This window comes from Theropithecus gelada, chromosome 7a, assembly GCF_003255815.1.
Source record: "Theropithecus gelada isolate Dixy chromosome 7a, Tgel_1.0, whole genome shotgun sequence".
In the NCBI taxonomy this organism is placed as follows: Eukaryota; Metazoa; Chordata; class Mammalia; order Primates; family Cercopithecidae; genus Theropithecus; species Theropithecus gelada.
This window is the reverse complement of record NC_037674.1, coordinates 49,861,377-49,983,002: the sequence shown is the minus strand read 5'-3', so window position 1 is coordinate 49,983,002 and position 121,626 is coordinate 49,861,377. Positions and strand designations below refer to the sequence as shown.

Below are 121,626 nucleotides of genomic sequence, written 5' to 3'. Positions count from 1 at the left end.
TGAATGACACTGGTCTTGATTTCCACCCCCTAATCCCTTGGGGTCTCACAACTCCTGACCTGATTCCTCTTGGCCCTTGGCTATCTAAGTCTAAGTCCTGCAGGCAGGTGCGGGAGCTAGTCCCGCTGGGGCCAGTGGTCCAGCTGGCCTGGCCTCTCCTACCTGAAGCTGCGGGATCTGGATCCACTCTTGGAGCCCTTCTGCTTTCCCCACCACACAATCCTCTTCCCTGTTGTCTTTGTGTCTCTTTTCTGTGTCCTTTTTCTTCTCTGGTCCTGAGTCAGCTTTGACTCAGAAATGTTATAGCTGGAAAGAGTCTTACAGCCAAAGAGGTCAAGCTGTGCATGGAATAGATGGGGAAACTGAAGCCCAGAGAAGTTGCTTGGGTCCCTTGAAGTCACACAGCATGCTTGCCCCCAGAACCCGGGTCTCCTGACTCCCAGTGGGTGCCTCCTTCCCCTGGCTTAATCTGCTCTCCTGCCCCTGGCTACATTTGGACACATCCTTGCCAGCTCAGCCTAGTGGCTTAATGGAGTATTTCACAACGATACATGACTGCCACAGGAAGGCTTCAAGTCTTCATGTCTTTCCCTTTCCAAGAGGCAGACAAAGCAAACTTGAAAGAAGGAACGTCAGACACGATAGATGTTTTGGGGCAGATGAAAACGACAAACCTCCCTCATATCTCCCAACAGAACTGGTCTCTGGTGGCCTTGCTTCTTCTTGGGGTCTGGAAAGGGCCCGTCTCCCCGGCCCCTGCTTTGGAAGGCCTCTTCTCTCCACCCTCCTGGGTCCACTGTGGTCCTTGGCTTTCCAAAGATGCTGGCTCCTGGGGCAGGCGAGAGGCTGTAAGGCTGCAGCAGAAGGCCCAGGCCCAGGCCCAGAGTGGGGTCTAGGAGGAGGAAGCAGGGCCCCCAGGCTGCCCTGCTCCAGGAAAGAGGCAAATGCTCACAGAGCTACAACATTTAATAAAGTCGTTTTCAGGTGGCGGGGATGAGACTCCTTCCCAGCACACAGGGAAGGAGGCCTGCGCTGGGGCTCAGGTCTGCTGAGAGTTAGCGGTCTCCTTCTGGGGGTTCGAGGGCTTGTTGAGCTTAGTGTCTGAGCTGGGCAGCGGGGGCTCCAGATTTGAGGGCTGCTTGAGGTCCGTGGAGTGGGTGAGGGCACTCTACGGTGTGCAAAGTGGGGCACATGAGTATCCCCCATTCCCAGGGGGCGACCTGCTCAAGGACATATTGCCTGATAAACCAGGCCTCAGAGTATCCAGAACCCAGTGGGCCATGACCTCTCAAAGATTTCTAAACTCATTTTGCCACAGCAGGTGACACCTAATTTCTCCAGGAGTCCCCAGGGCTCAGGTGAGTGTGCAAAGGTTGCCTTTGTTCCTTGGCTGTTCCCTCATCCTTTCCAGGCCTCTCCCAGGAGCCGCTGCTGAGCCTCTGGCCATGGACAAAGCATAGCTGGCTCAGGAGCAGGAGAAGTCAGGGTCTTTGCTTTGTGGGGCTGGGCGGTCCCGGGGTTGAACTTGAGGGGCAGTTGTGAGCGGGCCCGTTTGTTCTTGGGAAGTTGGCAAAATGGAGCCTACATTGTGGCTATCTAAGAAGGGTGTGCGAATTTGAGAATCTTACGCTCTATGGAGTCAGGGGTGTGGGGCCACAAGCTACTCTGCCCATGAGCGCAGCCAGTCCTAAAGCACACTCAGTGTCAGGGCATCCCGGAGATGCCTGCATGGCCCCTCATCCACCGTCATCTCCTTGAGTTTCACAGCACCCCGTGGGGGAAGGAGTAGTCTTGGCAGGGGTTTTCTGTTCCCCTCAGACAGGTGGGGGAATTAAGACCGAGCTTTCGGTTGGTAATGGAGCAGGAATGGGAGCCTAGGACTCCTGACTCCCAGCCTTGGAGTTGGCCCCACGATGGCTTTTCTCAGGGCCCAGTGACTTTGGGGGTGAGGTGGCTTCCTGCTCCACCACCTGAACCCCCAGAAGCTATTCCGGGGGGTCACTCACGGGCTGTTCTATGATGATGGAGTTCGAGGGGTGCCTGAAACCTTTTTCTTGCTCCTGCAGCCGCGTGACCAGATCCTGCTTCTCTCGTCCCCAGCGTCGAGCTGAGTCCTCTAACTGCAAACACAGAGGGGGACAATTGGAGGACCATAGGCAGCAGGGCTAATCCCTGATGGCCAGGACAACCAGGGCCTGAGCCTGCTGTCCAGGCAGAAAGCAAAGCTCTGGGCCATGTGGGCTTGACACCTTCCTGAGACCTCAGGGGTGACAGGGTGAGGGTGAGGGGGCCAAACAGTCAGGCAGCCTGACCAAGACACAGATGAACATTTCAACAATATACTGAGCCCTGATCCTGAGTCCACACTGATCCCTGATTCTGGTCATAGACAGAGCCTGACCTTGGTCACACACTGAGCGCTGACTCTGGTCACAGACTGAACCCTAACCCTGGTTGTACACTGAACCCTAACCCTGGTTGCACATTGAACCCTGACCCTGGTTGTACACTGAGCCCTGACCCTGGTTGCACACTGAGCCCTGACCCTGGTTGTACACTGAGCCCTGACCCTGGTTGTACACTGAGCCCTGACCCTGGTTGTATACTGAGCCCTGACCCTGGTTGTACACTGAGCCCTGACCCTGGTTGTATACTGAGCCCTGACCTTGGTTGCACACTGAACCCTGACCCTAGCTGCACACTAAGCCTTGATCCTGGTCATAGATTGAGCCTAGACCCTGCTCACACGCTGAGCCCTGGTTACAGGCTGTGTGGTGAGCCCGGTCCAGCCTCATCAACTCCTGCATCTCACCTACCTGGCTTTCCAGGGACAGGATCCGGCTCTGAGCGCGTTCCAGCTTGGCCAGGAGGTTGAACTTGTCTGAAGTACCAGAGAGGAGATCCTGTGGGCAAAGCACAAACTCACATTTGGCCCACGCTGGGGGCTGTGGCAGTGTGAACTCGGGAAACCGTACAGTATTGAGGAAGAAACCAGTCAGGCCTGAGCTCAGACTGAGCTCTCGAGGCAGAGCGTCAGACCTGGGCCGAACTCTCTTCTGGAAGTTCAGAACAGGGTCTGGCATGTGCTTTTTTCACAGCTGTTTCCCACACAGATTTTGGGAATATGAAGTTTTGACACAACTTTTTTTTTAATGTAAAATGCATTAGGGAGCCCACTATAATTAATGCACTGGGAGTCTTTGAGTGAAGTGAAGAAGCTGCGAAGCGGTTGACCTCATCACTCACACTTTTCCTGGATGTCCACGTGTCAGGTGTGCTTTCAACAGAGCTCACCTCCGGTGAGTCCTGGGACGGAGAGAAAACTCTCCTGTGCACCCGCCCTGCCCAATCTTCTGTGATTCCAAGTGTTCTGCTTTGGGGTTTATGTAAAGCAAGGGTTCCCTGAAGCAGCCTCAGAGGTGGAGCAGGGCCTGGGCATTTCTGGGCCCTGGGGCCACCCACCTGTGCGGGCAGGGTCTCTGTGCACTCTGAGTGGCCTGGGCCATGCGTCTCTTGCAGCCTCTCTGCCAAGTCTCCTCCTGCTCCCAACTCCCCGGGGTCCACCTGGGATGGAAAAGGGCTCTCCAAGGCTGCACCAAGACCAGGGAATGCTCCAGAAGGGAGTTTTGAGAGGCCTGTGTAGGGTCCAGGTGGAGGCCAGCCAGGTGACAGAGGGGTCAGGGTTCAGGGGCCGAGGGTCAACAAGGGGCTTGCTTTCTCCTGCGATGCTAGATGAGGTTAAAGGTGAGGTGTTCGGGTACACACATTCCCCAGGAGAAAAAGACCAAGGCCTGAGAGCTAATTCCAGGAGCCTCCAGGCAGACTGGAGACCCTGGGAAGCCTAGCTCTTGGTCTTGATCTTCAACTTGGGTTGTACCATGGGTGGTTTCCAGGCACCCAGTGACCGGCACAGGCAGGGCCAGGTCAAGGGCCTCTTACCGGCAGGGCCTGTTGCTGCAGAATGATGGGGGCTGGTTGGTGGCGGTTCTTATCCAGCTCCACCCGCAGCTTCACGTTTTCTGCCAGCAGCACCGAGTAAAGTTCAACTGGCAGGTTCTCTCCCGTAGAACCCAAGGGAAGGCCAGAGGCTGAGAACACAGGGAAGCCTAGAGACATGGCCACAGATGTTGGTGAGATGGGCTCTCCTGCCTCCCATATCCCTGTCCTGATCTGCCCCAGCCTTTTGCTTCACTCCTCCCCTCTGCTCCCAACCCTTCAATGGTTCCCTACTGCCAGTGGGATCAGGTGCACACAGGCTGTCCTTCTAGGCTCTCTCAAACCTGACCCCAACGTTCTCTCTAACTCATTTGTCTTCGGTGTATTTCAGCTCCTCACCTCTCTCTCTTCCTTCTCCATTCCTGGAATTCTTCTCACTCCCTGGGCCTTTGATCTGGCTGTTTTCCCTCCCTAGGTTGCCTTCTCAGTCTCATCCAGACTCCTGGATAAACTCAGGCTTCCTGAAAGGCCAGCCCAGCTTTCATTGCTTTCTAAAGGCCCCTAGAAACCACCCTCCTGCCCCTGAAACCCTCAGCAGTGAAGACTAAGCACAGGGCTTGGCACACAGGGGCCCTGGGTGAGGTTGCACAGGAAGGCTCAGGGAAATCCCTTGCTTTGGGCTGGCCTGATATGGTGTTACCTGGTCCTTTCTGCTTATCAGAGGCTGATTGGCAGTTTTAGGTGGCTTTTTGTTAATATCAATGGGGAAGAAAACCTCCAAATCATTTATTTATTTATTTATTTTGAGACAGAGTCTCCCTCTGTCACCCAGGCTAGAGTACAGTGGCACAATCTTGGCTCGCTGCAACCTCTGCCTCCCGGGCTCAAGTGATTCTCCTGCCTCAGCTTCCCAAGTAGCTGGGATTATAGGTGCCCATCACCATGCCCGGCTACTTTTTGTATTTTTAGTAGAGGTGGGGTTTCACCATGTTGGCCAGGCTGGTCTCGAACTCCTGACCTCAAGTGATCTGCCCACCTTGGCCTCCCAAAGTGCTGGGATTATAGGCATGAACCATCACGGCTGGTCTCAAATCATTGATTTAATCAAAATATTTTTGTTTGTTTGCTTTGCAGAGGCAGAATCTTTGGAGATACAGGGAAAGAATTCTACGGATCCTGGGGTTAGGAGCTGGGAAGCGTTGCCCCTTCTTCTGGGGAAGGCCCTCTCTGCTGTGCTAGTCTGCAGGGCTCTCCTCTGGAGGGCCAGCCTCTTTCTAGCCTGGCTCACACTGCACCCCGATTGTGTTCTGAGGGGCTTCCAGGGAAGGAGGGAGCTCAGGGGATCTCTGGATGAGGTGCCTGAATGAGGAAGGGAGCAGTGCAATCCTGGGTCTCCCAGGCCCACAGACATAACTGAGTGCAGGGGACCTCTTCACAGGTTCTCCTGAAGCTGAGAGGCTCCAGGAAGGCAGGGCCTCCAGGTGTGGGGCAGAAACTGGGGAGCTGATCACATCAGGGTGTGGACCCACCCGTGTAGGGCTTTCCCTGCTGCCTGTTCGGAGGAGGGGGCTTGCTCCTGTCTTGTAGCCTGTCCTCCAGCACCCGCTCCATCTTCTCGATCACCTGGAGAGCAGAGCAGAGGCTGGGCTGGCCCATGGGCTCTCTACTCTGCCATCATCAGTGGGCCCCGGGGGCAGCCCCTCTGCCACCTGCCTTCTCCTGGTGCCGCACGGTCTCCTCCAGCGCCTTCATCTTCTGCAGCTTGCTCTGGTACTGCTTCAGCAGAGCAGCCTGTGGCTGCTGGGCCTGATACAGAAGGAGCAGCTCCTTCTCTCGATCATTCTTCTGTGAGATGGGGGAGGAGAGAAGGGGAGAGAATGGGTGCCTGGGAGTCCACCTTGGCCCTGACAGTCCACCTCGGCGCCTCTGCTGAGTCCTCCACTGGGCTGGTCCCCTTTCTTCTTTGCCTCCATTCCCTCTGTGCCTGTTCTCCCTTCTCCTCCCAGACTCTTCTCACCCAGATGCTCCCCACCATAGTTCCCTCCCCTCTGCTCCCACAAGCCCCAGCTCACTCGAATCAGCTCATTCTGCAAATGCTGCACCCTGTCCCTCAGTTTCTTCATATCCAGCTCACTCAGCAGCAGTTTCTGCTTCATGGACACTGTTAGGTGGGTTGGGGAGCCGGCTCAGGGAGGAAGCCTCTCCCAGCTCAAATCAGCATGGTCAGTAGCAGGAAGGCAGATACCCTCGGCCCCAGGGCTTGCGACGGGACTGGATTCTCTGTTTCCCATCCCTGAGGGGACCCAGCTGGGCAGGGACTGTGTGAGTGTCTGTGGGCGAGGGGCTCCTATTTGCCAGAGTCCAGCTGCATGTACATCTGGGAAAAGCACCCCGCCACCCTGTTGCACAACCTGGAGCCTGGGCCCAGGCAGAAGCCCGGGTGCCTTTGGTGGCCTGTACATCCTCACCCACGTTCTGGGCCTCACTGGCTTTGCCCTGCTCCTCTTCCTCCTCCTGCTGGGCCAGGCGACTCCTCAGTATGCGGTTCTCTCCTTCCAGGATGCTGGCCTGTCTCTGCAGAGACAGGATGTCCTCTGCCATCTTCTGCATGGCCCGCCGGTAATTGTTCATCTCCTGTGGATCCCAGAGCCCAGAGCTGAGCCCACTGTCCTATAGCAACCCTGGTCCCACATCCACATCCACACTTGAAAGTCAGTGGGCCCTCCCAAGGCCAGTGAGCACCAGGAGCCCCAAGCCATGGCCCTAAGTATTAGCAACTCCCTGGAGGGGTGGTTATGACTTGATCCTCACCCATCCTGGCCATGTGAGGGCAGCCACACTAATGTTCTCTCCCCGGGGCCACATCACATCCTGTGATACCAACTCAGGGGGAAATCCCGGGCGCGGACACAGGGGAGGAGGCCTATGGGCAATGGAGACTTGAGAAGATCCAGGGCCAGGTTTGCAGGGTCTGGCTCAATCATAGCCATTTCTTCACCTTTTCCCTCCTCCTTCCCCCTCTTCTAATTCCTCTCATTCCTTACGTCACTGAGAACGCAGGGAAGAACCTCTCAGAAATCCCACTGGATGCCACTCAGTAGTCAGATGACCCCAGGTCACCCTGGGAGACCCAGGTTAGCACTCAGGGTGGAGGCTGGGATCCAGCTATAGGATGCGGGGTATGAGGTGGGGGTTAGGGGGCTGGAGTCAGCCATGAGGTCAGGAACAACAGCAATCCTAATGTCTGATGCTCATTGAGCATTCACTGTGTCCCAGGCCTTCTTCTAAGCTTTTTATGCGCCCTCCCTCAGTCCTCTCATCAGACCTGCGTGGATAGGTACTATTATCCCTGTTCTACCAATGCAGAAACCAAGGCTCAGAGAGGCGAGTAACTTGCTCAGTTACAAAACTGATGAGTGATAGAGCCAGGGTCTGAAATCCAGGCCTACAGGGACTTGAGCCTGTGTTCTGAAGAGCCGTGCAATCCCGCCATGAGGCCTCCACACATGGACACTTCACAGTATGCTGAGAAGTGATAAAAGCAGGCTACAAAAAGGAACTACCAGTGCGATCCCCAATTGAGAGAAAAATTCATGCCTACCCATGTACATATATATACAGAAAAATTAATAGGCTATATTTATATACATTTGTTTTATAAGCAGAAATTCCCTACTGTTATTTATAAAGTTTCATAAAGGGAGTTTCTTAAATCTGAACAGCTCAAAATAGAAAAGGATCTTGCAGTGGCATCATCATAGCTCACTGCAACCTTGATGTGAAACCAGAGAGATCTGGATGGAGGAACAGCAGGTAGGAGCAGGGACAGGGGAGGAAATGGGTGTGGGGAAGTCAGTTTGCTCCTGAGTTTGCTGAGCCCTGGTGGCTGTGGGCTTCCTGAAGCTGTGGGAGGCTGTGTACATACGGGTGGGGACTCACGCCTCCAGGAAGCAGAGCTTGGCCCCCAACTCCCACCTGGGCCTCATGCTGACTGCGGATATGGCCCGCCTTCTCAGCCACTGCCTCCCACCTGCTGCATGGCAGGCCATGGCTTTTAGAGCAGGGCTCTCCTGGCAGCAGGGGCCCACCAGACACCACTTGTCACCTGCCACTGTCTAGCCTTCTGGCTGGGCTCCCTGTAATTGCACCAGTGCCAGGTCCATCTCCCCAGCACTTGCCCCTGTTGAGTTCCGGGTCTTGGCTCCTCCAGATCTGCCCATCTGGTGTCCTCAGACAGCATTGTTAATGCAGAGACTCTGTCTAGAGACCACACACACACACAGGGCTTTGCAGTCAGGCCCAGATCAGCAGGCCAGCTTGGCCACTCACATGCAGTGTGAGCTCAGCCAGGTCCCTTTACCTTTCTGAGCCTCAGAGTCCTCATGCAGAGATACCTGGTATTGCTGTGAGGCTCAGAGTTGGTGCGTCAAGCCCCTGCCGAGGCAGGTATAATTTGGAGGCTGCTGCTCTCTTCCACACCCATTCTATTCTAATCACTGCTTTAATCAACAGGTCAGACCCCTTCCTCTTCCTCCTTGCGGCCCCCAGAGCTCCCAGCCCCCTCCTTTGCTGTGCTCTAAATCCCAGCCCCCTCCTTTGCTGTGCTCTAAATCTTCAATTTATGGCAGCCCATTACTGATAGGGGACTGACCAAAAGAAGCACATGATATTTTGGCAAAGGAAATTTGGCCCCTTCTTTCTTTGCCCAGCCCGGTTCAAGATCTTAGCATGTCTGCCCTGGACAATTACAGCAGTATCCAAATGGGGTTTCTTGGCTTCCAGGGAAACACGCACACACACCCAGGAAAATGCGTGCAGGGATGCTCACTGCAGCACAGCTTGTAGTCTTATATGAGGGAATGCTTAGTCTCTGGATCACAGGCTGTGGTAACAAAGGATGACCTAGATTTTATTGTACTGACACACAGAGATGGCCACGCTCTATTGTGAAAGGAAAGTGCATGTGGCAAATGAATATGATCCTGTCCATAACTGGGTTGTGTGCGTGCTCATGGGGTGAGTCTTGTGGGAAGGGGCTGCCAGCTCTTCAGCTCACCCCATGGGTCCGATCACCCCCTCTTCTGATTCAGAGGGTGATCTTTTCTAAGACCCTCCTGTTCTCCAACTCAGTTTTTTTGGAGCATGAGCAGAGCTATGTTATTTTTATTTTTGTTTTGTGATGGAGTCTTACTCCATCACCCAGGCTGCGGTGCAGTGGCACAATCTTGGCTCACTGCAACCTCCACCTCCCAAGTTCAAGCCATTCTCTGGCCTCAGCCTCCCAAGTAACTGGGACTACAGACGTTCACCACCATGCCCAGCTAATTTTTGTCTTTTTAGTACAGATGGGGTTTCACTATGTTGGCCAGGCTAGTCTTGAACTCCTGACCTCAGGTAATCTGCCCACCTCAGTCTCCCAAAGTGCTGAGATTACAGGCATGAGCCACCGCACCTGGTCCAGAGCTCTGTTACTAACACCTTGCCTTGACAGACAAAGAAAGCTGGGGCCCGGAGCCAGGAAGGAGATGGAGGGAGAGCATGGCTTCTGGTGAGGCTGCGTCCCTGTCTCAGACGGTCCCTGCTGGACTCCACTCCTCGGAGACTAGTCCTGTAGGCCTCCACAGGTGCCTATCCCCATCCCGATCCAGCCTGGCTGCTCTCTGAAAGAGAGGGCTCCCCCAGGGTGTGAAGAGGGATCTCGGCCCTTACCCCTCAGTCTCTATCCTCTCTTCCCTCTACATCTGTGGGAACCTGAAGGACCTGTTTTCCCTCTTGGGCTTCCCCAACCCACACAGCAGGGACCTTGAGCAGCTGGGAGGACACTGCCTACAGATGAGCGGCCCTGACCGCTCCCCACAGCCTGGAGCTGGACCTCCCCAACCCCCAGGGCCATGCTCTGCGTCACAGCCCAGCCTTGAGAACAGGAAGGACAGCATGGCCCAGATTCCTGTTGTGGTCCTGCTGCCTCCCTTGCTCCAGTCCCTCCCCTCCAGCCCCCTCCCCACTTTCCAGTCTGTGGGGGAGGGTCAGGCACTAGCCACTTCCCTGTCTTGTCTCTGGGCTGAGCTTCCTCTAGAAGGACTGACTCCAAAGCCATTGTGCCTGACCCTAGTGCCCACTGCATTCTCCTTACCCACTGACACTGCCCTTTCCCCACCAAGACCCAGCTCTCGGGTTTGAACTGCCCCACTGCCACTGAGCTGGTGGCCTTTGCTGCACCGACACCTTCGCTTTGGCTATGGAAGGGCAGCTGTTCCCTGAGCCTCAGTATCCTCATCCGTGGAATGGGAAAATCATCCCACCTCAAGGGGGGTTGCTGTGGAGTGACAGGGGGCATGACGAGTGCCAGCCCAGGCTCTGGCACCCAGGGTGCCTGGCAACAGCATCTCCCTTTCCTCCACCACCTTCTGAGTGCTATCTTGTTTTCCAAGATGGAGTTTCACTCTGTCACCCAGGCTGGAGTACAGTGGCATGATCATAGCTCACTGCAACCTCGAACTTCCGGGCTCAAGTGGTCCTCCTGACTCAGCCTCCAAAGTAGCTGGGGCTACAGGTGTGTGCCATCATGCCTAGCTAATTTTAAAATTTTTTGTAAAGATGGGGCCTTGCTATGTTGCCCAGGCTGGTCTTGAACTCCTGGCCTCAAGTGATCCTCCTACCTTGGCCTCCCAAAGTGCTGGGATTATAGGCATGAGCCACTCTGCCTGCCCCCACATTTTTAATGGTTCTTATTATAACCCTGGGCAGTGGGTACAGAAGATATGATGATGTGACTACTTCCATTTCATAGAAACTGAGAACCAGTTTCCACGAAGGAGGAGGAGTGGTGATTGTCTTTGTTTTTAAGCTGGGAGTGGGGAGAAGGAGCTGGTAGGGAGGCTGTGTTGGGGGTAAGTTACCTGCAGGGCCTTGAGTGCAGGAGGCCTAAAGGGTTAATGCTTAACCCTTACCCACCCCCGCCCTCCCACCAAAATAAGAAGTGCTTCTGGCAGAATCTGAGGCACTGCATCCAATGACACCTGTGGCTACTTAGGGTCCTTATAAACTCATTGTAAAATGGGGAAGTTGAGATTGGAAGTAGCGTTCCCAAGGTCATAGAGACTCAGTGTAAAGGCTACATTGGAAGCAGCAGTCACCAGCAATTGCTGAAGGCCATGTCCACACTGGGGCCATGGAACCCAGACCAGCCCAGACCATCCCTGCCTGCGATGGTCTCCCGTCTACACCGAGGAGATGGCAGTGACATCTGTGACAGAGGAGAGCTTACGGGAGGCTCTTTTCCTAGCCCCAGGTCTAGGAAGCCTTCCTGGAGGGGGTGATAACCTAAGCTGACTCTAGGAGGTGAGCAGGTGTTACCCGGGGTAGGGGAGAGGCCTCTCAGGCAGAGGAGAGACTGTGGCAAAGGCAAGGGGGAGAGAGAGTGTATGATCAGGAACAAAGCCGGCGACTTCCTGGAGGGCAGAGTGCGGGTCGGGGAGTGAGTAGGGGTGTGGCCAACCTCAGGAGCTTGGACTCCATCCTGCAGGCCACTGGAAGGCCTGAGCTGGAAAGGGGTTGTGGCAAGACCCCTCTGGCCACTCAAGATGGACAGAGAAATGAATGGAGGCCCAGAGCAGGGAGCCAGGGACCCTTGCTGGATGGAGGCAGACCAAGGAGGACTCAGCATGACAGAGTGAAGTGAACAACAAAGAGGAGGGTTGGGGATGGCGGGGCAGGGCGTTGGGAGGGGCTAGGGTCTTTGGGTGGAGGAGGTGCGTGCCTGCAGTGCGGAGGAGGAGGTGGTGGGGGAGGAGTGGGAGGAGTAGTAGTCTGGGGCCTTTTGGTGGAGGTGCATGCCTGGAGTGGGAAGGAGGAAGTGGGAAAAAGGAGGCGGTGGGGGATGAGGAGAGGATGAGCCTGGGGTCTTTGGGTGGAGGAGGTGCAGGTCTGGAGTGGGAAGGAGGGGGAGCTGGGTTAGGGGGAAGAGCGTGTTAGGGGAGAGGTACCTGCAGGGCCTCAGGTGCAGGAGGCCAGCAGTGGCTGATGGTGATCAAGCCTTGAGTGAATCCTGGTGGGAGACAGGTGGCAGGACAGCCCTGGTTCCATTGGAGCCTTGGGAAGGGAGCAGATTTTCAGTGTCTGGGAAGTGTGGAGTGAGGAGGGGGGTCAAGGACAAGGGGTGGTAGGAGAGGAGCTCTCAGGACTAGGGCAATTGACAGAGAGGTAGGAGGAAGAGTGGCGAGAGCAGGCTGGCAAGGCCAAGGCTGCAGAGGGTTTCAAAAGCAAGGCGACTACCTTCCGCTTGAGTCTTGTGGCTTGGGTGATGGTGATGGACCCGCCGCTAGAGACGGTCTGAATGGGACACAAAGCAAAACTCACCTTCATTAAAACATAAAAGAACTGGCGGGCGAGTGAGGAATTATGGGGCAGAGATAGGGGCAGGTGGAGACCCACACAGCGGGATACTTCAGAGCATGAAGAAACCATGATGTGGGTGCACCTCACATACATCAAGGCGAGCAAAAAAGCTGTGTGCAAAGCAATGCATATGTCATGGTGCCCTCTCCATGAAGGTAAAAATAGAAAAATTAGGCCAGAGCGATTCAAGAGGCATGCTCAAGTAGCGACAGTACAAAGAAGCAAAGCAGGTCAGGCACAGTGGCTAACACTTTTTTTTTTTTTTTTTTTTGAGATGGAGTCTCTCTCTGTCGCCCAGGCTGGAGTGCAGTGGCGTGATCTTGGCTCACTGCAAGCTCCGCCTCCCAGGTTCAGGCAATTCTCCTGCCTCAGCCTCCTGAGTAGCTGGGATTACAGGCACCTGCCACTAAGCCGGGCTAATTTTTTTTGTATTTTTAGTAGAGACGGGATTTCACCATGTTTGTCAGGTTGGTCTCGAACTCCTGACCTCATGATCTGCCCACTTCGGCCTCCCAAAGTGTTGGGATTACAAGCGTGAGCCACGGGGCTGGCTTACTCTTTTAATCCCAGCACTTTGGGAGGCTGAAGCGGGCAGGTCGCTTAAACTTCGTCAGAAGTTTAAGATCAGCCTGACAAACATAGTGAAACCCTGTTTCTACACAAAAACCCAAAAATTAGCCGGGTGTTGTGGTGGGTGCCTGTAATCCCAGCTACTTGGCAGGCTGAGGCCTGAGAATCACTTGAATCCGGGAGGCGGAGGTTGCAGTGAACTGAAATTATGCTATTGCGCTCCAGCCTGGGTGACAGAGCGAGACTCTGTCCCAAAAATAAATAAATAAATAAATAAATAATAAAAAAGTAAAGAAGCAAAGCAAGGACAGAAAGCTGGTAGAGTGATTACATCCAGGAGATGAGGGGTGTGGCTGGGAGGGGCACAAGGGGCGTGAGGATGCTGGTGATGCTGTTTCCTGACCTGGGTAGTGGTTTCATGGACATTTGCTATATAATAATTTATAACAATTATGTTCTATATGTTCAATGCAATTTTTCTTAAATTGTGAAATGGGTTACATTTCACAATTGAAAAGAATTTTGGAAAAAGGAGAGAAGGCTCAACAGCTTCCAGAACTGCAGAGGCAGCCTCTGGGTGTGGCCCGGAGGAGGTGACCTTGGCCAGTGCTCTGAATGCTGGGTGCTGTGGGGAAGGTCTGAGGGGACAGTGAGGTTGAGAAGGGTCAAAGGTAGCTAGGAACATAGGCTCAAGGAGAGGCATAGTGGTGGAGAGAGAGGATTTCCTGGAGAATTAGAAGGTAAGAGGGAGGGATGCATAGGGGAGATATGGGCTGGAGCAGGAGTAGGAGTGGGGAGGGGCTTCACTCTCCCAGGGAAGGAGGCCTGAGACAGGTTGCTGGGTCTGAGGCAGTGTGGGTGGCAGTCTGGCTAGTGGTGGAGTGGGTGCAGCAGATGGGTTTGCTGGACCAGGCACACACCCTCTCCTTTGTCCCCTTCCCTGGGCAGCCACCCAATCTCAGGGTTCCCCACACCCCCAGGATCCATTGCTGGCAGGCCCAGGCCATCTGCATGTGGTTTGCCTTTGCAGCCGGCAGAGGGCAGCCGCCTCCCACAGACACCCAGCTTCAGCCTGTGTGGCCCACAGCTCATATTGTGGGGAAGGTGTGTGCGGGGCTGTCTCTCTCCCCAGTTCCAGGAGCACATGTCCTTCCTCCAGGCGGTCCAGCCAGCCTTCCAAGACCTCTAGCCTGGAATTCCCATCTCAGAAGTTCTGATATTGGGACCAGAGAGGTGCAGAGATTTGCCTGAAGTCACTCAGTGAATCTTGAACCTGGGCTGGGGCCTCTGTCCTGGGTTAGCTCCAGGGAAGATGTTGGAGCTGAGTGATGAGGACAGAGGCTTGGGATGAGACCCATCTTGCAGTAACCCTAATTCTTCCCTGCTAGCTGCTAATTTCTTGCTGCCCTGAGACTGTGAGGAAGCCCAAACTAAGCGTATAGGAGAGGGCGAGGCCCACCCAGCCCTGGCTGCTCCCTCCCCTCCCCGTAGGTTGTCCCAGCTGAGGACTCAGACCTGCTGTGCCGTGGCTGAGTTCCTGACCCACAAAGCTATGAGATGTAATAATAAAAGAAAAAAATTCTCGTTTTAACTGATAACATTTTGGGGTAGTTTGCTATTGCAATAGGTAACTGGAACATCCTCTCTGGCCTCCAGACCCCTCCAACGGCTCCCACTGGGCCCCATGGTAAATTTCCAACTTGGAATTTCTACCTCTCCCCGCACAGCTAGACCTCCTTTCAGAATTCAGCCCTGGCCACTCCACCCATGGGCCCAGCCTTCTGGGCCCCTATCTTCAAAGCCTTCCCTACCTCTGTCCAGAAGCCGTTCCTTGTCCACACCAGCCTGGCAATCCCCATCTGCCAAGGGCCACCCACGTGCTCCCCCTCTAGCTCCTGAAGACCTTGATGGCAGGGAAGGGCCTTCCTGCCTCCCTGCCTTACTCTGGCAAATCCTTTGACCCAGACCCTGCTCCTGCCAAATTTGCCAGACAGAACTCCTGCAGGTGTCCTTTGAATATCAGAGAGGCTTCTCTTGGCTAATCTAAATTTCCCAATACTTTTAAACGGAATAACCACATTTCTTGGCCGGGTGCGGTGGTTCACGTCTATAATCCCGGCACTTTGGGAGCCAAGGCGGGCGGATCACTTGAGGTCAGGAGTCCAAGACCAGCCTGGCCAATATAGTGAAACCCTCTCTCTACTAAAAATACAAAAATTAGGCAGGGCACAGTGGCTCATGCCTGTAATCCCAGCACTTTGGGAGGCCAAGGCAGGCAGATCGCCTGAGGTCAGAAGTTTGAGACCAGCCTGGCCAACATGGTGAAATCCCATCTCTACTAAAAATACAAAAATTAGCTGGGTGTAGTGGTGGGTGCCTATAATCCCAGCTACTTGGGAGGATGAGGTGGGAGAATCGCTTGAACCAGGGGGCGGGTGGGGGTGGGGTGGAGGTTGCAGTGAGCTGAGATGGCGCCACTGAACTCCAGCCTGGGCAACAGAGCAATACTCCATCTCAAAAATAAATAAATGATAAGATAAGATAAAATAAAATAAAGCGAATTAACCACATTTCTTTAAAATACAATGGAAAATTCAGCTTGCAAATTGGTGCTGGCCTCCTCCAGTTCCAGAGACCAGGGAGCAAAAGCCCAGTTCTGAGGGGCCATCTCAGGGACAAGTCGAGGAGGATGAAAGTTGTGCCTGAAAATTTGCTGAAGGGGACTAGTGTTTTCCCAGGGGTCGGGGCTCACCATGGCTAAGAACTCCTCTTACTCCCAGAAGCACACGGGCCAATGCTACTGGGTCCCTGGCCTCTCAGTTCTTTGCCACTGCCCATCCAGCCAAGCTCCCTTCCCACCCACTGAAGGACAATAGAACCCACTGGCCATGAGAACAAGCTTCTTTCTTTCCCTCCTTTCACTTTGGAACCTCATCACCACCAGAGGGCAGGCGAGGGAGGACTGAGAGCCTCACTGGCTGGGTGGGATATCAAAGTGGGAAGGGCATTGCCCAGCGGGAGAGGTTTCGCTCCTGAGACACAGAGGGCAGGGTTAGGGAGGTGAGGGCAAGGTGGTCTGTGCGATGGGGGTGGGAGCCTGCAGGAGACAATGGCACTGGTGGGTCCCCTTCACCTGCTACCACTCCAGGGTGGCCCCAAATTCCCAAGCCCATTCTGGGCTCTGTTTGGCATATATCTCCCTTCCACCTGCTCCCCAGCAGGGCCTTGCAGCTGCTGTTTGCACCCCTAAGCTCAGCTCTGTGGGGGTGGGGAGACCCCTGCCCTCAGAAGTTCCCAGTGGGAGGAAGGCTTTGCATGGGACATGGCTCACACCTTAGGAGTGCAAGTCAAGGCCAGGGGTGGGGTTGGGGACAGGATCCTACAGAGGAGGGGTGGAGCTGGGCCTTTGAGGTGCAGGTGAGATTTGACTGGATTGGGTGGGACTTGAGAGGTGGGGAACACCGAGGGAAGGTGTGGAGGCCCATGTGGGCTGGGCTTCTTGGAGGCAGCAAAGTACACAGGTCTGTGGCTAGAGAGCTGGAGCAGGCCCACCTGTCTGCCCCAGCCAGGCCCGGGAGCTCTGCTTCTGAACAGAGGGCAGTGGGGAGTCACAGGAGTTTCTAGAACCAGGGCCCTGCTCACCCCAGGTCTCTGCTCCTGGTTCCCCTCGAATGTCATCTGGGCCTCCCAACCACAATAGTCTGTGCGAACTGCTGTTTACAACAGACTCCCTGCTCCACAGAAGCTGCCCTCCCAGGGCGGGGGGGCAGTCGCTTCTTTGTTCAGCCCAAGGTTATGGCAAAGAAACAAAAGGAGTGCATTTTCCCTTTCTTCTGTTCTTTCTTTCCCTTCCTGCTGCAGCAGAGATGGTGCCTAGAAAGCTTTTGTGCTTGGCTGGGTGAAGCTTGGAGGGGTGGCAGGGCCTTGGCCGGCTGCTGACCTCAGCCCCTGTCTAATTGGCCCCTGCAGGAGCCAGGTGCTAATTGGGCCTGGCCAGGACAATGGAGACTGGCTGGGCTGGGGTGGGGGCAGGGCTTCCTGGAGGATGCTGGCTTCCCATTCCTACTTCCCCTCTCAGGCTTTTCTGAACCCTGCCCGACCCTCAAGGCTCCATTCTGGGCCCTCCTCTTCCAGGAAGACCCTCGGGCTATCCCAAGACAGGCCATCAGTCACTACTCCTTGGGTATTGGGCCAGAGTCCAGCCTCTGCTGACAGCGGATTGGGGCCAGCCTTTGCTCTCAGTCAGGGAAGTACAGGGCTGGGCATTCAGCGGGTGGTGAGGGGCAGGCCCCAGTCCTGGTTTTACAGGCCCGGTTCACTCTTCCACAAAGAACCCTTCCCCACTGGTCACCTCCTGCCAGAATCCTCCCTGGTTAGAGCTTTGCTGCCTCAGGAATGCCCCACGGAGGGTGGGGGAAGAGCCCTGGTTGGAACCCAGAACCTTGGGTTCTGATCCAGCCTCTGCCCACAGCTGTTGAACGACCTGAAGCGAGGCCCTTGCCCACTTCGTGCCTACTCATCTGCACCCTGTGGGGAATGATCCTTGTTGGGGTTGTCCTCTGGGATTCTTGCCAAAGGGGAAGAAGAAATGCTTTGGCAACTGGGGCCCAAACCAGAAAGGTTAGCACTTCCCCGGGCGGCCCCAGCCCCCGGCCTAGGCTATGCTTCCACTGGATGCCCCATCTGCCACACCCACTCCTCCTCACAGCTCGGCATCACACATGCACTACCAGCAAGCTTTCCCAGGCTAGCCCAGGCTCAGTCCCTTTCTAGGATCCGAGGCTGGACCTCCAAGACGCCAGAGGTAGGGCCCAGACTAGCAGGAGGCAACGGTCACTTTAAGGGATTTTCCCAGAAGCCCTTCTGTACTCCCTCTCTGGTTTACTGTGTGGGCTCAGGTGGCCCAGGCTGGAGCTGGGGGCCCTGCAAAAGATTCCTGTGACCATGGGCATCTAACAGTCAAAGCCCTGGTCCTCTCCACCCTGCCTCCCACTTGTAGAGGCTCTGGGAACACCTCTACTGGTTGCTGGGCAACACACCCCAACGCACCTGCTGCTAGGCAAGCCACAACCCATCCTCCCAGAACCAGTGGGTGAGGGGGCGACTTACAGAGAGGTTGTCAACGAGGTCTGGGGCAGCCTTGGGGGCTGGAGGGGATGGGGGCCCTGGCTCCCCCATCTTTACTGCTAGCAGTCCTGTTCCCCAGGATGGGTCCCCAGGGACCGTTGCTACAACAAGTGCCTGCCTGGTGACCAAACCCAGCCCTGAGCTGAAGCAGGCAGGCCATGGGGCCACTTCCCCTTTGTTCCAGGGTGGGGGGTGTCTGGGTGGGGTGGCTGAAACAATGCAAGACTCACTCTTTGGCCACAGAATAGTACAGAGACAGCAGGGCCGAGGAGGGCTGTGGGGCCCTTCAGGGCTCAGGCCTTCTGACTCCCCTGGCCCAGGGTCAGTATCCCTCCTCCTTCACCTGCCTTTGGCTACACCTTGGTCCCTGCCTCCCCCTCAACTCCCCACTCTCTTCTCCACTTTCTCTGCCTCCTGGTTACCCCCATATCCCGTCTCCCCTTTCTCTCCCACTGAGCTTCACCCTCTGTCCCTGAGTCTCCTCCTCCCGCTTCCCCTTAGTCTCTCTGCTCCCCGCTTCCCCTTTGTCCCCTCAGGAGTCCTCCCCACCCCACAGCAGCACAAGCTGGGCTCACTCTCCTCCCTGCAGCTGCAGTGTGGCTTAGGGCCCCACGCCTGGCCCCTGGGGCTTTCCCCTGTCTGCTTTCCTGATGCTCTGGACAAATTCCTTTCTCTTTAGTTCAGCTGAGACATGGGTGGATGTTTTTGAAAGAAACTCACTGGGAAGCAAAGAAAAAACAAACCCAAACAAGCCAGCCCGCCAGCTAGAAACAGCGTTGGTCACGAAGGCAGAACGTCTGATATAAACGGCTTCAGCCTGAGTTGCTGAGAGCCCCTCCTGGGGTACGGAGGGGCCTGCCTGCCTTTCCCCAGCTGAACTGGGTTCAGCCTGTCTGTCCCAGACAATCTTGGTCGCAAAGCCTTTCATGATAGGGCCCTCCATCTGGACCTAGCAAGATGTTGATGAGCACTGGGACTTCATAAATATTTGTTTACTTGTTTAATGAATGAATGGATGACTGACAGTGTTCTTTGTGGCCTCAATGGTGGCACAATAATAATCCCTGACTGGACAAGCCAGGACAGTCACCTCCACCCGTTTCAAAATCTCCGCCCCTGCTGCTGGGTGCACAGCTCAGCACTCTGCACAGGGTTGGGGGTCTCTGGCCTCTCTCAGTGTTGCAGGGGTGCCTTTCCTCTTCTCATTTGCAGGCCTCAGGTTTCACTTACTCCACGTTTTCTTTTTTTTTTCTTTTTGACACAGAGTCTCGCTTTGTCTCTCGCTCTGTCTCCCAGGTTGGAGTGCAGTGGCATGATCTCGGCTTACTGCAAGCTCCGCCTCCTGGGTTGATGCCATTCTCCTGCCTTAGCCTCCTGAGAAGCTGGGACTACAGGTGCCCGCCACCACACCTGGCTAAATTTTTTTTTTTGTATTTTTTTTAGTAGAGACGAGGTTTCACTGTGTTAGTCAGGATGCCCTCGATCTCTTGACCTCGTAATCCACCTGCCTCGGCCTCCCAAAGTGTTGGGATTACAGGCGTGAGCCATCGCGCCTGGCCCACTCCACTTTTTCTTAATGGGGACATTTCCTCTGAACAATAGGGACAGGCAGGGGAGTGGCACCAGACAATCCCCATACTCCCATTAGTTGTTGTTTGAGTGGGCCTGGTGAAGTGGAAAGATAGTGGGCTGTGTTACTAAGCAGCTGTGTGACTCTGGACAGGTCACTTAACCTCTCTGAGCCTGTTTTCTCCTCTGTAAAATGGAGTGCATCACTGTGCCCATCTCATAACGCTGTTGGGGATTAAATGAGGCTGTGAGTGTACAGCTCTGAGCAGTGCCTGGCATATAAGAGTGGCTCCAGAAATATTACTCCCTCCTCTGTGTGACTCTCATGAGGGACTCTGGAGGGTCTAGCACCCCTCCAGGGAAAAGAAGGGGAGGCCCATGGTAGAGTTGGCCATCCTCCCTTGATGGCACCAGTCACCAGGTGGCACTGAGATGTGGGCCTTAGGTCTTCCTGCTCCTGCCCCTCAGGCTCCCCACCAGGGAAATGGGTGTGTGTCCCCTGCTGTCCCCAAGATCCTGGGGTAAGAAGCCTCCCAGACCAGGCTTCACCACCCCTCCCTGCGAGGGGCCCCATCTTTCCCCGCCTGCTGTGCGCCAATCGATTGAGTCTGCTCCCATCCTCGGGCGTGCCATGAATTTTTCATCAAAGGCCTGTAGACTTTGGGAAACGCACAATTAGAAGCACCATCAATAATGCACTACGCAGAGGCATGCACTGAGCTCAGCTGGGCCCCAGACATGGCTGTCTTCCAGCTCTGCTCTGGCGGGAGACCGGAGGGGCGCCCGAGCAGACCCTCAGGGACCCATCACCGGACATAGACCAAGTGTGGGCTGCTGAGAGGGAGGGGAGCCGCACCCTTGAGGGGCTTGAGCCTGCCCCCTGAAGCCAGGGAGGCCCCAAGGGCTCCCACCTGGTCTCAGGCATTTCATCTATAAAACGGGTGCTAAAGAGCCCACACTCCCTGTCCCTTACTCACCCCTTATCACTGGGTGAGACACACAAGACAATTACTATGTGGAGACTAGGGCAGGGCTCTTTGTGGGGCTAAGGGATGTCCTCCTTCAGGGGGTCCCCGGAAACAGGGCAGGAGCCAGGCTGGGCTGGGGAGGGAGAGGAGGGCAGCACAGAGATGCCTGGTGGCACTGGGGCTTTATTCACACTTCCTTCACCCAGCTGGGTGGTCAAGGTCCCTGTGGTCTTGCTCCTGACCCCCTCCCCCTCCACACTTAGTAGCGCAGCTCCCCTCGGACCAGCCACTCCCACACCAGCCACTTCCCGCGGCCTCAGAACCTCTGGGGGAACAAACAGGTTCAGTGCATCCGGCCTCTGTGCCTTTGCTCACGCAGTTCTCCCACCTACAGGATGGGGTCGCCTTCCCCCATTGCTGCAGATCTGTTCTGCAAAGCCCACCTCCTAACAAAAGGCTTTCCCACTCTTCTTGGCTTCCTTTCTCAATTTCTAGAGCCTGCACCAGGCAGGTGACAGGAGCTCACCACAGGCTGGGCACTGTTCTAACTACCTTAAATAGATCGGTCTAACTTCACCACCAGTCACCTGATGAAGTAGCCACCTTCATGCCCATTCCACAGAGGAGGAGAGTGAGGCACAAGGAGGCTAGGGAAGTTGTTGGAGTGGGTAAGCTGGTTCCAGAGTCTTCACCACCACTCCGGACCCTGGGGCTGGCTCTCCTGTCCTCAACTGGCCTTGGCCTTGGAGTCCGCAAGGGCGGGGCTCATGCTTCATCACTCGCCGGGGCTGGGATCTCCCTATTGCAGGGCCAGAGGCTCAGCTGAACTCAGGGCGGGGCATGCAGGATGTTGACAGCCATGCTTAGCCGCTGGCTGGGGAGGCCTCCCCTCAACTCGAGTTTGAAGCTGGCCTAGCCAGAAGGTCCAGATGCCTCCCTGGTCCCCTGCAACGGTCTCCACTGAGCCCACACCCGTCTCCTGGAGTCCCACGGCTGCTCTGCGTCCCCCAGCCCTGCTGGCTCCAGGTCTGGTTCATACATTCTGAGGCTGTCTTGAATGCCCTCACTTCCTGCAATAAAACCACCGCATCAGACCCACGGGGGTGGGGGAGGAGAGGCTCCTGGGGCTGAGATGGCTTTTGCTGTTGCTTTTGACAGGCTGTCAGACTTCTCTGGACCCTGCCTGGATGTGGGCCTCTGCTGCAGCCTCGGAGGGGGCTTGTGGGCAGCTGGGGTTCTGTGCCCCTGCACATGGGCCGTGTGAGGGCAGAGATGCCAGCTCCAGGAGGCGGGACATGTGCTGAGGGAACACAGCCCTCCATTTCCGTTTCTAAAACTCTCTCCTGGCAGGAATGCTGCTGGGCCTGAAATACACATGGAACTGTGCCCCTCCCCAACTCCCAAATCCCCACCCCAGGTGCTCCACCAAAGCTTGGAGCTATCTGCAGGAAAGGGTTCGTCATGATGTCAGTGACGTTCACAGAGGGACCCTGGGATGGGTCCAGACTAGGGGGCTGGCAGGGGAAGGGTGGGCAGGGAGCTTGGTTAAAGCTCCCTCCTCTGTACCCCCCACCCCCAAAGTGTATGTTTGCATTTTGCCCTAACTGAATCCATTGTCTGCCTTGAGGTCGTCATGACCCTATAAGTGGGCAGCCAGAGTGGCAAGAGAGTGTCTCCTTTCATCTCCAGGGGAGAAGTGAGCACTGCCTTTCCCCCACCCAGGCCAAGGACTGAGGTCCTCCCAGTTCAGGATACACTCTTTGGCAGGCCCACTTGGCCAGGCCCTGTGGTGGGCACTGGAGACACAGATGTGACCAAAGCTTGGGGTCTCTGTCCCAAGGAGCTTGTATTCTAGTTGATGTGACAGCAGGCAGTGTGGCATAATATATCAGTATGGCAAATGCAGTAGCTGGGGAGCCCCTCAGCCAGCCCCCTCCTCACCCTGGGGTGCAGGCAGGGGTGTATTGGAGGGCATGTCAGAGTGGGAGATGGGTTTTGAAGGATGAGTAGGAGTTTGTTAGGTGATACAGGCATAAGGAGGGGACACAGTCTTAGCACAGGGAACAGCAGGGGCACAGGTGTGGAGGTGAGCAGCAGCCTGGTATGTTGCGGGAGTGCAGACAGGACATGTGGCGAGGAGGGGCTGGTAGGAGATAAGACTGGAGCGGCTGCAGGGTTCAGTCATGGGACCTTGGATGCAAGTCTAAGGCCCAGCTGTCGAGCCTGTTATAGGCAGACAAAGTGGACTGGGCTGGGCCTGAATGCTGGCACCAAGCATGCTTGTGAATTCCCAAAGACCCTCCCAGAATAAGGTCTGGTTGCCTTTAAACAAATTCAATGGCTATGCAGCACCCAGAGCCCAGAGAGGGTAAGAAGTTGCCTAGCACTTCTGTGGCAGGGCCAGCTCAGCATTCATAGCCCTCCAGGGTTAGAAATCTGTGCTGGGCAAATCACCTGATCTCAAACTCAAACAGGAGTTTGAGACCATCCTGGCCAATATGGCGAAACCCCATCTCTACTAAAAATATAAAAATTAGCTGGGCATGGTGGCGGGCACCTGTAATCCCAGTTACTCAGGAGGCTGAGGCAGGAGAATTGCTTGAATCTGGGGAGGCAGGGGTTGCAGTGAGCCGAGATCACACCACCATACCCTAGCCCGGACAACAGAGTGACACTCCATCTCAAAAAAAAAAAAAAAAAAAAAAAAAACAAAAGAAAAGAAAGAAATCTGTGCTGGGACTGGAAGGGACTGAGATGCGTTTTGGAAGACAGAATGACCCAAAACCTTGGGATGGGGAGAGAGCCAAGGGAAGGCATCCTTGAGATGCTGCCTTTTCTGTTATCTGAGTGGGCCACCTGCCCTGGCATCCTGGACCCACCAGGCCATGACACACCCCACTCTAGGAGCTGCACAAGCCTTGGCTCCTGTACCACCCTTGATCAATGCTGCTCAAGAGAAACAGAGACTTCCAAGTGGCTTCTCAGCCTCTCAGCCCCTTCCCACCCCTGTGACTCAAATGTGTCACTGTTCTCGTAGCAGGAACCTGCCAAAGCTCAGGCTATGGGAGCCAGAGCAGGGACCAGATCCAACGCCCTGCCTCCCAGCACCCAGAGGTAGCCAGCCTTCCAGGGCATGGTTTGGTTTGGGGTCTGGGGGCTTCCTCTGGAGGGCTGAGGCCCTGCCAGGTGGGGTCAGACTCAGAGGGGTTTGCAAGGGTCCCAGGCCAAGCTTGGCTCAGCAGAGAGAGAGAGAGGCTGTGGGTGTTGAGGGGGAGATGAAGGAAGATGAAGACTTGGCCTTGCCTTCAGGGGCCCTAGACTGAGGGGGGAGACAGTGTCCCACCCTGAGGAGCCCAGTCTGAGAGAGCAGATGTGAGCCTGCCCAGGAAGCCCCTGTATGTATGAGGAGGGTTGCACTGTCATATCTGAGCAGGAGGCAGGGCGCACACACTCCTGATAAGGACACATGAAAAGAACAGATGGCGCCAACAAGTGCAAATTAATTGAGCGAAGCCTGTGTACATAGGCGCTGTGAACAAGCAGGCTGATGGCTCAGGAGGCGTGGTGCGGGGGCAGGGCAGGGAGCAGGGAGCAGGGAGAAGCTGTAACGAGCACTTATCGATGTCTCGCTGGATCTGCAGCCGGTAGCACAATTATTGACAAAGCCTGTCTATAAATCTCCCAGCCATGTCTTCAGAAACCTTAATTACGGGGCCTCATTACCCTTCACACCTCTAGGCACGGGGACCCTCCTGGGCTGGGGTGACTGCTGACACTGCGGCTGGCCTGCCATGGATGGGCTGAAACCCTGCAGGGAGATGTGCCTAGCAGGGGTGTCTGAGGGACACAATTCAGGACCACGTAGCTCCGATGAGCGAGCAGAGGCTCAGCCTCAGGCAAGGGCAAGAGGGTGAAAGGGACTTTGGAACCAAGGGGAACATAAACTGGGTTTACATTCTAGTTTTGCCAGTCATTCTGGACTCTGATGAGCATCTTGCCTCTCTGAGCCTCAGTTTCCTCATCTGTACAATGAGGAGAGGGCTTTGGTGAAGATTACGTGAGCAACGTCCATCTAACGTTGAGCACAGTGCCTGGCATGTGCTGTGTGAGTAACATCTGTCCCTTCCATCTCTTCTCGGTTGCTGTCTGAAGCTACCAAGAAAGAAAAGCGGCCCCTGGTGGCCGGGAGCTGGCGGCCTCAGCTGGACCCTGGTGTCCTGCTGCTGAATGTCATTCGCAACATCATATCAGGCCATGCTCTGACCACTCTGTAACGTGTGTGAACACAGATAAAACATAGTCACTGTGCAAACCCCAAAAATGACCAAACTCCCTTTCCTGGTTAATATGAGTGACTGCTGCTTCTTTATTAGTACCATCATTCCTGCCTTCTAGATGAGAACTCCTATGATACCTACCCACTCTTAGAATGCTGATTCTAAGCCAGCCTCCCGATACCATCTAACCCAGAGCAAAGCCTGTTTCCTCAAACCCTTCCCCAAATACTCTAACACCAGCTTGAATCTGTGAAGTCCTTCCCCACACACTCTTTCTGGGATGCCCCGCAACTCCCCATGGTTGCATCCCCCTTAGTACAACGATCCACAATAACTCCAACTTTGTTAAACTGCATGTTTAACAAACATGCAGTTCCTGGTCATCTTCAACTGGAGGGGTTGAGATCCTGCTATTAGAGCCTCGTCTCCTTAGATGACTGTGCTCTCCAGGCCTGAATTCTAGGCTCTCATTTTCACATTCCTCCCTCTCATTATTTCTGTGTGTGCCCACTGTGTCCCATTTGTTGTCCTCACCCAGGCCAGGAGAGAACACACTGGGGTGGAGGTGTGGAGGGGGGAGATACTGGGGGCACCTGCCATGTCTCTGCCTGGGAGAAGGAGCCCTGTCTGGACATTTGGGGCTCTTGGGGGATCCAAGGAGACCTAGACCATTTTGAGACTTGGGAGGGACCGTGGGTCGGGGAAGGGACTAGGGTGATGGAAGCTCAGTGTCACAGGGGAGCAGGAGGTGGGGTGAGACCACCCACCCTGCCTCCGGGCCTACGCTACAGGCCCCGTGTGCTCTGTCCAGGCAGATCACAGTCCTGCCTCCGGCCTAGGCCACAAGCCTCCTCCCCAGCCCTGTGCTGCGGAAACCACCTCTCTGCTGCCAGACTCCAGGCCACCCCAGAGCTTCACAAAGTGCTTCAGCCATCAGAACCCTGGTAATCCCTGTGTTCAGCTTTGCCTCTTGAGGCTTGAGCCTCAAGGCAGTTGGTCCTTTCAGAGCCCCCGCCTCCCCTGCCTGTCACCTGGCCTTTTTTGGCCATGGTTCCTCTCACACTTCCCTCTCCCCATCCCTGAGAGTCCCCCGTGGGAACCTTCTCTGCAGCCTACTCAGCCTTGCCCACTGCCCAGGTAATGGAAATCCAGGGCCCAGACTTCACAGATGCAGGTGGCAATGAAGGGAGGGGGCTTCCTAGGGGGAGCACTCCCGCTGCCTGTGGGTACCCTTCCCGCTGGGTCTCTCAGGATGCCCCCTGACCACCTCAGGCCTCTCAGAGTCAGTCTCAAAATTCAGATTCTTTTTTTTGGGGGGATGGAGTCTCCTCTGTTGCCCAGGCTAGAGTGCAGTGGCTCGATCTTGGCTCACTGCAACCTCTGTCTCCTGGGTTCAAGCTATTTTCCTGCTTCAGCCTCCCGAGTAGCTGGGACTACAGGCATGCACCACCATGCTCAGCTAATTTTTGTATTTTTAGTAGAGACCGGGTTTCACCATGTTGGCCAGGATGGTCTCAATCTCTTGACCTCGTGATCTGCCCGCCTCGGCCTTCCAAAGTGCTGGGATTACAGGCGTGAGCCACCGCACCCAGCCTCAGAATTCAAATTCTGATTAGCCAGACCTTCTGCACCAAGCACATCTCCAGTCCTGCCTCCTGACCATCTTCCCAGAGTTGTTTTTGTTTTTATTTTGTTTGAGTCAGGGTCTCACTGTCATCCAGGCTGGAGTGCAGTGGCGGGAACATGGCTCACTGCAGCCTCGACCTCTTAGACTCAAGCAATTCCCTCACCTCAGTCTCCCAAGTAGCTAGGATTACAGGCATGTGTCACCACGCTTGGTTAATGTTTTAAAAATTTTTGCGGAGACGGCGTCTCACTATGTTACCCAGGCTGGTCTCAAGCTCCTGGTCTCAAGTGATCCTCCTGCCTCGGCCTCCCAAAGTGCTGGGATTACAGGCGTGAGCCACTGCGCCGGCTTCTCCCAGAGTTTTTGTTTCCCTCATTCTTAAGGTCCAGGTTGTTCTGTTGAGATGGCTGGTGGAGGACTTGGGGGGTCTGGAATGGGTGGGGCACAGATCCATTTGTAGTGGATAAATAGATTCCCTGAGTGAATGGCCTATAGTGGTGTAACGAGGGTCTTGGAGGGACCGAGAGGGATGGAATCTGGTTCCCAGACCCTCTGCACTCTCCTACACTGTCCTCTTCACTCCCTGCTGTGGAAAAAAGGGCGCCAGAAGCTCTTATAGCTCACAGAGCTGCTCCAGGCACTGTGAGGTTTTCACAGCCAGCCTGGGGGTAAGGGCTAGCACTGTCCCCCTTTCCCAGCTAAAGAGACTGAGGTTCCTGTAGGTGCTGGCTGGGAGCTGAGTAGGAGGCAAACACCTCTGTGATCCAGACCACCTCTGGTCCACCAAACTGCTCAGGAAGGGGCATTCTATGCATTCAGTGGGCACACACTTACTGAGCACCCACTGCGTGCCAGGCACCGGAGGTGGAGGTGGGGGAGGGATACAAGGTGAAGTGAGCTGGGAGCACGGGTCTGGAGCTGGGAGGAGGCACTACTGCCATTGAGCATGGGTAGAATATTCTGGGTTCAGGTAAAGGCTTGAGGAAGGGGATTCAGAGGCCCCAGGGCCCATCAGGCTGAGGGGCTCCTGCTGCAGGCAAGGGAACCATGCATGGGTTCAGGGCAGGGGGTAGCATGTCTAGATTTGGGCTTGGGACAGGTCACCTGGTGGCTGTGTCCTAGCAGGAGGGAGGCTGAGGTGGGCAGAAGGGCCCCATCTGGATGGTCAGCTCCCAGATCCTGAGCCAGCTCTCTGAGTGAGCCCACTGGCCCTCCACAGGAGCCCTCCACCCACATACAGGAGAAGGCAGGAGGGTGTGGTCTTCATCTTGGCCACTACAGGACCCTCCCTACCAGCCTGGCAGCTCCTTACTGAATGGCTCCCTACCCAGCCTGAGGAGGAAGAGCGAGATGCTTCCAGTCCCAAACTAGTCCTCTGAGAGGGTCCAGCTGTCATTGCCCTTCCTGGTCCTTCCAAATCCCTGAGCCCCTCTGCAGCCCAACCCCAGGGTCCACCCTGTGGAGGTGGATTTGCATATCTGAGAGTGAAAAAAATTCTGCTGCAGAGGCTCAGTACCACCAGAGCTGCTGAGCCCCCTTTTGTCTGTTTGAGTAAGAGCTGGCTAAAGGCTGAAGGATAATTAGTCCCCCGTGGGCAACGCAGTCCCCCCTCCTTGAAGATTTAAAGGCACAGCCCACATGCTCAAGCTACTTGGGTCTCAGCCCCTTCCCCCACAGGCCCTCCCCGCCCCCTTGACTCTGCCCTGAGGAGGGGACGGCAGCCGCTGGCAGGAGCGGATGAATGAGCATTTTATCTGATTAAACTGGGAGTGAACTGGCTGGTCTCCATTATCTGTGGACTTGATTGGATATTTAGCACCAAATATGTGTGTGTGTGTGTGTGTGTGTGTGTGTGTGTGTGTCTGCACACATGGACTGGGCTATTCTAGTCTGTGTGTCAGGAGGAAATTGGACTGTACTGAAAAACATTTAATCTGAACTCAGGAGTGCACCCTGATAGAGTCACCAAGCTAGGGGTGAGGGTTGGGGGAGGGACAGTTCTGCCTTTAGCCCTGGACAAGAGGGACTCCAGCCCTGGGCCCCGTGGGTTGGAAGGTCCTGCTCTGGCCCTCCTTGGGGCACAACCCTTCCCATGGGGTGAGGAGTTGGTGGTCCCAAGGCGGACGTGCCCACCTGGAGCCTGTGCCCGCTTAAGACCTCACCCTGGGTAACTGGGATCCTGGCACTCCCCTGCTTCCAGGGCCTGTCGTCCTGCAGGTGGCAGTATACCCTTATGCACTCGAAAGAGCTCGCAAAGTCTCATAGGTGTGGGACTGAAATTGAGCTGAGAAGAAAAGGGGGCGGGTGGGGTTGAGGGGTGGGGGCCTGGGAGTGGCTCTCCCCACACTGCCAGGGGCCAGTGTGGAAGCTGAGAATTCTTTGAGGTTGTTCATAAGGTGTATTTATTGAGGTAGAGGAATGGAACATATTTAGGAGTTTGCTAGCTTCTGCTTGATTTATATTTTAATTACCTGGGGTTTGGACATATGGTATGTAGGCCTTGCTTGTACTCTCAAATGTTCCAGGTGGGCCTTGGCCGGGGGTGGGGGCTGCAGCCACAGAGCTTGTCTTGGTGTTTACTAGGAAACTGAGGCAGCTCTTCCTCCCTGATAGGCTGGGAAGATGGTGAGTCAAGCTCACCAGGCTCCTGACCTCCGAGTGACCAGGCTCGGCCAAGGCTCAGGCACTGGACTGGAGACCCCAGACATGTGTTGGACCAAGACTCCCCCTCAGTCTTGTCTGGTGGCCCTGGGAGGGTTATTGTGCTACCAGCAGGTTCCTCTCCTATGAAGTGGGGATGATAATTGTATGTTCCTTTTCAGGCTGGAGCGAGGATTACATGAGATTATGACCAAAGTTCTGGGTGCAGAGTAAGAGCTCAGTGAATCTTGATGAGAACACTTAGTGTTATTAAAATGAGTGCTAAGGTTGGGCTGGGCTTGCAGAGTACAGAAGGGACCAGCCCCATTTCCCAGGTTAGCAACTCTTTCTCCCAGTCGCTTCTGGTTCTATAGTCCACCTCACTCTCACCAATCGATGATTCAAGCCCTCAGCAATTTATGGCCTCATCATCTTGGCTTTAGTTACCGAGAGCACTCCACTCCTGCCTCGCCCACCCACCATTTAATTAAAGATGGACAGCAAGACTTGGCAGCACCAGCCATTTCACTAAGGAGCAGCACTAGGAGGCTGTCCCGCCTCTGCCTGCCTTGTTTGCTGGGATGAAAGAGGAAATTGTCAAGACCAGGCTCCTCACTCCACAGGAGGGGAGATGGAGGCCCAGGAGCGGAGGGGTCAGTCAGGCTGACTCCTCAAGTCAGAACTGACTCAATGTCTCCTGATGCTCCTCCTGCCCAGCACTCTCTCTGCAGTAATTTTCTCTCTGCCTGGGTGGCCTCTGCCCGGAGTGACCTCGTTCTCATCTCCTCTGAGCCTGATCTTCTGGGTACTTAGGGCAGGCCCTGATTTGGCCAGTCCACTCACTACTCCACCCATCCCATCCGTTCTTTCCCCCACACCGCTAAGACTTTCTCATCCTTCACTGGAGGGAGGCATTCACTCCATTAATACGGATAAAGAAACTGAGGTCCAGACAGGGAAGGGACTAGCCCTGGGGCCCCACAGTGCCTTTTGGTGAGACCCCAGGCCAAGCCTGGAGAGAGACAGGCACACACACACTAACTAGTAATTCCCACTCAACAGATCAACAGATTCCTCTTGCAGGAACAAGAGGAATTTCGTTTCCCTTCCACCAACGAATCAAAGATCTGTTATGGTTTCCTACTAACCACCACTGCCGCTTGGTTGACTTTTCTCTCTTGCTTATCACAGTGACATCTGCCGACTACCCTGGCATTCTGTAGAAAGTGTGCCCTGCCTGGGGTGGGAGTGGATGGGGGTTACGATTAGGTAGACCCCCTCTGAGCTCCCACAATCCCCTGAGGACCCTGGGCCCCAGTCCTGACCACTCCCTCCTCCAGCCATTCTTGATGAGTCTCCCTGCTGAATTGGGACTTCTTGAGGACAAGGACCCTTGTACGGACCCTTATCTTTATGTGACTGTCACATATCTTGGGAGTGAACTTCTGGAAAGAGGGTCAGAGGGAAACGCCCGGGTGAGTTGTGCTGCCTCCCCTCGTTCCGCTCGATCTCAAGGGATCCCACCAACACAATGACTATTAACAAGCCTCCTGCAAAGTGCAGAAGTGGACAGCCCTTTACAGTTTCCAATGCATTGCCATCCACTCTCCTGTTAGTCCTCTCAAAAGCCTCAAGAGGTGGGGAGAGTATTTCCTCTACTTAACATTGAAGAGACAGGATCAGAGAGGTCGAGTGATTTATTCAAGGCCACACAGCTCTTGGGTGGTGGAAATGGGACTCATGCCTGCTGGGGCTGCACAAATGAGTGGAGGAATCTGTGAGGCAAGATAACCAGACTTGGCACAGAGTAGATGCTCAAAACCCTGGTTGAACAAATGAATGAATGCATGAATGAATGAGTAGGCGCATGTGCCAGAATACAAAGTCAAGAGGGAAGGGAGAGACAGCTGGGGGTCTGCGGAGGTTGGGGGCACTAGACACTTTTGCCACCTGTGCTCATGTGGCCCCTTCCTGGCTCCTAAAGCACTGCTCATCCTTGGCGTTTCAGTACTTCCCCCTTATCCCCTGGGGTGATGCTCCTTTTCATGCTGTCTCACTTCCCTTGGCCTTTACAGACTTCTCCTCAGTTGGGCTGGGGGGCTTTCTCTATGGACGCCTCACCTCTCCAGGCCCATCCCTAATGTCTGTAGTGCCCAGTACAAGAACAGAAATGGAGGCTCCCAGCATGTGCCCTCTGCAAATAGCCATTGCTTCTTGGGCCTCAGGGTGCACCCCTGCAAAAGTATTCAACCCTTAGAAGTGTAGACTTAAGCTTGCATAGTCCTCAGAAGCAGGTTCAGGCCAGGCGCGGTGGCTCACACATGTAATCCCAGCACTTTGGGAGGGCGAGGCAGGTGGATCACTTGAGGTCAGGAGTGTGAGACCCGCCTCGACAACATGATGAAACCTTGTCTCTACTAAAAATACAAAAATTAGCTGGGCCTGGTGGTGGGTGCCTGTAATCCCAGCTACTTGGGAGGCTGAAGCAGAAGAATCACTTGAACCTGGGAGGTGGAGGTTGCAGTGAGTCGAGATCGCACCATTGCACTCCAGCCTGGGTAACAGAGCAAGACTCTATTTCAAAAAACAAGAAGAAGAAGAAGAAGGAGGAGGAGGAGAGAAAAGAAGAAGAGGAGGAGGAGGAGGAAGAGGAAGAGGAAGGGGAGGAGGAAGAGGAGGAGGAAGAGGAGGAGGAAGAAGAAGCAGGTTCAGGCCCATTTGGGGGTCTTGGATACTGACAGAGTGTTCTAGAAGTGTGGAGCTTGGGATCTGGGGCACATTTACCTGACCAGGTGGGGAGGGACAAGGCTGGAGGAGTGTGAGTTGGCCCTCTAAATCAGCCTAGGTACCTGGCCAAGTCGGTCAGGAAGACAGGCCCACCGGAGTGGCCCATAGCTTTGCCTGGCAGAGCAGCACCAGGCTCCCCACCAGCTCCAGGGCCGGGGGCTGGGGGTGGGAGTCGAGGAGCCCACACACATGTGCAGCGCATGTGGAGTGGGGGAGGGGACTGGCCTGCAGGGGGCCTTGCTCAGCCGCTTGCACACACCAAGAGACAATAAATCGACAAACACTTAATCTCTCTGCAAATTGAAATGGAGCCGTAAATATCTGCTGCATCCCAGTAGCTGAGTTATGAGTCTCGTTTATTAATCTCTTTAGTCTCAGGTGATGGATGGAGAAGGAGAATGGCCCGCTGAGACTCCGAGGGATGGGGGAAGGAGGGAGGAGAAGTGGGTCAGGGGTCTGGGAACAGTCCTGCCAGAGAAAGGGTCAGAGGGAGAGGCCTGGGGGATTTTTGCTTCCTTTTTATACTCAGCCTTGATCACAGGGCCCCACGAACACAGTGACTATTAAGACTCCTGCAAAGTGGACAGCCCTTTACAGTTTCCAACACACTGCCCCTCATTCTCTTGTTAATCCTCCCCATCGTCTCAAGAGGTGGACAGGGTGACAATATTCCCTCCACTTAACAATGAGGAGACAGGATCAGAGAGGTGGAGTGATTTATCCAAGGTCACACAGCTCCAGAGTGGTGGAGTTGGAACATAAACCTGCAAGAGCTACGCAGATGAGAGGAGGGGTCTGCAGAGGGAGGTAACAGACACATGTGGGATGTGATCCTTATTTCTTCCTTTCTACTCTTCTCCCCTCCCTCCCTTCCTTGCTAAAATGCTTGGTAAGCACTGTATGTGATTGTGTTTAGGAATTGGAGAGGAAAAGGTCAGAGTTGGGGGAGGGACAGGAAGGGGAGAAGAGCTGGTGAGTGTTCTCAGCCATGGCTCAGGTCTGTTGCCCCGTCTTAAGTATTTATTTGTAGGACCCCCTCCAGCCCCTGTCAGCATGCAGTGCTCCCAGCTGAGGGCCTGCAAGAGTGCAGGGGAGGAGCTGAGGAGGGTTGGGGCCCTGAGAAGACTTCCTGCCTGTAGGGAGCTGGGCCTGGGTAGGAGCTCGTGAGTGTGTGCTGCACAGAACAGGGATGCTTGGAGAGGTGACTGGGAGAGAGGACAAACCCAGCAAATGGGGTAGTCACGCTGGGCAGTAGAGTCAGGGGCTATGGAGACTGAGGAAGGGCAGCAGGAAGGCTGGGGTGGCCAGTGTTTTGGGAACATGTCTTGTGGCTGGTGTGGGATGGCCTGAAGGGGACACTGAGTCAGGGACATCTGTTTGGAGGCCATTGGGTGGACCCTGCTTGGTTCTGCTCTCTTTGTCTCTGTCTCACTCCCTGTTTCTCTCGTAGTTCCTCAGTCTCTCTTGATTCCAAAGGATCTGGGGCCTGGGTCCTCTTGTACTCCCAGGCCCTGGGTGACCCTGCTCCCAGGCTGGGCTTGGTGCCTGAACCAGTGGCCCTGGGGGGCCTGCGTATTCCTGTTCCTGAGTGCCAGTCCCAGGCTCCCGAGGCTTTGCAATGTCACCACCCTAGGCGGATGTTCCTGCTGCTTGTTGCCACCAATGTGGGCAGTGTGCAGGGGTGCTCCGAGTCCCTTGCCTGGTGACTGCTGCTGGCAGCCTCAAAAGACTCCTGCTCAGAGTTCATCACCTTCCACCAGGTGGTGCTGAGGAGTGGAGGCCGGGTCAGACTGCTGACGTCCTCACCAGGCTGCTGACCCCATCCTGGGTGTGGGCCTGGGGGCAGGACCAAGGCTCCAGCCACAGTGCAGGAGCCCCAGGGCACTCAGGAACATCTGCTCCAACCTCCTGTGCTGTCAGAGGCAGGAACTGGGGCCCAGAGAGGGGAAGGAAGTTCAAGGTCACTTCCAGGAGCAGTGGGAGCACTGTGAGTGCAGGGACAGCATGGAGCTGGGCCAGGCTAGGCAGGGGGGTGTGCCCTGTGGATGAGGGAGGTTGACAGGGTAGAGGGTGTGGCAACCTCCAGTGGGGCAGACCTGGGGCAGGGGAGGTTTCCGTGCCATGTAGGGTGGCCACCATCCAGGTTTGCCTGGGACTGTCTTGGTTTAAGCACTGAACACCTCATAGTCTGGAAACCCCTCAGTCTTGGACGGGCAGGGATAGGTGGTCACCCCAGGGCCATGCCAGCCGGACAGAAAGGACTAGGCTCAGGGTATCTCTGGTACACAGCCAGCCGCCGTTTCTGGGGGGCCTCACCTCTCCCATCTGATCCTGAGGGGCAGGTAGTGTAGGGCAAGCACCTCTTCCATGCTAAGATGGAGAAACCAAGGCACATGGTCACCCAGAGTCCCCAGAGCACCTCTCTGCCTGCCTGCGAGGAAAGGGGTCCCTGTGCTGGGAGGCTTGCCTTCCTGAGGACCGAGCCCACCTCTGGCACAGTGGGACTTGACAGAGGCCACAGCTTCCCTGGTCCTCCTTCCTCTCTGTGCTCATTATCTGGGGCTGTCTCTGCTGGTCAACCTACACCTCCAGAGCAGGGTAAGTGGGGTGGGGGCAGCTGGGGAAGGGGATTTAGAGAAACTGAGGGATTAAGGCTGAATTGTTCTAGGGTCTAGCAGACTCAAGAAAGGAAGAGAAACAAAAGCGGTATGCTCAGAGGGGGCGGGGATGTGGAGGAGACAGGTGGAGGGAGGGGGGAAAGGCTTTCAAAGACAGAATGAAAGAAATGAGTTATTCCAGCGTGAGGAGGTTGGAAAAACTCCACTGAATCTTTTAACAACCCTTGTCAATTATTCATCTCCTGGTATGAGGGCCCTCTGGTCTGCCACAAATCTCCTCTGAGCAAGGCAGAAGGAGGGAGGGAAACAGAGGAGTCAGAGAGAGAGAGAGAGAGAGAGAGAGAGAGAGGAGAGAGGGGGGGAGAGAGAGCGGGGGAGGGCGAGAGAGAGAAAGAGAGAGAGAGAGAGAGAGAGAGCGAGAGCAGGAGAGACAGGGAGAGAGACAGGAAGAGGAGGGAAGTGACCCTGTCCTTGAATTTCTGTGCTGGAAACAACACTGAATACACACTTCTTTCATAGTAAATGAGCACATCTGCCTTTCTTTATCCAAAGCATAGCCTGCCTCCTCCAGGAAGACTTCCTTGCTTGCCTCTCCCCCTATCCACCACCTCCCCAACTCTCTCTCATTCACGGAGGGCTCACTAGGTGTGTCCAGGAGTGCTGGGTAAGTGTGGCAGTTAAAAATCTACATTGTCCCTACCATGCCCCTCCTTTGCCTGTTCATCCACCACCAAATATTTACTGTGTGCCTACTCTATGCCACTAATCGTCTCGCTGGGTATGGCTTGCTCCTGTCCACTGGGGAGTTCTCAGAACTGAGGTCCTTGATCTCTTTGTCCCCATATCCCTGCCCCAGCTGGACACAGGGCTGGGCACATGGCAGGGTGGAGAGTTCTGATTTTCTGATGGACTGGAGGAATGGGGAGTCCAGGCACATGGCGGGTGTTTCAGAAGCCCTTTGTGGTGGAAGTTGGTCCATCTAGAGGTGGCATGGAGCCCCCTTGCCTTACCTGCTCCCCTCCTGGCATCGGGAGACATGGCCCGGCTCCATGTGAGGTGGGCTCAGGGTGCCCAGAGAGTGGAGGGCAGATGCTCGCAGGTTGTTGACTATTTGGAGAGTTGCTGTGTTCAGGATGAACCTTAGCACCTCACTCTTCACACTCACTTACAGGCTCACCTCTTCCCAATGGCTTTCTGAGCTGCTCAGAAGGGAGATAAGGCTTCCTCTACCTCTGCCTGCTCGACCCAAGACCATACCCATGGGACTTGACCTCGGTGGGTCCACCCAGGACCAGAGTGTTGAACCATGTTAACCACACGGAACTTGAAAGCCTGCATCAAAACTAAGTGTTCCAAGGTGAGAAGAAATGGTTGGGTTGCAGCCTGGAAATGAGGTAGATCAAGGGCACATCCAGGGGCAGGGAGACGCAGTGGGTTTAGTGAACCATGGGGGTGGGACAGGCAGGACCAGGGGCAGCAGGCAGCATTGCACAGAGAGGCATAGACCTCCTCTTCTCCACTCTCATCCACTCCCAAGGTGCCTTTCTCTCCAGAAAATTGTTCAATTTCTTATTAAGCTGAAGTAGGATCTGAAGGGAATCAGAGATAAAATTGTTTTTCGGGCTCTGGGGAATGCATGATGAGACTGGATATAGACAAACACACTCCGGAAATCAGGGGAGGCCAAGAGGCTCAGCCGGAGACAACGGCCCAGCATGAGGGAGACAGTTCTTCATTCGGCTACTATGCAACCACTGCCATGTCACTGGTGCCTGCTGCTTGCCCTGGGACCTGCTGCCGGCCACCGCTCCCTGGCCGCGTGTCCAGGAACCGCACACACTGTGACCGTGCCATTGTTACTCAGTTGTGTCCCAGTGCTACTACTCTGTACATCTGCCCACAGCTTCCACACTGTGCTCCGTACTCATTCCTATGATTGCACCCTCCTGCAGTGCAGGGCTGTGTGACATGATTCTACAGCTTGGGTCTATTGTTATGCAACGACACTCCACTGCTCCATGGCCATGTTCGACTGCTTGTCACTGTGCCTCATGGTCGCTTGAGTTCATCCATTGCTATGTAATTTTGTTTGGTTGCTATGGAACAGTGACCCATTGCTACACAGCTAGGCTACCTGTGCTTGTCATGGAGCCGTACACTGTTGCTACCCACCCACGTTCTATTGCCTGTAACTGGGATCTACCGGCCACGTGAACATGTGTGTCTGGGTCCTGCTATGATCCTTCTGGGCTCTGGCCAGTGGGTAGGAGCTGGGGCTGGGGGCTGGGTTTCTAGGCCCCCTCTAGGGCAAAGTGTCAGAGGTAGAAATAGCCAGCTGGTAAATCTGAGGAGAGTGAGAGAGAGAGAACGAGAAGGCGAGTGAGAGAGGGAGTGAGAGAGAGAAATGAGTTGGGGAACCGAACCGGGGTGAGAGGATAAACAAGGACGTAGTCAAGAGTCAGGAACAAAGAGGGGCGGGGTGCCTGGAACAGAGTGGGATGGGTAAGGGAGAGGGACATACCCACTGCCCTGGATACTCTGTGAGTCTCTGGGGGACCCCATGGTGCCAGGTCGACTGAGCATGCAGGCCTCTGTAGCATCCAGTATTTCCTTGGCTGGATGCAAGGCAGCATGAGATTGCCATGTCAGGAAGCCTTGGGCAGGCCCATTCCTGCCCATCCCTGGGCCACCTCATTGCCACCCTTTGTAAAATGAGAGAATCAGTCTAGATACTTTCTAAGGTTCTTTCTGATTCTCTTGCTGTCCAGCCAGGGTTCTATTCCATTTCCCAACTAGGATTTACCAACATCTGTCTTGGGCCAGCCCTGGGCAGGGCTCTGGAGCCTAGAGGCGAGTAAGTCAGTAAAATAAGCTCTTTAGTTCAAGGGCTGGATGGTGGTGGCTGAGTGGCCCTAACCCGATAGCAAACCAGGGCTAGCAGCCGGTCCTTAAGGCCTTACCTGGTGTCCAGCAAGAGGGAGGGTAGAGGGACCAGGAACACTCTCTCTGGGTGAATGAGCCACTGATGGGCATGCTGGAGGTGATGCCCAGGGTGGGCATGCTTGAGTGAGTTCTCCATCAGACCCAGCTCACAACACCTCTGCAGTTTGTGGGTATTAGGTATCACTCAGAGCCTCCCAGAACTCCGGCCTAGCACGCTCAGGCCCTTCCTTCTCTCCTCACTCCTCTGTCACTGACAATGGTTACTGTTGCTTAAAAATACTTCCTCCTGGCTGGGCGTGGTAGCTCACACCTGTAATCTCAGCACTTTGGGAGGTCGAGGCAGGTGGATCACCTGAGGTTGGGAGTTCGAGACCAGCCTGGCCAACATGGTGAAACCCCGTCTCTACTAAAAATACAAAAATTAGCCAGGCATGGTGGCACGTGCCTGTAATCCCAGCTACTCGAGAGGCTGAGGCAGGAGCATTGCTTGAACCCGGGAGGCGGAGGTTGCAATGAGCTGTAATTGCACCACTGAACTCCAGCTTGGTGACAGAGTGAGACTCAGTCTCAAAAAAAAAAAAAAAAAGCAAAATTAGCCATGCATGGTGTCGCATGCCTGTAATCCCAGCTACTCAAGAGACTGAGGCAGGAAAATCTCTTGAACCCAGAAGGCAGAGGTTGTGGTGAGCTGAGATCGCACCATTGCACTCCAGCCTGGACAACAAGAGCGAAACTCCATCTCAAAAACAAACAAATGAACAAACAAACAAAAACCCAAAACACACTTCCTCCTAATGGCTAACCTTGACTTCTCAAGCTGCAGCCTGGTCCCATCTCTTTTGGTTTAATTCTTAAGAGAAAATCAAGACTTGCCTGCTACCCATGTTATTCTAATATTCTTTCAGATGTTGAAAACACTGTTTATATTGCCCACCTCTCAGATCCATTCTATATTTAAAGGCCATTTCTTCCTCCACTCTATTTTTTCCTCTCTGCTCCTCCTCCACCATCATCATCACCATCATCATCACCATCATCATCATCATCATCATCAAATTTTATAAGCACAGTGCACACTCCAACCCAACCCACCCCACAATTTGTGTCTCACTTCCCACAAACAAATCCATGGTCTTAAGACATCTGTATCTGGTTTCTCTCAAATAATCCAGACTCTCAGACCTATTGACCTCCGTTCAGACCTTGGATGCTTTACCAGCAGACTGCAAACGAAGGACTCCCTGCCATGCCCAGTACCAGGAGCAGGGCTGGGTACTTCCTCCTCCTTGGTTGTGCTGTGTCAGTGCCCAAGTGACTGATGTGAGAGGCTTGTCCAGCCAGGAGGTGCTTGAGGCTCCTGCTCCCAGAGGTAGTGTGAGCCAGGGGCTGAGGTCTGCATCCCTGGGGGAAGGTGGAGGCTTAGCTTGGGGAGGGCTGAGGCTTGGCTGGTTGGCCCCTCCTGGGCAGCTGAGCAGGAGAGGTTGCTCTGAGCCCTCCGCAGGGCTGAGGCTGAGGAGGAATGCCTTCTTTCTCCTCCCTTCCCATGTGCCTTTCCCTGTGATGACACCTTCCTTTTTCTTTCTTTCCTGGCCTGTTTTTTCTTTTCTTTTGTTTTTTCTCTTGAGACGGGGCCTTGCTCTGTCACCCAAGCCGGAGTACAGTGGCACGATCATAGCTCACTGCAACCTCGACCTCCCAGGCTCAAGTGATCCTCCTGCGTCAGGTTCCTGAGTAGCTGAGACTACAGACATGCAACAACATATTCGGCTAATTTTTTGAATTTTTTTGTAGAGACAGGATCTCACTATGTTGCCAGGGCTGATCTCAAACTTCTGAGCTCAAGTGATCCTCCCACCTCAGCCGGCCCAAGTGGTGAGATTACAGATGTGGGCCATGCACCTGGCCTCTCTTCCTTTACTACCTCTGCTTAGAGGCACAAGAAGGGGGAACTACGGGGCCAGGATGTGGAGAGGGCAGGAGGAAGTGGCTTATTCATGCTGCCCCAAATCTCCAAAGATAGGGTTTTTAAATTTTCAATGCAGTTTATGGCTGAGCTGGATGTTGATCCCAAGGGCTGTTTCCTCAAGAGCCAGAGGTGACAGGAAGAAATCATAAAGATGGCCTATGAGTGCTGTGGTGCATGAGCAGGACGGCCCTGCTCCCAGGTGGGCAGGGGTGCTCATGTGGAAGAACCCTGGGCATTCCCGGCAGACAGCCAGCCTTCCTATTCGTTTGATGGGACACGTTCCAGAAAGGTGCAGAGGTGCCAGGGGAAGATGAGGAGGCTGTTGGTGGAGGAGGTCAGGTCTTGGGAGGGGGATGGCTTGGACTTCCCTATGGACTGGTGGCCTTGTCTGGGGCCTTTTCTCAGGATCTTCCAGAGCAGCGTTCCCCATGGGACCCGCTGTGGAAGAAGGGAGGAAGCCACCCAAGAATTCAGCCATGGTTACTGGGTAGCACCTCCCTGGACTGTCTCTTTGGTAGCCCATTCTTTAGCGCTCTGCATCAAGGGCTAAGACCCAGCACTGACTCCTCAGCAAATTAGGATGTCACTTTGGCCACCTCCACCAGCCCTTTCTGAGTCTGAGCACAGACTCTGTCACCAAAATTGGTGTCCTTTATTATTATTATTATTATTATTATTAGAGATGGATTTTCACTGTTGTTGCCCAGGCTGGAGTGCAATGGCGCAATCTTGGCTCACCGCAACCTCTACCTCCCGGGTTCAAGTGATTCTCCTGCTTCCGCCTCCTGAGTAGCTGGAATTATAGCCATGCACCACCATGCCCAGCTAATTTTGTATTTTTTTAGTAGAGACAGGGTTTCTCCATGTTGGTCAGGCTGGTCTCAAACTCCCGACCTCAGGTGATCCGCCCGCCTTGGCCTCCCAAAGTATTGAGATTACAGGTGTGAGCCACCATGACCAGCTAGTGTCCTCTTTTTTTGAGCCCCAGTTTCTCCCGTTATAAGTGAAAATGAATCTCTTAAAGGTGCTTCCCACTACCCAGTGGCCGTGCACCTCAGGAAGTTCTGGGTTGATGCCTACACACCTAAATGGAACCCTGGCTTCCAAGTGTTGCATGTTTGTTTTGAAAGAAATTACACGGGAGTTCCACTCAAAAGGTGAAGAGACCCTGCAAATGAAGAAGCCACAGCTCCCAGCAGTTTGACTTCGGGGTAACTCACATGCAGAGTGTGCCTAAGGGGAGGTCTGCTGGCCACCTGAGGCATGAACCAGTCCTGCAGATGGCAGTTAAGTCCCCTTCCCATGGCCTCATCACTGCCCCGGCCCTTCCCACCTGGGGAGAGACACTCACTGTGTCGCGGGACGTCTCAGGCACCAGAGGCTCCTCCTCTACTTCCCGTGGCATGGACGTGCTCAAGTCCATTGTGGAGCTCACTGTGTCCTTGGACCAGGACTCTTGGATGGTTCCCAGCTTCTCATCTAGGATCTTGGGGTCCAAGGTAGGAAGAGCCTTGCTGTTGTTTGGTGTCAAGAAGTTTTCTGGTCTCTGAGAAGAGAAGGTGCAGAGAAACTTTGGAACAGGCTCCTTCTCTCTGCCCATCTACCATAAGCACACCTACACCCCAAGCCTCTCCTCCTCATGGCTCAGGAGACCCTGCATGGCTGGCCCGTGCACACCTCCTACCATCTACCCCTTGCTCACTGGGCCCCAACTACATGGCCCTTGCTGTTCCTCCAACAAGCCAAGCTCTCTCCTGCCTCAGGGCCTTGACATTTGCTGTTCTCTTCCTGGAGGTCCTCAGGGATCTTTACATGGCTGTCTCCTTCTTATCATTCAAGTCTCAGCCCAAATGTGACCTGCTCAGAGGGTTCCTGCCCTTTGAGATAGAGGCCCACTCTATCTAAAGTAATCCCAGTTCCAATATACTCTCTATTCATTTATCCCCTTTTACTGTGTTCATAGCACTTACTCTACCAGAAAATTTAAAAATGCATTTACTTCTTAACTGCCTCCCCATGAGTCCCATGTCAGCAAGGAACCTTGTCTATCCCTAGTGTCTGGCTCATTGTAGGCACTCAATACATTTTTGGTGGAAGAATAAATGAACTATGCCATCTCTGACACCCAAACTTGGTGCAGCAACAACAGCTTCTAAAATCCTCTACTCTTTTGACACCCTTTGCTATGTAGACCTATTTTCCATTTCATCTCCTCTATCATCCTTCAATCTTACCACCCATTAAGCAGAGAGTCTCTCCTCTCTGTATATTCTGATGAGCCTTCATCTCCCTCCATGTTCTTTTCCTGTTCTCCTTCTCCCTTGGCAGGATTATCACTCTCATGTGTCTAAAGTCTGATGCCACTCAAATACCAGCCTCCCCACCACCCAAGGATACCTGGACGTCTCAGCTCACACTGACTTGTAGATTTTCTGGGTTCTTCTGATCTAGCAGTTGGCTGTCTGTGCTTTCATGTTGCTCTCTAAGCTATTTTTGTTTTTCTTTTCTTTTCTTTCTTTTTTTTTTTTTTTTTTTTTTGAGACAGAGTTTTGCTCTCTTACCCAGGCTGGAGTGCAGTGCCATGATCTCAGCTCACTGCAGCCTCCACCTCCTGGGTTCAAGCGATTCTCCTGCCTTAGCCTTCTGAGTAGCTGGGACTACAGGCATCTGCCACCACACTTGGCTAATTTTTGTGTTTTTAGTAGAGATGGGGTTTCACCATATTGGCCAGGCTGGTCTCGAACTCCTGACCTTGTGATCTGCCCGCCTCGGCCTCCCAAAGTGCTGGGATTACAGGCATGAGTCATTGTGCCTGGCTGCTATTTTTGTTTTTGTTTTTTAAATAAAACTTTAAGTTCCTTGGGCTTAGGGACATGTCTGTGCTCCCTTTGGGGAGGGGTTACTTTAAAGCCCTGTTGGAAATTCATGGTTATCTCTAAAACATACTCATTGTTCAAAGAATCATGCAGTCCTAGGGTTTTCAGGGCCCTCAAAGGTGAGCCAGTTCCACCCTGCACCAGCTGTTGGAATCCTCTCTTGGCTGCATAGCAGACAAATTATTCCACTGTCTGGAGTCTTGTGCTAGAAATAAATAGAGCAACGGGCACACTGCCAACTCGTACAGATGCGCTCAGAGTTGGAGGTGCCCTGGTGTTTGACCCTGAACAACCAGAGAGGGAATGAGTGCAGGTGGGCCTCTTTTTAAGTGGTTCTTCTATAGGAAAGTCCATGCATACTAACTCAATGAATTGGGACAAGGACCCTTCACTTTACCGCTGAAATTCTTTAAGTAATTATTCTTTTATGCCACTTTCAAATAAACTTTGCTGTGCAGAAATTCATTAAGGCGAAGACGTTTCTGGCGATGTCTATAGAGTAAGGGACAGTCACACAAGTACACACAGGTATTTGGCTAAGTCTGGGCTCTATATCCCCCAACTCCCCATCAAATGGGTGCAAACTAGACAACGCCAAAGAGAAAGCAGCTATAACAAGACTGTGGGAATGGGAAGAGTGGGACACTGGGGGACCCTGAGGCTGATTTTGGCAGGCTACCTACTGCACTTCATGATCAAGACTCCTGGGCCTGTTTTGTCTGTGGGCATCAGGCCTGGCGGTCTCTCCCACCTGGTCCTCTCAGTAGCTATGGCTCATGGAGGGCGGGTTTCACTTGGAGGTTCCCCACTGACGTGAAGACACCCAGGGTAGCATCTGAGTCAGATGGTTTAGGGTTTTTGGGCCATGTGTTTTAGATAGGAAAAAATACCACATCTGTCTCCTTCTCAGAACAGCTGAACACCAGATTGACTGCAGAGGAAGAGCTACAAAATGTGTATTGTGTGGATGGATGAATGGGTGGGTGGATGAATGGATGGATGAATGCAGGAGAGAATGAAGGAAAGCATAAATACAGGGCAAAGACCATCTTCCCATTGACCAGGTGGCCCCTGGGGCTGGGGTGAGATGCTGATTCAGGACCTATAATGACATTTCTGCTCATTTCCAGGCAGAAAGCCAATCTCCATGCCCTGGATTTCATAGACTGCCATCTAATCCAGTTAGGAGAGGAAGTAGAAGTAATGAAATCAAGGGAGAGGTCTCTAGAGGTGCCCCCGTCAGTACTGAAAGCAGGGACAATTGCAAGGGAGTTCCCTCCCCCACAGCCTGTCTCCCTGACATCCACTCAGTGTGGCCCCAGCACCAGATGGGTCAATGCAATAACCCAGAGCTGATGTTTACTGAGCCCCTGGTCAGAGCTGAGCTGGGCACTCACCAGGTACTTTTATGTGGATTCTGAAATTTACCATGTATAATCCATTTAATTTCATCACAAAGCTAAAATAAAGGTGAGAACAACCCCTCAGTCCAGACCAGTGCCTTTACCCTATCAGTCTCTTAGGGGGTGATGTGGGGGTGGGCTCTGGGAAGGAGGGCAGGCAAGGCAGAGTATCTATGGACTTTAAGTCTATCCTGCCCATCCCTGCTTCAGCCACCCTTCCTGTAGTGCCTGCCAGACTCAATGGTTCTGTCCTGCCCTACCCTGGGGTTGACCCTGGCCAGGATCTGCTCCCATGGCTGCTCCATGCCTGTACCTCCCCACCCTGCATGTCTCTGCCCACCTTCCCATTCCCCTGTCCCATTCAACTTTGCCAGGATCCATCTGGCCTGGGATTTGGAGGCAAGGTGGAGAGGTAACTTTTATAGTGAAATCTTTAGACCTCTAAACAGCACAGATCCTGCAGGGCACCTCAGAGGGAGTTGCTTTTGTCATGTGAGGTGAGGGGCACCAAGAGACCCATCATGTCTAAATTCTCCCTAATAGTTCTCCTTCTTTAGGGTCAGCATTACATCTCCAGACTCCACAGCTTCAATCAGCTCACATTTGGGGGAGGAAATTATGCCCTCACCCTCTTGCTTCTCAAGGAAGGGAGCTTGCCTGAGACCACAGAGAGGGCCAGGCTGCTCGAGACCATAGAAAGAGCCAACCCATAGGAGATGGTGAGTCAGTGAAGGATGGGGAGAGCCTTGGAGACTAACTCATCCCTAGACTAACTCCTCCTAATCAAGCCCAGCCTTGCCTCACTCTCCTTTCCTCCAGGTAGGGTGGGAGCTGCTGGCCCACCCCACAAGCCTGCGTGTTTGTTTCTGTATTTGACAAGCCTTGCCTGCTGGGGCAGCTTGGGGCTGACAAGTGGCCCCTGTCCCTGTGGCTTCGTGGCTGTAGCACATCCTGGTTCATTAAGACTGTAATTGGAGATTGACTTTGAAAGCTCAAAGAGATGCATGGCCACGCACTAGCTCAGACCCAGCATTCAGCCCACTGCTCCCTGTGTTGCTGCATCTGCCCACACCACATATAAGTGCCACGGTTGGGGAGAAGACACGCCTTCCTCACTCCTCCCAGCACTCACTGTTGCTAGCAGAGTTGGGTCTGTTGAGACAGACCAGGCCAATGGCATCACAGGCTTGAGGCTTCTTAGGTCAACTGTCTCCCTCCTCCCCACAACATCCTCTGCCTTCCTCCTACCCATTCCATCCCCTAGATCCCCAGTCATGCAAAATGCAACAGTTTCAGCCTGCCCCGCAATTACAGACTAGCCAGGCTGCAGCTGCTGTCCTTGGTGCTGAAAGTGCCCGCCTTCCGGCCTGCTTGCGTCTCGCCCCGCCCTGAGCCTTCTCGCTGGAGCGCACATGCTCTTAATTCAATTAGCTGGCCCTGAACCCTCCCCAGGGGGCCTGGAGCGGAAACTGACAAATTCTGTTTAACAAAGACATTTGTCCCTCGCCCTGCCGGCTTTGGGCTCTGCCCGCCTGTATCCCGCTCATTAGGTATCTAACAAAGTGAGTCCCAAGAAATCTGCTTCCAATCGCTAGTAATTCAGGAGGCCTGATGCAATTTTCTCCCTGATAAGGGTGTCTCGCCCACTGGCAAGCGCTGTAATGAGCCCTGTGCAGCAGCTCCCCGATCAGTCACTGCTTTGTCATTTCCTGTGGCTGCAGTTGTAGGTTCTTATCTCTTCAGCTGTAGGCGAAGCTCAGACAACAGGCCCCTCCAAGAGGGCTTGCTGCCTCCCCTGCATATAGCGAGCCTCATTTATGGCATCCTGCATGCTCTTGCAGCTGCAGTGGTTTGAAGCTCTGAGTTTGTCTCCCAGCCAAGAAGGATCCCAGTGTTAATCCTTGGTGGGACCATGATTCATTTGCCAGAAAGTGGTGTTTGTTAGAGGGTTAATCCCAAAGCAAGTTGTGAGGCCAGGAGAGCTGAGCCACTGATAAGAATTTTTAAAAATTCTGTTGAGGATTTTAGTATGGAAGTCCTGCCTGTGACTCAGTGGTTTGACTGTGGGCTCACTCTTGCTACCCTGAAACCTGGCTTTCTGAATTTAATTTTTTCCCTTGGGTTCCTCTATTCTTATGCAGAGAGACTTTTCCAACATAGTTGAGATCACATCCTACTGCTGCTCCAAGACCTTTCTTAGTTTCCTGCCACTTTATGATAAAGTCCTCACCCTGCACCCTAACACCCAGGTCTTCTACAATCTAGACTTCATCTAGCTTTCTAGTCTTACTGCCCATTACAGTTCCCATATGTCATGTGCTCCAGACACTGTCATGCCTCCATGTCTTTGCATATGGGGGTCCCTTTGCCTGAAGCACCATTGCTTTGCCAATTTCCAACCCACTATTTGGAACAGAGCTCAAACCATGCCTTTCTGTGACACTTCCCCTGACCTCTGTATACTCAATGCACCAATGTCAACCAGGACCCTTAGTAAGATGGGTGGTAGTGATCTGTTGGGGTGCTTTACTGCTCGGCACAGGTTAGAAATCTAATAAATGGCTTTGGGAGGCCAAGGCAGGCAGATTATGAGGTCAGGAGTTTGAGACCTGCCTGGCCAACATGGTGAAACCCCATATCTACTAAAAATACAAAAATTAGCTGGGCATGGTGGCAGGCGCCTGTAATCCCACCTACTGGGGAGACTAAGGCAGGAAAATCGTTTGAACCCAGGAGGCGGAGGTTGCAATGAGCCAAGATCATGCTATTGTACTCCAGCCTGGGCGACAGGCCGAGACTCCGTCTAAAAAAAAAAAAAAAAAGAAATCTAATAAATGGTTAATGAATGAATGACCTTGGCTGGGCCAGCGATACATCTTGGCTGAAGGGACTGAAGGGAGGTCTATGCTAAGGTGGTTGGGCTTTGAGTAGGGGGGAATCCCAAGACCAACTCCCATTTTCTGAGAAGTTTTGTCTAGAAGCTTCTGCCATGTCTCTCTCTATTCCTTCCCTCCCCCTTCTTCAATCTACCAATTATGCACTGGGCTCACAGGGAGAGCAGAGCAAGGGAAGGGAGTGTCCAAAGTCCAGTTTCCTCAGTCATCTCTGCATTCTGACTTAATATACTCCATCTGCAGCCGGGAGTTGTAGGCTCACATTCTCAAGGCAACACTGGGTCCTGTGGTTGGTGAGGTATTTTAAAAAATAATTGAGACAGGGTCTCACTCTGTTGCCCAGGCTGGAGTGTAGTGGCATCATCATAGCGCACTGCAGCCTAAACCTCCCACGTTCAAGCAATCCTCCTGCCTCAGTGCCCCCAAGTAGCTAGGGCTACAGGTGCACAACACCATACCTGGTTAATTTTTGTGTTTTTAGTAGAGATGGGGTTTTGCCATGTTGCCCAGGCTGGTCTCAAACTCCTGAGCTCAAGTAATCTGCCCGTCTTGGCCTCCCAAAGTGTTGGGATTATGGGCGTGAGCCACTATGCCCAGCCTGATGAGGCATTTGAGATGAGCTAAAGCAGGTCTTCTGAATGACTAGCAATTGGAAGCAGTATGCCTCTCGGTCCAGCCCTTCCCACTCTGGCCTGCGAGCTCCTAGGCTCCACAGCCTCCAACTCAGGGCAGGGTACATTGAGGACTTTAGCAAATCTGGCTTCTGGAGAGATGATTGTCTGTCACTTTTCCCATTTCTTTATTCTCGGAAAATTGCAGCGAGACCAAATGTGGTGCTGGCGATGTTTATCTTCAGCACTTGACAAGGCCTCCTGATGTCTTTATGGATGTGAAGCTGGTGGAGCAGCTGTCATGAGGGGCAGGTGCCGAGTGATGGGTTCACAGGGCTCTACCATCTCCCCTCCCCCAGGAGCCCTGTCCTCATCCCTGATGAGTTCAGCACGTTTGTCAGAAACCTGGGTGAACGACACTAAGAGATCCTTTACCGAGCATCTGCAGGACACTGTGTTAGGCATCTGCACATGCTCCCTCATTCAATCTTCACTATGTTCCTGGCTGGTAGGGATTACAATCCCCTTTTATGGATGAGAACAGTGAAACTCAGGATGGCTAAGATCAAATGGAAGATCCAGATTCAAGCCCAGGTCTACAGGATTACAAGGTGGACACTGCAACACTTCAAGTGTCCTGGCCACCTCCACGGATGACCTGAAGCTTGGGGTTGGGGGTACAGATCGGACTGTGTGTTGCATGATAGAATCAGGGTCCAGAATGATCTCAAGCTTCGAAGATGGGCTGAGATGAAAAAGGTGAAACACCACAGGGGAGAAACCCTGTCTAAGTTCAATATAGAACAGCAGGAAGGCAAGATGCAGACATGTTGCCTACTGATGTGCCAGAGTGAGACTCTGGCTCTAAACGGACCCTCACTGCTTTGATAAATGCTAAAATAGAACCAAAGCTAGGCTTCAGCTGCACCAAAGGGGAGAATGTATTCAGAGAGAGGGAGTGATGGTCCTACTCTACCTCTAATGCTGATTGGGCCCCACAGTTTTGGGGGATACTTTAAGAGGAATGTTGTCAAGAGGAGACAACCAGCAGGACAATAATCAGAAACCAAGTGCTACAAAGAGGAAGAGGAAGGAGAGTGGGTTCAGGCTGGAGATGCCATAAATAGTTTGCAAATGTCGGTAGGGCTGACATGGTCACAGGCCCTGACTTCTCTGGAGCGGGCCTCTGGGAGGAAAAGGCAGGGCCAGAGGGAGGAAACTGAAGAGAGACAGAAGACAGAGGAAGTTTAGAAAGGAGCTAGTAGAGGATGGAGAGGCCTTTCTGGGTGGTAATGAGCTCTCTGTCATGGGAAATGGCCAAGTAGAGTCTGTCAAACTCTCTGTGTCTGTTCTGGAGGGACCGTTCAGCTCCTTCTCTGGAGTGGGGAGCATGGGAGTTGCAAGATCACCAAGGGAGGCCAATATTGTCCCCAAGGCAGGGAGCACTATGGGGAGATTCAGGCATTCTGGAAAGCAGGTAGGAGCCTCCCTCATGGCAGCGTAGGAGGAGAGGTGGGATGGCCAGCCCTGGTCCCACACTGAGAGTCCGTGACCTGGGGGCCAGGTTGGCCTTGTGAAAGCACAGACTCTCATATCTCTCCCGCCCCATTCTAAGCTTCCTTTGATTTGTTTGTTTTTTGTTTTTTGAGACAGAGTCTTGCTCTGTTTCCCAGGCTGGAGTGCAGTGGCACGATCTTGGCTCACTGCAACCTCCGCCTCCTAGTAGCTGGGATTACAGGCTCCTGACACTACACCCGGCTAATTTTTGTATTTTTAGTAGAGACAGGATTTCTCCATGTTGGCCAGGCTGGTCTCGAACTCCTGACCTCAGGTGATCTGCCCACCTCAGCCTCCCAAAGTGCTGGGATTACAGGTGTACAGATTTTAATCTCTCCAGAGCCACTGCACCCAGCTCTAAGCTTCCTTTGGATGGGAAGGGAAGAGCTCTACACTGGACCTAGAACCTGAGCAGGTGAGGGAAAGGGCACCTGTGGGCAAGGGGTGGATCTGTCTCCTCTGCCTCCTGCCAACTGACCTGAGGCAATGAGAGGACAGGCGGGCAGAGGCTTTGTGTGTGGGAGGGAGGGCAATGAGGGATGGTGTGAGATGGTGGCAGGGAAAGGGTCTCTTTCTCTGGATCCATCCTTATGGTAGTGTTTTCAGAGGTGGAGTCTTGTGGGTGGGAACAGCCTTCAGAAGGCAGAACCAGTGGAGGAGACAGCTGTACTGTTCTGGACACTGGCCCATTCAGGTCGCTGTGCTTGGGGAAGAAATGGAGGGAGGTTTGTGTTGTGGTTTCTCTAAGGACTAGCCCAGGAGTGTCATGTGTGGCTTACAAAAAATCTATAAAAAATTTTCAGAAGCCAGCGTGATGCTGCCTGTTCCCTGCCCTCTCCTCTGTATTTGCTAAGTGGCCACTCATCCTCACTCTGGGCTGGTCTCCAGAGAGATCTTTGTAACTAGTCTGAAAAGAAGCCACCAGAGTAGCATCAAAGACTTGCCCCACTCCCTCCCTGTGAGGGGAAGAGGGAGGGGGAAGGTCAGATGGGACCATGGCAGCTGCCCCTGCCCTCAGTGGCGGCAGCAGGTGTCACCACCACCTCTCCTCAAATGTACCCTCTCTATACTCCCAGGAAGCCAGGGGGTTTCAAGTCCTCCCAGCATGTCTGGGGGCTGTGGGCTGAGGAGGGTGTGGCCACCCATCTGAGAGGCCCTACTTCTGCCTGGTGCCCCATCTGGGCAAGGCGATGGATCCCAAATCTTAAACCCAAGAAGAGAAACGTTGCTGTATACCAAGATGACGGTATGAACTTGTCCCACCTCATGGGGAGGTGCATTCCAGGCAGAGAGGCAGGAACCGATGCAATGAGCACCTACTGCGCGCATCCCAGGTTCCAATCCACATGGTCAGCCCAGAAAATCTGGTAAGTGTGGGCCTCACTTCAAAGAGGCTAGCTGCAAGCTGGAGGGCACCCAGGATACTGTGGGATCTCGAAACCAGTTCATTAAGAGAGCCAAGCTGCTTTGCCTGGGGAAGTGTAGACTCCCCGGGGACCACATCACACTCTTCAAAGAGAAGAGGCCGAGATCAGAGGGGGAATGGAGGAGACCAAAGTGTGTGTGTATGTGTTTATGTGTATGTGTATGTGGAGTGGCCATAGGCTCATGGAGTTTTTTGTTTTTTGTTTTTTGTTTTTTTTGTTTTAGACAAAGTCTTGCTCTGTTGTCCAGGCTGGAGTGCAGTGGCGCCATCTTGGCTCACTGCAACCTCTACCTCCCAGGTTCAAGTTATTATCCTGCTTCAGCCTCCCAAGTAGCTGGGATTACAGGTGCCCACCACCACAGCTAATTTTTGTATTTTTAGTAGAGACAGGGTTTCACGACGTTGGCCAGGCTGGTCTTGAACTCCTGACTTCGTGATCCACCCGCCTCAGCCTCCTAAAGTGTTGGGATTACAGGCGTGAGCCACCACACCCAGCCAAACTCATGGATTTTTAGAGCCTAATCGATCTCAAAGGCCAGCCCCCACTGAATGTGCAATAAAGGGAAGTTTTCTGTGTGTATGTTTTTGTATATGAGTGTACATGTTTTTCTAGTTTTTGTGTGATCTGTGTGTGTTCATATACTCGCCTACACACACAAACCATCTTAAGGCAGATCACTTTAAGCAGCAAATGACTAGAGAAGTCCCACCAGAGGGTAAAAAATGAACCTATCACGAACCAGCCACCTTCAAGTGCAATATTCCAAACCAGAGACCAACACCTCTTGCCATTCACTGAGACTGCAGGCTTTGTTATCTTGTCTGCCCTCAAAAGTGTTGGTTGACTATGGGATCTATGTAGGAGGCTTGCTGGGGTTGCCCTGCAGCCTCAGGGGCAAAGCCAGGAGCTTGGGGCAGAGGGAGGGCCCCAGGAGGCAGGTTGAGCTCAATGTAGGGTGGCCATTTCTACCACTCAGTCATGGGAAGGCCTGTTCCTGGAGGTAGTGAGCTCTCCATCACGGCAGCGCAGGAGAAGAGGCTGGGATGACCACTTGCTGCCAAGGAGATTGCCGTCCAGGGTGGGCTGTTGAGAGAGACACCTTCTGTCTCTGCCTATTTGCAAATTTCGCCATGCTGGTTCTGAGAGCCCTGAGAATGGGTGATGTGGGGGTGGTGGGTGTGGGGAAGCTGTGTTCACCAAAATGTCCAATTATCCAGGACAGCCTGTGCCCGAAACTCCTGGACATGGAGGCTCATAGGGGAAGCCCTATGTCCTCGGGCTGGGGCTGGGCCCAAATAGGGCATGCACATTCATTTCTCCTGAAGCATTTCCACTCTGTGGCAGCACTGATCACGTCTGACCACGTGCAAAGAGCTGCCCCTAGGATGGAGTTGTTGACCATGTGAATAAGGGGCCTGAGAGGCCCACTATCACAAGCCTCGGCAGCTAGAGTGTCCATAGGACTCTAAGACCTCCAGGTGTCAGGTGGTGTCTTCTGGACCCATTGTGCAATATTTGATTTAAAGGGTGGAAGAGTTGATGGCCCCAGCCCTGCCGCTGCCTTCCCGAAGTCTAGGATGCAGAGATGAATACCAGGTACCTTCCATGATGAAGTTGCAGGCAACACTTTAGGCGCAACAATAAGGGGGCAGGAACCTGATCTCTGTTATAGCAGCTTAGCTCATAACTGTACTCAGCTACCATGAGGAGTCCAAATAGCCCCTTCAAGGACTCCGTATCATGTGACCTTGTTTGAATTTCCTCAGACCCCTTATCATTAGCTGATATCTGCTTATGAACTATTTGTTTATTGTCTGTTCCATACTCCCTGCTAAGAACGCAAGCTTTACGAAGACAAGGCCTTATTGGTTTTTTTCTTCTTCTTCAATGTAATATTCCTAAAATCCAGAACAGCAATTGCTCATAGTGGGTGCTTCATAAATGTTTGCAGTTGCATAGAGAACAATGATGGTATTGCAGTGAAGGTGGTAATGAGGGGTGGAGAAGGGGATGGGTCCCTTTAGACTTAGCTGCAATGCCATCTGACCTGTTCATGAATTCTCAACACTTTTCTGTCATTCCTTAGGGAGAAGGATGCCAAAAGGGCTCAGACACTAGAGAGCCATGTCCAAGCCCAATGAAGGTGTGAGCTCAAAGCAGAATGAGGTCCATGGCTGCCAACCCCTCATTCTCCCCATTTCAATCCACAATGGCAGCCAAAATTCTACTTCTTGCCTTGCATAGTTCCTGACATGCAGTGACTCCTCATCAAATATACATGGAATAAAAGAATGAATGAATGGGTGCTGTGGCTGCAAGGACTTTACGGTGAATTTAATTTAACCACATTAGCACTTTATACTCAGGCTTCTAACCTGGTCTTTAAGATTCTGGAATCAAAGGGAGTCAGTTATTGGCCAATTCTTGGATAGTTTACCAAGAAATATTTCCACTACAAAGAGATTTAGCTTCTGTGTGTGCCACTACAGGTGTGAAAACGCCTGTGTGTCAGTTTGCATGTATGTGAGAGCATGTACATATGCATTAAGTGTGTGCGTCCTTCTTGCCAAGGTATGTGCGCACACATCTGTGTGTCTGTGACTGTGTGTAGATATTCACATGTGATTAATGACAGCGTATATGTAGAGTGTGCGTGTGCGTGTGTGTGTGTGTGTGTGCACGCGCACATTCTTGGCTGTAGAATCTGAATTTCTGCTAGTACTATTTTCCTGGTACACACCCAATCCTGATCCCCTTTCTTTTCCTTTCTTCTCAGAAATCCATTACTAAAAGGTTTTTTACCCACCTCCAGGGGGAGGGGGTTGGGGGAAGGAGACGCTAAAATCACAAGGCCTAGATCAAAACACTCAGCAGCTAAATGAATTCGGCAGCATTTTCCCGCATGACTTGGAGGGATAATTTAGTGAGGCCGCCAGCTGGAAGGAAAGGGATTAATTCTGCACTTAGCACAGCTCCGGTGAATAATTCATTACTGGAGACCTTTGTGCCCAGCCCCTGGGCAATTGGGAAACTGTTCGCCCACCTGCCTGTTGCCTGCCTGGGCCCACTAGTCAGTCCCCTGACAAGGGGCACCTGACGCTCCTTTTAGTCCTAGGATACACATGCCCAGTGGAAGGGGCAGGAGGCAGAGGGAGGTGGGGAGGGGCTGGCAGTGGCCAGTGGCCCCAGGCAGACTCTATACCTTGGGAAGAGGCCCCAGAGGTTTGGGCTCCAAACTGGGAAGTTTGTGACCTTTCTCTCCAAGATTCTGCTGCCTCTTTCTTGGGGTTTGTTGCTTCTACCCTTGAGAGGGCAATCCTGAATACCTATAGCAGAGAGTGCCAGTGGGGGTCTCAGGCCCTCTCCAGAGGCCTTGTAAAAGCACTTTCAGGCTGGTACCAGCCCAGATATACTCCTCATACTCCACACCATAGGATTGCCTGTGTTCTTCATGAGTGAGGTCACAGAGCCAAGTACTACCCCAGAGCTGGCGGATATTTTTCCTGCGTGGGAAGAAGGCAGGAGTGGGTTGGTGCGGACATTAGTCCCTGCAAACACTTTCTGGGTTCATGGTCCTAAACTACCCACATCCCAGCACCACTGAGAGGAAAGGGGGAAAGTCCAGCGGGTGCCTGGCATGTGCACTGCAGCCAAGTGAGCAGGGTCTAAGCTGGGCTGAGACCAGGTGTAGCTAGCTAGAGGGATCGAGGCTCATCCAGGAGGCAGGGCTCAGCCCTGGGTGTCTTCACGTTTGGACCAACCCAGCTGTGGTAGACAGAATTCCAAAAACAGGCCTCCAAGATTTTACACCCTCATTCTTGGAACCCGTGAATATGATGACTGATGAACCTGGGATGATGTTTGTTATACGTCACTGTTGACTTTAAGACAGGCAGATGATTCGAGTGGCCTGACCTTGTCATACCAGCCCCTCTAAAAGCACTTCTAAAAGTTTTCTGTGGCTGCTGACAGAAGAGGAAGTCAGAGTTTTGAGGTGTGATGGGGACTGGACATGCCTGCTGGCTTAAGATGAACGGGGCCATTGTGAGGGGGCATGTGGGCGTCCTTCAGGAGCTGAGAGCCGCCTCGGCTGACAGCCTGCAAGGAGACCGGGCTGTGAGTCTGCCACTCGGGGAACTGGATTGTGGTGGCTACCTGAATGGACTTGGAAGCAGATTCCTCCCCAGAACCCCCAGAAAGGAATGCGACCCTGCCAACATCTTGATTCCAGCCACCCTGTGTCACAGGACCTACCTATAGAAGTGTCAGCTAATAAATGGGCATGATTTTAAGCTGCTAAGTTGGTTATAAAGCAATAGAAAACTGATATCCTAGCTCACCCTTGCAGAACCTTGATCCCAGTGAGCCAGACTTGGCTTGGGCTTGGTCAGAGGCTGACTCCCAGGTCTGGGCGGCCCTCTGCTCGCAGCTCTCCTCTTCCTAATCTCAGCGTTCTCTCTGTTTTTCTGGAGTCTCAAATCACCCTTAGATGCTTCCATCCAAAGTAGTAGTCCCATTCCCCCGGAAGTCCCTGAACAAAGCCAGCAATTGTGAAGGAAGTTGGATCTCACTAACATGTGCCTGCTGGCCCTGACCCTCCCCTGGCCCACAGCCTTACCTCGGAGGAAAGCAGCTGGAAGGAGATATCCACTGTGGGGGCCTCACCATTGATAGTTTTCAGGCTGGTGTCCTGGGGAGGAGAAGGGAGCACTCAGACCATGCTGGCCAGGGCAGCTTCCGCCTCTGCCCCACATACTGTTCTGGAGTTCTCTGGAAGGTGTCACCTGGGGGCTGTACCTAGGAGGGTGGGAGGGAGGTGGGAGCTGGCCTCCTGCTTCTGCAAACCACCTCCACACCATTCCTTCTAAACCCCTCTAGAGACCTGTCTGGCACCACTAGGCTCATCTGACAGAGAGATTCTCATTTGTTGAGGTCTATTATGTCAGGATGGCCAGAAGTATTTTAGGGGAAATGGTGGCATAGAAATAGAGAACGATGGTAACAATATTATTCATTCTTGTTGAGAACTTATTCTAAGTGCTTTCCATGGGTTTTCTCATGAAATCTCACAGCAACGCTATGAAAAAAGTGCTATTGCCGTGTACTCATTTTACAGGCAAGGAAACTGAGGCATTGACACTTTAAGTAGTTTTCCCATGGTCATGTTAGCTGGTATGTGGTGGAACCAGAATTTGAACCCAGACAGTCTGGTTCTAGAGCCTGAGTTCTGAACTCTCTTGTTACACACAGAAATTGTGTACTTGGCATGCTGCTCCTGTTTTAGAGACGAGGACTCTTGTGGTTAAGCAATGTGCCTGAATTTCCACAGTGAGGATGGGGCCAAGACAGGATTTGAACCTGGGTCTGGCTGGCTGAAAGCCTGAGCACTTGTACTGTCTCATGGGGTCTCCCTGTACTTGTCTCCCAAGTTGCTCAGGGGCAATTTCTCTGGCTTGGTTCGTCATAGTCCCAGAGGCAAGACTGGCTTCTGGGGTTTCAGGGAGCTCCTCACTCCTAGACTGGGTGGCTTCCCTCGTGGGTGCCTTGACAGAAGCTCCTAGAGAAGCCAAATTCTCCTATGGAGGTGTGGTGAGGTGGGGCAGGGTGAGGCAGGGTGGGGCCAGGTGGCATGCCAGGGGCCCAGTTCAGGGCAGGGGGCTCACCATGATGGGGAGCCGCTCCACGTGAAGCCCATCCAAGCCTTTCCCTGTCAGCATCTTCTGGTACAAATGGCTCTTTAGCGGCAACACAGAGATGCCCAGGGGCTGGTCGAGGGTCCACGGCTGGCTGCCTTTCACTGTGTGGGAGGGATCAACTGGGGCTCCTGCCAAAGCCCCCACTTCAGCCTCTGCTTTAATACCTGACATCCAGTCCTCCTGTCTCCCACCGCCTGCTTTCCTGCCTCCTGGCCTCTCCCTGCACATACATCCCCTTCTCATCTTTAGGGCTTTGTGAATTCAAAGCTAACTCTAAACATACTCTGTGTGTCTGGGAATTTATATACATCAACCTAGTCTCTGCCCTTTGGGGGCTTCAATCCCACCGTGCAGAAGACTGTGGATCAGCTGGTCTCTGAAGCCCATCTTCCTCTCCCCTCTCTGTGAGTTCTGAGGGCTCCAGCCCTCCCCCATCACTGATGGGTGCAATAAAACAAAGCTTGAGGCTAAGACCTAGTATGGGACAGGCCCACGTGTCCTAGCCTGTGGACAAGGAATGCAGCCAGCTCTCCTCTGCCTGCACTAGGAAGCTGCCTGGGCACCTGGGAACCATCCATCCCTGTGGGAGGCAGAGGTGGGATGGTCTGAACACCCTTTCATAATACAAATCTCCTGAGGCATGGCTGCCCTGGTGAGGCACCAGGGGTCACGTACTTGAAGCTGAGGAGTAGTACTCCAGCACCAGGGCTGTGTCTTCTGAGAAGTTGGTAGCTCCATCTCGGCCTTGGAAGAGGAAGGACTGATTCCATAGGGGCTGCTCTGGGGGTCCCCCAGGCTTGGACAGCTGGAGGGAGAAGGTAGGAGCAGGTGGTGGGGGCCACAGCTTCTCCCAAATCAAGGCATACTCAGATATTTGGTTGTGTGTATCTATATTTGTCACAAAGTTTCTCCCAGTTATAAAAGCAAGCTGACTGGGCGTGGTGGCTCATGCCTGTAATCTCAGCACTTTGGGAGGCCTAGGCAAGTGGATCTCTTGAGGTCAGGAGTTCAAGACCAGCCTGGCCAACATGGCAAAACCCGTCTCTGCTAAAAATACAAAAATTAGCCAGGTGTGGTGGGGGACTCCTGTAATCCCAGCTACCCAAGAGGCTGAGGCAGGAGAACTGCTTGAACCCCGGGGGGTGGAGGTTGCAGCGAGCTGAGTTTGTGCCACCGCACTCCAGCCTGGGTGACAGAGGGAAACTCTGTCCCTAAATAAATAAATAAATAAATAAATAAATAAATAACTGCAACACACACGTAATAAATACATTTAGGAAAATGCAGAAACATAGGAAGAAGAAAAACACCTCTGGTGTTCCTACGATAAACACAGTTCATAAAGCTGTGCTTCTTCCTAGATTTTTTCTGTGTGTACTTTATGTATAATCGCCATTCTAGCATCCTGCCTTTTTCATTTACCAGTAAAACCTAAGCATATCCAAAGTCACAGAAAACTCGTCACCCATGACTTTAGTAAATTCAGGATATTCTGTCATGTCCGAGTGTCCTGATGTCTCCCTTCCCATTTTTCCCTTTAATAACACTGCATTGAACGTTCTCTGCTACATATCTTCATATCGCAAATTACTTCCTTAGTACAATTTAGTACCTAAAATGGAATTGCTGGGTTATAGGACGTGTGTATTTGAGGACACCTTATTCATTATTGGTAAACTGTTTTCCTAAAGTGTTGCACTCGTGTTCACACCCGTGGCTGGTGGTGTCACAGATGCTAAGTTAGACATGACCTCTGTCTTTGTCACCAGACCCTCTCTGCCCCACACAGTTTCCCTGGCCCCTTGCAGAGGCCAAGACAGCTCTGCAGACTACAGAGCCTCCCTGTGCCCACAGTGTGGGCCAGGTGGAACTCGGGGGACTTGATGGCACCCTAGGCCAGCAGTTAGGGCACACACATGGGTATGATTCAAACAATGAAACAAGACAGTATTAACTGTAGCACTGCCCAATAAGAGAGCTATATGAAATATTCCTGTGGGTGGTCAGAAAAGCCTCCTTGAAGGAAGCAGAACGAGAGAAAGGCTCTGAAGGAAGGTCTGGCTGGGTGAAGAGAGAGATAAAGGTCTTCAGGATGGGAAAACAGCACAAGCAAACATGTGGAGTGGCACTGAGCACATCTTGTGCAGAGGACGCCTGAAATGAGGAGAGGCTCCAGGGGGAAGCCTGGCATCTGCCAAGGCCAGAAGGTGGGAGATGGGAGATGGCCATCAGCCTGTAACTCCCAGCCGGCAGCCCTGCAGGGTCCCAGCACAGCCCGGGGCTATGGGTCATTGCCACAGACCCACCGAGTGACTGCCTTGCCTCTGTTCCCCAGCCAGGGACTGTCAGCAACAGTAGTGGCCGCTCCCACCTCCTGCTGCCCCGCAGGAATCAGTCATTGCTTGAAAAGGTCAGCACAAATGCACTGCGGCTCCAGGAGTTATTGATGCAGGATCATGAAATATCAGCGTAGGTCCACTCCCCCACAGTGGCAGGGTGCTGATGATGGTCACACTAATGGGTCTGGTTTGTCCAGGCTCAGCCTGAGGCTCAGCTGTGTCTGCCCCTGGCCCTGGGGAGATGGGTTGCAATCACTTCAGGACTAGGGTGCCCTGGACACCTGAACAGAGACTGCAGTGATGGGAGCATCCCACTTTTTACGGGAGCTTGGCCAACAGGTCTGGTGAGAGAAGTTGCTTCTGAGTTCTGTGGGGCTTGGGAGTGATCTTTCAAGATTGATCCCCAAACCATGTCCCTCCCAGAGCCGCCCCATTCTCCTGGGTGCAGGAGGGTCCACCTGGCTGGGACTGTCTGCCAGGCATTGGGACACCTGTGACTCAGTCCCCTGCTGCCCATACCTTGCTACTGCCCTGGAAGAAGGTTATTTAGTAGATGCTAGCTACCCTTTCTGGGACCTACCCATGTGTCTATATGGAGCCTGTGAAGCCAGAGGTGGTGAGTGGTTGCCTGCCCAATAACGAACAGCCCTTTCCCTGAGTAGTTTCCCAGGGCAAGTCACCTAGGAAAGATCCCTTCAGACCTAGGATTGGGGAGGGAGGGTCAGCCTCTCTTGTGTATGTGCAGGCAGGAGTGGTGGGAACTCGAAGTTAGAGGAACTCGAAGTTAGAAGACCTGCAGTCTGATGCCAGAGTCCCGGTGAGGGTGCTGTGGCTGATGAGTGTGCAGGGTGGGGGCTGGGAGAGGCAGGCATTGCCTGCAGATGCTAATGGAAAGGGCCACAGCGGTGGTGGAATTACGGAATGTCATTAACCCTCAGCTGTGATCTTCAGAAAAGCCATTAACCCCCAGCCATGGAGGCAGACCTGCTTCCCCTTGGGGACAGAGCCTTCATTCCATGCCCTCCCAACCCCCCGCCTCATTTCCCCTGGGCCCACCCACACCCACACCCACACCCACACCCACACCCACACCCACCTCTGCCTGCTCTGCCCAGGCATAGTGGCCCCATCAGGAGGAGTAGTTGCTGGGAGCAGATGCTGGGCTGGGGTATCTAGAGAGATAGGACCCCTTGGCTCTGGGCCTGGGTCTGCCTCAACCTTGCCATGTGACCTTCAAGTCCCTTCTGCTCTTTGGGATCTACTTTTCCCCTTATCCAATTGGGATATGCCTCAAACTCCTCACTTTGAAAGCCTGTTGTGAGGTTAAAGGAGACAATGGATGTTTTGCTATTAAGATGAAAGTTCAACTCCACTGAACTCAGCAAATGTTGACTCTGGAGGGCTTCTCCATGCCAGATACCTGTGGGGTGCTGCTAGAGCCAGACTCTGACCCCGACCCTGTAGCTCACCGTCTTCCAAGAGGATAGAGGACAGAGAGACAGGCAGACAGACAGACAGACACCCGCAAACATGTGGAGTCCTAAGCTAGCTGTGGTTGTGGGAGCTGGGGTGTGCGAGGAGAAAGCCATGACTTCTGACCCCATTCCTCAGGGAGGACGTGAAGGACAAGGGCAGTAGATAAAGAGAGGAAGGCCATTCCAGGCTGAGAGTGCAATAGAGGTGGAGGCTGGAGGTGGGAGGGGGCAGCATGGGTGTGGAGAACAGCAAGCCGTCCAGTGGGGCTGCAGAACGTCTGTATGAGCTGGAGCCATAAGCTAGGAGGCTGAAGGGCACAGGGCCTGTGGACCTGGCTGAGAGTGGGGCTTTGCCTTGTCGTAATAGTGACGAGGGGCCCAGGGGAGGGGCTAGGCAGGGGACACCCTGGCTGCTCCTCAGAGAATGGATGGCAGGGACCTGAGGGGAGGCCAGCACTAGGGCAGGGTCTATGGGGATGGAAGGGGTCCCAGGAGACAAGCCAACTGTGAGGCTGAGAGAGGAGGAGTTGGTGGTGGGCACACATGGCTTCCCGGAACTCCACTCTAGCTCTGTAGGAGACCAGAACCACAGGAGCAGCTTTTTGGGCAATGGGCCCCTTCCAAGGTGCTGGGGCAGGAGTAACTTACACCGCCCACCCTATGTTGGTTCCAGCAGGCTAGACCAGGTGAAGTCCGACCTGCCATCTATCCCTTAACTCACCAGTTCAGGCTTTGCCATCACCAGGCTCCACTGAGGGCCACCTAGCCCACCACCATGCCCCTCCCTGCCTCATCGCCAAGAGATGGCCCCTGGGTCTGGGTGGCCCCGCCTCCATAACCTTACACATTAATACCAGCAAGGCAGAGCCACACCCCTCCTCAGTGATTGGCTCAAGGAAGTTCATGTAACCCAATCCCGGCCAATGAGACAGGAAGGAGGTCTGCTGAGGGATGGCTGGGTGAGGTTGGTTTCCAGTTGCTCCTTAAAACCACCTACAAGAAGACGGGCTGTGGCTGGGTGCGATGCCTCAGGCCTGTAATCCCAGCACTTTGGGAGACCAAGGGGGGGCGGATCACCAGAGGTCGGGAGTTCAAGATCAGCCTGTCTAACATGGTGAAACCCAATCTCTACTAAATATACAAGATTAGCTGGGAGAGGTGGCACTTGCCTGTAATCCCAGCTACTCAGGAGACTGAAGCAGGAGAATTGCTTGAACCCAGGAGGCAGAGGTTGCAGTGTGAGCCAGAATCACGCCACTGCACTCCAGCCTAGGGGACAGAGACTTAGTCTCCAAAAAAAAAAAAAAAAAAGGCTCCCTCTTTTCTGCTGGTCTTTCATTTTATTTGGGTGAGGTGCCCCCATGAGCCATTAGCCAGCTGAAGATGGTAATTTGGGGTGTTGGAAAGATCCTGAGACCTCGAGGATGCTTCCGAGCCTGAGCATCCACCAATTCTGGCAGCATTCTATGTCGTGAGTTGATGTGGTGTGTGACAATATATATCCTTAGTATTTAAGCCCATCCAAGTTGGGGTTTCTGTTACTTGGAGCCAGATGTGAAAAGAGCAGTGGTGAGGCTGGCCTCAGAGGGGATGCTGGCACTAGGGGAGGTACAGCTCTGTGAAGAGTGGAACCCATTTAACTCGGACCTGGACACTTTGCAACGATTATCCTTTGAGTTCTCCTTTCAGATTGGAATCAGTGAGTCTGGAGAAAGGAACAGCTTACCAAAGGTCATGCAGCCTGTAAGTCACAGAGTTGGGGTCAAACCCAGGTCAAACAGCGCTTTGCACGGTGACAATTGGTGAGAAATCATAGCCCCCCAAGATGTCAGAGAGGGCAGGCCCTAGAAATTACCAAGTCCAATCCCACCCCCTCAACTGTAGAGATGAGGCGACTGAAGCTCAAAGGGGACAGAGCAGGGGTCTGTGTGAGGTCTTAGCGCAGGCTGCTGGCTGGTGCCCCTCCAGATAGGACTCTGCCCAGGCAATCCCCACCCCTCCTTACCACAGCAGCCTGCCCCTGTTCTGTCACTGCTGCACCTGGGCACCTCTGTGCCGGCTGCCAGCAAATTCCCAACTTGGCCCAGCTGCCACGGGGTTAGGTGATGTTCAACAGGTGTCCTGCCATTGCTGGACCGGGTCCCACACATGCAAAAGGCATTGGGAGCAAGTCTGTATAGTGAGTGGTGCCTCTCCCACCCAGATTAGTTAGGCAGCAAAGGCAGCCAGAGAGAGCCTGGGGGTGGGAGGGGGTGCACTCATTAAAGCAGGCAGCTTCTGGGGCCCCTTGGGATAGCCTGCTGATTGGTTCTTAATTTTCTGGGCAAATGCAGGGCCATGTGTGAGGTAACTCTGGGGAAATCAGGCAAAGGATTGGTTTGGGTTTGAAGCCTCTGTCCCCAGGGTCCCCCTTTGTCCCACTCCTCCCCACCACCATCACTCTACCCCATGTCTGAGCCTTCTTTTAATGTCTTTGCCTTTAAATGAAGCCTGGGCTCCAAAGGGGTGTCTTGTTCTATTTTTGCTATGCCAGACATGAACATTGGTGGGCAGACAATAGGAGGGACCTCCAAAAATCCCCCTGTCCTCCAAGGCCCCTAGGAATGTTGGGACCATCGTGTAGGGCAAGCTGGCAGTGAAGCACAGATGATGAGAAAAGACCAATCTGGCTATTCCCCTGAACTCAGTCATGGTCTGTGCATGCCCCTGCCCCTAGTCTCACACTCAAACACACGGCCCTCCTGTCCGCCCTGACATAAGTCACAGCCTGCGTGTCCCCACCTCACACTTGTGCTATTGCTGTGCCCAATTGCCCTGCCCTGTATCAACCCTTTCTCTGTTAAAAATTCAAGACTGCCGGCCAGGTGTGGTGGCTCATGCCTGTAATCCCAGCACTTTGGGAGGCTGATGTGGGTGGGTCACAAAGTCAGGAGTTCGAGACCAGCCTGGCCAACATGGTGAACCTTCATCTCTACTAAAAATACAAAAATTAGCTGGGCATGGTGGCGGGTGCCTGTAATCCCAGCTACTCAGGAGGCTGAGGCAGGAGAATCACTTAAACCTGGGAGGCGGAGGTTGCAGTGAGCCAAGATCACGCCACTGCAGCCTGGGCAGCAAGAGCAAGACTCTGTCTCAAAAAAAAAAAAAAAAAAAAAAAAAAGAAAAAGAAAAAGAAAAAAAAGAAAAGAAAAACCAAGACTGCCTTCCCTAATCCAGGCTTTACATCCCTCTCCTCTGATTAATTTTTTTTTTTTTTTTTTTGCTGGGTGCAGTGGCTCATGCCTGTAATCCCACTTTGGGAGGCCAAAGTGGGTGAATCACCTGAGGTCAGGAGTTCGAGACCAGCCTGGCCAACATGGTGAAACCCCATCTCTACTAAAAAGATAAAAATTAGCCAGGTATGGTGGCGCATGCCTATAAGCCCAGCTACTCCAGAGGCTGAGACGGGAGAATTGCTTCAACTCAGGAGGCAAAGGTTGCAGTGAGCCGAGATTGTGCCACTGCACTCCAGTCTGGGAGATGAGAGCAAAGCTCTGCCTCAAAAAATTTTTTTATTTTATTGTGGTAAAATATACATAGCACGACATTCACCATTGTAGCCATTTTTAAGTGTACAGTTCAGTGATGTTAAGTGCATTCACATTGTTGTGTAACCATCACTACTATCTATTTCCAGGACTTTTCATCACTCAAAACAGAAACTGTGTACTCATGACCTGTAACTCCCCATTCTTCCCCTTCCCCAGCCCCTGTAGCCGTCGTTCTACATTCTGACTCTCAATTTTCCTATTCTAGGTATCCCATATAAGTGGAATCATACATTTGCCCTTTTGTATCTTCTCTCCTCTGATGTGATAGCCCTGACAAGCCCTCCCAGTTTGTTATTAGATTATACATTATCTTGTGTTGATGTTCAACCTTTTTACCCATGTGACTCCCATCTTCACCAGACCAAGAGTTCCTGGAGGGCAGTTTCTCTGCCGCACAGGAGAGTGCAGCCCTGGGTATGCCGCGGAATTCAGTCAACTCTTACTCAATAGTCAAGGGAACTGCTGACCGACTCACTGAGTGAGTGAACAGTGAATGTGTGGGGGAGTTACAGGAAGCCGGAACCACTGGGGAGGAGACATACCTGAGGGCATCCGTTCTGGCTGATGCGAGGCTCGTCAAAGTTCATCACAGATGGGATAGGGAAGGAGAGTGGGGTGATGGGCAGCCCCACAGAGGCCAGGTCCCGGTTGGCCTGGCTGACCCTGGGGAGGCAGGGAGACAGGGTCAATGCTCTGGGCTCTGCACCTGAGCCTGGCAGCCCAGGGCCCCTGCTTTGATTCTGGTTGATGCGAGAGAAGGGAGTTGCAGGGACCCCGCCGAGTTCGGGCCTGGACCTCATAACAAGTGGGGACCACTGGGCTGGGCGTGCATCAGTCATCTTCCTTCCTCCAACAAGCAAGGTGGCTTCATAGGTCGAAAAAACTCAACAGGAGATACAGAGAAGTAGGGGAGTCATCTTGGGCCATGAGGGCCAGTTGGAAGTGACCAAGACAGACCCTGACTCCCAGGAGTCGGTGCTGTGGCAGAGAGCACATGTTCATAGGGGAACTCTCCCACTGTGTGGCAAAGTATGAATGTCCTCCTGAGGACTGTGACTCCAACAGACTCAAAAGGAGGTCTAGAGGAGGAGGGGACGAGTTGTGGCTGGGGCCAGGGAGACCTCCAGGATGAGTAGGGAGGGGACTCCGGCAGGACTAAAGGCTGTGAAGTTCCAAGATGGCCTTTGGGGCCAACCGCTGGCTGGAGCCTGTGGCCCTGAGCTAGAGCGGGAGGGGGAGTGTGGAGGTGGTGGGTGTGAGGCAGGGAGGCAGGTTGGAGGGGCTGAGGAACCCTGGGCAGGGAATGAGGACCCCTCTTGTTGTCCTCCCCCCACTCTCTAGCTGTTAGGCCTGGTATCGGCACTCATCTCCACCACCTGCCCTCCAGCCTGCTCTCAGGAGAGGAATGAGCTGCCCCCTTCCAGGGGCCTGAGCTCTCCCTAGGGAACGAAAGGCATGGTCTGCTGCAGGAAGCTTACTGGGACCTCAGACCCAGTGGAGAGGTTTGAAGGGCCTTAGAGGCGGAGGGGTTTCCGGAGGTCCCATGGCAGCAATGACAGCCTCGCCCCCTCCTCTGCCCTCTGCCCTCCCCTCCTCGCCCATGCCCACCTGGGCCCCACTCACTTAAATTCCTTGTAGTTGGGAACCACCCGGGCAATCACCACCATGGGGTTGGGGTTGTTGGCCAGGGGCTCGTTGACTCCCCGGAGAAAGATCTGGAGAGGAGAGGAGGCAGGTGAACCCCATGTGGCCTTGGAACCTTCCAGAGATAGCCAGCCACACTGCCTACCCTCTTTTTCCCCATCCGTGAGCTCATGGCTGCTTCCACACTTGACACCTGCTCCTCCCTGTTCCCTGCCTTACTCGGTTCTTGCTTTGCACCAGGCTGCCCTCCCTCAGGAAGCCTTCTCTGCCTAGCTGAGGCAACTACCCCCGCTTTCTGTCCTGGGATTTACCGATGGATCTCTTACACTAGTTCCTTTGGGGACAAAGGGTGCCATGAGAGTTGGGGCCTGGGAAGGGAGGTTGTGTTCTAACCTCAGCCCCTCCACTGGCTCCTGGGGAGGGGTAGGGCTAGGGGTAGGGTTAGGTGTTCCAGCTCCTTGGTTTCTGTCAGTCAAATGAGGCTCGTCTCAGGGATGAGAGGGGTCTCTGATTAGATCGTTTGTGAGAGAGCACTTTATAAACAAAAGACAAGAAGTCCAGGTCTGGTTTCTCCAGCCATACTGAACTTCCTGAGATCAGCGGCCACAGCCAGGCTCCCCTGGCCTCCCTGGCGCCCATCACCCTGGTGCCTGCTCCCTTGCCTTGCTGGTTTCCCCAGGAAGTACTGGTTTGGAACAGGATCACAGCATCCACATCTCTGGGCTATTCTTTCTTAATCAGATCCCAGTTGTCACTCCCCTGACTGCCCTCGGTTGTTCCCTCCTCAGTCCTCTGTCACCCGCTAAGGGCTTCCCTGCCTCCCAGTTCTGACTGCCCTCTCCTCTCCTCCGGGCTTCTATTGGCGCAGCTTTCAGAGAGCAGAGCGGGGTTGCAGCAGGAGGCTACAAAGCAGGAGTGGACAGCGTCATCTTGCTCCAACCCTCACTGACCTCCTGCTCAGCCTGGGCCTGGGGACACTGGAAGGCAGACAGGGGAGACAGGGAGTCTGTCCCCATGTGCCTCTGCTGCCAGCCCAAGAGCCCCTGATCTCCTGGACCTCGACCCTCACCCTGTATCCACCAATGGCTCCCACTCTCCCTCAGCCCTCACCCACCTCCCACTCGGCTCTCATTCCTCCTGCTCCTCCGATTCCTCTGCCACTTCACTGGCCTCTCCATTTCTGTTCCTTTCCCTAATCCATTCTCTTTCCCAGGCAATTTGACACATGATGGCAAACATGCTTTTGTTAGAAATGAACTGGGTCGCGTTATTTTCCTGCCCGACACCCCGCATGCCCCTCTGTCGCGTCTCCCGACAGGCCCCCAGTCCCTATCTTCTTGCTCCACATTCTTTTACTCCTGCCACACGCCCCTCTTATTTCTGCCACAGGGTCTTCGCACATGCTGATCCCTCTGTCCAGACCCCCCGCAGCTCCCACCAACCCATCATGGCTGACTCCTTCTCATCCTGTAGCTTAAACATCACCACCTCTGAGAAACCTCCTGTGACCATTTTTAATAAAGTAGCCCACCCTGTCCTCCCCATCTCAGTTGCTGGATTCCCTTTGCCATAGCACTCATCATAGCCTGTGTTTATTCTCATTTCTTTTCTGTCTATTTGGCTAGATCCCAAGCTCCACATGAGCAGGGACCATGTCTGTCTCATTCACGGTTGTCATCCTAGGTTTTAACAAAAGTGCCTGGCATAGAAAAGAGCTCAATATCTGCTTGTGGATAAATGAGGATCATATGGGCTGGGCACGATGGTTCACGCCTGTAATCTCAGCACTTTGAGAGGGCGAGGTGGGTAGATCACAAGGTCAGGAGTTCAAGACCAGCCTAGCCAATATGGTGAAACCCCATCTCTACTAAAAATATGAAAATATTAGCTGGGCCTGGTGGCACATGCCTGTAATCCCAGCTACTCAGGAGGCTGAGGCAGAAGAATTGCTTGAACCTAGGAGGTGGAGGTTGCAGTAAGCTGAGGTCGTGCCACTGCACTCTAGCCTGGGTGACAGAGCAAGACTCCATCTCAAAAAAAAAAAATAAAATTAAATTAAATTAAATTAAATAAAGAAAGTGAGGATCATATGAATGAAGGAGAAAAGAGGGGAACAATGGAGGAAAAGGTTTACCCTTCCTGTGTTTATGAGCATGAAAGAAGGAGAGACAGAGAAACAGAAAGACCCAAGAGGAAGAAGGGGAGAAGGCAGGCAGTGGTCTGGGTGAGGGTCTTGGGGGATGTGTGGGATCCTAGTTCTGTGGTGCTGATGGGAAGAGAAGCAGGAAGAGGAAGGGGCTCTGGACACAGCTGACGGACTCTGCCCCAGGCATAGCTTGAGATGGGAAGAGGTCCTCACTGGTCTATTCCAGCTCAGCCATTCGCTCCAGCTGGGTCACATTGGCGAGTTCCTGCCTCTGGGCCTGTTTCCCCACTTGTGCATGGAAGGATTGAACCATAATCTCCCCTGAGTTTCTAGCTCTGACCTTCAATGGGAGGAGAGGGCCCAGGAGTGGGGCTTGTTCTGGATCATCTTCCCTTTTCTTCCTCCACACCCTCTTCTCAGGCTCCTCTTTCAATACCCATCTCAGCTGATTGCTCAACCTCTAACCCCACACAGGTGTGAGCTGATGGGCACGTACAATAGTCCTTAGGGCCTTGCAGCTCTCACTGAGGGCTCTGGAGACTGAATTCCTTCACCACATTCAAAGGATTGAATCTCTGATGGTACATTTCACACTTTGGAGGGGTCTGGGGTCGGGGGTCTGGGGCTGAGGGATTTCACTGGAGGCTGGCAGGCCCTACTGCTCACAGGCTCCCCAGCAGATGTAAGGCTGAAAAGGGGGTGGTGGCAGCTAATTTGCATCTGTTCTGTGTGGACTCTGATCAGGTGTGAATGAGACAGCTGCCCAAGTACACCTGCTCATGACAGCCTGGGAAGTAGCAGAAGTTCCTGCTCCTGCCATGCGCTCACCATCAGGGGCAGGCAGCTGCTCTGTGGCCATACCCGTCGCACAGATGGAGAGGGCATGGAGAATGGGCAAGGTGCTGTGGGCCAGAGAAAGCCCCCACTCTACCGCTCTACCAGGCAAGTCAGAGGGCTGGGTGGGGTGGGGCAGCCCTAAAGTTCTGCCTGGGTCTTGGGGATGTGGCCCCCTCCCTGTGGGGTGCGGCCTGGGGACCACAAGGCCAGGCTGTTGCCCCTCTTCCTTGTTCTGTGTGTGTGTGAATTGCTGGCTGTCCTCAGGAAAGGGTGTGATAGAAGGTGTCAGGGAGCAGAAGGCGCCTGTAGGTCTGACATGCTGGCATCGGAGGGGTGGCTGTGGGGGAGTAGAAATGTGGGTTAGGAGTTTTGGCTCCCATACCATGCTCCCCTTAGGTCTCAGTGTCCCAGGCTGTGAAAGAGGGCAAAAGAATGCTTCCTCCCCTGCCAGGCTCACAGTGCTGGTGGGTGGGAAGTAGTGGGGGTGGGAAGGATAAAACACATCAGCCAAGTCTGGGTAGGTGGAAACTCAGAGCTTCGGTCCTGTGGCTCTCACCTTGATCATACTCAGGCTATAGCTGAATTTGAATCTGTCACCCATGGGCAGTTTGAAAGCTGGGGGAATGGGAGAGGGGCCAGGTCCCTGGATCATGTCTGCTTTGAGCATCAAGAGTTCCTCCCAAAGCTGCTAATTGGCCTAGCGGGTGGATGGTGATGGGTCAAGGGTTGGTGGCCAGACCTAAGGTGGGCCCAGCCCTGTCCTAGCTAATGGAAGAGGCTCTGTAAACAGTTACTGGATGAATAAATGAATGAATGAACTGAATACCTAATCAGTAGACCAGTCAAACTTCTTTAGACACGGTGCTGAAGGAAAGCTCAAGGAGGCCCTAAACTTTTGCTTGGGGGGCTGAGGCACTATCCCAGGAGGGGAAGAATAGAACAGGAAACAGCTGGGCTATGGGCTAAGGGGGAGCACAGGGCTTCTCCCCTGCCCCTAGCATAAGATCTGGGGAGACATAAGGCTCTGGGATGCTCTGGTCCCCACTGCAGCACAGAGATGGTACACGAGGAGCAGTGGTGTGGCTGAGCCCCTGCCCCTCACCTCCAAGGCAGAGTGGGAAGGAGAAGAGGCTTGAGCATCTTCATCCTTGTCATCCCTGCCAAAGGGCTTGTCTTCACAAACTCCTTTTGCTATTTTGGAAAGGCCTGGTTACTTTTTCCATTCTTGATATGTCTGCTCCATACCCTCAGGCCAGCCAGTGGGGGCCAAGGGCAAGGCGTGGGGCCTGCTCAAAGTTTGGCCCCTTCCCACTCCACCCACCACCCCAGAGGGCCCCAGCTCTGGTACCTCCAGAGCTGTGTGGTTGCAGCCGATGTCGCGGGGGATGAAGCTGCTCTTCCGAACGACTGTGGCATACAACTGGGTCTTGGCAGTGGCTTCATCAGCTTTCCCAGACTGGGTGGGCTGGAGACCGGGTGGGGACAGAAGAAACAGAGGAAGGAGAGTGTCTAAGGGGCAGATCCTGGCCATAAATCCAGCCCTCTGCAGACAATCACTTGGCATTGCTCCGCTGGGGCTCCGAGCTGATAATTAAAGCTCATGGTCCCTGTGAGCCCTTCCAAGGAGATCAATATAATAAATCTTCCCTTTTCCATTTGAATATTTCATCACCCTCACAAGGACCACTGCCTGTCTGCTCTCCAGTAAAGATGTGATAACAAGGCCTGGGTTGTAAGTGAACAGACAGCCAGGGGGCCTGGGTGATGCCCCCAGAATTACAGCTCAAGTGCTGAGTCTCCCAGGGTGAGTGGTGCATCTCTTTTACTTTCCTACCTGGCCCATCCTGAAGCCCTGGGATTGGGGTTCATCATGGGGCCTAAGGGAAGGTAAAGCCCCCTGGTGCCATGATTGAAGAATTGCTTAGAAAAAAGTTCAGTGCTGGCCCAGAGGAGGGATGGGGGGAGGGGAACTGACCAAACTGAGCACCTACTGTGTGCCAGGAACCTTGCCTACCATTGCATGGGATCCTCAAAATGACTGTGCCAGCTTTGCTGATGAGGATGGAGGCCTGGGGGTTAAGTGGATTCCCATGGGTATCCAGCTAGGAGGCAGCAAACCTGGGCTAGGACCCCCGACAATCGGGCTTCACATTGTTCTTTACTCTCAACCACTATCAGGGTCTGGAGTGCACAGTGGGGAGGGGAATGTGATGCTTCTGTTCATCTCTGGCTCACTGCCTGGCATATAGTAGGTGCTTCATAAGTCCTTGAGTAATGAGAGTGAATTGTACCCCTTACCCCTTAGCACTAGGAGGGAGGACAGGCAGGGGTCTGGCCTTGGAGGCCCAACCTTGGAGTGAGGAGCCTCAGGCCCCTCAGTTCATGGCTTGGACCCAGTTGCTCACTCCAGGGAATGCTTTATGCCATGTAACCTCCAACTCTCCTGGGCCTTCTGACCAAGGCAGCATGTGGAGGCAGCTCAGAAGGAACTGGCTTGGGAGACAGCATGACCTGGGCTCATCCTCAACTCTGCCGCTCACTTGCTCTGTGACTCAGGAAAAGGAGATTTTTCTCCCCGGGTCCCAGTCCCATGTCTGCAAAATGTAGTTTACTTGGAGGATTAGAGAGGGAGTGTGAAGTGTCTAGCACAGGGCCTCGAAGCAGCAGATACTCTGTAAATATTGTGTTTCTTTGATTTTTAGATCCACTCTTTTAACATTTATGTAATCAAAATCTATCTTTAATTGGTATATTCATTTAATGTGGCAACTGTCCTATAATAATCAGCTCTCTTACAGAGATGAATTTGGAGAATTCCAAATTCTTGTAGACATCATTCCTGTGTATGTACCAGGAGCTATGTTTCCTGAGCCCCACATGGTCCTAGATGTGTCATGCTGTGGGTGGGTGTGGAATGTTCAGAGCTTCTCTGAGGGAATGACTGGGGACATTCAAGGTGGTTCCCACCTGCTCTCCCCACACTTTCCCAGGCCTCTGACTCACCTTCACCAGCTCAAAGTGGTAGGGGTGGAGGACACGCAGGTACTTGATGGGGATTTTGTAGGACAACAACTCCTGTTTCTTTCTGTTGTCCACCACCTTGAGGATCACATCTGGAAAGATAAAAAATGAGCACAGCTTCACTTTTAAATGGATCCCTTTCTGTCTCAGCAAGGAGAGACAGTGAGAGGTGTGAGACATTGCTGATTAGGAAGCAGGGGCCACACTGAGGAATCAACATGCATGCACGTGTGTGGATCACCCCTGTGCACACAAACCCGTAAGCATAGTCTGAGCCTCTGCACAGGGCAAAACTCCATGCCCGTTGCTGTTAGGACTCCAACATGCAATTTTCTCCCATGGTCTAGAAACTCCCAGGCCAGAGATAGACACACACAGAACTGAGTCCAGTCCCCTGTGGCAACAGACACGTGTGCACACACTGAGATACACAGGCAAGCAGGCATAGCACCTATTTCCAGGAATAAGATTCCTTCCCTTGGTCACAAACACTTGTGCCAGCTTTTGAGGCAGGATGGGGAGAGATTATCTCACACATGTTGCAGGTGGGGAAACTGAATTTCAGTAAGAAAAAGTGATTTGCTCAAGAAATCCTTTAATACAGCTATCAATAAAAGCCTACTACAAGTAAGGGAAAACTAAATACTAAGAATAATGCACCACTTAGTAAACACCCTCCAAATAGACTATATTTTCTCATAAAATAGCATGAATGTTGGTAGAAACTTTTTTTTTTTGAGATAGAGTCTCACTTTGTCACCCAGGCTGCAGGGTGGTGGCAAGATCTCAGCTCACTGCAACCTCTGCCTTCCAGGTTCAAGTCATTCTTCTGCCTCAGCCTCCCAAGTATCTGGGATTATGGGCACCCACCACCATGCCCAGCCAATTTTTGTATTTTTAGTAGAGACAAGGTTTTGCCATGTTGGCCAGGCTGGCCTTGAACTCCTGACTTCAAGTGATCCACCTGCCTCAGCCTCCCAAAGTGTTGGGATTACAGGCGTGAGCCACCGCTCCTGGCTGGTATAAACTTTAAGAAGAACACCAATGTCCTATAAATAATCATGACAGTCCTGTTTAGTGAGCAGGAGTGTCATGATTATTTAGTGAGCATCTACTATGTGCCAGGCATGGGGATGGGCACGTCTCAGCCGTGAATCCAACAAATTCTCACCACAACCCCTGAGGTAGGTATCATCATCTCTGTTCTTAAAATATGAACAGTGGAGCTCAGAGTGTTATATAACTAGATCAACATCACACGTCTAAAAAGTAGATGATGGGAAGGGTTGAATTTGGTGACACTTGAGGCATCTTTCTATTCTGGAAATCTATGATTTGAGGAGGAAGAAGAGATGGGGAGGGAGAAAAGGAGGAGAAGGATACAGGAGGGATGGAGAAGGAATGAGAGAGATGGGGTAAGAAAGGATACAAAGGATACAAAACAGAGAAGAACAGGAAAGGGAGGATGGGGCAGAGGGGTGTGCCTGAGACACTTGGGGAGCCCCTTGCCCTCTGCGTCTCTTGAGACAAGGGATTTCAGCACCAGGGACAGCAGCTGGCCCTTGAGGGCTCAGCAGGTTCAGTGGGCTCAGCGGCTGGGTCATTTGGAGCTGGATGGGTCATTTGGATGTGGGGGTGGAAAAGGAAGCTGAGAGCTTTACTAAGTATTCTTTCTCTGTCTTCCCCACAGTGACCCTGAACACTTGCCAAGATATCTCAAGAGCTTGTCACATAGGATACATGCTCAAAGGAAAGAAGGGGGAAAAGGCACCGAAGGTGTTGAGGTTGGCTTGAAGAAGGGAGATTGAGGCAAGGGATATGAAGTCAGCAGACCTGGGTTCTAGTACCAGGACACTAACTTGCTCTGTGACTGTTAGCAAGTAATTTAACCTCTCTGAGCTTCATGTCTCTGCTTTTTAAAATGTTAACACTTTAATAAGAAGCCTTGTCTCTCCCCTTGGGTTGCTGTAGGGAGAAGAGTGTGTTTTCAAGCTGTAACATTCTGTGCAAATGCTCCTTGTGGCTGTCACTCTTTTCCTCCTCTTTAAGCATCTGCAGCTCTCCATACACAAAGCCTGCTGTAGGCAGACCTGAGGAAACTCTGCTGGGGGATTCCAGTGCTCCCAGCCAAAGCACCACCAGGAGCTGTGCAGGCTGAAGCCCCTTATGCCAACTCGCCATGGACCCAGAATCCAGTTGGGATTTGCCAGGGTTGAAGGAGAGGTGAGTGCCATGCATTTTCTCCACCCGCTATTCCTGGAGCTGTGTGTGGGCAGCCAGCAGATGAGCTGGAATTGGGGGTAATGGACAACCACTCCTCCCTGCTCCTGTCTCCATGCTACAAACATGCTTCATCAGTTTCCTCTCTGGGCATTGTGCCCTTCCGGCCTCCCACCACTCCCTTTGTGTGGCCAACAAGCTATTTCTGCCACCCGCCTGCTTTGGCCCTGACACAGGGTCTGAAACTCCCCTTTGCTTTTCATTAACACATCCTTGAGCTATCTCCCACCCTTCCCCCTCCTCTTGGCCTGGCCCCCATCTCCCCAACCCCCAACGCAGACATCACCACAGCAACCGGTTCCAACAAGCATCCAGCTACTTCAGTCTGCAATGAGGTGCCTGCCAATATTCCCTGCCTGCCTGTGAGGCCTCCCCACTCTCTTGTCCCTCCTGCAGTTAGTCCTGCCCCTCTCTCTGCTGCACAGATGGGCCCTGGGGTCACTGACCCCATTACATTTTTTCCTCTGTTACCCCAAGTATGTAGAGCCCAGGGCAGGATCCCAGCTCAGGTTCACTCACCACAACCTCTGACTTCCCACCAGCCACATAAATACATGCATGCATACACACACAGCCACACACACAAACTACGCATACTCATGCACTGCAAGACACACACCACCATCCAGATCCATCCAGACACACATACACCACACCATTGCAGCTAGACACACACAAGCACACACACACATAAGACACACAGACATGCATGTCTACAAGTACAGACACAGCACACACCGCATTCACACATGCGCATGAACCAGCATGCAAGCATTCACAAAGACATGCACACACAGGCACGCATGTGCCTCTGCATGAAATCCTAGGTCAATTTTTCCTCCTCTTTTGCATCTTCTTAAAGCATCCCAATAGCTCCACCTATCCCTTTACAGGCAGAAAAGAAAAATTATCTGGTTTGACCTAGAGCTAGCTCCTTCCCCTTTTACGAAGGCTCCGCTTCCTGTTTCCTTTCTCCCCTCCCATAGTCTCCAGCTGGCTTTCTGCTCTGTGTGAGGAGGACAAGTTCTGTCTAGGTCTCTGGCAAGGTTTCAAGGGAGAGAGGCAAAGCCTGTCCTCTCAGGGAGAGACCACCTGCAAGAAGCAAGTCTGAGGTCCTGACTAGATAAGATTAGAGACATCGCCAGGCACCTCCGGTGTGTGCTGGCAGTGCCCGATGCGACACCCCACCATTCGGGCATCAGCCAATCAGTATTCCCATGTGTCCAGCCTGCCATTTCCATTCAGCCCCAGGAGAATGGAAATCCATCAGACCCACAGTGTGAAAGTAAATACAAGGGTGCACATGCATGTGTGTACGTGGGCACCTGGTGGCTCAGGCTGACACCTGGGGAGGACTAGGCAGAAAGAGGGACCCATTCTAGGGACATGTCAAGGATTTTTTAAAAAATCAAGTGGAAGCAGCAAGAACCCTGCAGCTGCAGTAAGAACATGCAATTCCGAGTCCTTGGACCTCGGTCTTGAGCTTAAGCCAGTTAAATTCCCTGAACCTCGATGTTCTCTTAAGCAATGGGAGCAGCATTGCACCTCCCGGGAGGTGGTGACTCCAATGAGCGATGTGTGGGGACGTGCTGGGAAGCTGTAATGTCCTGTTTCAGTGAGAGACGGCGGTAATAACAGCCATGAAAATAATAACAACAGTCATAAAAAAGATAAGCTTGCATTGTCTGGAAAATTCATTTATGTGGAACAACTCATTTTTCGAGCAGGATGGGGAGATGAGGCGTGACAGTATTATGATTTTTTCTGAGTGCTTTTAACTGAGCCCAAGGAGGTGTTCAGGTGGCTACCAGCTGCGGTGAGAGGGAGCCTGCTTCCGCCCTAAGTCCTTGGCTGTGTTCACACCCTGCCTGCACATGCCGGCCCAGCCCCCACCTTACCTTCTTGCCCTGCATCCTCAGCTTGGATCTCCACGTTCACCGTGTCCCCCCAGATAGGGGCTCTGGTGGGCTCTGAGGTCACAGATGTGACTGCCTTGGAGCTCTGGTTGTTCTTTTCCTCAGATGTGCTTTTCCTGGGGAGAGCAGGGGCAGGGTGAGTCAGAGGGAGGGGTCCTGTCTGCTGCTTGTCCCCTTCCCAGGCTCCATTGTCCATAAATCGGAGTGAAAGGTGGACAGCATGTGGAGGGCTCTGTCTCATGCATAGACACTTGTGTCATCCCAGGCTTCTCCCCGGGCTTCTCTGCCAGCCTGGGTGACCACACTCTCTCGCTGACCACTACTGAGGCCTTCACTTAGTCACAGGCCTCTCACTTTGAGAGGCTCAGGGCAGGGGTGGGGGTGGGGGTAGAGGGTAGATGTCTTGCCCGCCTGACTTCCTAGCCCTCACCAGGGAGGGCTCTCCAGCAAGAGCCTGTGTGCGTGGCCTCCCTCTTCTCTCGGTTCTGTTCGGTGGGAGGAAGCCTCTGGGCAGGGTGGCTGTGCGGAGCCCCGCCTGGCTGTCATCTCTTCTTCACCTTATTTCCCTAAACTTCTGGCCCAGATTTCCAGGCTCCGCCCAGCAATCCCAGTTCTAAATGCTTGCAATGAAGCACACACATGCTGCTGCCTTCTGAGATGCCTGCTGTGTTCAGGGTCTTGGGCTGGGCCCCTGGAGCTGGACACCTGGAGCTGGGTCCAGGTCTGGGGGCAGGGGGTGGTGGAAAGGGCTTTCCAGCCCTCAAGCACTCTGATTGTTCAGGACCAGGCTAAGGTGAGAGGTAAGCTTGGGCCCTCTGAACCCCAACGCATCCCACAGATATCGGAGATCCAGAGGAGTCAAATGGCTCAGGGAGAGAGTGAATACTTCTGTAGAAGAGGTTACCAGACCAGGGCCATTCCCAGTGCTGCTCCATTAACTGCAGCAGTCATGGGCTGAGGAATCATCCCAGAGATCCTGTAGCAGAGGGAGCCACACCACACACCTTGCAGAGGAAGGCAAGGTGCACAAATCGTACCCCAGGATGGGAGCAACGATGTCTTCCCCTCCAGCCCTTGTTCCACCCTCAAGACCCCAAAGGGAGTGTGGGGCAGGCCAGTTGGCTCAGATTCCACCTGCTCTGTGCATTAGCAGCACCAACATGGTTCTTCCCAGCCCAGCTTGTTCCTCTCCTCCAAGAAGCCCTCTGGAGCCCCCTGGCCCTCACTGCTCCCTCTGCCCTTTAGACTTAAGTGACGCTGTGACCTGGCTCCTTGCCCCGACTCATCACAGCCCTGCTCCTGTGGGTAACCATGCTTGCAGGAGTTCCATCTCCAAGCTCCAGAGGTCAACTGAGGACTCCTGCTCTGCTTTGACTGAGAGGCAGTGTGACACAGTGATTGTAAGAAGGACCCTGCAGCCAGGCATTTTGGGTTCCAAATCCCAGCTCTACCCTTTGCCAGCTGGGTGATGTTAGGCAAGGTGCAGAACCTGTGGTGCCTTATTTTCTTCATTTATAAAACAGAGATGGTAATGGTGCCCAGCCTGCAGGGCTGTTGTGAGAAGGAAACAAATGAATATGTGTAGTGCCTGGCACATTGCTAGGTACCAAGAAAGTGTTAATAATTCTTAGTACCTTAAGTTATTAAAATATAAATATAATTCCTGTTCTTACCCCATAGCACTGGAGAGCTTAGCCTCATTGACCCTCCTGTGACCAGCCCCTTTGCCCTGGCATGATTTTTCCCTATCATGCCCCCAACTCTGGGTCTGCAATTGGGGAATGTCTGGCTGCTCTGGCCAAGATGTGGAATCCTGGAAAGAGCATAGGCTCGGGAGTGATTCAGAGCTGGGTTTGGAGCCTGTGTTTATCCTGGTGGGATCACCTCCCCTCTGCACCTAAGTTCCTCCTTTTTCAGTAGTACCCTCCTCAGAGAGTGGTTATAAGGACTGGAAAGAAAGCATGTTCTGTTCCCAGCACCCAGAAAGCCCCAGTTCATGTTATTCCCTTCTTTGTGATACAGAACAGCCTGAGTGTTTTCTCAAGAGGACCTGCCTGAGGACAGCATGAAGGGGAAAGAGGTAGGCACTGAGTACAAGCTGGGGTGAGAAGGGGCATCTCCCAGAGAGCTGGAGTCCTTCTCAGATGAGTGTCCATCCAGACACATCACCCCTGCAGGCTCTGCAGAATGTACTCCTCACACCCCCAGAGGGGTGTGCGGGAGGCTGCCAGGCTAGAGAGGGAAGGCAGAAGCCTAGCAGGAACATGGCACTTAGCTTGCTCCCTCCACCCTCAGGTCCCTTTTTCCCTCCGGCTCTGTGACCGTGCTTGACCGAGGGGTGCAATCTAAGCACCTCCTATGACACTCTGTGCCCCGGCTCCCGCTCCTGACAGCTGCCCCAGCAAAGTCAGAGACCTCAGGCTCTCAGCAGCCTTCCTGTGCTACCCAGCCACCCGATCTGCTACTTACAGATATATAGTTACTGCACAATAAGGCCTCACAGCCTCCCTCCTCAGGGACCTGCACAGAAACAGCAGAAAGCCAGAAGTGCCGAGGGTGTGTCAGGAAGAAGTCAGTCCTTCTGCACCCAAATGTCAACCCCACAACTGGACACAAAACTGCACCTGCACAGGCACATTCCTGGGGCATTCCCAGGAATCTTCATATAGCTCTGTGTGCACAGAGAAGACACAACTGAATGTGTGAAGTCACAGGCAGCATAGTGACAGGATTCAGGATTCAGGTTGGACCCCATGCCAGCCTGTCTTCTACAGTCCTCATATCCTCCCAACCCTCCTGGGAGGGTGGCAGGAGAAATTCCCAGGTGCAAGAAGGTGGGGGAAGGCGATGGGGCAAGGCAAGGGAGCAGGTGCTGACTTTCCTCCAGCATAGAAAGAGTTAAGCAACTATTTTCTCCACCTCCCTGCCCCATCTAATATGAAGGTCATCAGGGCTAGGTGAGTGCAGATAAAGCAACTGGGTGGGAGGAGAAGGCCCCAGGGGAAGAGGGAGGCTTTTAGCAGGTGGAGGGAAGCTGTCAGGGTAATGGCTTTTCCTGGCACAGCTGACTCCTCCGGGCCTTGATGCTATTCTAGAATCTGGAGAGCAATAAGGGTCTCTGATTCTTCACAGAATAGGAGCAGGGGACGAGCTCACTCCCTGCTCCCAGCCCCATTCTGCACCCCGCAGATGGGCACGTGGCTGAGTTCCAGGTTCCCGGGCTCCCTCAGGCTCCCAATGCAGTCTTCGAGCCCAGGGGACCTCTCCAAGACCTGCCTCCCTAGGCCTCTCCACAGGCTGTCTGCAAGGAGAGACCTCCCTCCCCGTCCCCACAAAGACCAGCCTTGTTAGCTTGGACCCTCTGGCTCTAGGCATCCAGAGCCAGGAGGAGGTAGTGGGTGGTGCCTGCTGTCTCAGGGTCAGATTTAATCCAGCCACAGCATGGGCAGCCATGCCAGGATAGGACTGGAGTCAGATTTAGAGTGCAGCAGCCCCAAGACCAAGCTGCAAGAAAATGTAAATCCCCCTCAACCTGGCCTACCCTCCAGGCTGCTGGAAGGGTGTGTGTCTCTGACAAACTCCAGTCCCCAGCTAGGCATTCCTGGGGCCCCCACCCTAGCGGAGGATGAGGGGGCCAGGCCCAAGCGCAGCTGTGAGTGGGAGGGAACAAGGACTTTGCTTTCCTTCTGCAAGGTCACGACGAAGGGAAAATGTGTCATCTGGTTCCTGGGGGATGCAGCTGTGAGTGGAAGAAGTGAGCATCAGAAAAGCATGGGATTTGATGGACAGAAAGCAAGAGTGCTCATGAGCTGCTTTCCCCCTCACTCCAGGGGACACACACACACATCCACACATACATACACACACATGCACACACACACACAGATGCATGCACACACACATACATGCACAAGGCTGCCCAGAGAGGTGTGAGTACCATACTGTACCCACTCTTGTTACCCAGCCCTCAAACTGCCTCCAGGGTCTTCTATTCACACCTGAGCCTACCTCCCTCATCTGCCCTGCCTTCTTTTTGGCCTCTGGCTCCCCTGAAAGCCTCAAAGCATGAACAATAGTCAAGGCCTGGCCTCCTCCTGGGCAGAGCTTTAGAAGCTGGGGCACAGGCAGCCTGGCTTGTTTTGAGTGCCAATCCCAGGCCAGCCACCAGGAGAGCAAAGGAAAGGGGAGGGGCCCGACTCAGATCTGCTGTGGCTGCTGGGGTCCCGGCTGGGCAGGCTTGTAAATCCTGAAAGAATAGAGGGATGTTCCCAGAAGCCCCTGGCACTGGGGAAGTCAGGCAGGCACTGGGAATAATGGATAAAGCGCGGACCTTTAAGTGGATGGATGGTGGAATAGGGGTATTGGGCCCCTTTGACCTGGTCCATCACAGCCCATTGCTGGCTCACCTGGGAAACTGAGAGGGAGGTGAGGGAACTGGCAGTCCTGCAGGCCAGCTGTCGAGGTATCATGGTCAGGCCTCAATCTTTCCTGAGAAGGTAGGGCAATTCCCCTCTACCTGCTTCCTCCATGCCAACTTCTGAGCCGGGGAGGCCTGCCTCCCCCATCCTCCAGAAGTCCAAGAGGCTGCCAGACTCCCAGGCCGTAGGCTAGGCCTGCCTCCATCCCTGGAAGGCTCTGAAAAACCCAATTACCTCTTCCCAATCCAGGAGCCCAGTCTTACGCAACAGGAGATGGGAGCTGGCTTCTGCCGAGACAATCATCTGAATGGGGTGGCCAAAGGCTGGGTTCCTGTGTTTCCAACCCTAAACCTGGAGGAGGCAGGGCTTAAACAGATAGATGGAGGATCTTTCCACTTGGAGAAGAGAAGATGAGGCTTGAGAGGGGCTGTCTGACTGATGCAAGTGCTGGCTTGGGAGCAGCGGTTGGGGGAGTCAGGAGAGGGAGGCTGCGGTTCTCCCCTGACTGAGTCCCTCTCAAGGCCCCTTTTTGCCATGGCCACAAGCAGTGTCCTCTGAGGCCAGGCAGGCAGGAGGGAAGAGCCCCAGCCCTTACACCTCTGGCCTTTGCCAAGTTCTCCTGGGATTGCTGGCCAGGGTGTTGTGCCCAGGGACTCCTCAAAGGAGGAGCTGAGATCTGAGGCAGGGAGTCAGTGCTGAAGCTCCCTTCTCTCCTCACCCCCGCTTCACTAGACAACAGCCTTGACAAGGGCCCCAGTCCATGGTGCCGCCTCCCCCAGCCCCATGCCGAAGGCAGGGCAGCTGGTCCTTGTGGGTTTTGAGCCCCAGGAGGCTGCCACTTAAGGCATGAGCAGGGCTGTTATTCTCAGCAATGCAAGGGGCTCTCATCCTGGGTTTCATTTATTAATTGCACTCTAATGAAGCATCACTAATTGCTGATGGTGCTACAACACTGCAGGTGGGCCTCAGTTTACAGAATAATTGACTCTGGAGCAAGGAGGGCACCAACTAGAGGCCAGCAGTTCCCAGTCCATGAGGGCCTGGCTCTCCCCCTGCCCTTACCTGCAGGGCATGAGGGCTGCTCTGGGAAAAAGAAAGGGCACCTTCCGAGAAACTCTGAGAGAAGCACTCTAGCAAAGGCAAAGATCTTCCTGTTAAACAAGGATGCTGCTCCTCCACCCCGCCACTACTCACACTTCATCCCAAAGTGTGGGCACCCCTCCTTTCCACCCATGGTGGACAAGGAGAAAAGCACAGCTCACAGAGCTTTGTGATGGCCCAAAGTCAGGCTCAAGTGCTGGTGTGCTGGGCATTGTTGCACCTTCTACCCTCTTCTGGGAAGGGGATTTCCTTATTTTCCAGAGATACATTTTTGCTCTTTTTGAGGCTGGAGGTGATGCAGGACCAGGAAGGGCTGCTGTCTGTACCATCTGTCAGCCTTTGGACTATCATGCTGTGGCCTGTCCTGTGGCATAGCTGGTGAGGGGCCCTGGGAGCCACCTTCTTAGGCCATGGGCGATAGGTGGACCTGTCAGTCAATACCATGGTCCTATGGGTAGGCAATGACAGTCCCCTTGGAAGGTGCGGGCCTGGATGAGACAACCCAGCAGGACTTGCCAGGACACGGGATCCTCTCAATGGTTCAGTCACTCTAAACAGCCACTCTTCTGAGTACCCCCTTTCTCACGTATGCAGTCTTAGGGCAGGAGGAGCGTGGACCAGATGTAAAGTCGAACTTCCTGACCTCACAGAAATCACCGGACTCTTCTGATTCCTGTCATTCTGATTCTCATTCCCTGCTTAACTCATGTGCTATTCAGTCCATGTTTTGAGGTCTGGGGCTGCTCCCTGGCTCAGACACAGAGCCCAGCCTCCTGAGGGGCTCCGATACCCTAGTGCTGGGACTGGAGCTTGTCCACCTTCCTGGGAGACTGTGGGCAAAGGATGAGTGAGTGGGGGCAGCATTATGGTTCCTGGCCCCTCCCCACCCTCACCACCACTACTGGACTGTTCACCCCTCAAGGGCAGGGACCTATCTTGTCGCTGCTGGAGCTCAGTTCCCACTGCCTGGGCACAGTGGGGCCCAGCAGGTGTTTGCTGAAAGAAGGAAGAGGGGACAGACCATTGGAAAATCAGGTGGGACAGTGGCAGCACCTCCTTTCCAGCTCTGCCAGGCCAACTCACTGGCCCAGGCTGCTGAGCCAGTGGCAGCTCCTCAGGACTGTCCTGGAAATAGGTCTTGGCTGGGAGGAGGGTTCAGATTCCAAATCCTGTCCCAAGAGCATGCCCCCAAAGTGGGGAAGCAGAGCCCAGCTGTGGTGGGGGCAGGAACTGGGCTCCCTCCAGGCCCAGGGGGCACTGAGCACCTTGGTCCAACCTGGCCCCTGGTCTCTCTGTCCCATTCCAGGGTGCTGTGAAGGGATCGAGGTCTGGTTTCGTTGGCCACACTGACCATCCTGAGAGTGCCCTCCACAGTCCCCGGTTAGTCCCTAGGCCCCACTTCTCCAAAGCCACAGGACACCGCAGCAGCACACAGTTGGGAAGTTGGATAATGAGTGACAGGAGAGGGAGGGGGCCACGCCCACCACCTGAGTGACAGGGTCAGCCACTCCTCTGTCCCCATCTTTGTATGGGAACAGGGAAGGGGGAGGTCACAGCCTGCCCTCCCCGGGATAAAACCCCAGGGCCTCCTGAGCATTCCCAAGCCAGGTTTGCCAAAGACCAGAGAGACAGCTTTGCGCTCAGGCTCACGGATCATGGGCTTGAGTCCTGGCTCCTGGCTCACCACTGCTGACTGTGTGGCACATCCCCTAAGCATCTCTGAGCTCAGCTCCTCCCTGATAACAGCGCTCAGTATCTTACAGGTTTCTGGGTGGACGGTGGAGCCACAGAGAAGGAGAGAGGATGAGATCAATGGAGAAGGCTAAGTCTGAGTGGAGATGTATATTGGCAGGTGGGTCCATGGGGCTGGAGCTCAAGAGAGAGGTTGGATCCAGGGAATCTGGGGCTTTCAGGATGGGTGAAAGGGGGATGCCTAGGTGAGAGGGATCTTAAAAGGATCCCTCTTTTAAGGGATCCTCTTAAAAGGTGTGGAGGCCGGGTGTCGTGGCTCAAGCCTGTAATTCCAGCACTTTGGGAGGCCGAGGCAGGTGGATCACCTGAGATCAGGAGTTCGAGACCAGCTTGGCCAACAGGGCAAAACCCTGTCTCTACTAAAAATACACAAATTAGCCAGGCATACTAAAAATACACAAATTAGCCAGGCATGTTGGCATATGTCTGTAATCTCAGCTACTCAGGAGGCTGAGGCAGGAGAATTGCTTGAACCCCGGAGGTGGAGGTTGCAGTGAGCCGAGATCACACCATTGCATTCCAGCCTGGGTGACAAGAGTGAAACTCTGTCTCAAAAAAAAAAAAAAAAAAAAAAAAAAAGGAGGTTAGAGATGCAGAGGAGAGGCCAAGGAGACTGAGCCAGGAGCATTGACATTCACAGGATATTAGGACAAAAAGTATCCCACAGTGGAGTGGCCAGAGACAGAGGAGAAAATCAAGAGAGGGGGTTGTCCTGGGGGAGAGGAAAGAGGAAGCTTCAAGAAAGGAGAATGCCTATTTATACATATGTGGAGGATGCACAGCCATTGGGAAAGCACTCCCCTGGCAGAGGGGGACCAGACAGCAAAGCTGGAGGCACCGGTGGCGTCTGAGTTGGGTTGAGGGTTCAGGAAAGGAACAATGAGGGGCCCAGAGATCCTCACTGACCAGAGGTGTTTGGCCTGAAAGTAAAACTTGGCTGATTTACACAAACATTTGGATTTCTGGTTTCTCTTTAAAAATTGAGAGAGGCGACCGGGCATGGTGGCTGATGCCTGTAATCCCAGCACTCTGGGAGGCCGAAGTGGGCAGATCACGAGGTCAGGAGATGGAGACCGGCCTGACAAACATGGTGAAACCCCATCTCTATTAAAAATACAAAAATTAGCTGGGCGTGGTGGCGTGTACCTATAATCCCAGCTACTCAGGAGGCTGAGGCAGGAGAGTCGCTTGAACCTGGGAGGCAGAGGTTGCAGTGAGCTGAGATCGTGCCACTGCACTCCAGCCTGGGTGACAGAGTGAGACTCCTTCTCAAAAAATCAAAAAATAAAATAAAATTAAATGGAAGAGGCTGGCCAGGGTGGCTCACACCTGTAAGCTCAGCACTTTGTGAGGCCAAGGTGGGAGGATCACTTGAGGCTGGGAGTTTGAACCAGCCTGGGCAACATAGTGAGACCCCCATCTCTACACATTAAAAAAAAGCTAATAATTAAACATAAATAAAAATGAAGAGGGCTGACAACCCATGCCCTCGTTCTTCAATGTAGAGATCAGTGGGAGGGACAGGGGCTGCTCCTCTGAATGCGCTAGGTGCTCTCTGGTTTGCCACAGTCGCTTCCGCTCTCTATTGCATCACATGCCAGGAACTTCAGGATTTGCATAAGTAGCTTGGCCTTGAAGACATTGACTTTGAATTCTGGCTCCACTCCACTGCTCCACTGCTGCTGACCGTGTGGCACATCTCTTAAGCATCTCTGAGCTCAGCTCCTCCCTGACAATGGAGTTCTGTATCTCACAGGTTTCTGGATAGATAGGTGGAGCCTCAGAGGAGTGGGGAATGAGGAGATCAATGGGATTCCAGGGCAGCTCCTTCTGCTGGAAACTTAGTGTGTGCATGGAGGGATGACAGAATCATGGAGCACACAGGGGTAGGGGGAGCCTAATCAGTGCCCAGAGCCCCAACCCCTGCTCAATGGCTTCCCTCACTCCACTACAAGCTAGACCCTGTGGCATGTGACCCTGGGACCCGTGGGGGTCAGGCTAGGGCAGAGGGAAGCTGCCTAAAGCCTGGAGGGATCACCAAGCCTCCTGGCTGCTCATCATGGCCAGGGAGGGAGGAGGAGGCTGTCAGCCGCTCTGCCCAGGCTCAAGAGTAAGCAGAGGAGACAGCCAGTGCAGGATGCAACGAGGACACCAGGAAGGCCCCCTCTGGCCTGCCTCAGGGCCCCAAATCTCCCGCACAAATGCACTCTGAGGCTGTTCTGCAGGATTCCGGAAGAAGCCTGTGAGGGAGAACTCATGCTTCTTGAGTCTGAATGAGGGTTTCAGGCATGAGAATACCTTAGGGGCCCCAGGTGGCAGAGATGGGAGAACGTCTGGAAAGAATCCTTATGACTTCCGTCTAGCTGGGGGTGGGTCTCAGGCCAACCATCCTTCAACCACTGACACCAGCTGTGTTTATAACCCTAGGACACAGGGAAGTTCTCACTGAATAAAAATTCCGAGGTTCTGAGTCTCCGGGAACTGATGTCATGGGAGGCAGGTGTGGGTGGAAAATCAAACCATGGTGTGGGGGCCCTGCAGGGAAGATGAAGACCCTGGTTCCCAGGCCTCAATCTGGGCCTGCTCCCCACCTTTGTCTTTTTTCCGATGGGGATCCTGCTGGAAGAGAAGGAGGCTTGGCCTCTGTAGGAGCCAGTGGTCAGATGGGAATAGTCATCTTCATCTGCTCCACTCCCACTGGCCAGCCTTGTGACTTCAGACACATTCACGTTCTACCCTGGGCCTTGGCCTCCTTCACTATAACACGAGAATAATGCAGCCTGCTTCCAGGACGGCATCGTTAGAATCAGAGGGCGTGAATAGCCGAGCTCGCAGTGAGCTTTGAGTGGGACATCATCAGCAAGTGGGGGCTGCCTTATTACTGGGACTATCCCATGATCACTGTCACTGTGTTATTGTTATTTTTGCTGAGCCCAACCCTCTGGCTGCTGAGACAAGCTCATGGGTCACCTGTGAGTCATTCTGAGCCTCCACCCACTCTGCACAGATCCCTGCCTTCAGGGGCCCTTGACCGAAGGCCTCCAGCCAGACAGGGAGGAAGGAGAACTCCAGATCCCAGGAGAGGTCTCCACACTAGTCACTGCATCTTCTCTGGAAGTCTGGGTTAGCGTCCTGTCCCAACAGCCCCCCTTCCAAGAGGGGCAACCACCACATGAAAGATCAAGGCAGAGAATGAGGTGGAAGGAGCTTTTGGATTTTGAAATCCTACATCTTGCATCCTCCCTTGGGTACTAACTAGTTCTGTGGCCTTGGGCAAGTCATGGAAATGCTCTGAGCCTCAGGAACCTCATCTGTAAAATGAGGTATGATGATAATATTATACCTCACTTATAGGACTGGGTGGCGATTAAACTGTATGAAACACAATATACTCCTAGCTTATTTCTCAGGGGTATGGTGGGTATTTGATAACTGTAACCTTCTTTTACCCTCCTCTTGCCAGGATTTCAAACAACTGTCCTACTTTCAACATCTTCTTCAGTTAGTCACCAGAATCAGAGCTCATCCTGTGACCAAGGCCAGGCTCAGTCTAGGGCCAGGGTCAGGGCTCTCAGGCTATCTAAGAAAATCAAGGATCCTCTGAGTATGACCCTAGCTGGCCCTGATCTGTGCCTCCTTCCCTGTGCCATCCCAAGCCTGCCCCACATGCACAGAGGAAGCAATGCCTTCCCCTTCGAGTCCTGACTCTGTCCCCACTCGTTAGCTCTGGGCAGCAGGCAGCCAAAGAAGCAGCTGCCAACGCTGGCAGCCCTGCCATGCAGCCTTTGGCCAAGAGTCAGAACCCCACGGATCATCTCCTGGCTGGCCCCATTTCCACATCTCATCCTGCCCACTGGGGCACCCCCTGCCTGTCAGTGCCACTGCCTTCCTGGTCCCTGCTGTGCTCTGACTGGCAGGTCTCCCTGTGCCAGGCTGGGTGACAGGTGCTGGACACTGTTCAAGCCCCAGGGCACTGAGCCATGCCTAAACCAGTCATGGGACACCCTGGGCCTGGGGACTGGCCTGGTAGACCCGGGCACAGAATTTGTCTCGGGTGGCAGAGCTGGGGTTCTTGTTGCCTCGAAAGAACTGAGAGTGTTTCCCAGGCCAGAACACAAGCCAGCCAGGCCCGCAGCAGCATGCAGGCCAAAGCTTACATCCTGGCCATGGGAAGACTGAGGCTCAGAGAAGGCAAGAACTGGCCTGAGTTCACAAGGAGTCAGGGGCAGTGGGCCAGATGCTAGGTCTTCCTGAACCCAGCCTGGCTTCTTTCCACTGTCCTGTGGCTTTCTTCTGATAGGTCTCAGTGCCCACTGTGAGCCTGCTCAGGACTCCCCCTTCCCCCCATAGAGCTTTAGACCTGCAGCATCTCACACTGTCTAGCACCACATCTTATGTACATAAAGTACATAAGCACATATCCTGGTACAGAGTCGCATGAGGGAGGATTTGGCCTCATCTGGGAGATCAGTGAGGACAGCTGAGATGGGGAAAGGGGAAGGGAGAATGTTTTTGGGCAGGGAGCGTGCAGAGGCCTAGGGTGGGAGGGAACAGGGTTTGCTCAGAGAACTGAGAGATGTCCAGTGTGGCTGGAGCAAAGAGAATGAGGTGGAGATCCTGTTGCTGGGGAGCTGGAGGGGCTGGCAAAGACCCAACCGTGCTGGGCCTGGAATCCTCTTTACTTTAGGAACAATGGGAAGCCACCGGGTTCCTTTGGTACTATGGCACCACAGTACCCAATGGTAACCTACCGTTGAAGGAATCTTCAGGGAGCAAGAGTAGAGGAACCAAGAGCAGGTGGAGAAATAGTGCGGTAGCCTAAGTCAGTGGTGGAGCTGATGGAGAGAAGCAGCTCAGTCCGAGAGATGGGGAGGCACAGACATGACTTGGTGATGGATTGCATGAGGGGAGAATGTGATTCCTGACACCAGGATGGGGTGGGATCACATGGAGAGAGAGTACAGGCTAGAGAAAGAAGAGCAACATAGGGCGGAAACCTGAGACAGGCCAACATTTAAGGCCAGGTAGAAGAGATCAAGAGATGTGGCCATAGCGGAAGGTGGGAGAGTGGGGTAACTTGGAAATGAAGAAAGGGCTTCAAAGAGAGTGAGTGGTCACGAGGGACTGCTGCCTCTGTGTGAGAAACAAACTCACCCGTCCAAACCCAAAGAATGGACTCAGAGACCTGGAGAGCAGCCAAAGTGAGACTTTTAATGCCAGTCTTGCAAGATTGGGTGTCCGATAGGCAGGCACACCCAGCACGGTTTCAATAAGCAATTTATCCCTTAGTGCACGGGTCTCTCCCCCTGTTCCTCATAGGCTAAGTACTGTGGGGTCAGTTTTCCCAGATGTCGCCTACTGATTGTTAAGTAGGGGCTTTAAGTTTGTTCGTTTGTTTTAGGGTTGTCTTACTGCATTTTGTTGCAATCCTAGTTAGCTCAGGGACTATTCAAGTTTGTTTTTTTTTTTTTTTTTGAGATGGAGTATCACTCTGTCACCCAGGCTGGAGTGCAGTGGCGCGATCTTGGCTCACTGTAAGCTCCGCCTCCTGCGTTCACGCCATTCTCCTGCCTCTCAGCCTCCCGAGTACCTGGGACTACAGGCGCCCACCACCACACTCGGCTATTTTTTTTTTTTTTTTTGTATTTTTTAGTGGAGATGGGATTTCACTGTGTTAGCCAGGATGATCTCGATCTCCTGACCTCGTGATCCGCCCACCTCAGCCTCCCAAAGTGCTGGGATTACAGGCGTGAGCCACCATGCCTGGCCTCAAGTATTTGACTTATGACCTAAGTAGCTGGGCAGGCTGATAAAAACAGACAAAACGAGCTATTTTGCAGACTAATAAACTTTCATTTTAGACTAAACTTCTTGTTCTGGTGAGGGCAACTAAGCGGGGGTAAGGGAGGGTGCCGAAAAGCAGGCATTGGCTATCCAAGCAGGGGCCTAATATATGCTGTTTCTTCTGTAGTTTGCTGACCTAAGCTGATTTAAGGCACTTTGTCTTGGAAATGGACCACTGTATACATTATTTCCTTCACCTGAGAGATTACGAAAGATGAGATGCCCGTTGGATGCAGGGTCAGGGATGGTGGTCACTGGTGACTACAGAGAAGCTATATTGGTGGAGAAGTGGGGTCAGATTGGAAGCCAACCAGTGGCTTAGATGAAGAGAGGCTGACCCACAAGATGAGCCAGGTGCCTGCTGGTCTGGAATAGTTTTGGCTGGAGGATGTGCCTATAACTAGATGGACTCAAGCCTGGTGCCTTCCTAAGGGGTGAAGTGGCCATGCCCCAAACAAGAGAAGTACCATCGGCCGGGCGCGGTGGCTCAAGCCTGTAATCCCAGCACTTTGGGAGGCCGAGACGGGTGGATCACGAGGTCAGGAGATCGAGACCATCCTGGCTAACACGGTGAAACCCCGTCTCTACTAAAAAATACAAAAAACTAGCCGGGCGAAGTGGCGGGCGCCTGTGGTCCCAGCTACTCGGGAGGCTGAGGCAGGAGAATGGCGTAAACCTGGGAGGCGGAGCTTGCAGTGAGCTGAGATCCGGCCACCGCACTCCAGCCTGGGCGACAGAGCCAGACTCAGTCTCAAAAAAAAAAAAAAAAGAGAAGTACCATCTTTGGGCCTGAATCCTCCTCAGCTCCCCACTAAGGGGATGAATGAGTGAACAGTTCTGGGGCACTCTCAGGTCTGTGCTTCACTACTCCCCCTGCCCCGACCCCTGAAACTGTGGTCCTGCCTGCTGGGGATGCAACAAACCCAGAGAGAAGGACAGAACTCAGGCTGAGACAGGGATTCCCAGGATCCCCATCCCCAACCTCAGGTGAGAGAAGATGGGATGGCAGAGGGCAGGAAACCAAGCCAGGAGACTAAGCTCAGGGTACCAGAAAACAGGGGCAGCAAAAAGATGAGAAAAAATGCTTGGAAAGAAGGTAAAATTATATATATATATTCCCAGTTTTATTGAGATATAATTGACAAATAAAAATAAAATGTATATGTATTTAAAATGTACAAAGTGATGATTTGATACACATATACTTTCTGCAGTGATTATCATGATCAAATTAATTAACATATCTATCACCTCACAGTTACTTTTTGTGTATGTGGTGAAAACACTTAAAATCTACTCTTAGCACATTTCAAATACATAATATAGTATCTTTTTTTTTCAGACGGAGTCTTACTCTGTCGCCCAGGCTGGAGTGCGCTGGCACAATCTCAGCTCACTGCAGCCTCCACCTCTCAGGTTCAAGTGATTCTCCTGCCTCAGCCTCCCAAGTAGCTGGAATTACAGGTGTGCACCAACACGCCAAGCTAATTTTTGTATTTTTAGTAGAGATGGGGTTTCACCATGTTGGCCAGGCTGGTCTCAAACTCCTGACCTCAGGTGATCTGCCTGTCTTGATCACCTGAGGTCTGGCACATGACTGTGCCCAGCCACAATACAGTATCATTAACTAGAGTCACCTGTTGCATATTAGATCCCCAGAATTACTCATCCCAAAACTGAGAGCTTGTATCCTTTAACCAACATTTCCTAATTTTCCTCATCCCCAGCTCCTGATAGCCACCATTCTACTCTCTGCATCTATGAGTTCATCTTAGATTCCGTTAAGTGACATTATGCAGTATTTGTCTTTCTGTATCTAGCTTATTTCATTTAGCATAATGTCCTCCAAGCTCATCTGCATTGTCACAAATGGCAGGATGTCCTCCCTTTTATGGCAGAATAATATTCTATCGTGTATGTGTTGTATATATGTGGACATATATGTATACAATATATAATTGTGTGTGTATATATGACATAAGTATATACAAATATATGTATATAACACATGTGTGTGTGTATATATATAACATTTTCTTTATCCATTCATTCATCAACAAATACTTAGGTTGATCCTATATCTTAACTATTGGGAATAATTCCGCAATGAATATAGGGATACTCTTGACCTCAGATGATCCACCTGCCTCTGCCTTCCAAAGTTCTGGGATTGCAGGCATGAGCCACTGCACCCGGCCCAGATATCTTTTCTTTTCTTTCTTCTTTTTTTCTCTTTTTTTCTTTTTTGAGACGGAGTCTCGCTCTGTCGCCCAGGCTGGAGTGCAGTGGCGCGATCTCAGCTCACTGCAAGCTCGGCTTCCCGGGTTCACGCCATTCTCCTGCCTCAGCCTCTGGAGTAGCTGGGACTACAGGCGCCCGCCACCACCCCCGGCTAATTTCTTTTTGTATTTTTAGTAGAGACGGGGTTTCACTGTGTTAGCCAGGATGGTCTCGATCTCCTGACCTCGTGATCCGCCCGCCTCGGCCTCCCAAAGTGCTGGGATTACAGGCTTGAGCCACCTCACCCAGCCTATTTTTTTGAGATGGAGTCTCGCTCTGTTGCCCAGGCTGGAGTGCAGTGGTGCAATCTTGGCTCACTGCAACCTCCGCCTCCCAGGTTCAAGCAATTCTCCTGCTTCAGCCTCCCTAGCAGCTGGGATTACAGGCGCCTGCCACCATGTCCGGCTAATTTTTGTATTTTTAGTAGAGACGGGGTTTCACCATATTGGCCAGGGTGGTCTTGAACTCTTAACCTTGTGATCCACCCACCTCGGCCCCTCAAAGTGCTGGATTACAGGCGTGAGCCACTTCGCCCGGCCAGATATCTTTTCAAGTAACTGATTTTGTTTCCTTTGGATATGTACCCAGCAGTGAGATTGCTGGATCGTATGGTAGTTTTATATTCAATATTTTGAGGAACCTCCATGCTGTGTTCCACAATGGCTGCACCTTTTTACTGTACATTCCCACCAACAGTGTACAAGGGTTCTCTTTTCTCCACACCCTCACCAACACTTATCTCTTGTGTTTTTGAGAACAGCCATCCTACCAGGTGTGAAGCGATATCTCCTTGTGGCTTTGATTTGCATTTCCCTGATGATTAGTGATGTGCACCTTTTCATGTGCCTGTTGGCCATTTGTATTTCTTTGTTGGAAAAATGTCTATTTGGGTCTTTTTCTCATTTTTTAAATTGCGTTGTCTTTTTGCTGTTGAGTTGTATGAGTTACTCATATATTTTGGATATTAACTCCTTATCAGATACATGGTTTGCAAATATTTTCTCCCATACCATAGGCAGCCTTTTTGTTTTGCGGATTATTCCCTTTGCTGTGCAGAAACTTTTTAGTTTGATGCAGTCTCACTTGTTTATTTTTGCTTTTGTTGCCTGTACTTCCGGTGTCATATCCAAAGATTAAATGCCAAGACCAATGTGAAGGAGGCTTTCCCCTATGTTTTCTTCTAGGGGTGTTACAGTTGCAGGTCTTACATTTAAGTCTTTACAAATAAATACATATTTTTAAAAAAGCATTGAAGTATTCATCATGAAGAAAACGAAAACTTTTGTGAACTTTCTTATGCCTATTGCGTGCTTTGTTACTTGTGTATTTGTAATCAGATGTGCAGGGATATAAAATTCTTTCCAGGGTCTATGGCCTCTGAGGATCTGGATCTTCCCTCTGGGGTTCCTGCCTGGGGCTGGGGGCCAGCACTGAAACCCCCCTTCAGGTCCTGACAGCTGGGCCCTCATTTTCAGAAGCCCTTCCTTCTCCCTTCATTTGCATCTCATTAGCACCACTTCGAGCTGGTGGCAGCTCCACCTTTCTGGAGCCCTGGGACGCAGGCAGCAGCCTGGCCCAGGCGCTGCTCCCAGCTGGAGAGGGGTGCAGCGACCTGCTTTCCCCTCCCCCTTCCCCGCGTTCTCTGTCCCCACCCTCTCTCCCGCCCCAATTGCGGCAGCCACAGGGAGGGCGCAGGAGGACTGGGGTGTGCCCGGCTCTCTTATCCCCCCCAGGCTCGGGTCGCCTAGGCTCCTGCCGCGCATTCCCATGGCAACCGGGTGATGGCGCGGGTCGAGGTGCCTGCCTAGGAGCCACGCGGCCACCCAGCTCCCCGCCCCGCCGCCCAGGCTGGATTGGTGACAGTCAGGGCCTCAATCTCCCGAGATGATCGGTGATAATTGGTTTATGGAAATAGCTGAGCGGAGAAGGCGAGCTCCCCGCTAGAAACAGCCTCCCTGCCAAGCCTGCTCCCGCCACCTGTCCTTCCCTCACCACGGAAATGGAGTTGGGGGAGGGAGGGCCGAGGAGCTGGGCTGGCACAAATGGGGCTTTTGAGGCAAGTGTTTCACCTGTTGGTCTCGGCACAGCTTCTATCCCTCTTTCACAGTGGGGTGCTGGGGGGACAGGGACTTGTCATAGTAACCAGGTGTTGGCCTCAGTCACTCCTTGGCCCCTAAGTCTGGGCTCAGGCCTATGTTGGGTGCATTGTTGGGGGAAATGGAGGAGGAGATCCGTCCTCAGGGAGCCCCAGAGGAGTGCATAAACCATATCGATATAAAGTACTTCAGACCAGGGTCACCACTGCTGTGGTGCTCCGGAGGAGGGAGAGCTCAACTCTGGTGGCTGCCTGGAGGAGGAGGCTTTGAAGGCAGGATTTCAGCAGGCATTGGTGAGAGGGCTGGGGCAGGCACCCCCCAAAAGGAAATGTGGGCAACAGACTCTTGGCAGGAACTGAATGGTGCTAGTATTGGGGGAGGGGAAGTATAGGGTGGGTTGGTGGGAGGCCACCAAGGCTCCCACCGTCTGTCTATAGAAGGGGTATAGGGTTGATGTGCTCCTTGGAGGGTGCTTTATAGTAAAGATTGAGCACATGTCTAGTGTCCCCAGGGAAGGTTGGCTGGATGGAGATTGTGTTGCCACTTGGTGCCTTTCTGGAAGAAGTGAGACCCGTGAGGTGGGCATAGATGTGGCATGGCAGGCCTTGGCGCCAGGCTGGGGAAGTGTGTACCCTGACAGCAGCTGGCTGGAGGGGGTGTGTGGGGTGCATTAAAGGCCCAGAACTATGGGAGTCCCCATGATAGAAGTGACTGGAGAAGGAGGGGAGGGGAGGGTGGTTATGAAGACCCTACCCCAGGGCTGGGTATGGTGGGGTGGGGCACCCAGAAGTCAGGAGAGGCAGGCCCCAAATATTCCCCTTCCCCAATCTGACCATCATGCCCATGAGCCCAGCCCAGGCCTCTGCATACAAGCGCCCTGCCCCACTGGAGCTGAGCTGTGGCCAATCCCTGCCCCGCTGGGGTGGGGTGGGGAGGGGTGACTCTCTGGACCCCTTGGCACCCTGCCTTCCCCAGCCCTGGGCCTTTGGGTGCTCATATTCCAAATAGCTGTCCCCTGGTTTCTGCTCACAGCCCAACCCATCCCCTGACCCCACTCTCACACAGCTACTTACACCACCACATAGGGCCATGGCTCCGAACCATCCTTGCAGGCAGGCAGGTTGGTGGCTCCATGGAGGGTGACCGTGATGGTCTCCTTGTTAGAGGGAGACAGGTGACCCATCTTAGGTTCCGTGCTCTGGGAGGCGACCAGGGGCTCCTCTGGGTCTTCAGTGTTCTGTGGGGAAAGCCAGGGCTAAGTGGCCTTTTTTTTTTTTTTTGCAATGGAGTCTTGCTCAGTTGCCCAGGCTGGAGTGTAGTGGTGCCATCTTGGCTCACTGCAACCTCCGTCTCCCAGGTTCAAGCAATTCTCCTGCCTCAGCCTCCCCTGTAGCTGGAATTACAGGCAAATGCCACCACGTTCAGCTAACTTTTGTATTTTTAGTAGAGATGGGGTTTCCCCATGGTCTCCAACCCCTGACCTCAGGTGATCCGCCTGCCTCGGCCTCCCAAAGTGCTGGGATTACAGGCATGAGTTACTGCACCTGGCCCTGAGTGGCCTCTTCTGCTGCGGCACCTCCCTTCACTGCCACCCTCTAGCATCTAGCCCCTCACAGCTCCCGTCAAGTGCCTGCCTCCCTCTGTCACCCCTCCGCCCACTCTGTAAGTCAGTCGCCTTGGCCTCATTTTCTCCCTACTTCTGTTCCCATCCCACATCTCTTGCAGTGCCTTTCAGCCTCTCCCCCAGCCCTGGATCCTACCCTTCCTGCAGGATGAGACAGGCCACCTCAACTTTCAAGTCCGGTCCCACTTCTAAGCCTTGGCTTTCGCAGGTGCCCTTGTGTGTAATTCCTAAATCCCACCTGCTTTTGCAGTTCTAACAATGGGCCACCTTCTTCAGTCTATCCTGTAACCTCAGCTCAGCCCACCCATCACCTCAGGCCCCTCCTGTGCACAGCACTTTACAGCTGACAAAGTTTCTCCACGTCCACGGGGGCACTCAGTGCACACGGAGGTGAATTCGTGCATCTGTCCCAGATGCCCCACCTGTCTTCTACCTAGGAACCTTGTGGACTGGGGAGGAAGAGGTGCCTGCCCATGCAGGGGGCCTCCTACGCCAGTTGCCTCAAGCAGGGGCTCAGCAGTTTAGTAATTCGTGGATTCATGGCCCAAAGGACCATTGTGATGAGAGTTGCCGAGAGAAGACAGAGCTCTGGGTGGCTGAGGCAGTCAGGGAAGATAGCAGGAAGGAGGAGGCCTTAAAGGGTTGGAAGAAGGTGCAGGAGTGGAGTCAGGGAGGACAGGCCAGAAGCAGAACGCTGGAGCAAAGGCAGCAAGCGGGAAGGGGCAGAGCTTTCCAAGGCCCAGAGGTGGCTCATTTTGACTGGGGAGGCAGTGGGGACTCAGGGAAGATGGCAGAGCTGGGCATATAAGCGCTGTGGGGTGAGGAGGAGTGTGGCCATAGGGCTGCTGTGGCTCAGGGGTGTCCTCGTCCTCCCTGGTCCTGGTCCTCCACTGGTCGGCTGGCTGACTTTCCACTCCCAGTTAATCTGACCTAGATTAACCCTTGATAGGCCTCTCATGGTGGGAGGTCTCGCCTACCCTTTGTCCCTCCAGCTGATATGAGGGGCCATAGAGGGGCACTCTTGGCCCTGGGAGAGGAGCGAGGGACCTCCTCAGGGTGGAGGCAGGGCCCTGAGGGGCCACTGGGGGGCTGTTCCTCATCTCTGGAAAGCTCAGCCTGTCAGACCCTGCATTCCAGGGCAGGCCCTGGTGGGGTGGGGTTGAGAACAATGTCCTATTACATAGAGGGGAGATTGAGGCCTAGACAGAAGCAAGGACTTGGGCCCTGGATGGGCTCTGGTTTTGGTGGCAGCCTCGGCAGGCTTGGTCCCTGGCTCAGAACGGCCGGTTCCTGAGGAGCCCTGAGTGTCAGCAGAGCCAGGTTTAAATCAGCTCTGCCCCTCACCATGCTGGGCCCCAAAGCCAGCCGTGCTCTGAGAGTCACCCATGGGGAGATGAGGGCTTGGACCGGCCTATCTGGAGCCTGCTCTGCTCCTACTTGAGCCTGGGGGTCCCCGGCACAGGACCACCCCTGCTGGCTCCTGGAAGCCTCAGGCAGAGGGAAAGAAAAGGGCACAGTGCCTGAGGCTCTGCTCTGCCCTGAGGAGTTTTAGGAACGTTATTTCATCCATTTCTCACGATAGCATGGGGTGCCCACCAATCGGAGCCACACCTCCCCTCAACTGCTCCCCTTGGGGGTCTACTGGCCTCTCAAAGCTAACGAGCTCTTGACTCCTCTTCAAACCCCTCCTCCTGCTGTCTGCTCCAATTCATTAATGAGTTAATGGCGATGCTGTTGTTCTAGTTGTTCAAGCCCCACATCTTGGAGTCCTTCCTGATTCGTCCCTCTCTCCCTCTACAGCCCTTATCCAGTTCCTCAGTACAGCCTGTCAGCTCCCCCTTCAAACCATATCTGGACTCTGACCCCTTCTCAGCATCCTCAGGTCAGCACTCAGGTCCCAGACACCTGCATGTCCTGACTCGCCTCTGATGTAGTTCTGTTTCCTCTCCGGCTCTGCCTCCACCCCATCCAATCCCACACAGCGGCCAGAGTGAGCCTTTACAGACTGGACCCAGATCCCTCTCTCCTCTGCTCAGAGCCCTGCAGTAGCTTACTGCTTCTCTCAGAGCCTTGCAATGGCCTGTGGGGCCCTCCAGGAGCTGGCCCAGAAAACTGACCTCATCTTGTCCCACGGGCCCTGTAGGTCACTCCGCTCCAGCCACACTGGCCTCCTGGCTGTTTCTCACACCCACCAAGCTCCCTCCTGCCTCCCCGCCTCTGCCCTAGCTGTTTCCTCTGCCTGGACTGTTCTCCCTGGGTGTCACCCCAGAACTATTGTCCCTGTGCCTTGCTCCCCCGCTTCCCTTGGCTTGCCTGGTGCAGGCTGTGGTCCTTGCCTAGCAAGATGACTAATTAGGAGGTGAGACTACATGCCCCCCGGATCAGAAGTGCCAGTCCTGCAGAGAGAGACCCTCCTCTCCATCCTCTGACTGAGGAGGCCACTCTCACCCTCTTCCAGGACCCAGCAGGGCCTGTCACCATCTGCAGAGGTGTTGATGAGGATTGCCCCTCCTCCTCTCCCCCATTCTGTCAGGGGAGAATGAGGGGAGGGGAAGATGCCCCTGCCTGGAGGTGAGGGAGGGGGAGCAGCCAGAGTGCTGCTCCCTCCCTTCCTGGGTAGGCAACTTCCTCCCATGTCCACCCTCACGCACGCCACCATGACCCCCCACTCCCCAGCAGCCTTGCTCTCCTGGTTTAGTGGCGTAGGAGCAAGGCTGGCAGCCTCAGGGCAAAAGACCTAGGTTTCAACTCCGCCGGACTGGTGGCTCACGCCTGTAATCCCAGCACTTTGGGAGGCCGAGGCAGGCGAATCACTTGAGGCTGGGAGTTCGAGACCAGCCTAGACAACATGGTGAAACCCCATCTTTACTAAAAATACAAAAATAAGCCAGGCATGGTGGCACGAGGCTGTAACTCCAGCTACTTGGGAGGCTGAGGCAGAAGAATTGCTTGAACCTGGGAGGCGGAGGTTGCAGTGAGCCAAGATTGCACTCCAGCCCTGGCGATAGAGTGAGACTCCATGACCTAGGTTTCAGCTCAGCTCTGGCCCTACCTCTCTGCACCACCTCTCAGAGCCTTGGTTTTCCCACCTGGCCAATGGGAATGCCTGGAATGGTTTGTGATTCAGCCTTTCCAGTGGTTACTGTCTCTGAAGTTCCTGCAGTGAGGCTGGGAGGGGTGATTCATGTTCCTAGACAGATTCCCTGTGCTGTGAGGGCACAGGGCCTGTCGTGAGCTCCCTGGGGCCATACAAGTGAGGGCCCAGGAACAAGACCATTATCCAAGGGCCCTTACTGGCTCCCTGGCAGCCCCAGAGCCCAACTAGGCATTTGCAGACCCGGCCAGGAGTCACACTGGCTCCTCCTCTACCTCCCCTGCGCCTCCCCTGGGGACCGCCTTCCCTTCTGGGAATAAAGCTTGCAGGAAGTTTGGCGAGAACTGCTCGTGCTTCAGTTCTGGGCATGAGGCCAACTGCCAGGCTGGCGCCTCCTGGTGAGGCCTGCAGGCATGTGCCCGCTGGGCAGGCTGGGCCCAAGGCCAGGGAGGCCTGGGACCAAGGGTGAGGCCAGGATGGGGATGGTGGTCCAAGGCTGCTATCCTCCCGCTATCCCCTTTTTATTCCCATGTCTGGATGGGAATCTGCAGGCTTCCCTTAGAGATGTCCTGCATCAGAACCAAAGTCCTCAACCCATCTGTTACCCCTGGCCTGCACTGGAGGATTGATGAGGGAACAGAAAATGCACATACTGGGTTACAAGAGGGGTAGTGAACTGGGGGTGATGGGGCACCCTCCTGTAAGTCTCAGGTGGCACAAACCCATCTGTAGGGGTGTAGTGAGCCCTGGGGAGGGAATTCATGTCTCTTCTTGGCTGGGAGCAGAGCTGGATGCTCACCATCAGCTTCTAAGGCTCACTCTCACTTAACCCACCCAACACTACTAGGGTGCAGAGATAAGCAGGCAGCTTTTCCAGGCAGGGGTTTGGCCAGTTTACCTGCCCAAGGCCACACAGCCAGTGGATGGGAGGCCGGGCTGTGAGCACCGAAACCTGCCTGATTCCAAAGCTCAGCTCTGTCAGCTACTCCACTAAGCCTGGCAAGCTTGGAAGCTGCTAACTCAAGCGCCCTTATCCAATCAGACAGGCAGCCTTGCCCTCAACAGGCCAGGATTAGCCAGCAGATGTTGCAGGGGAACTAGGACTGCCCATCACTCAGGGCTTTTTTGGATCCATGTGCTGGGGGGAAGGGCTGGGGTGAGAGGAGGAGGTAGGAACAACAGGGAGTTAATGATCCTTGAATTCAGCTCCTGTGGGTGGGGTGGGGGAGCTTAACTTGGTTCTGGTGGGGAGAGAGATGGAAGGAAACAAACTCTTCCACCCACGCCTCCCTTGCCACCCCTCTCCTCCAGCAGTCTGGGAGGCCTGAGGAGCTGAGCCCGGTTCTGCCCTCCAGAAGGACCCTGCATCTGAAAAGTCACACCAGCTGGAGAGGGGCTGGGCCGCGAGGCAGGGTGCCTGACTGCCTGGATCTGTCATTTAGGCGAGTTATTTGACTGCAGTGGGGCTATTTCCCAGCAGTTTCACAAGGACTTTCAGTTAAAAATGGTTCCCCATGTTCCTTCTAGCTTTGGCATCTAAACTTGCCTGGGAGTTATGGTGGTTAGGGGAAAGCTCTTTTACAGGTGAGGAAGCACACTCAGAGAAAGTAAACCTCTTGTGTGAAAGCACACGGCTTAGCTAGTGGGGCCGGGGCTGGAACTGGAAGCAGAGTCCGTCTGACCCCACGCTCTTGCTGTCTCTGCTGTGCTCTAACCATGCTTCCTTGGATGTGGATCCCTTCTCTGCTCCACAGTGGATACCCCATTGAACTCATAACCTGAGTATCCATTGGTGGCAGCAAGAGGAATTGTGTTCTTTGGAGCAGAGAACTATTCCCAAAGATGACACAAAAGTCAGAAATCATTAAAAAAGGATAGGTTTGATTACATTTTAAAAATCTATACAAACTTCTGTAATGATCCAAAATGCCCTGCAATACAAAGAAAAGGAAAAAAGGAGAAAATGTTTGCTATATATTTAAAAAAGGATTAATATCCGTAGTATACAAAGAGCATTGAAACCTATTAGCATTACCCAATTAAAAAAACATGAACTGGGTATTCACAAAAGAAGAAACACAAATATATATATTATATACATGATGAGCATCCTTTTTTTTTTTTTTTTCTTTTGAGACGGAGTTTCGCTCTTTGTAGAGACAGGGTTTCAACATGTTGGCCAGGCTGGTCTCAAACTCCTGCCTTGGGCTCCCAAAGTGCTGGGATTACAGGAGTGAGACACTGTGCCTGGCCAACATCGTTTTTTTTTTGTTTTTTTGTTTTGTTTTGTTTTGTTTTTTTGAGACGGAATCTCACTCTGTTGCCCAGGCTGGAGTGCAGTGGAACGATCTCGGCTCACTGCAACCTTCACGTCCCAGGTTCAAGCTATTCTCCTGCCTCAGCCTCCTGAGTAACTGGGATTACAGCTGGGTCCCACCAAACCCAGCTAATTTTTGTATTTTTAGTAGAGACGGGATTTCACCGTGTTGACCAGGCTGGTCTTAAACTTGCCTCAGTCTCACAAAGTGCTGGGATTACAGGCGTGAGCCACCCCCGCCGGCCATGATGAGCATCCTTATGGGCAATTCTACCCAGCTATCAAAGTGCTTCTCAAAGCTACCAATCAAAGCAACCTTGGCTCCTCCTCAGGACTCCCACGCACACTCCCTGGATCCCCAAATCCAGCTACGTGGGGCAGGTGGGGACCACCTGGCAGTTTAGGGTGCCAGATCAAACTGGTGCCTGGTCCTGAGTGTGTGGCATTACAGAAAGAGGCTTAATGGGGAGGGTGGAGTCTGCGGGGGGTCGGGGGCAGCTGTGGGCAGAGAACATCAGGAACCAGAGACATCAAAATCAAGGGTAATAAAGTGGAAATCACACTAGGGCCTGAGCACCCCCAGCTATTTGGCTTATTCAAGCTGAGTGTAACTACAAAGAGGGTATTCCCCGTTTGCAAGTACCGATGTGCCTTTGGTCTCAGCTCCTTCTGCTATCCCTGTGGGTAACACCATCTAGGGCAGGGTCTCTGCCTTGCTAGTGAGAGGAAGGTAAGGGGTCCCTTGCACTGAACTGTTTACATCTCATTGCAATAAGATTCTAGTCCCTTCCTGGCAGAACCCTGCTGCTAGGCCACAGCTTTTTATTAAGCACCCACTATGTGCCAGGCACTGTTCTGACTGCTGGGGATACAGAGATGAACAAAACACACAAAAATCCCTTCTCTCCAGAGACCCAAGCATCTGCGTTCCAGGGCAGGGGCCTAGGCCCCAGAAAATCAGGGCCAGGGCTAGGAGAGCATGGGGGCAGTGGGGGCATCAGGGCTGCCAAGGTAGCAGCCTGCGAATATCCTGGGAGATCTTGGATGGGGGTAATGAACCATCTCAGTGGGCTCTCAGACTGTGTGACCCCAGCAACAAGAGAGCAGAAACAAGCAGGTAAGGGTGGTCAGCATTGACAACACCCGCAAGTACACTGCATTCCAGTTCCCACATGGCCCAAGAGTATAGGGCAGCTAACCTGGGAGAGCCACAGAGACCGCCTCACTCCCCATTTCACAGCTGTGAAAACTGAGACCCAGAGAAGGGAAGCTTTTGTCATGATTAAGGAACAAATGAAACTTTGAAGGAGAGACTTTGAAGGAGGGATGGATTCATGCAGGTGTGTGGCCCATTCCCCTGGCCTTACCTTTTTGTTTTTCAGTCCCATCCTCTTGAGGCCAGGAGTGTCTGGCCTTGTTTAACAATCTTGGGGACGAGTACCTGGTATAAGTGGGTGATCAGGCATCAGTCCTGCCCAGACAGCTGGCCTGGGCGTCTTGGAGTCCTTATGATTAGTAGACAGTATGGAGGTCAATGTGGTCTCAGGGGTGCCACACACCAGCCCTGGGGTCTGGATGTTGGGGAAGGGGGAGGGTGGCCAGGTGGGGGCAGGTCCTCGATCTCTCAGCAGCGAGATGGTCTATGGGTGGAGGGGCCTAGGGGGTTGCAGGCCATGGCCAGTTGGACAGGGTCAGCAACGAGGCGATTGACTCTTGGCACCCCAGGACAGTGGAGAGATGGGAGAGCCCTCTCTCTGCCCAAGCCTGGAAAAGCAGTGAGCTTTTCCACCTAGCTGGGTCACCTGGGCAACATTGTATGATGTCACAGGGCACAGGGCCGAAGTTACACAGGCACCTGTCCAGGTGCAGTGAGCTAGAACGCAAAGCTCTTTTCCCTATTCCTGGAGCTGTGTTCCACCTGCCGCCTGGCACTCAGGCCTCACCCTTCCTGTTCTTGGTGCCTCACGTAGTCTCCACCGACCCTGTGGCATGGCCAGCCCCATGCCGCTCACACTGCAGCAAAAGAGGAAGCCAGACACTGCTCTCAAGAGCGTTGCAGCTTGATCGGTAAAACAGCTACTCCTGTTGAAGAATCTACCAGCCATCGTGCCTCTTTGGGTACCTATAGTCTTCCATTTATTTGATAATAATAAACACAAACTTCAAGAGGATGGTTTCTTCTGGGAGGGTGGGTGGGAAGATGGGGGAGAGAAGAGGGTAAGAGCATACATTCTAAACCTTTGGGTTTTTAGATTGGGTGGTTAGTTAATGGGAGTTCATTATATTATTGAAAATAAATTACAATTAAACAATTAAAAAAAGCCATGATGGGCCAGTGATGGCACTAGAGTATGAACCAAAGATTATGGTTCAGTTCTGAGTGCTGCAAGAAATTATTACAAAGACAAAGTATGTCTTTTAGTGGAGCATTTGCAGCACACCAGGCAGGGTTCTAAGTGCTTTTGGTGAGGTGAGATGGCAGAATGAGGAGAGGCTAGTCGTTGGCCTGGGGTGGGGAGTTGTTCTATAGAGAGGTGAGGTCTGAACTGGGCTTTGAAGGATGATGAGAAATCCTGGGCTAGAAGAGGAGGGATCTGGGGTGCTGGGCGGTGTTCAGAGGTGTTTGGGAGGCCCCTGTGGCCTGCCTCATTTCTACCTATTTTGGGCCCCTGTTGGAGATTCTTTTAATCTGGCCGAAGAGCAGGACCAGTCTGGCAGCCAGGAGGCAGAAGACTCCTGCTTTGCAGAGGCCTCCCAGCCTTCCTCTCTACCCCCACTCCAGAAAGAGCAGCAGCGAGGATGTGGTTCTCCCAGGTTGGAGACAGAAAAACTGAGGCTTTGTCTTTGATTAGAACTGAAAGGACCAGCCAAGGCCACCCAGACACTGGGGGGGGATGGAAGTCGGGAACCCCACTCCTAATTTTCTCCCCCTCTAGGCCTGCCAAGAGTGGTACCGCTGGGGCTCTGGGACTGGGGGCCTGACCAGGAATGGCCTGGCTGTGAGCACTGTGCTTTATCTCCCTTGTGGGCCAACATGTCCCAGCACAGTGTGTATGTGTGGAAAGGTCTCAGGGGCTGCTCCCCCAGTCTCCCTAAAGCACCTCTCTTCCAGCCTCTCAGGCCTCCTAAGTCTAGGAGGCTAGGCCAGCAGGATGAGGGGGTGGGGAGCCATTGCTTCTTCTCCAGCAGCAGGACTGAAGACGCAAGCCAGGTGCCTAGGAAGCAAACTTTAAGGAAGCACTCACTCTCAGGGCTATGGGAGCGCTCCGTTCCTGACACAGAGCCTCCTCACATTTTGCGCCCTGGCCACCTTGCCTGCCTCACTGTGGTCCCTGCCCTGCCCTGCAGCTCTGCCTCAGTCCCCGGGGCTCTGGGCTGTCACTCAGCTATCCTCCCTGGCATCTGAGCTTTCTGCCTCTGCAGCCACACCCGTGCCATCTTCCTGCCTGGGAAGAAGATAATGCGATTGGGCACTGGTTCCAGGCCGTCTGGCTCCAGAGTGCAAGCAGGCCCTGTGCACTCAGCAGCCACCAGGAGGGCTCTTCTACCCCCTGACTTGCTGGTTGTTCACCTCCCCAGACCAAGGACCCCTGAGACAGCAGCTCCTGTGCCTGCCCTAACCTCCTCTAAGAACTGCTTCCTCCTCGCCTGTGAGAAGGCCTTAACAGCAGCATGAGCCCAGCTGCTCTACCTTCTCCCCTTTCTCCAGCAAGGTGAGTTCTACCTCCCCAGCCCAGAAAAGTGGGCTTGCTCCTCAAATGCCCAGGGGCCAGATCCAAGCTGTGATGATTCAGGGAGATTCCAGGGTGAGGGAGAGCAGGGAATGATTAATCTCACAGCTAATAGATAACTGTGCCCACTCCCTACCCCCAGGAGAGAGCACTTGGAGCTCTAGGAGGGGCCAGGGGTTACATGTGGCCACTAGGGAGCCCATAGTTCTGGGAGGGGCAAGCCCCTGAGGCTGGATCTGGGGTTGGCTCTTGGTGAAGGAAGGATCTTGTTGGCTGGACAGCAAGAAGAATCTGGGGAGACAGATGTGGCTCATAGTCAGCCCTGCTTTCTCATGCCATGTCTGGGGCCTGGAGTCTGAGGAAGCAGCCTGTGAGGACAAACTACCCATGCAACGAGACTCAGGAGAGTGTGTCTGTCTTCCAGAGACCACCCCTCCCTTACTTGGCCTTTCCTTCCCTCTGAGTCCTGTCCCACCCCCACATTTGGGCAGCTGAGTTGGATGAGGTGGGAAACGTAGGCAGTGTGATTTTGTAGCAAATGGCAGCTCAAAGCTGTGTGATCTTGGGCAAAATGTTAACCCTTTCTGAGCTTTGGTTCCCATCCTTATTCAGTGAGGGAATCAGGGTTGCTCTGTGGGCTGAATGAGACCATGCAGGTAAAGCTCTTAACACGGATAGTTATGAGCTCCAGGCATGCTCGCTTTTCCCTGCTAACCAACCTTGGGCTTGGCAAGTTCTCTCTAGTGCAGCTCTGGGTGGCGGTGACTTAAGTTTAAACCCAGCCCAGCACCTTAAGTGGTGGGATGTGAACTGGCCTCAAGGGGCCCAGTTAGAGCCCTTGTGGAAGCACAGGGCAAAGCCAGACCCCAAATCTCTCTGCAGAAACTCCTGAGGCTGAGCCTCACAACTTATATGAGGTCAGAGCAGCCCTTAAAAGTCCTGGCCAGTAGCCGGTGGATTCAGAGGGACTTTGAGAGGGGTGGACCCTCTCAGAGTCTTCCATCCTTCAGCCAACAAGTGAGGACTTGCTGTCTACACCACCGGGGCTGAGGGTGCGTGGCAGTGGGAGCATAGAGGCCCTGTAAGGGAAATGCTTCAGTTGACAACAGTCAAAATTAAAACCAAGGGAGGGGCAGGGACTTGCCCTGGCCCCACGCCCCTGCCTCATGTTTCTTAAATACCAGGAGTGAACTTGCAGCTCCAGAAGCGGCACACACGCAGGAGGTGTTGCTGTGGACCAGGAGGACTGTACACGTTCAGAGCCGGAGATAAATGGGTCGAGGAAGGCCTCCGGGATGAAGGGCCTTGAGCAGGACCCTGAGAACACATTGGATTTAGGTAGAAAGAAGGGGACATTTCTGGTGAAGGGCTACCTGAGAAAGGTGCAGCCATAGGTGTGGGCCCGGAAGCCGGGAACAGAGAGGGGTTAGAGAAGAGGGCAAGTGGGCCTGGGATGATATCTGGTCTGGATGGGTGTGAAGGCTCAAGCAATGGTGGAGACATGTAGACTTCAACCCACGGCCATTTCTCACTTCTCTGGCCCATTCCAGTGAGGGAGAACTCACCAAGTCCAAGGTTGGTTAGCAGGGAAAAGAGCAAGCACGTCTGGGGGACTTCGCTGCCCGTGTTAAGAGCTTTACCTTCATGGTCTCATTCAGCCCTCAGAGCAGTCCTGATTCTCCCACTGGATAAGGATGGGAACCAAAGCTCAGAGAGGGTTAACATTTTGCCCAAGATCACAGAACTATGAGCTGCCATTTGCTATAAAATCACACTGCCTACATTTCCCACCTCATCCAACTCAGCTGCCCAAAAGCAATGGAGAAAGAGTGATGGGGAGATATGGGGGAAGGGGCAAGAGTCAGGAAAAGAGAAGGCCAAGTGTGGGGGCTCTGGGAGAGACGCACACTTCCCTGGACTCTGCCTGGCAGCCAACTCTCTCCATACAGGTACCTTTCCAGGTTATGGTCATTGTTCCCTCTTGTCTGTTCAAACCTAGGAGTCAGGCAAGGCTTCTCACAGGTTCCAGCCCCTAAGGGCACTGTAGTCTCACTCTTGTTTTTCCTAAACCCCACCCTCAATATTGGAAATAGTCCCTTTATTAAAAACTTCCCTCAAGCTCCTGAATTTGAATGGCTTTTTTTTCCTAGCAGGACCCTGGCTGATGTACCTGCTGTGTGAGCCACTCTCCATGGCCCAATCTCTCACCTGCTGTCCTGGTATCACTGCTGTCATCATCACCACCAGCCCCTTCACACTCCCAACTTTTAGTGAGCACTTACTGTGTGCCAGGTCCCATGCCAAGAGCTGGCCTACGCCATCTCATTTCATCCTCACGTTTATGCTCCTGGGAGTTATTGTTGTGAGTTCTTTCTTTTTTTTTTTTGAAACAGGGTCTCATTCTGTCTCCCAGGCTGGAGTGCAATGGCGCGATCTCAGTTCACTGCAACCTCTGCCTCCCAGGTTCAAGTGATTCTCCTGCCTCAGCCTCCCCAGTAACTGGGATCACAGGCATGCCACCACGCCCAGCTAATATTTTGTATTTAGTAGAGACAAGGTTTCACATGTTGACCAGGCTGGTCTCGAACTTCTGACTTCAAGTGATCCACCCGCCTTGGCCTCCCAAATTGCTGGGATTACAGGTGTGAACCATCGCACCTGGCCAGAGCCCATTTTTAAGGTGAGGACACAAATGCTCTGAGGGAATGGACTTGCCCAAGGTCACATAGCTTTGAGGCAGCAAAGTTGGGATTTGACTCCAGGTCTGCTGGCTCCAAAGTCCATGATCATAACCACCAAACCACGCTGCCTTTTCCTTTCATTCTGGGGAAAGGAGCCGCAGCTCTCCTTTCTTCTCTCCTGAAACTGGGGCAACATGAAAAATTCAAGACCAGAGATGAAAACACCTGGCCTTTTGAATGAGGCCAGACCAATGTCTCTGCGCAGTGCAGCCTACGACACTGGTGTCAAAGGAGAGTGAGGTGGTGTGTCCCAGAGGCTCAGCTGGGCATGGCTGGCCAGGCCCGCATAAGCAAGGGCAGAGCCAGGGGGCCTGGAGGACATCACTTCTATCCAGCACAGAGGGGCTGCAGGGCTGCTTGATTACGAGGGCTAGTGGGGTCATGACACCCCAGACTGTGACTATCACTAATGTAGCTCGCTCCCATTTCCAGCTAAGCCTGTTAGATGCAGGCTGCTGTCTTTAGGGTCTGCTTGCCAAGTGGGCCAGGGTGGGATCCTGGAGGCTGTGGGGACCTGCCCTTCTGACCTTCCCCTGGTTCCTTGCTGTGCAGAGGTGACTTTTATCAGCTCAGTAAATGGCTGCTGGGCTAAACCCATGTGTATCTGTGTTTTGTCTCAGAGCAGACTTCGTGATAGTCCTGACCCTGTCTTGCTGCACCTAGTTCTTCTGGGCTCTGGGCACCACCAAATAGGCAAAAAGATTTGGCAGCAAACAAAAAAGCATGATAACTCGGAATCTGTCAGGCCTGGCTCTAACCCTGGTTCTGCCAGGCACTGGAGCGAGGTTTGGGCAAACCTCCTGATCCCCCAGAGCCTCCCATTCCCCATCTGCAGAGCAGATCTACCAGCAGGCTCTGTGCAGGGTGGTGGCGAGGATTAGACAAGAGAATGGATGCCTTCACATGGTAGGCAGCCCCACAATGGGCTTTCCTTCACGCTTACAATTTATGCCAAGATGGAGCACCTCTGGCCCAAGCTTTGGCAACAGGAGACTTGGGGGTGATGAGTAGAGTGTGGTATTCTCGTTGTTGGACAATGCAGCTTCCATTTGCTTAGCAGGCACGTTTATGGATTGCTATGTTGAAGGATTCCTCTTGGCGTTTGGCAACCAAAGCTCTCATTTGGGGCAGCCCAGCTCCCTCCATCATGTCATAAATCACTTTGCTAAAGATGCAATGTGGCTTTTGGGCATTTTTCTTTTGAAAAATCAATAACTCGTTTAACAAGAGACTGAATAAAGGCGTGAGCAATGAAGCTGCCTGCCATTTCCTTCCATCAGGAGGGGCAGAAGCAGTGCCCTGCCAAGGTTGGGTTGGGGGGTCTACTCAGAGGGCAGAGAGGCCTTAGGGTGGGGACAGTAGGCTCAACCTGTTTCCAACAAACCTGTGTCCCCTCACCCCAACTCTTCCAACCTCCAAATCTGACAAAGGCCCTCCTCTGCTTCAAAAAACACCTTAGTAGAACGCCATCACTGCAGGGGACCCCTGCCAGCCTCCTGGTCTGCTCTCCCCAGGCCCTGCACCCAATCCCAGCCTCACACCCACACTCCAGCCTCATGACATGCCTGTGGTCCCTGTGAAGGTGCAGTGGTCTCTCCAGCCTTCAGGCCTTCACCTTTACTGTTCCACGTGCCTGGGCCATCCCTCTTCCCCAGCCAGCCTGAATAATCCAAGACACAGTTGAATTGTGCACAACCTGCACAAAGATTCACTGCAACCTTCCCCTACCCCCACCTCAGGGACATCAGATCCACAGCCCATGGGCCTCCCCTGCCCTGGCTCATGATCCATTGTGGGCTTCTCTGGGACAGGATCTATCTTCCCGAAGGGCAGGGACTATGTCCCCAGGGCCCAGCATGTTGCCCAGCGCAGAATTGGCACCAGGTGTGTGCTTGATGTATGAGTGAGGGATGACATTTGTGTCAAGTGTCTTCCTCCTTCCTGCTACTTCAGCCTGGGACAGTGATGCCTGCTCCCCCAAGCCCTCCCTCTCCACAGTCCAAGCCCCTAGTGCCTTCTCCCCTTGCTAGGGCATGCATGGATGTGTATAGGAACCTCGTAATAATAGCTAACGGTGAGCACTATTCTGTATGTTTTACAGACGTTAACTCAGTCCTCACAATGACATATGAGGTAGGTGCTACTGTTGTCCCCATTTTATTTTATTTTTATTTCTATTTTTTGAGACTGTGTCTCAATTGTCACCTAGGCTGGAGTGCAGTGGTGGGATCTTGGCTCACTGCAACCTCTGCTTCCCAAGTTCAAGTGATTCCCCTGCCTCAGCCTCCCAAGTAGCTGGGATTACAGGCGCCTGCCACTATGCCAGACTAATTTTTGTATTTTTAGTAGAGACTGGGTTTCACCATGTTGGCCAGGCTGGTCTTGAACTCCTTACCTCAAGTGATCTGCCTGCCTTGGCCTCCCAAAGTGCTGGGATTACAGACATGAGCCACTGTCCTCAGCCTGTTGCCCCATTTTAAAGACAAGAAAATGGAGGCAAGCTTTAGACTTGGCCACCTGGCTGCAGAGACTGTGGCCTTAATCACAGCACTCTCCTTATTGAGGTGCTTGTGGGGAGCCTGGGGGTAGGGGTGACAGCCCCGGGTACTTCGCCCACTGGACAGGGCCTCAGGGTTGGTTCTGCAGCAGGGATGCGCCGCCAGCAAGTCCGAGGGGCTCCAATTACAGGAAACTGCTCACTCAGGCCAAGTCAGCCCGGGCTCCCTCCCTGCTCAGCGCCCGCCACCCTCGCTCACACAGCCCGCCATCTCTACCAGAGAGCAGAGCCTCTGGCCCTAATCTCATTTGAGGCCATGAAATCGCATTTGCAGCGTATTAATGCAGCGTGGAGCTGGCCCGGCCCCTGCCTGTCTCCTGGAAAAGAGGAGCCTGGAAAGCAATCCCACGGGGAGGCGTCTCCAGGAACACCCGCCGACAAAAAGCAATTATGCTTTAAAAGGAAGATTAAAATAATGTCTACATCCTCCCCGCTCCCATGCCCATCTGTGAGCTCCACTGGCCCAATAGTGACTCAAGACCAGGCTTCCCGCTGGGGTAAGGAGTGGGGGCCCCATGGCCCAGCCCCTCACCTGCCCCCACAATCGCTGACTCCCCAGAAAGCTTCCAAGTTCCCCAAAGAAGCCACAGTCTCTCCAGCCCCTGGGTCTTTATCCAAGCTTTTCCATCCAACCCTTGCCTACCTGGCAAGCTGCCATTCATCTGATGTCACGAGAATGGCCAGCATTTTGTGAGCATTGGCTATAGTCTTTAAATTTACTACACATTGAATTCAACAGTCCTGCTGGTGAGTGTTGTTATCATCCTCATTTTACAGATGAGGAAATGAGGTGCAGGGAGGTGAAGTCCCACAGCTGGAGGGGGCAGAACAGGATTGAAACCAGAGCCCGTCACTACTCTCCTGGCTGCCTTTCTGCCTTGATCAAATACTTTCCACCCCTCCACTGTGCCTTCAGCCCCACAAGGTGGGTCCAGCTGTTTCGCCTTCTATACCCAGTGACTGCAGTGGTCTCCCTGTGGTGCTCCTGTCTTTCCAAGAGCTCTGAGGGGCCAGGCCTGGCATAGAATCAGGGTTCAACAAATGCTTCCTGCATGGAGGAATCAGTAACACCTCTCTGCAGAGGTAATGGGGTGGAGATGGGTGGCCCACGCCCCGCCTCCAAGGCTGTGAATCAGGATGGCTTCCAGGCTGCGTGTGTTCTGGAAATCTTTGGAGCCCCCTCTCCTCCGAGACCTCTTGGACTGCAGTGAGGCTAGAATATTATTTAATTGTCACAACCACATTGCCAAGTAGGCATCATTACCCCTGCTTTTACAGATGAGAAAACAGTCAGAGAAGTAAAATGATTTGCTCAGGAACACCTGCTGCAAGGCAGACCAGGAACCTGAACTCAAGCATGAGTCCAAAGTTTGTCTACTGGACCTTCTTGACTGTAACTCCCTGTCACTTCTCAGATAGGGTAGGAAGGACTTAATTATGGGCCAGGGATACTTACGCAACAGTTTTTTCTAAGTGTCATCAGCCAACAGCAGTTGTTCAGGGAGTTTGCTCTGGGACTCTGAGCCATTGACAGCCCCAACTCCATCCCCAGCCTTGCTCCCAAACCATTCAGTGCAATAAACGAGCACTCATTGTTGGGGCCAGCGTAATACCAAGTAACCTGTCTTGGCAGGACTCAGTGTGATTTGGGGCCACCAGGAAGAAATATCCTCCCTCAAACTGCTTCCCCGTGATCCTGTCACGTGCCCAGAAAGCCCAGCATTAGTGCTGCATGGGCTAAGGAACAGCTTGCAAATGGGCTAAGGAACAGCTTGCAAAGTGTGAGTCTCCCTAGGAAAGGATGCTGTTAGTCATTCCCACCTGTGTGCTGACTACTGGCTCAGAAAGACCAAAATATATGGTGGAGATCTGGAATCCAGCTTGACCTTGCTACTGTCTGCCTTGGGCAAGCTGTTCATCTCCTCTAGGGGCTCAGTTTCTTGCTCCAGAAAATGGGCTCTATCAAGGTTACCCTGCTCTCCTCCCAAGACCAGTATGATGCTCCAATGGGCTCTGCAGGCTGCCAAGTGTGATATAAGTTCCACCTTTGCCAGCCTGGCCCAGAGCAGCCTATGGTACAGAGGGGATAGCAGAGAGCTTGAAGTACTCAGATATGGCACCTCCTGTGCATTCCCTTGGCATCTCCTGCAACTCCCCACCACCCCCATCCTACGAACCAGCTCTCTCCACCTCTTGTTTTCCCCCTACTTGCTTGTCCCTCGAATACTTCCACGCCTTTGCTTACACTGTTCTCCACCTTTTTTTTTTTTCTGAGATGGAGTCTCGCTCTATCACCCAGGCTGGAGTGCAGTGGCGCAATCTTGGCTCACTGCAACCTCTGCCTCCTGGGTTCAAGTGATTCTCCTGCCTCAGCTTCCTGAGTAGCTGGGACTACAGGTGCATGCCACCACGCCCGGCTATTTTTTATATGTTTTAGTAGAGATGGGGTTTCACCATGTTGGTCAGGCTGGTCTTGAACTCCTGACCTCGTGATCCACCGACCTCGGCCTCCCAAAGTGCTGGGATTACAGGCGTGAGCCGCTATGTCCGGCTCACCCCTGAAAACCATTCTCCCCACTCTCTGCTGGAATCCCACCCCACCATGGAGGCAGGGTTCAACTGTCTCCCTGACATTTGTGGGGTGGGTTGATAGCACCACGCAATTTCCCAACCTATTCCTCACTTGAGCCTCATAACTTCCTTGTTAGTAGGTCCATCATACAGATGAGGAATTTGAGGCCCAGGGAGGTTAGGGACTTGCTCCAAGTCATGACTGCTCATATGCAACTGGGAAATGAGGTTCTAAACAAAGTCTTCTGACTGCCAGCAAAACTGTCTTCCTCCAACGGAATGAGTCCTTGACGACCACCCAGCTCATGCCCACCACTTCCTCCACAATCGGCTTGGAAAGTGATGGTTCCTCAACTCCTCCTGTTTCCTCTCCCTGCCCAGCCTGGCAGCTCCCTGAGGGCTAGACATACAGCAACCCAGTTGACTGCTTGGGAAAGTGAATGAATGAATGAATGAATGAATGAATGAATGATCATCAGCTCAGGCTGAGGGAGGTTGGGCCTTTGGAGCCCAGGGCAGGCTGTCAGGTCCAGATGGAGGAAGGACATCCCACACGCATTCTCCATCTACCCTGGGAAGGGAGCTGGTATCTGCTGGCCTCAGCTGCTCCTGACCCCAGGACTCTGCAGAACCAGCCCAGGACCCAGGCTGGGGGTGACTGGGCTGGCCTGACAGCCACACCCCTCACCAGGGCCAGGGGGACCTCACTGGGTACTGTCAGCCTTCCTGCCCTGCTGCTCCCCACCCTAATCCACTGTTAGAGGTATATTAAAGACGGGTTTCACACAGGGTTTTAATCTCACCTCATATATCACATATGCCATGTCCCCAAGTCCCTTTCTCATCTGGTGCTGCACTTGGGGGTGTTGTACAGAGATGGAACCAGGGAGATGCAGGAGATCCAGGGAGGTGCGAGTCTGTGTGTGGGAGGATGTGCGCTTCCCAGGCAGGCCCACTGGTGTCTCCGTATGAATCTATCATTGGATGGGGGCAGGGGGCGGGGTGGGGGTGTCTCTGCATGTTAAGGATGCTGGAGGTCTGTGTATACTCACATATGTGTGCATGCATATGTGTCCTTGTGTGTGTCAGCATCCATGAGGGTGGATGGAGTTGGGGATGGGTGGAGGGTGTTCAGGAGTTGGGGGCACATCCACTTTCAATGGGTGTAAGGTCGAGAAAAGGCTACTGTCACTGGGTTTTCCTGCATCTTATCCCCGTTTACTTCACTGTGAAGATAACTTATGGAGATGAGAAGGCCACCACATTTCCCTTCCCTGGAGCTCATGAGCTGCTCAGTGGGGCTGGGATTGGTCTGGCTGGGAAGACATATCAGAAGCAGGCACCCCCTTCCAAACCATCTCCCCTACATCTCTCTCTCTCTCTCTCTCTCTCTCACACACACACACACACACACACACACACACACACACACACACAAGCTTCCAGGAGGTGTGAGTCAATGTCAGTCCCTGGCTGGGGTGAGGAAAGGCAGAGATGAGGGAGGACAGCAGGGCCATCTGGTGTGTTCGGTTACAACAATCTGCTAATGGAGGCTCTTCCCAGACTAGCACCCAGGCTGGGCTGGCCTTCTCCACCCCGCAAGCTGGAATCTGGGCCCAGACACAGTGAGACTCACAAGCTCCTAACACCCCTCCCTTGGGATACTGGCTGGGCAAGAAAGAACAACCCTATTTTCTAGGTACAGAAACTGAGGCCCAGACACATCCTCTGTGCAATACAGACATCCCAAGTCATTACTAGAACAGCGCGAATTTATTAACCACTTACTGCAGGGCACGGCTAACTGTACACTAACTCATTTCATCTTGCCAGCAATAAAGGGCACAGAAATTGCTCTCTCCCATTTTACAGATGTGGAAGTGGAGGATGAGGGAAGTTATATAACCTGCACCAGGTCAAAAGCTACTAAGTCAGTGCCAGAGCCCAGTTGGCATCCAGGTCCTCCTGACTTCCATGCATCTGCCTCTCACCCTAAGCTAGCTGAATCCCAAATCTCTCCCATCCCCTACCCTGCTGAGTTCCAGGCATGGACCCTGTTAGGACCCCAAAAGCATATATAGATGACATGGAAATCTGGAAGCACAGGGGTGGAGGGACAGGCTTGGGCAAGGACACAAATATGGGACTCCCTCAAACTGTGCATTTTTGAGTCTCATCCATGCTGCCCAGGACCTCTGGGCTTTCCTTCAGGGACCCCATGAACAAGAGTGTTTCAGTGCACCCAGAGGAGGAAGGGGAGCCAGCAGGCTGCCTGCAGGGTGGTCATGATATATTTAGCCCCTGGCCTCTCTCCCTGACAGGGTGGAGGGGTGCAGGGGTGAAGTGGGGGCTGGAAGTTCTCCCCTACCGCAGCCTCCCCAGGGCCAGCACCCGCCTGCCCCACCTCTTTCTCTGCCATGGTGCTGGTCTGCACCCCTCCCTGCGTGGGTGACAGCATTCTCTGAGAACGCCGTGACAGTGCCTTTGTTCCCCTGAAATAAAAGAAAATCGAGCTACAAAGGGAAACCTCAGGTAGCTTTTAACGGGGCTCAGCTGCCTGGGGCAGAGTGTGTTTAAGCTGGAGGCAGTTGTCAAAGGAGGAGAAGGGGGAGCTGCCTGCAGTCCCCCTCCCACCTCCTACTCAAGGGGGGAGCCCCCATGATCGCGTTTACTCAAGGAAAAGGCTCTTCCAAATAGTGGCAGAGGAGAAAATCAATGGAAATTGATGGAGAAATGTAAAGCAGCTGTCTGCTGTCTGCTGTGTATGTGTGTGTGTGTGTGTGTGTGTGTGTGTGCGCTTGCGTGTGTGTGTGTGTGTGTGTGTGTGTGTGTATGCTGGCAGTGGGCACAGCCTCAGCAGAAGCATGCTGCCTGGACGGGTCTGACTTGTTCGGGGCCAAGGCCCAGAGGGTGGGGGCTGGGAGTCAATCTCTGGCACGTGCCTGTGGAGGGGCGCTGGTGGCTGGGGGAGGGGCGGCAGCAGAGTCTCTAACTCGAGTTAAGAGAGAGATTAATATATTCAATCCGCTCCAGGGTAATTGAGGGAACAATTGGAGTGTTTTTCTAAAGCCCATAAAACTGCCTCATTTGCAAGGAGGAGCTGACCAGCCTCCAGTCCTCTATATTTGGTGAAGCGCAGGAAAGGAGGAGGAGGGGGAAGCCCAGTGCCCAAGGGCTGGGATATCAGCCTGGGAGGGGGCTGGCAGTCCTGATCTAACCTGTTCTTACTTTCCCCACCTCCCACCATTTTGTTGGTAGCAACCCAAGCATCGCATTGTAGAGCCTCACTTTCCCCACCTGTGAAATGGGCCAGTGACAATTCCCCTCACCAGGAGAGCAGAGGGAACGGCACAAGGGGAGGCTTCACAAGAGGGGGAAAACCAGCTAACCCGAGGGTCCAGCACTGAGGGGACGGGGCATGAACGGTGCCCGGTTCTCCAGCCGCGCCAGCCCCCACTTACACCCCCGCGCCGCACCCCTGAGATTAAACGGGCAGTAAAGAGTAAAGTTAATGAAATCCACATCGTGTGCCTCTCCCCGCTTGAACCATTCTAGTCTCCAGGGCAATAGAAATAGTGTACGCAATTGCGAGCAATAAAAGGCATAATGAATTTAAAAGCAGGCCACGGGGGTGGGGGGAGTGAGGACGGAGTGCTCGGGCCTTAAAGGCAAGAGGATGCCTGGGGCTGGGAGAGCGCCGGCCTGGAGCTCCAACTAGAACTGGGACCAGAGACACACAGGAGGCGGGGGTGGGGGGAGTGGGTTCGGATGGGGTTAGGGGTGGCCTAGGGGATGCTAGGCAAGCCGTTCACAACAGCTCCGTGGCCGCTCTCCTTTCTCCTCCACTTCTCCTTAATGAAAACCCCCTAGCCAGTGGGTGCCAAATTCACAATCAGAATCCACAGGCTTAGAGCCAGGTGCTCGGCATTTGGTGATTGCTTTATTAGCTTTTCTCCTTTTTTCCCCTCCAGGGGGAAGAAAAGGTGTTTTAAACGGAAGGAATTAAAAAAAAAGAAAGAAAGAAAAAAAAAAAAGTAAAAAAAAAACCCTTGAAAGCTTGTCATTTAAAAGGCTCCTGGGAAACGAAATCGTTTCTATGAAACAAAACTGCGATTGTTGGGAAGAGGTAAATGCTGGGGGAGGGAGCCCACCGCACCCCTCCTTCTCCTTCCAGAGCTCAGAGATGTGTGGGAGGGAGTTCCCGGCCTTTTAGCGACGGAGCCCCCAGGGTGGCTCCCAGAGCTACAAGCAAGGAACCTTAAAATTTGCGTTTCCAGAAATTTCATCCCTGGGAATTTCCAAAGTTTCCCTCTTGAACAGCTCTGCCAGTGGGAGATTGTCAGTAGACCTTCAGAGATCTCTTGGAGAGGGCAGTGAGGTATCAGGAGGGTTTGTGACCCCTGAGAGCCCAGCTCCAGGCCCACAGCTGTTGTGGTCTCCTCTGCCCTTCCCAGTCCCTCCAAGAGGCATCATTTTCCCCTAAAAATGTCCAGCCGAGTCACATCTGATGGCCTTTTTGCCGGCTTTGGGCTGCGCCTTCCTGCTTTCCTCACCCCAGGGTGCTCTGCCCAGCACCGAACAGGCCACCTTCATTCTGGTCTGATAAACTGCCCCTTACCCAGGGGAAGGAGAGGCTCTGGGAGCTGGAGTAGCATAGCTCTACAGTCTCAAACCTGCCAAGAGGCGACAGGAGGCAGCGCTGGGGGTGGGTGGGATGAGTCTAGTGGAGCTCTACCCAGAAAGGAAGCACCCTGTGCCTCTGGGAAGGGCTGGTGCTGTGGCTGGCAGGAACCTGGAAATAGTTAGCCCTCCAGGTGGGTAAATTCCCTCTGCAGCACCTGCCTGCATGCTCCCAGTACCCCCATTCTTGGGTCAAGGACTCAGGGAGTGGCCTCTATCTTGGAGCCTGTGATTGTGCATGCTGGAAGTATTTGTGGAGGATAGTCCCTCCCACCATCACCTTCCCACCCACACAGAGGAGGAAGCTCGGGGACTGGAGAAGGGAAGGTGTTCACTGTCCCTAATTTTATTGCTCAGGGGGAATTGATCGTTTTAGTTCCTGAGTCTCCAGGACTAGAGAATGCTGTGACCAGCATTGGCAGGTCCATTTAAGGCTGTGCCACCCGTGGGCCGTGGCTCAGAAGCAAAATGATTCTGATTCAAAGCCAGTAGTGGAAGTTTGCACAGAGCCCTGACCCTGGTCTCACACTGAGCCTTGTCTTCTACTTCCTTCTCATTCTAGATCATCTCGATCATTGCATTCCTGCTCACCCTGCTCTCCAGCCCCTGCTCCACTGCCCCACCGTGACCATCATCAGTTCTGGTGGGGAAAACAAAACAAAACAGTGCCACACACTACACAAACTGGAGAACAACTTGTGAGCCTGCAATCAAGTTCTGAATTGAATAGATTCGATTGTTGAAATGCCTGATCATAGTCAGGACTGAGGATAACCCGGGAGGGATAAAATCAATGCTGGGAAGGCTTCCTGGAAGAAGTGATCTTGAGCCTAGACATTTGCATCTGGAGCCAGAAATCCATCCCTAGCTTTGATCTGAATATTGCTCGCTGACAGCCCGCTCTTGCTGCTGTCCTTCTGGCCACGCCTTTGAGCCTCCAAGTAGCAGCACCAGAAAGGTGCCTGCCTTCCTTAGCCTGAACTGCTAGAGCGAGTTATCTGGAGCTAAAACAGCCCCTGTATTCTCTGAAGGACCCATCTTCATTGTCTGCTCCCTTGTGCTTCCTGGCCCTGTCGTCAGGGTTATGATTGCTGACTTTCCCCCGACTCTCCCCCAGGGAAGCTATTTTCCTCTCCCTTGAAAGCCATTTTCTTGTCTTGGCAGAAGCAGACATCTGACACTTTAAGAGGGAGCATGGCGGGGAGATGATGGCTTTAAATAACAGAAATTAGAGCTGCTGAGTTCGACTCAGCCATCTCGCCAATCCCCTTTCCCCTCCCTCGCACACATTCAGAACTGCAGCTTGAAGAGCATTGTCCACATGGCTTGTGGCTCAGGCGGCCAGGGCATTCTGGGACCTAGAGACCAGGGGACAGCTTCTCCTGAGTTCACAGCTTTTGCATACCTAGTCCTGTGACAAACTGTAGGACACCAGGTCCTGAAGTCAGGGAGCTTGCAGTCTAAGGGAACAGAATGTCACCTAAGAATGGAAGTGACATGCATCTCATTTTACAAGCTCAGCACCCAGCACAGAGCTGGGTGTGCAGGAAGTGGTCAAAAGTATGCGTTGATTGACTGATGAATGAATTAATGGACAGAGGCCACAGTGGGCCATGTCAACAGGCTGAGTGACTGGGCAAGAGAAGCTGGTCCCTGGGTCTCTGGTCATCCTTGTAGTTATCCTGGTACATGCTGCCCTATTGCTTGGCCTAAACCACAGCTCAGATCTGGTCTTTCTCCCGCATAAACCCTGCACAAACCCCTCTGGTGTTCCCCACTGCCTCCTAAAATGAACATCACCTCTCTCTTCCTGATGTCCTCAACTCCCTCCACTTTCTCCCATCCCCAGGCCTTCTCCCAGCCTGACAGTCCACCACCTGGGCTCCACTTCAGCACCAGACCAATGCACTGTAGGGAGAGAGGCACCGCAGGCGGGCCAAGCACCTTTGGTTGTCAAATTCTGGCTCCAACCTCAGCTCATCCTCTACTGCCAACCAAACCTCTCCCTTCTCCTTAGCCAGTGTATTGTGGTCCCTCCTCCTGGAATACCCTCCCCAAAGCCCGGGATTGCGATCCCTAAGTCTTACCCACCTAGCATGCAGTCAGAGAGTTGGCATTTAACAAATGTTTGATGGATGAATGAATGGATAAAAGGGTAAATGAAGGAATGAATGGGAAGATTCACCTCAAATCACCCCTCTTTCAAGAAGCCATTCCTAGGCACCAAAATCTGACGTGCACACTCCCTCACTAGAACTCTCCTGCCAGCCATGCCCTACAGGACCATAGACGATACCCTCACTATACCCAACTGTCTTCAAGCCAGGCAACACCCTGAGCTTAGGTGCTGATCACTTTGGATTCTGTGCACTATTATACACTAAGGTCTCCAGGAAATGTTGTTGACATTAAATGGAGTCAGGCGTACCTTGGGCTGTTTCTCCACCTGTCAAATGGGCTACTACTTGCTCTACCAGCTTCTATCTGTGCTGGCCATGAGGCCTACTAGACACGCTGTCTGGCCACAGAACATGGCCATAGCGGAGAAGCCTCCTATATTTTGGATAAGGACTAGACTCTCTCACCTGGGTCCTGGGTTGGGGTTGAGCCCCTCCTGGTCAGTGTGGATGTTGGATGGGCTTGAGGGTGGGCATACAGAGGAGGCTTCTGTCCCCTGGTTGCTTGGGGCCTCCCACAAAATCTGGTGAGAATGAGGTTGGGAACTCAAGGGTCTCAGGGGACACTAACCCACAGAGCAAAAGAAACCCCACTCAGCTGGCTCCCTGCTCTGTGTGGCCTTTGCCCCATTTTCTGTCTGTCCCTTCAAATTGGGACTCCTGTGTCCATCCTCAGACTGCACATTCCCCAGACTGAACGTGGCAGCTTTGGGAGCTCTGCTGCTCTGCTCAGCTCAGGACAGGGGGTAGTCTGGCTTATCAGGAAGGCTGGGTCTTATGCCCGGTGAGCCCACAACCTGAACTGGGACCCAGGAAGCACCCACCTTTAGCCTGGGGAGCTGGGGCTCTGGGCATGGCGACATCAGTTCTGGCTGGCCAGCCCCAGGAGGGCTGTCTGAGATTGGAGGCTGAGGGTCCCGGTGGACGTGGAAGGCCACACTGTAGGCCAGGCTCCCACAGTGTCGGGCTGTGGGGTCTGTGCTAGCCCGGAGCAGAGCCAGGTTGCCACAGTAGCGGTACAGGTCCTCGTGATCCTGAGCCTTCGGGTTCATGCGAGGTTGGTCCGGCCTCGGGTAGATGGGGAAGATGGCCTCACCCACCCGTTGGGCTGCCCGTCCCGAGGGTTCGTCCAGCCTCAGTGCCTCCACACGCAGCTGAGCATCGTGCTGCCCATCATTCTTGCAGAAACCTGGATGAGGGAAGACGGGGCTCTGAGGTGGTCTCAGGTTTCTCTGCATGTGCCAGGAGACCAGGAGGACAGGCAGGGCCCTGAGGAAACCTGGGCTGCCCAGCCTTTGAGTCAAAGCCAAGCAGTCTTGGCTAAGATTTCCCTAGTAGGCGACTCCCTCCTAGGCCCCACCCATGGCTGCCTCCCTTTGCTGATGCCCAATCCAAGCCCACTGGGCAGGGGTGAGGAAGGGAGGGCTTAGCCTGTGGGATGATCGTAGGTCCTGCCACCACCCTGGACTCCTAGACTGGGGAAGAGTTCAGCCTGCCCCCGATTTATGGCCATTTAAAGTCTGGGACTTTGTTTCCCCATTCCCTCACATCCCTCCTCCTCCAGGCAGCCTGCCGGGGTGGCCTCACAGTCTAGGCATGGATTGCCTTCTCATTCCAGCTCACTTTACTCTTCTCTGCTTGGAGTTCCTTCCTCTCCACCTGCTCTGGAAGTTACAGAAGGCAGGTCCCAGGTCTCCTCATTTCTGTCTACCCCCACATACCCACAATCAAGTGGGGCTCAGGGTCAGGCACACGGAGCTGAGTGTAACATTACTCGGTGTAATGTCCACTGCCCAGGACTGGATCCCAAACCCGCTGTGTGCTCAGCACTTTTACATTTACAAAGCCATCTCTCATCTGCCCTTCTATTTCCTTCTCACCTGACCTTGTGTGACGGGCACCAGTGTTCCCACGCCACACTGAAGGAGGCGCGGGCCACAGAGGCCCAGAATTTGCCCAAGGTCACACCGGCAGAGCTTTGGGATGCAGTCTGGAGCTCCGACCTTGCCCCTCCCAGTTCTCCTGAGGCTCTCTGGGGTCCCAGAGAGGGGCTCAGGCAGGAGTTCCAGGGTCTTTCTCTCCCCCAAACCCCATCCCTACTTCATACCTTTGGGCAAAGTAAAGATAAACTTGCTCCTGGTGAGGGTGAGGCTCTGGCCAGGCTCCTGCTGCTCAATGACATCAGTGACAGCAGAGCAGGCAGGGAAGGGGTCCCCATCATTCACTTGCAACTGCACCCCAGCCCCAGAGCCCACTTGCAGGGGGTTCTCTGCTGACAGTCTCAGGGCGTATCTACCCCCCTCATTAAACCCCACGCTCAAAACTTCGAACTCCAGATCTAGCGTCTTCTCCTCAGCCTTCAGCCTCTGGCTCAGCAGGGATGCAGAGACCCAGGGTTCAGGTCCCCTGAATGCCATGGCCACTGAGAGACCAACTGCCAGGCTGAGCACTGCAGCCTCTCACCCACAGCCCAGCCTGGACCCAGTCTGAAAGCCTGCAGGCTGGGTGCTCAGGGCCACTCCCCACCCACCTCTGTTTGTTTGAGGAGAAACCAGGTAACAAGGCAGGAAGCTGGGCCTGACCCAGGCAAGTTTTGTTCCATCGATCCCTTCCTTTTAGCATTTGTTCCTTCAACAAATATTTCTTGAACACCTACTGTGTGCCAGACACTATTTTAGGCATTTGAAATCCAGCAGTGAACCAAACAATAACTCCAGCCCTCTGAAGCTTATCTTCTAGGGGCAGGTGGGTAGAGACAGACAAAAATAAACACTAAATATAGAAAATTATAATGTATGCTAGAAGATGTTAAGTTCCGTGGAAAAAATTAGAGCAGGGTCAAGGATAAAGATTCTGGTATGGGGAGCACATGGGTATGTGGTATCCAGAACTTCCCTTTCTGGGAGAGCCTGTTCATGTGCCTATTCTTTCTCAAGAGTTCTTGGCTTGGGGTGTGGGGAGATCTCAAGGGAAGGGAGACAGTGTCTATTCTCAGGGAGCAAACCCTTAGTTTACCTTCTTTTTTTTTTTTTTTTGAGATGGAGTCTCACTCTGTCACCCAGGCTGGAGTGCAGTGGCAAGATCTTGGCTCGTTGCAACCTCTGCCTCCCGGGTTCACGCCATTCTCCTGCGTTAGCCTCCCAAGTAGCTGGGACTACAGGCATGTACCACCATGCTCGGCTAATTTTTGTATGTTTAGTAGAGACAGGGTTTCACCATGTTGGGCAGGCTGATCTCGAACTCCTGACCTCGAGTGATCCGCCTGTCTTGGTCTCTCAAAGTGTTAGGATTACAGGCATGAGCCACTGCACCCGGCCTAGTTTACCTTATTAATCAAGACTTACAATGTGAGGCACAGCTTCACTTTGCAGACAGCCCAGGGCCTCTTACACCAAAGAGTTGTCAGGCTGGAATCCATTCTCCCCGACTCTGGGTCTTGGTGTTACCCGATGGGAGAGGGGAGATTCAGGACTCCCCTCAGTAAGAACTATCTCTACCATCACCAC

The 121,626-nt window shown here is 53.4% G+C and overlaps 1 protein-coding gene across 3 annotated transcripts; it reads right to left on the bottom strand.

Moving 5' to 3' along the window:
- Window positions 1-948: 948 nt before the first annotated feature.
- On the bottom strand, window positions 949-101,475 carry CCDC33 (coiled-coil domain containing 33). Of its 3 annotated transcripts, XM_025390319.1 has the most exons (19): window positions 101,031-101,475; window positions 93,702-93,865; window positions 75,120-75,253; window positions 70,924-71,033; window positions 69,269-69,385; window positions 64,917-65,008; window positions 63,836-63,956; window positions 56,565-56,694; window positions 55,857-55,990; window positions 54,812-54,883; window positions 40,777-40,971; window positions 6,405-6,570; window positions 6,009-6,097; window positions 5,650-5,781; window positions 5,466-5,559; window positions 3,940-4,106; window positions 2,817-2,903; window positions 2,007-2,120; window positions 949-1,168 (listed from the first exon to the last, which is right to left on the bottom strand). In XM_025390319.1, exons 1-19 carry the CDS (start codon window positions 101,049-101,051, stop codon window positions 1,040-1,042), a joined length of 2,268 nt encoding a protein of 755 aa, XP_025246104.1. In that variant the 5' UTR covers window positions 101,052-101,475; the 3' UTR covers window positions 949-1,039. The 3 variants fall into 3 exon arrangements, with proteins under 3 accessions (XP_025246104.1, XP_025246105.1, XP_025246106.1); XM_025390320.1 differs by lacking the exons at window positions 40,777-40,971; window positions 54,812-54,883; window positions 55,857-55,990; ... (6 more) ...; window positions 93,702-93,865; window positions 101,031-101,475 and adding exons at window positions 3,463-3,564; window positions 18,013-18,124 and having other exon boundaries at window positions 949-2,120; XM_025390321.1 differs by lacking the exons at window positions 40,777-40,971; window positions 54,812-54,883; window positions 55,857-55,990; ... (6 more) ...; window positions 93,702-93,865; window positions 101,031-101,475 and adding an exon at window positions 18,013-18,124 and having other exon boundaries at window positions 949-2,120.
- Between the last annotated feature and the right edge of the window lie 20,151 nt (window positions 101,476-121,626).

Bases quoted from the DNA above. Each gene is read 5' to 3' on its own strand.
- CCDC33 (XM_025390319.1), bottom strand. From the start codon at position 101,051: ATGGGACTGAAAAACAAAAAG. The intron at 69,386-70,923 runs GTGAGTCAGAGG...CCCGGTCTCCAG, and splicing joins ACCACTTTGAGCTGGTGAAG to CCCACCCAGTCTGGGAAAGC. The intron at 56,695-63,835 runs GTATGTCTCCTC...TTCTCCCTCCAG, and splicing joins GCCAGAACGGATGCCCTCAG to CTGTCCAAGCCTGGGGGACC.